This window comes from Metopolophium dirhodum, chromosome 6 (assembly GCF_019925205.1).
Source record: "Metopolophium dirhodum isolate CAU chromosome 6, ASM1992520v1, whole genome shotgun sequence".
NCBI lineage: Eukaryota > Metazoa > Arthropoda > Insecta > Hemiptera > Aphididae > Metopolophium > Metopolophium dirhodum.
In genome coordinates this window covers 6,493,775-6,637,953 of record NC_083565.1, presented here as the reverse complement: position 1 = coordinate 6,637,953, position 144,179 = coordinate 6,493,775, and the positions used below count along the sequence as shown (strand labels likewise).

The 144,179-nt window shown below is 29.7% G+C and overlaps 6 protein-coding genes across 8 annotated transcripts; 1 reads left to right on the top strand and 5 right to left on the bottom strand.

The window, feature by feature from the left end:
- Window positions 1-51,563: 51,563 nt before the first annotated feature.
- Window positions 51,564-58,631, bottom strand: LOC132946514 (uncharacterized). The gene is made up of 5 exons (XM_061016551.1): window positions 58,422-58,631; window positions 57,752-57,859; window positions 57,568-57,689; window positions 55,807-55,993; window positions 51,564-53,278 (listed from the first exon to the last, which is right to left on the bottom strand). Exons 2-5 carry the CDS (start codon window positions 57,798-57,800, stop codon window positions 52,785-52,787), a joined length of 852 nt encoding a protein of 283 aa, XP_060872534.1. The 5' UTR covers window positions 57,801-57,859; window positions 58,422-58,631; the 3' UTR covers window positions 51,564-52,784.
- Window positions 58,632-62,513: 3,882 nt separating this feature from the next.
- On the bottom strand, window positions 62,514-65,938 carry LOC132946790 (uncharacterized). Its single transcript, XM_061016868.1, has 3 exons — window positions 65,486-65,938; window positions 63,869-64,040; window positions 62,514-63,477 (listed from the first exon to the last, which is right to left on the bottom strand). The coding sequence occupies exons 2-3, from the start codon at window positions 63,960-63,962 to the stop codon at window positions 63,137-63,139; spliced, it is 435 nt and encodes a 144-aa protein (XP_060872851.1). The 5' UTR covers window positions 63,963-64,040; window positions 65,486-65,938; the 3' UTR covers window positions 62,514-63,136.
- Window positions 65,939-82,652: 16,714 nt separating this feature from the next.
- On the bottom strand, window positions 82,653-97,319 carry LOC132946131 (epoxide hydrolase 4-like). The gene is made up of 6 exons (XM_061015971.1): window positions 96,608-97,319; window positions 90,432-90,556; window positions 85,820-86,104; window positions 84,609-84,766; window positions 83,778-84,053; window positions 82,653-83,392 (listed from the first exon to the last, which is right to left on the bottom strand). The coding sequence occupies exons 1-6, from the start codon at window positions 96,911-96,913 to the stop codon at window positions 83,253-83,255; spliced, it is 1,290 nt and encodes a 429-aa protein (XP_060871954.1). The 5' UTR covers window positions 96,914-97,319; the 3' UTR covers window positions 82,653-83,252.
- An 875-nt stretch (window positions 97,320-98,194) lies between these two features.
- On the bottom strand, window positions 98,195-117,110 carry LOC132946130 (epoxide hydrolase 4-like). 2 transcript variants are annotated; one of them, XM_061015969.1, is made up of 7 exons: window positions 116,812-117,110; window positions 116,297-116,733; window positions 110,720-110,844; window positions 101,760-102,044; window positions 101,018-101,175; window positions 100,616-100,891; window positions 98,195-98,874 (listed from the first exon to the last, which is right to left on the bottom strand). In XM_061015969.1, exons 2-7 carry the CDS (start codon window positions 116,639-116,641, stop codon window positions 98,693-98,695), a joined length of 1,371 nt encoding a protein of 456 aa, XP_060871952.1. In that variant the 5' UTR covers window positions 116,642-116,733; window positions 116,812-117,110; the 3' UTR covers window positions 98,195-98,692. The 2 variants fall into 2 exon arrangements, with proteins under 2 accessions (XP_060871952.1, XP_060871951.1); XM_061015968.1 differs by having other exon boundaries at window positions 116,297-117,110.
- LOC132946132 (uncharacterized) lies at window positions 116,775-143,403 on the bottom strand. Of its 2 annotated transcripts, XM_061015972.1 has the most exons (6): window positions 143,271-143,403; window positions 143,068-143,187; window positions 142,751-142,870; window positions 141,310-141,429; window positions 116,984-117,318; window positions 116,775-116,912 (listed from the first exon to the last, which is right to left on the bottom strand). In XM_061015972.1, the coding sequence occupies exons 1-6, from the start codon at window positions 143,309-143,311 to the stop codon at window positions 116,836-116,838; spliced, it is 813 nt and encodes a 270-aa protein (XP_060871955.1). In that variant the 5' UTR covers window positions 143,312-143,403; the 3' UTR covers window positions 116,775-116,835. The 2 variants fall into 2 exon arrangements, with proteins under 2 accessions (XP_060871955.1, XP_060871956.1); XM_061015973.1 differs by lacking the exons at window positions 116,775-116,912; window positions 116,984-117,318 and adding an exon at window positions 138,605-139,879.
- LOC132946129 (DNA-binding protein RFX2-like) lies at window positions 121,736-136,340 on the top strand. Its single transcript, XM_061015967.1, is given in 20 exon segments — window positions 121,736-122,018; window positions 127,646-127,791; window positions 127,857-128,019; window positions 128,209-128,259; window positions 128,614-128,716; window positions 129,129-129,222; window positions 129,742-129,876; window positions 129,938-130,119; window positions 130,183-130,540; window positions 130,603-130,843; window positions 130,906-131,003; window positions 131,071-131,202; window positions 131,372-131,507; window positions 131,570-131,606; window positions 132,902-132,944; window positions 133,071-133,188; window positions 134,471-134,537; window positions 134,674-134,725; window positions 135,592-136,052; window positions 136,054-136,340. Coding segments are annotated over 20 exon segments (2,826 nt in total). The 5' UTR covers window positions 121,736-121,930; the 3' UTR covers window positions 136,175-136,340.
- Window positions 143,404-144,179: the final 776 nt, after the last annotated feature.

Sequence of the window (144,179 nt, the reverse complement as noted above, 5' to 3'; positions counted from 1 at the left end):
TTATTATAAAAAAAAATTGTAAGCCCGTTTGGGAAAATAACATATAAAAAAGCTTTTACAGAATAATGGAAATGGAAAGTTTTGACGAATATTGAAGGATATGTAATGCATTAAATTGATATACGAGGTACAGGGTTGACATTGAAAAAGGTAAATGCGTTTTGAAGTGAAATGGAAATAGAACGTTTTGTTATAACTTACAAAGGATAGATACATTTGAAAAAGAACGTTTTGAATAAAACGCTGCTTTTCAATCATCTTTTTCTTCAGGAAAAATATCGTTTCAACTTAAAATAATGATACCATCCGATTTCCCATACATTTACCATCAGATTTGTTATAATATACAACTTTAAGTTCATAAAAATGGGAAAGTTGAATTTGCATTGAAGCCCTTAATATTATTCTCAATCCACTTATCAAATTCATAGATAAATTAAAAAACACTAAAGCATTTAATATTAAGGTATCTGCAGTAAATATATATTTGTAACTAATATATTTTTTAATAAAACTTTTAAAATATTTAAACACAGATACATTGTAAAATAATTTATTAGATGAACAAAGTTAATATTTAACCACATTGTATAATTTATCATAATAATATTATTATACAATTATTTTTTTTGCTTGAAACTACAATACTTTTTATCTATGTAGGTATATTGATTTATATGTTATATTACAATTTATTATTATTATAATAATGTGTAGGACTTACCAGTTACCACTTTTTTATATGTACCTGTGTACAATGTACATAATATAATAAAAGTGATAATAATTTTTAACTCAACAGCTCCTGATTTTTGCGGTGTATGCAACCCAATCACCGTTTAAGCCTTGAATTAATATTTTTAAATTTACGGAAGTCTTGTAAAATTAAATAACAATTTTAAAACGGTATTGGCATCAATAAATTATATAATAATTACATTTTGTTTATCATTATTCTTACAACATTATCTTCTAAAATATATTCTTAGCAATATTCTTATTCAGTTAGTTTATTATTTAAAATGTACCTACAACAAATTACCTAATCATATTTATCGAAATGCTTGATATATTCAAGTGTAACTGTGTAAGTACTATATTATTATGGCTTTGTTCCAATTTGTCGTTTACGTTTCTACTTGTGTGAGCAATTATCTATGGGATTATTTCTGGTGTTGTAACAAAATATTCCACATTATTATAATTTTCATTACTACAGATAAACGAACACAAACGTTTTGTCGGTTTGGTTCTAAATCGGGTAACCAGTTACTTCTTACTAGACATTAGACAATTGTATAAAACGTTTTACCTTATATTATGTTATCGTTAACGATTTACATACCAAGCTATTATTTTGGCCTTTGGGCAATAATTTAGTACTTTGTTGGGAATTTAAATATCACGTATTTTTAAAAATAGTTGTACCTACTCTTTGATAAAAAGCATACGTATTTTGAAAAACATGTGAATTTTCCACCCCAAAGAATAATTACAATTATTGTAATTTAATGCGGGACATGTAATATTGATATTGGAAATCGGCTTTTATATTATAAAATCCAAAGCCCCCTCGAAAGAGAAAATAATCAAAAATTGTATGCACTCCGCGCATATTTTTTCGAAACGCGTGTGATTCGATTGCACCGCGGTGGAACACAATATTTAAAGTCTTTTATACATAGGTAGGTATATATACATACAATTTATCTCTCCTCTCTCTCTCTCTCTCTCTGTTTCTCTATTTTTTTTTTAACACGTCCTGTCAATCAGCTATATAAACGCGTGTTAGAGTCTTTGGTATTTGTGGATCCCTTTGAAAACGCTTCATAATTTGGCAACACACTGTGCGCGCCTCTCTCGTTTACACGACTGTTTATCAATCATCCGAAATAACTTTAGCGCTGATGTTTGCTCGTTTACATATTATAAGAGTGTCGCGTGCGCTGCAGCAGTCGGGCTGCACGTGAGCGGGAGTAATATACATGTGTAGGGTATATAGCCGCCTGGTGGAGTATGGGTTTCGGGTGGTGGAAGCAGATGCCTAGGGGGGTATATATATACGACAACCCTCTTTGTACGTTCAATCTCGGCCTAATATGTATGTATATAATACATCCCAAAACAATAATCCCAACAAGTTCTGTTCATATATTGTACTGAACTTGTAAGTATCCTACGTATCCGTCTACTATACATGACGCGATGGCGATGACGTCGTATAAGTTATAAGTGTATATGTATAATGAAAGTAGCGCTAACATATAGAGGTATGCTAGAGAAAAATAAATTATTGATATTATAAAGTCGTCAAATTTCTGCGCGCTGAGCAATGTATATTATTTTTTATTTTTTAAATAATTTAACGGACCTCAGTCCTTTATAATAATACATAAAATGAACATTAAAAAAAAGAAACAAAAATAGATAAATAATTATGATTATAATATTGTAATAAACACGTTTCTCCAAACAAAATACTTTTTTACACGGTCGACTATTGTCCCGTTAATAATATTGTATTTTATAAAAATGTTGAGACTGTGTAGCACTGTGCTGAGTACAAATGAGTTAAAATGTTAAAGTCTAGTTAAAAAGTTTATTTTATTTTAAGTTATTAACTTATAAACTAGTTACTTTTAGGTTTCCGTTAATTTAACTATTATAACTTAACTTAGTTGTTTTTTAATTGCGAAAACGTGAAATTATAATTAATTACATTTTCATTTTAATAAAGTTTAGTTAATTTATTTTGTTATCAATTTAATTTAATTTTAATTGCATTTCAATCGATATCGTTTTAATGTCAACAAATATTTCGTGTAATGGTTGGTGTGAATTTTCTTTTATAGTGACGAAAAACTTCAATGTAGTTCTATATGGAAATACAGCGTAAACACAAGGTTTTTAGTTAGTAAAAAAACAAGTGGGGTAGTGTTATAAACAAAAACATATAAAGTTTATAAAAATGTTTATTAATTTTTAACATATCTAATTAAGTTATCCAACATTAAATTAACTTTTACATTTTTCTTCATTAATACATATAATTTTAACTTAACTAAATTTCTAGCTTTGCATACATGCTAGGTTAAAATGATAATATTTATGATTTTTAATATGAATTTATAGCGAACATAAACAATATGCATACATTTCCCAAGTATAAAATGGGAGGTTAAAATCAAAATATATTTCAAAATAAGTACGTATATAATTCTGCAAAATTTGTTCGCGGTGTCGAAAGATGGTTAGTGCGTTTTACTTAGGCGTATACTGGTTGTCACCTACCTACGTTTTTTTTTACTAATATCTCTTTTAAGAACGCAACATTTTCAGTAAAATATTACGATTAGTTCACTTATAGTTTTATGAGTCTTTTACTATAATAATTTGTCATCCGTTTTAGAGCTACCTTATGAGAAAAAAACTGTGAATATCGACCATTCAGTTTAGTAAGCCAGTAAGGTAATTTTTGGTAAACACCTGTAGCTGTTATATTATTAAATAATAAACTATGTATAGGTATAAAACTATAAACCGACATGCATGAAGCCCCCCCCCCCCTCCCCCGACTCTTTTGATTGACTCAGGTCCAATGCTAAAATTTGAAAGTGTAACTCACTTTTCAAAAAGTATAACTCCTAGTAAGGACTTTGGACAACTTCAACGTGTTGAATCGAAATTTTTTTTTTGTCACGTTTCGTCAATGCAACAATATAATATTGTATAAAAGTAATGAATGTTTAATAATAATTAATGACTAATACTAATAAAACGAATCGCTTCCACCGTGAGCCGCCGTACCATAATATTATACGCTTATAGTAGGTAATCGGTGCGCGATCTATCCGTCGAAATCGGCTGACACAAACAGTCCGTCGGAAGCGTATCGACAACAACAATAATATAATAGTAATAGTAATATACGAGATCGGCACCGATGGGCCGGCCACCCCCTCAGTCGTTATACTATAGTGACGGGGCACGCCTATCATCCCTAAAATTATCGTCACCGCACCCTGTATATACACTGCACACGAATGAAGCTCCACTCTGTAATATTGACGCGGGACACTTTCCATACGGTGTTCTCCCGGACCCGTTCGATTAAAGTCACAATATTAATATATACCTACCCGCCTACACATAATATTGGTAGCTATGTGTAACATCGTAACGTGCAGTATTATTCAAATAATATGACACGGCATCAATTGTATTTTAGATGCTTAAGAGTTGCGCAGGCCGTGATGCCCAACCAGGTCAATTTTTTAGTTGAAACAAAATAATATCTAGGTACCTATTTATAATATTATAAAAAAATTAATTTTCTATATACTTATATAATAATATAAAGCTGATGATTTTGTTCGTTTGTTTGTTTGAACGCGCTAATCTCAGGAACTACTGGTTAGAATTGAAAAATTTATTTTTGTGTTGGATAGTTCATTTATCGAAGAAGGCTATAGGCTATATTTACTCTACGACCAATATAAGTCCGGGGAAGTCCCCAAACAGGGATTTTTCTATACTAATATTATAAAGCAGTAGAGTTTGTTTGGTTGAACCCGCTAATCTCAGGAATAAATAAATAAATATTATTTCTATTAATAACCAATAGCAACCATTTATAAGCAAATATTTCCATCGTAAATCTCAAAATCGCTGTTTAAGCACCTCCCCGGGTTCCTAATGGTCGTAGCGTGATTTTATATAGCCTAAAACCTTTGTTAAAAAAAAATTCAAAAACTGCGGATATAAATGTTTTTTAACTAGTTTATTTCATTGCCTATATAACACTTAAGATTAGCCTCGACCTTAATAATAATAATGGGGTCCGGACCCTCCTCCCCAATGGCCCCATAAATACCTATCTAAAATCTAATATGATCTGTAGCGGAGCCCCCCACTTGAATTTATTTAGAAAATTACCTGGACCCCTACATGGAAAATTCCTAAATATACGCTACTGGGCAGATCAGATACTAGAATACATCAAATCGATTTTCGCACATTGCCCATCAGGATGGCTGAGTTACACTTATTGCAAATTACACCCAAAAGGAGTTGAACAATCAACATTTTTTTTAAGAGCTGTCATTTTTTACGGGCGACGAAGTGCCCGGGATTAGCTAGTATAATATAATATATTTAAATTCTGTCATTTTTTATTATTTTTTATTTTATCTCTATTTTTGGTGTAACCCGCCTAAGAAAACAATCTAGACATTACTACCTGTGATAGTGACTGTGGCCAGAGGATTTCGCCATTTCGGTGGTTTAGTAGTGTAACGTATGTTACATCATTACGCTTATTTTATAAGCATCATAATATGCAAAATAGGCATATTATGCGCTGACTATAAAATATTAAGCCCCTCCGGTTTAGGTGCCACTAATATATTTTATGATTGTAAGGCTCCGGCCAATATTGCTATGTAAGAAAAAGGTAGTTCTCCGCGATTCCATCACGCGCACCAGAACTCCGTACGATCCTACATTTTTGTAACTTTGTTCGTAGATTGTAAGTAATAATAAATTTGTTTGTATTAATAATAATTTAAGTTAATTAATAATTTTAGTTATTTATTTGTAATATCAAGATCCTAATACATTTCGTGCTCCCGAGCTACGGTAAAAATATATTCAAAAGAACTAATTTCTTCCCTGAATATCTTATATTCAACGGGTCATCCCCGACCACGTTACAGTAGATATTGGAATGACAATGTTAAGAATGGCTTTTGTGACATTTTGGTAAGGTAGAATAGAGCTGTAGTATTATTATTGGACTGAGTTTTTGTAAACATCAAAAGGATTTTGTGATTACGTGGAGACATGTATACTGAATGTTAAATATTATTCTAAAGAAAAACAATAATAAATATATAATCTATATGTATATAGATAAAATGGATCCTATTCTTTGTCATGGCATCAAATGAGAACGCATTTACCAATTTTCTTCATTTTTTTTTCAAATTAAAGAGGAAATTGCGGAGCATATGTTCTTATCGATACATTTAGTCCTATAAAGTTGCGGTTCTGAGGAATAGTGGTGATAAATGACAGTAGCGCCATCTGTCTAGAAAAAAATAAACTAAATAATAAAAAATTTAGTTTATTGATGCAGGGAAAATAATAATAGTAGGTATATTGGTTGCTATTGGTTAATTGGGCATGTTTGTTGATTTGTATTATTATTTTTTGTCAATACTTATTTGTTTTAAATCAAATAAGCCGATTATTTATATTTTATAATATACTATAGGTACCGATATGCAATAACGATTTTCTTCCTCCATCTATTTTGTTATTCATTTTTTTTGAAAAGATTCGTGATATTTATTGATTTATTTATCATAAATATTCGTTGATACAACATGATATGTGGACCTAAGCTTACTGGGGACACAACAATAAAAAAAAACGCGCTTCGTGATAGGTACCTCATACTTTTGGACAATGTAATATGGAGGAAACTTACACAACCATTGTTATCCATCATCGCGTATTTACAGTTGTGATATGTGGGGGTATATATATTTTATATAGAGTGATTATTAATTTAACAACAACTATACCGATTATCATTATGATAAATGTTTGTGTTAAGGTAAAAAAAACTTGAAAATTGAATACAAGGTTTCTTAAAAAATTGATCTTACCATGTTTTAAAAATATCGAAAATGCGTAGTCTTTATTCTTTATAAGATTTTAAAATTTTTACAAAATTCGACAAAATCACGAATATTATTTTGTATACCTAATTAAAAATAATGAAATTGTAAATTTAAATATTTTAGCCTTGACTTTTTGAAAGAATATTCATAAGTTTATTGACTAAAAATTTAAAAAAGTTTATTGTAGTCATCAAAAATGGTTATTGTCGATTAAAGCTCAAATTTTGGCTACATTATGTATTCAAAGTTATTAATATTTTAATTTTTATCGTTAAAATAATCAATGTCGCAACTGATGCAGAGTTTATGCAAACACTTTAAACCAAAAAAAAACTTTTTGAATTGTGTACTGTATATATTCTATACATTCTACCTACAATGGATATTTACTGTTGTAAATTAAATTATTATCACGACACATTTTCCGTGATACTGGAGAGAATAACAAAAATGATTTTTTATAATTTATTTAATAATATACTGAATGCGACACGTATCTATAACATATACAACATACAATACCTATACTTATATTATGCACAAATTTATGTTGTAACAATATTATATAACATGGTTGAGTGTCGGCGTATACCTATACGAGATTCAACACAACACACACGTACATAATATTAGGTTCATATAATATAATATATTATAATATACACACAGAGAGGGTCAAATCAAATTTTCCATTTTTATGACAGGTTGAGCTTCATTCAGATGCGTAACGATCGCGGCGCATTATATTATTATAATATTGTAGGTATTATAGTCATATGATAAATAATATTAAATAAATGGAGTGTTATAATATATATTACCTATACTTGGATGTAACAACTAAATCAGTCAAAAATAAGTACATAATTACATCTAGGTACACACTACATATTTTTATAAATTCATCCGGTAAAAACGGAGATTTTTTATGACAACCAAAATATTATATTATTATTATTATTATTATTTATTACTGTCAACAACCGTCTCAGTAATAATACGCGCCAATACGCGGGGATGTTGCCCTGTCGAAATGTTCGAGCCCCACTATACCCTCACTCGTGGTGCGTAAAACGACGTCTTCCGCTCGTTACACTCCCTTATATACAATATAATATTATGCAGATGACACGCGGTGTAATTTGATTTTTCTTTTCACAAATGGTTAATACATATATATATATATATATACGTATATACAAGTTTATACGGACTACACCGATGACGCCCAACAGCCCAGCGTTTTTTTTTTTGTATACATGTTCATATAATGCGTATTTTATATAATATACTCGTATATAGACATTAGTTATACTATTATACCATATGGTATATACCTATGGTTATAATATAGAGTATAGTAATGTATTATTATTACTATGCATGCGTATTTCGTTGTGCAGTGTTTGGATTAGATAAGTATTTTTTAATCTAGATAAAGATAAAGATAATGCAACTCAAATGTATCTAGATAAATTTATCTAGATAAGTCCGAACACTGTGCCTAAGCATTACACGTTTTAACGAAAATTGTATACCTACCTTAACCTTGGCATTTCCCACCAATTGAGATATTGACCGATTTCAGTTTCCTCCAAAACAATTTCTGCAGCACTATTCTGCATGTATAAATGTAAATTATTTTATTTTTATATTCTGAGCGAATTAGAACTCCATTCAGTCAACAAAAAAAAAAAATGCATAATATTTTTTTATAACAGGTATAAGTAACATATATACAATTGCAACGACAATAAATTTCATATAAGGGTAAACATGCAATCAAAAACAGCAAAAATAATAAAATTCTTGGTACCTATAATATTTGATTCAAAATTTTCTTGGAATCTCACATTCTTTACCTAAAACAATCATGCTTACCTCATGGGGAGCTCATTCCTCCGTGCTTATTAAGATCCACAAAGTTCTCATCCTGTCCAAGCTTGATAATGGGCCATCCCTGTCCTCTTTGGTAAACCAATGTCACCAAAAAAAGCTCGAAACTCTTCATAACTCAGGCATACGACTACCAACAGGGGCTTTCCGATCCAGCCCCATTGACAGCATATGCAATATAGCAGGATTACTCCCTCTAACACTAAGATGGGCAGAGCAGAAATCCTTACTGGCAGCCAGAATTTACAGAACTCCACAAGAAATTACAAGATATATTTGATCTAGACCAGATTATACCATCAATTATCAGCATTCAGCCACCATGTCCATCTCTTTAGATATTAATCTCAAACTCCATCAACTCCCAAAAAAAAGATATAAATCCTAAATTATATAAACACTATTTCCCAAGCTCAACCACACACACAGATTTTCACCAACGTATCTATAACAAATCAAAGAGTAAGAGCAGCAATAAATATTCAATTTACACAGACGAAGCCTTAGCTATACTAGAAGCAGTCGCGAATCGTAAAAATACGAGGTCGCAAAACTTTCACTCAGCTCACCTAAAGCTATCAGTATACCGGGTTTCTCTTACACCGACGCTAAAATAAATATGAAAAGTCACACTACCAAAGTGTGGCAACAGTATTGAATAAACAGACGACTAAACTTAATTAAATTAAAATGTCAACACTCCCGTGGCTTACACCGACAGATTGACAAGAAACAATTATAAATCGTACATCATACATCTCTATGAAATCCTCAGTCCGGATCCAATTGCAATTCACAATCTTTTTATTTAAAAAAAAAACTAAATTTGTTTAACGAAATATGAACCATCCTTAAGTTTAGTTTTTATATGTATGTGTCTAAAATTACTATGTTATAATTTGAGTCACTGTCAGACCAATGGCTAGACTGCCGCGGTCTTTATGTTCAATAAAAAAAAAGAAAAGATTTCGTATTAGTAAATAACTACTTGGTAGTTGGTATACCTTGATTATAGTATTGACATGCAGGGGCGCCCGCAGAAAATCAGCTCAGCGGGTGCAAAATTAAATTTATGTTATACATACATAGGTAGTCACATATTTACATTATTATACATTATTTTTTTTGTTCATTAAAAAAATCCAAGTGGGTGCAATGGCACCCACTGGCCCTTCTCTGCGAGCGCCTCTGTTGACATGTAATAATATGTTAAACCTTCAAATAATTCTATTTCTGATTATTCTAATTCCAATAAAATAACAAAAATTGTTAAAGAAAAACTCGTTATTTTTCATAAATTTCCCAAAAGTCTAGAGCTCAAAATATGCATATACAAATAATTGTGCCTATAATATAGGCATAACACTAAAGCATAACTGCATACATAAGATATAATATATGTATGTTTTCGATGTTTTTAAAATATAATATTCTATAGGTACCAATTGTTGTGATGTAAATTGTAATGAAATATAAATTGAAAAATATTATTGTGACCGACGAGAGAGAAGATATTACGGCGCTTTTAGGCATATTTTTATGTATGTGATATATTTCTATTTACCTAATGATATATGTAACAACAAAACGAATAACGTCGACGCATAATATATATTAGAATATAATACGTATAGCTTATGTATTTATTATATAATATTATAGCCGTCCATGTATGCGGTGCCCTCCGATTTCGCGCAAATGTACGACCCTTCTCCTCGAGTCATCCCGTGCACTCGCGCGTGTATACATATATTTTATATTATACTCTGTACGACTATATTATTATACATGCTATGTATATATTATAATGTTATACAGCGTACTGCACATAAACGGCACAATCGGCTTTGGAGACCTAATGGTCCAGAATAAACCGCACGTCGCGCCCTCTCGTCCCCGCGGCCCTTCGTATATATAATAATATACGCGTATGTCGGCGAACCCCGATAATAAAGCGCGTGTCGAGGGCTTCGCAGTTCGCAGTCAACGAGACATAATGGCGGCCGTAGACATTATATTATATTATTATATAATACGAGTTTGTGTGTGTGTGTGTGTGTGTGTGGGGGGGGGGGGGGTGTAGTCGGACTCCTATAGCCCCTCTATCTGTTCCTATACGTGCATCATAATAATATGTATATATATATATACTGATGACACAATACAAAAATCCTCTTTCCATACACTTTTTCCCTATACGTGTATATGCCGGACAGAATGTTTAGGCTATTTTTTTTTTTCATCGACATATGTGACGAGACACTTGTAAACGTACAACGTTTTTTGTGATATTTTTTTTAAATATATAAACGTAATTTAATTGTATTTTATAATATAAGTGTTGGACTACCAATGTATATAAAAATAAATGTAATTTATAAATTTGCATACAAAATTTAAATTTTTCAACTTTTTAAAAAATTATTTTGGCTTTTCTAGAAAGATAATGTATTCCCGTCTTGCCCCATATAGTTGTGGTAAAGCTGGGACACGAGGTAAAAACAACTGGGTATCTACTTATCACTTAAAATACTTTTAAAAAAATATGATTTTTGTATGGAATATTATTTCTTTAAATTAGGTGGTTTGGTAAAAATATTATAATATACATTTTAGGTAAGATAGGCTACAAAGATCTTACCAAGAAGTAAGTTTCCCATTATCTTAACTGTAATGGTATTAGTATGCTATATATGTGATTGTGTATATATTCATCAACAGATGTCGAACATACAGTGCCTTGCACACAATGGCTTTCGTACATTTTACATCATAATTGCATGATTTAGTACTGGTATAATGTCGTATTTTTGTGTTATTAGTACTACTAAGCACCTACAATAATACTCTGATGGTGCAATTTGTTTTATTCGTGTTATAACGCTATTCACCAACCAAACGTGCTCATCCGTTTAAAATTCATTTATTTAACTGTGAATAATAGTCCCCGGGGAAATATCATGCCAAATACTTGAAGTATACATTATAAAAACGACAGTATTAGCCATTAGGGGAACGTGGAGAAAAAGGGTTACATTCTAATATTTATGTCTATACTATCATTGTCTGGCAACAATAATAATGATTTAAAAACTGGATAGATACATAGAATTGTTCAATCACATGATCAAAATTTCATATTCGTGTATAATTTTTATTTTATCAGTACAAATCGAAATCAGCAAAAGCCCATCTTATCAGTTCTTAGGTACAACAAATTGTTAATTTATCTTTAAATTTATTTGCTTATTGTAATTTTATTTTATTTTTTTAGCAGTAAGTAAACAAATCGTCTTTAATAACTTAATTAATTTTACGAGTCATTTTCATTTATGAAATATTATATAAAAATTCCACCTACGTAATAATAAAATTATAACAACGAAAATCAAAAATCGTTAGAGACCCGAGTATACATCACGTACGACTTACAGTAGATGTTTGTCACGGTAGCGACTTAGCGTTATGTACATTTGTGAACATGCCGTGTATCACCTTGTTTACAATATTTACATTACGCGCGTGATTGCTTTCCTCCACATAATATTATTATACCGCGTCTTATCACTTACATAGGTAACATTTCAATCTTAAGACTTGAACACAAAACAAATAATATAATCAAAGTAATACCCTGTATTGTTGTTGGGTCACTATACTGGTATATATATTATGTACCTATTGTTTGGAATATAGGTTTGGGGTATAGAGGTACACGGCGTATGTTTAATAATATCTTTATTCACACATACACACACACACACGCATACATGTATAATGTATTTATATATAATAATATATATTACAAATTATATAGGTACCTATGTGTCTGAGTGTATACGACGACCTAACCTTCAAGTTTTGACGTTGACGTATGACCTTGCAGGTACCTATCCGTAATACGCATATTACAATACTTGTACATAATATCTAAATATATTATAATATAGTAAGTAGTAACGGTATAAAAATAGTGTGTTATCGAGAGTCCTTTTAAGAGTCTGAGCTCGGTTCGTGAGTCTGAACGTTCCAGTGTTCCACACGGATAGACCTGGATAGACGGATAGGTCGTGTACTCGTGTTGTATATTATAATGGACTTGAATGTGTTGTTGTACACCTTTAAATCATATACGTATGTAAATACATTAAATTCGTCCGTTCAAGTTGAATGTAGCTATACCACCAATAAAATATATGTGTGTGATGTGTGGCGTCACATTTAACAACTGCGGCCGGCACTTATTAACTCCGGTCGGCGTTAATGATTTTGGATTTGATTAAAAAAACTAGAAAAACAACAATCGAAGGTATATAACCTACTTGCATGTACTCCAGGGTACGTATTAAAATAATATAATATTATTATACAATTCTGTCGGCAGGCCGGGCGAGTTCGTTAAGAGGATAATAATACCAGTAGCGTATTTCGAAAAAAAATATATAAAATATATCATAAAAAGCTTTACACTAGTGTTATATTATTATTATAAATAATCTCTCTCTTTCTTTTTCACTCTCTCCCTCTCTCTCTCTATGTTTTAGCATAACAATATTATAATCAAAGATAATCTGTTATAATGGCAAAGAATTAAAATCTAAATCTAATGAAATATAAAACAAGATAAATATAGTGCCAGTATTGGTATATTACCATAGTCTTCGATCGACACCTGTAGGATCTGTATGAAGTGCCTTTAATTATGATATAAAATTCAGAATTAAATGATAAATCGTCAAATCAGAAATATTATGATAATTCTTCGAATATGTTTGATGGGATAGTCATTAGTTTTTCTTGACGCGTATAAAAACCATCGAGAAAGATCGAAAAGATACTTCTTTAAAGCACTGCTGCCTAGGCACAGCAGATAACTAAGGATATTTAAAAGTGTAATACAAACATTATTTAGCACTCCTCTATAGCCTATAGGCATCCGAAAAATGTCGATAAAAATGTTGGTAAAACAACTTAGTGAAGATACCTGCCATACACAAGAAATCTCAAAGAAATCATATATATATAAATAAATGGGATATATACTCCCACTGGCCACTAATATAGGTATCTCATTATAACCACCTGAGTATGGATCACACTAACCTACATGCAACTACCTTATCGAGCACGAATAAAAACCAAACTATGCAGGCTGCATTATATACGGCGAAGAACCTCTCACGATCAAACACATTGTTCTACATATAGCACAAAATCTTAAACAATCCAGCTACAATGTTCCACAATAGAAGAAGCACTCGGGAAACATAACACCCTCCTCGTACATGCATTATTTTAAGCTATTGGTATATAATTGATACCAACATATTATGATAATATGATGATATTACCATTGTAATACAAATATGTTTATATATATAAAAAAAACCAATGTTATGTAATCAGAAACCCAAAATAAGTTAAGTTAAATTTAGTTGAAATAAGATAATTTATTATATTGTATAGTAGGTTAATGATCGTCGAAAGCCTTTATTTCTAATAAAAAAATCACTGCAGGAAAAACGATACGTTCCTCGTTTTGTTCAGAAACTTACTGTAACGTTTTATTCATCACGTATTATAGGTGTGTGTCCATTGTCCAAACGATGTATAATATTATTACTATTAATTTTAATAAAATATTTTAAACGCGGACAAAATTCCTACCACCGATAATTGACTCAATTATGCATGTAAAAATAAAAAAAAACAGGTAAAACCTACGGGATTCCAATAATAAGGACGCTTTTCATCGTTTTTTTTACAGTTGTTTTTAAGGACTGCGATATTTTTTATAATGACAATGGTGTAACGAATATAATATATTATTTTTTTTTCACGACATTGCAAAAAAGTTTTGCAGCGCTCGAGCCGGTTTATATACCTGGTTATACGTTATAATTGGAGCTGTAAAAAGTTTTCTCTCTAAATAACTTGCCCTGTTCGTAAAACAGAAATGTATTTATATAATATACGAACATTTTACCATTCGTCGTTGAAGATTTCCTGGGTTTTTATTCGCACTATACGCCTGCTTTGAAATTATAAATGCGTGCACCGACACGTTGTGCATAATATTATAATATAGTCATGTCATCAATGTAATATAATTTATACGAAATAGCGTAAACCGTGAGCAGAGTACTTAATATAATATTATTATATACGCATATGAGGACTTTGCATACACCGCAGACATTCGAAACAATAAGCTATGGTACGTGTGCTCGACACTCGCATGTAACTCGCATATTATAATATACTTTTACAGGTCTGGAACCAGGAAGGATCGTGCAGGGGATGGACAACTACACTTCTACAATTTTTCGGAAAAATGAATATAGTTCAATAATGCAACAACACATCCAGGGATTAAACACGTTTTTATGTTAAAAGTTAAAACGATTTGATGAAACGAAAAAAAAAGTAAGTAAATCAAACTTTTAAATTAACGATATATACCTATAGGTATATAATATATCACAATAATAATCAAAAACGTTGAATAAAAAGTGTTTAATCTTTTATGAAATATTTGAATTTGATATAAAACATAGGTTTCTAAAATGCTTAATTATTAATAACCTTAATATACTGATAATACCTTATATTTTTAATAAGGTACAAAAATAACTATACATATAAAACGTAGCTATACGTAATGTAATCGAAACATACAGGAAATTATATGTATTATAATTATTATATTGTACATTGAAGTACTAAACTGAAATTTACACAATTACATTTATTTTTAATTCAAATCTTTTTTTATTGCAAAAATTAACAATAAGTGAATGTGATATATGAGAAAAAAAGAAAACTGGTTCATAGAATAAAGGAACTTAAAAATAATCATATGACGTTTATTGAAAAACAACAATTATAGGTACTTTTACATATATATTATCTACATAAACCTAGTAACAAACATATTTTTTAAACGAACATTTTAAAAACATTATTAAATAACCAACGTAAACATATAGAGGTATCTATATTAACTTTATTAGAAAACTTTAAAGTTAAAAACATACTTAATCCCTGTTTATATCCATACACCTAGTATTATTATTATTCAATTTGTTAATAAATAAAGAACTCTACCTATCTACTAGGAAAAGATAAATTTACTAATATAGTAATATAATAATATGCGATACTATTTGCTACAGTCAAAAATATTCTAGAGAAATATTTATGTGGAGTTTTTTATATAAATGGATCTGCGTATGCAGCTTGCAATAAGAATACAGCCAATTTTTAATCAACTATTTGCAGTGAATCAGACTCATTAGTGTCAACACCAGGAGGAATTAATAATAATATTACTTTAGCCTACAACCCGTAATATTATAATTGGCGTCGTAAACATCGTTCTGTTAAATATAGCCATATAGGTATATATAATTCGGATATCATCGCATTGTTTTAATGATTTGCTCTCAGCTGTGAATTGCGAAAAAATTTAAGATTTTTTTTATAAAAATCCAATTGCATAATATGCACATTATATATAACATAAAACGTTTTATACACAAATAAACGGAAGCCGATATGTTACTATAAATTATATTAGGTACACTTTGATTTGTGTCCTTTATTCGGTTATGTAGCTTTTTATTTCTCGTACATCAAGTCACACAAGATTCGGTGGAACATGGTATTAAAAACCCACTTCTATGGGCGCATAATATAATAACACAATAATAACAATAATGGTAGCACTCGTTGGCGGCGGCGGCGGCGGCGTCCATTCAGTCGCCGAGAGATCTTTTCGTGATACGATATTTTTTTTTTGATTTTTCTTTCCTTATTCCCTCGGACCTCTCCTCATCCTTGGTACACGTCTCCGGAACACATGTACGCACGCACTCTGCGTATACGTATAGCCGTATAGGTTATAATAGTATGTATATAATATATATTTTATATTATACTTATACAATATAATATACATGCAATACTCGCGCGTATAATGTACGTACATTGTGTGTGCGGTGGCGATGCGTATATATTATATACGCGTGTGTATAATAATAATAATAATAATAATATATAAAGAGGATAAACAACGGGTATAATATTATAGGCCGCGGCGACTCCGGCGCGGATGATTGGGGTCCGCGGAGAGAGGCGGTCACGACGACGCCGGAGAGATGAATAAGACGCCACCGGGAGTCATTAGCCACGATGACTGCGCACCAAAACTTGGGCTGTCATAACACACAGGTATACGCCGGTTTTTACCCGGCTACCGTGGTCCGTGTACACTTACCTACCTCCCTATACCTATATATATATATATAATACGTCCTGTCTACCTACATATGTGTGTGTGTGTGTGTGTGTGTGTGTGTGTGTGAGAGTTACAGATATTATATACATATATCATGTATTATTATGTATAATATATATAGTCCGTCTGCTATCGGTAATTACGCGCATTCGGCTGTCATCGGGAGATGGTTTTCGGCGATAAAGACGTAGGTTCATATTATACTGTATTGTATTCTAGCGCGGGTTTCGATATCATTCGTGTGTATATAATGTTGTGTGTCGTACATATATATATTTATCCTATTACTATGTACATATGTGTGTAAGAGTGTGTATATGCGCGTCCGTTGGCTCGTATATATATATAATATAATAATGTGTACGACGAACCTATATCATAATAATATATTATAATGCCCTCTTGCAGCTAGTCATCGGTACACGGCCGCGTGTATATAATATTATTATAAATAATTATCATCTCGTCATTTATATTAAATTCTGGAACGACACCAGACCTCAGTGATGAAGGGCGAGAGAATAGATAACATTATTATATAGACGAGAAAATAATATTACGCGCACGACATCCGAGAGCCGTTGTGTATAATATATCGTCAGCATAATATACTAATAATTGTAATAATATAATAATAATATAAAGATAATATTATATTGTAGAATATGAAAACACGGACGCCGAAGGTATATAAATATTATATTAAAAAACAAATCATTACATACGTTTTATACTTTTATGTGATGTTTACCCAAGTATAATATAATACCATCAGGTATGGCGATGTTGCATTGACATTCTGGTGATGTGACTTCGACCAATTCAAAACGTTTGCATTGATTCACAATTATTCGTAACGACACAGATAATATGCGTTGACTGTTGCACAATATACATCTGAGTACAAAATAATGGATGATTACGACAACTATTAGGTACGAGTACGAGGTCTTTGGCGTATACGTAGTACGTACGAAATATAATATACTATTTTAATAGGAGACCAGCGGTGAAGAAATATATATTTTATTAACTTGTAAACACATAAAGACATTATACCCGTTTACATATTGTATTATATTTTATTCGTTTAAATAAACTATATTAAATATATTATAAAATATTAAAGTGTATAGCCCATATAAATATATCGTCACTATCTAACGTTTTGTCGTTTATATATCGTTCTATATGGATGTTATAGGTAGGTACCACTAAATTTGTGTTTCAATGTTTGTCGTTTACTAGTCGTGCAAAATGTCACTGGTTGAAAATGGTTAAACTTAAAAACCATCTACTATGGACACTATAGAGAGTACACATCATGTTCTATAACAGTTGAACAAAGTATATGTATTTTTCAACGGCGTTTGACATGACCAAAACCTTCTACCTAAAGTACCGTCGGGTTTGGTAAAATCCGGATTAAAGGTGAGTGGAGAACGTAGATGAAAGCTTCCCCGGAGCATAAGTGTCAAAAACAGATAACATTTTTGAAGCATCATTTTATTTTTACGTGTCAAACTACAATTTTAATGAGAGCGTGGAAATATTATGTAAAGCTAAATCATATATTTTCAACTATTTTATATGTGTTGGAAAATACAACAAATATAATATATCCTCATATTTTCAGACTCTTTATGGGTATTTTAAATTTTTATCTGTATAATATCTTATATATTATACCTAAATACTATTTACAAAAATCATAATTCTGCGTGGAACTCAATTTGCCAAAAAAATATTGATTTTCTTAAGACTTGATGGTTGTAAACATATTATATTTATTAAATTCAAAACAAAAATATTTGATTAATTTCATCGTACGAAAAATACCTACCTATAATGACTAATCCATTGTAAGTTTTATATTATTATTATATTATAAAATTAACAATATAATAATTCAAGTGCCTATAAATAAATATATATATATACAGTCAACTTGAGTAAGATAAAATGTGTAGCCGTGCAGTGTTGTTTACACTCATCTTTATGTATCAAATTCAAACATTTAAATAAAATTAATATCTCTGCATCAAATATTATTTCCAAATTCAGTAAAAGTGACTATCACTACATCCAATACTTCTTTGTCGACTTAACGTCATTATTTTCTAAATCCGCTAAAAATGTTTTCCATCTGACAGTTGTTTTATATATTTTTTATTTCGAGGTTATAAATTGATGCAGATTAAATCGACAAAAATGTTGTATATTTTAACACTTTTGAGACGGGTTGAATACCACTTTATATTTATGTGGGATAAATATGGCAAACACTTTTGTTGTATGCGAATTCCCAATTTTAGTAAACTTTACTTGGGTAGGTACCTACTTAATATTATTTCTAAATACATATTTTTTAATTTTAATTGTACACTCTTCCCTTCAAGCACTCACTAGTGGGTGACTTCTTAATCACGTCTACCATGTTTTTTAAAGTCCCTTATCACATATACTTATTATGCCAAGTACCTAGTATAGATTGTATATTTCTTATCAAAATAAAAAAAAATTTAAGACAAACCACTCATTATAGGTACCTATCTAAGGTATATCGAGTAAATATAAGAAGGTATCGAATAATGAATTGTAAATTATTTTTATTTCATAGTATATTCACTTCAATAATTATATGATAGGTACACGAAGTTTAAATGTTTAAAATAAAATAGTAGACAATTTATATTAAAATAATTTTGTGTTTTTAAAAATAACTACAGATAATATATTATAATATTAATTATAATATTAATATATATTAGTTATTAGAAACTTCGAAAAAAAATACCTAGTCTGAGTACTTAAATACATATTTGGAAGGTGAACTATATTATACTTAAGTAACTCAAAATAGATAATCAACAATTTTCAACATTTATGAATATAATTAAATTTAATATTAATATTAAGGGTGGATATACCTATTGTGTGTTATAAAAAATCAACAAATCATTATCATCTATGGCCTGACCCGTATAGTTTCGCCTATGTATCGGAGTGCTTCACTCAACACAATACTTTCTATGATAGATCATAGTTAATATATTCATATTCGTGTATATTTTTCATACTAACCGTTTCAGAACAAAGTTTTTTATTATTATTTTTTGTCTTTGGGGTATTTTATCCTGAACCCCTTTCCCACCATGTGTACGCCACTGTACATAATAATGTTTATAAACATGGCTATAGCCATTGTGAGTCTATGTAGGCATATACCATGTAGAAATGTAGAAATACTGAGATGCACTAACGAATTATAATCCATTTATCCATTACGTAGGTATCATTTGCGGATGCGGTTTCTGACACCAATTAAATATTTTATATATTATTTGGGAGGCATTAATTATAAGTACACCACATAATCGATACTTACAAAGATATGATAATTGATCAAAATCAAACCCATATGCCATCATGACATCATAGCTGGTACCTATACATTTGGTACATTTTATAAAATAAAACACAAACATTATGCTACTCGTTCGCCGTTTATAATATTAATACGGCACGGTGCACTTCAAACTTGACACGAAGCCCTCGTATACAGTCGTAGAATACCGTGATTGGTCGTATAATACGGTGTTTAGGACTTTATAACCACCGTGAAGCTGTTTTTAAAAACCAGCTGTTCTACGACCGTCTTGTTTTCTTTATGTCGAGACGATGATTTATTTGCCGAAGTCTGCCGTGTCTATAGGTATAACAATATAGCAATATAGCAATATAGCAATATAGTAAATAATTCTCGCGTGCTAATTTTCTGTATTTCGCGTGGCCGTCTCGCAATCGTTTTCAATTCACCTAGCTATATATGAACATTTGAACTAATAATCCTATTAAACTATATTATTCAAAGGTAAGAGCAGCGTTTATAGTTTTTATGAGTATCTTTATGTTTTGTGAATCGAAAAAAAAAACGTTTATTTAAAAATCATTAAATTGTCAAACCTAGTAGTTATTTTTAAATTTGAATAAAATATAATAACAACGTATAATTTAAATGTTTATTGTATGAATAAGAGCTTAAGCGCACACATTTCAATAAAAATGTTAAATTCACTGCAGGGATCGACTCCGTTAGGAAATAAATATATAATTTGAAATGAAAATAGTATTCTATAAACAACATTTTTATATTTTGTCAAAAATATTCATCAACAGTTTCAAATAACAATTTTTTTCAGACATCACGTTCAACTGTTCAAGTAAGTGATTTAAGAAAAATAATTTATATTCGATTCAGATATAGCGTCTAGCATAAATAGTGAAAGCCCTATATAATAGATATTATACATATAAAATAAATATTGTTAAATCCATCTTTTCGTATATTAAGTATATAGTTCGGAATATATTTTTTTGTTTAAAATACAACACTTTACCGAACTGCAGTATAGGTATATAGGGACATCGAAATATTCGAAATCAGTAATAATACATTTCCAATATTTCAGCTTTAGCATTCCATATTAATTATGCCTACCTACCAATTACCATCAACGGATGGTTCTCAACATCTCCATCCGGACTCAATCTATTTACCCGCAATGTCGATATGCAGACCAAAATTTGCCGACTGCAGAGCAATCACTACACGGCCGCGTGATGTATAAAATATTTTTGAACCCCCAAAGTTGTCGATGGCCAGCGAAGTATATTGGAGGCCCGCGATGCACTCAATGCTTATATACCTACATGTTTTTGTGTACCAATAAAATATAATACAGTCTGTCGTAATCGTGTTAATAAACAATACATCTGTACATATTCAAAATGCATGGGCGAACCGAATTTGACGAGTGTTCATAATAATGTACGTGCTAAATCTCTCTCCATCGATCGTTCGACTTGCAGAGTTGTAGCGAATAGTAGGCACTCGTGTATACTGTATAATATATGCTATATACAGGGTGATTTACCAAGCATGATCATAACCTTTCTACCTCGATAATGCAGTTATTCAAAATCTGATTACCTATTTGAGTTTTAAAAATGTACTTTAAGATTATTTTCAAACTCTTGAGATTTGTTGTACTATACGCTTTACCAATATGGCCAAGATAAAGGGTTTGGAAAATATGGGGACTGTGGTGATTTGAAAATTGTAGTAATTATTAATCTATCAATATTTGTGATTTTTAAAAATAGTCCAAGTATAGTAAACACTAGCTCCAATAATATTATACAAATGATTTATATTTTTGTCAAACCATTTTTAAGGATCTTAGTATAGGTAGACATTTTAATGACTGAAAAACTCTCGTTCAGATTTGAAATTGGGTAAAATATGGGTGAGCAAGCTTGGCGAATTACGACCACCCTGTATAATATATGTTGTGCGCTTATGTCGAGCAGCACTGTTGTTAATAGAGTGAGAACGTGCACAAATATATTTACACAATATAATGTATAATAATATATACACAACGATGTACAATAATTGCATTTACCAATATATATATACTGTTTATTATAATGTGTATACTGTATACGGAATCACGATCGGCCGGTAGCTATACTATATAAATATAATATTATATTGTAATGCCTTAGGGTTAACAACTCGGGCGGCTATGTAGCGTAGTCGAGAGGTCTTTCGTTATTATAACACTGCTGCAGCGCACGTCATAACGGTTAATTTCTCCACGTGACTCCCCCCTTTAATGGCGGCCAATTCAGTGTTCGTGACATAATACAAAAGGGCGGAAAAACGCCGTCCCTCGATTTTTTCCTACCCCCCCACCCAGAAACGTTATTATAACCGTTGACCCCATCGACGTCAATTGTCAGATGAGTAGACGCGAAAAAAATGGGAGCTGCAGCAGGGGGAAAACGTATAATTAATTTTCGTAGGGCGTCTCCACCCCAGTTTTCACTGTATTTTTTAATTTTTTTTTTTTTTTTAATTTATATAATATAACATGTATAGCCTCGGGTTTTACGCGTTTCCCATCATCGGACAAATTACACATTCTTACCGTGTAATTTAACCGGACAGAGTTGTTTGCAGAAGGCGCGGAATGAATGGTTCGCCCGAATTCATATATTATTTTCGTGTGTTTATATAGGTATAATATATATTTACGGCTGCCATTGTATGTGCTCACCGTACATAATATTAACACACACAAACCGTGTAGGGGCGGATGGTGGAGGAGGAGGAAAAAACAAACAGGATCCATTAATGTTATTACAATAAATTGTGTGTCCGGCAAGGGAAAATAATGTAATCGGCGTAAAACACGAGTTATATACATATTATACCCTATACGAATACGACGTGTGCGTGGGTCGAGTAAATTACACCTCTTGCACTTGTGTCGACTTCGAGTCGTTTTTATATATAGGTCGCACCGCATGTGATTACAGCACGACCGTATAGCGCCGTAAACAATATATAGGTAAACCCTGCAAAATCTTATGATATCGTAAATAAGTCGAAAACGAAAAGATCGAAGGTATACCTATATAATAATATGTTTACCTTTGTATAGGTACCTATAGTGTTTATACACTGCACTACTGCAGTAACGCAGGCACGCGAAACGCAATGAAATTACATTAAACATTGTACTCGAATCGTCTATGAAAAACGTCTAATCGTATATTATAATATATAAAATTTGTTTATGTATATATGCCGGATGCTTATAGCGATATCGCATGGTGAGTCGTTCTCGTAGTAAACATTTCGTTCCGGTGTTTGTTGTCGATTTTACATGAATATTTTATTTTTCGCGTTGCAGTTCTTTAATATAAATATATAGTAAATACACTTTAATAGTGTAACGTTTATCAAACCCTGCGTAATTCAAGTCAAAATTCAGTGACACGAGTAAGTGTACAGTGTGCACAGTAACAAGGGCCCTCGAAACACAATCAAATTACATTAAACTTTGTACCCGACACGTCTAAAAAACGTCTAATTGTATATATATATATATATATATTAATAAATTGTAAACATACCTACGTTATGTGAATTGTGATAGTGCGTGATGGCTCGTTTTCGAAGTACCTAAACGTTTCACTCCGGTATTTGCTGTCGATTTTACATGAATATTTGTCGTGTTGCAGTTCTTTAATAAATATACACTATAATAGTGTAACGTTTATCAAACCCCGCTTAATTCAAGTTTAGACTCGTTGACATGAGTAAATATTAAAACGCGCTCGCAGTGTCGGAAAATGATGGTTCCCTGTATATTTTCTAATATTGCAAAGTACAATAAATTGCGCGTCGACACTCGAGATCCGTAACATCGAGTGCCTTTTGCGATGTCTCCACATAATAGCTGTTACTTGTCAGGCCACCAATATAATAATATGGTATTACCTATTAATTTAAAAACGTTATTGAACTAAATAATGACATGACACAACATAACCGTACAAAACTATACCTGCAAGAGTAAAAAAAAAAAAAAAAACATTATAATTATATTTTATATAACATATAGTTTTTACAAAGGTTAAAATTGAATAGGTTAGCTTATTTTAATCATATTCAAATGGCAAATGTAAGATTTTTATAGTGTACACACGTATTCAATACGTATAAATATATAATAAACATTAATACTCATTGTATTACCGTATCACATCTTATAATGTGTTAATTATACGTATTGACAATGTATGTGAAATATTAAATTTTATAAACGTATATTAAATAAATTAATTGTCATATATTTTTTTAATAATTCTTGACTATCTATAACAAAACACTTAACAGATAAAATATTATATTATTATTATGGTTGTGACTTAAATCTAGTAAAATTAATTCATATTTGATATTGGTAACATCCAATACATGTTCAAAATGTCTAACGGAAGGTATAGTAAGTATATTATAGGTACCTATATAAATTATAACGTGTTAATGAATAATTCAAATAACCTCGGGGTTACTATTAAAGTGTTAAATATTAATAAAACGAAGAACATGAATACTGACTAGTTTACAGTAATATGTTATAAAAAGATATTATGTTAAATTCGGCTACCGTATTTATAACTCCCGTGGTTTTAATAGTATTATTACATAACATTAATATACTTATGTATAAGTAGCCTAATCTTAAAGCTCTTATGAGTTATGACTACAATAATACATTATAATACCTATATCAGGAGTTATACTGCCTACACAGTACACAATTATTATAGATATAATCATATTATAATGCAACTGGTTGTTTTAATTATTTATGAAATTTATTTTTGTTATTCCAGTTATAAAATTATTCTAGGTATTATTGTAGAATATTAATCAATAGGTAGGTACCTACATAATATATATATATATATTAGATTTTAAGTTGTATTCTAGTCCAGTTGCATGTAAAGGCGTGTCTATACTTGTATTATGGCCAGTGGATACTTCGGTAACGATGATGTGAGCTGGGAATTAAAATTGGCTGAAAACGGATTTTTTCATGCATTGTACTAATTTCATAGAAGAAACTTACCCAAAAAATTACTCTTGACCATGTCCAAGATCTTCGAAATTGATCTAAACACGCCTCGCTATTAGCCATTTTGTGATGGATTTTGTGGTGGATTTTGTGGTCGGGGCAAAATGTATGCAGAAAATTGTTATCAAGTCTCTGTGTGGATTCAGTTACTACTGCCGATATAATTGATTAAATAATATTAAATTTGTTGTTTCTTTGTAATTCTGTGTATTAATGAAACGATTGTCACGTCTAGTAAGTATATACTAGTTAAAAGGGTAATTTTTTAAAAGGATATTGGTACCTATCATATACATTTCTAGATTATGATGAGTTTTACGTATGAGTATTTATATAGTTATGAGTATATAACAATAATTTTTCTCTACCTATTTAAAGTCGTTACAATTAGTTTTAATGGTTTCAAAATCGTTCCGTTCGTTGATTATTATATTCGTCCAATACGTATCGGATTCGGATCATTACACAAAACTTTACAATCACAATTCTTGAAGCTTAATTTTTATTGAAATTTTACTCACTAAAATTATCCAAACCTATTAGTTACGATCTTATTAAATTTTATTTTTATAACTTAAACATAATGCTAGCTTTATAGTGCTATATTTTAACTTTTATAACCTATAGTCTGTGTAACAGGAAGTAGTGAAGTTTGGTATATAATTTGACATTTAAGCATTCAAATATTAATATATGATATATAAGAACGCTTCGTGTTAATGAAAACACATTTTATATTATATATTTGATATTTTAGTTAGACGAAATGGTAATTACTTTCCATACGCTACAGAAAACTAAGTGTCTACCTATATTGACTTAACCACTCAACATAATATCATTCAAGAATCTACAGATTTTCAAGACATAAGAAATACAGTATCTATACCAGACAAATTTCAAGAAGCTCTCAATGAAGGCAACAACACAAAAGTCCTAGATTTCTTAACTAAAATTAACTGTGAATAACTTTTGAATGTACTTTTAACCTGTATATATCTTAATTTTAAATGTTAATAATTATCATAGTTTTTCATATATATATACATATAATGTACTCAAGTCTCAAGGATGATAACTTCAGATGTTGAAGCCTAATATTATTATTATTATTAATAAAAATAATAAAAGAAAATATGTGCATATTTTACAATTTTACACAATATAATATAACGCATGTAGTCTACACACAACGTAAACCTATATAATACGACGATGGTCAGACGATATGCGCATGGGATGTGATAGGTTGCAGTCCCACTATGAAATCAGTGGACAGTGAATATAATATGTGTGAGAAATGTGAATGGATTATATTATTATACATAATATACAAAATACACATATATATTATATTATTATGAATACAATATATCACTGTAATAATAATATTATACCATAAATATATTATAATGGGCGTTGCATTTCGCGAAATACCAAAGTTTCGCGTTTCACGAGAGTATAATGCTGAAAAAAAATTAAATTAATAATAATAATAATATAATATACAATATAATAACGACAATGAAATGGACTGAGTGAATAATATGTAAGGAAAATTCTTAAATCTCATTATCCCGATCCCCCGAACACGATGTTGTCACATGTCTGGTGGCATATTATTATATAGCTGTTGCCGGTTGGCGGGGTCGCGACCGTGTGATTGGGGAGGGAAGTGTGTGGCTGGGGAGGGAGGCACGAAGAGATCCGGTTACAGCGGTTGTGGCGTATAATATGCTGCACGTGAAACGATGGTTATGGGTACGTGGTCTTTAAATAAACTTCCATTATCCTATCCCCGTGTTTAGGTCGATATACTCGAGCGGTTGATACGTTATACTGCGCACACATCACAATATAATATGTATTATTATTATACCTATACCCGCGATCGTAATCGGCGTTTGTTACATTGTCACCTTGAGAGCAGTGTACCTACCTATATATACGCATTGTCGTTATATATATAATATATAGGTACATGGTAGTTCTTTTGCAGCCACACACAAAATTTGATTCTTCCTCGCCCAGCAACCCTGCAGCAGTGGCGACGGGTGGGTAAACCGCATTTCAATCATTCGGATCTCTCGGAGAAGACACCGTCACTGCCTGCGCACATACGCACACATGCGCGCCGATGAATAGTGCACGTCTCGTCCGCGATGCATTGTGTCGTCCGTCGTCCGCGAGCGCGATTCTCATCCATTCAACGCGTTCCATTCTCGTGTTATTAGAATATACCCCCCCCCCCCCTCACATGCCCCAAATGCGTACCTGTAGGTACCTGCGTACAGAATCGGTAGAAATTAGAGATGATAACGTTTTCGAATTAAGTAGTGTGCCGCCGAAAACCACATAATGTATATATTATAATACCATCTCTAACTATATATAGAGGATACGCGAGAGTATTAGTATATTTATATAACATATTATTTTATACAGAGGGATTCAAAAATAATATCACATCTTTGAAAATCGAGATCTCTACAATAAGAAGAAACGGAGAGTTCACTGTTCAGGGCTATCTGTCGTCGTCGTTTAGGTGACTTTATGAACTTTCGTTTGGTTGCTGAGATATATGTCCACCCCATTTGTCCATCCGTCTGTAATGATTTGAACAAAAAGTGTCCGCAATGATGGATCGGCCGCCAGGCAACTCGTAGCAGATCTATTCATCATATCGGGGAACAAAAGCACGAATAACGTCGGATATTCAAACGGTTACACAAGCGAGATTCTACAGAGAGTATAATAATAATATGTGGAACGAATAATTCGACTATCGGGGTTGATGTCACTCGATAGTGTCTCAAAAGTCGGGGGTCACATTGAACATTTGTAAATATAAATTCTATTGAAAAAACTTTGTTATGCATACGCTATGCATTGATTAATTACTCAAAAGTCCTATCATGTTTCTTTTGATAAATGCAGATTTTCAAATATGTGGTATTTTTGTTTTAATCACGCTGTATATGAGTGTACGCTATAAGTGTTCGTGTCGTATTATATTATTGTTGTATACGGTCAGGCGCGGTTGTTATTTCGAGACGTCGTCGTGCCCGGAATCCGAGGTAATGCTGAATGGCGTTTTTCTTCATCTCTTTCTTCTTATCTCGCTCTTGGTCAGATATAATAATAATATATACACACTAATGTGTCGAAAAATTATATACGAGATAGATGCGACCACCGATACCGCATGATGCAGGACAGGAGGAATTATTGCTCCGAGTGTGATCCTTTACGTGTGTGTCTGTAATATATTATGTTATATAGCGATGGTTTACACGATATCTGTTGTGTATATAGGTATTGTGCGAGCACGCACTGCAACCGGAGCAGCTGCGGTATTAGGGTTAAGCCTCCAAAGTGTTGTGATTATCATACACGGAACAATACTTTAGATCATATAGTCGAGATTTGATTTTTCGTTTTTTTTTTTCCACTCGGCGAAGACGAAATATAACTACCTACTACATTAAATACATAACACTGTATACAGCGGGGATAGCTGAATATAATATATAAATACCTTTTTTAATCCATTGACTCGTCAATGTGTAGTTGCTATTATGTACGCCGATGCGAGGAAAACGTTGAACTCTGAAATTTTGTTAAAAAGCAAATATTGTAATAACAACAACTAATATTAAATTATAAATAACCATAAACCTACATAGTACAGATTTAACAGAATTGATATATAATATAGTAGCCTTAGATCGCATACCTATCTTAAGTTATAATAATTACAAATAATTTATTTCGTATTTATACCATCTATTATATAGGTCATTATAGCTATTTATTGATCAAATTATTTGGGTATTTATTTAATGCCTCGTCAACTAATTAATATTTGTTAGCAATTCATTACAGTTATACTACTTATTAGTTATTTACAATACTTCTACATGGGTATTGGGTATATTATGACTAGGTATACAAGTTTAGAAATTATAATATGATTAATTGTTATGATTTTGTATCATCTGCATACGAGTACTCGTACTGTAACTAAGTAGGTGCTGATATTGTATGATAATATTAGCACTGTTTCTTGTTAGCAGATTTATCATACATAATAATACTATATTATATTAGTTATGTGACAAAATTGTCTCGCATAAATATAGATACTCGTTATATTATAATATAGGTGTATACTACCTACTCTGTATTCAGACGGCTTAATACAATTGCAGATTACCATAATACCTATGTCATATACGGATAATATGAAAAACCCGTCATATTTATTTTGTAATCTATACATATCCAATTGATTTCTCAAGGAGTGTAACTTTTACTATTTTTTTGTCGATTATTGTTTTGTTGTATTGAGGATTCTCAATTAATCAATTTAACAAAAGGTAATCAATAATCATATAATATAATGTATCAATGTTAATAATTGTATACCGAAATAGTAAGTGAGGTTAGGTTATTTGTTCAGATTCATTAAATAATAATGACGCGTAAAACCGTTAATGAGAATTCATTATTGTAGGACGTATTCATTTTTCATTCGAAAATTGAAAGTCTTAAATATTATGTCGTTATCACCTATACCTATACTGTAGTTATAACGTGAGTTGTGAATTTAAAACTTACAACAAGCGTTCTTTAAAAATCGACGGCATACACTTATAATAATTAATATGCAATAAGTAACAACCTTGAAAACGAAACTATATTAATTATATATTTATTTTATTTTTCTGTTCCGACGTCGCAATAACGCACGTAATGACGTCTTCCGGTACATTCACATAATAATATGCGTAAGCAATTAACGCGATTATCGAGATGAGTAGCGCACTATAGTGCTATAGACGGCAGGATATACACTATATACGACCCTCTATCTATAAGGGTGCAAATTTAATTAAAAAATAACTCGTCTTACGAGCTTGTTAAATTGTTGTCGTCGCGACCAGAGAATATAATATTATATTCGATCGTTGAAAAAGTGTCATTTTTTAAGTGACGATTCCAAATGTAGTTACGGTTGCGAGCGTAATGCCCCAGAGATTCGGGGAGAGAAAACGCGTAGAGATAAAAAAAAAAAAGAAAGAAAGAAAAAAGCCCTCCCATAATAATAACAATAATCGTATCGCGTAAAATCTCGGCCATTTTGCCCACGCGCACGCGCACACACAAACGAGTGGTCGGGCTTTTAAACCCCCTCGCGCTGCAAACGCTCATTAGCGAAGCACCGGGGGAACGCGTCGCCGTCTCGAATCCACCCTCGGGAGCTGTTAAAAATCTGTTGGCTCCGTTTTATACACAGTAGTAATAATAATAATGTAACACGTCGTGTTCGTGTTCGTGTTCAACTACTATATATATAAATAAAAGTATAATATATATATACACACACACACATATAAATATATATATATACACGGTGGCGGAAATATAGTCGGGGTGGTGGTGGTGGTTGTGGCGTCAACGTCAAAAGCGTCTCCCGTACCTCCGTTTTCTCGAGAGCCTCTTGATCGCCCGTCGAGCTCTTCTCCACCGCGTCGATGTACTAAATCCGACGGGACCGTCCTCATCGTCGACGCCACTTACGGATCACACCCTCACTCGCCCCCTAATCCGAACGAACATACATCTCGCACGACTTATCGCCGCCAGTAGATGTAGCGCGGAATATATCCTATATATATATATATTATATATTATATACGTATGATGTATAAGTAAAAAGGGGTAGTACCTATATATTATTTATATAGTATACTTGTATTCACTCGTACGCTATACAACACACATACCTACTGTTGTAGGTACCTTGTTATAAAGAATTTTTTCACATGAACTTGATGTGTAAACGTATATATATATATACTATATACTATATAGGCAATAATAGACATACCGTGTGTTCATATGACTTAAGGGCAAAAGAACAATAATTACAAACAACAATATATAACAATTATATAACTAACATGAATATTATTTATAGTGACTTTAAATTTAACATAAATTTATAAAAAATAATTTAATTTTTAACGATATGAAACATTTTTTTGTGTACAAATGTACTACAATACAATGATATTTATAAAATATTAGATTATTATAGAATGTGGAATACAAACAACAAAATGTTGCATTTTTAAGTATATTGGTTGGAATTATAAATAACGTATTGTAGCTTACGTAACTTATTGTTAATATAACTTTTTTTTTTACAAATAATTTTCAAAAGTGTCATAGTTTCAAAAAAATCTATTCGTTTAATGTTATTGAGTTCGTGCTTACATGATATAAAGAATTCAATAATATTACTCACTAAATCAGACATCGGCAACCCACGGGCCGCGGACCATATGTGGCCCCGGAACGGTTTTTTACGTTTTTATTTTTATGTCTGTTCAGTGTTTACACGTTTTATATAGTAGAAAAATTTTCAACTTTGAGTAATTGGTACTGTTAGTAGACCAAACTATCAGTTCTTTTTCAAGTAACTCGAAAACATCAAAATTAGGAAAAAAACGGATATTTTTACGGGGAAATCAGTTTTTTTTTAATGGCTTATGGCTTTACAGTATACCTACATTTATTTAAATACTACATTTTTTGAACATCTCGGCATTTGCCATTGGTTAGATATCAATTTTAATAAATTGTTAAAAAATTAATAGTTTAATTATTCATATAATAACTTAATAGTTACCTAATAGATACATCATACATCTTATGGTATTAGTTGTAGCTACCTAGGCATAGATATTTATTTTACAAACTTACCTAAGTCGATATATTGAAGTTATCTCTATATAGAAAAGGTGTCAGTAATTTTATGCTTTTGAATCGAAAATAATTATCAAAATAACTATAGTAAATTGCAATACTGAATTTCAAAATATGGTTAGTACCTACCTAGTTAATTGTAGGTATATAAAGATTTTAGTAATATTAAACAGAGTGAGAAAACATAAAGAAAACCAATGAACGTTGAAAGGAATTAAATTAAGACTTTCCGAATAGTTAATTTTATTATATTTTGAAAGTTTATGTACCTAACTATATACAAAATACAAGATTACTTTCGTCTTTGTTCTAGTAGACAATGGTTGCAATAAACTCAATTCAGTCTAAAATGTTCTCAATTTATTTAAATTGGTTTCATCTGAATAATTCATATTACCATAGTATTAAACCACATACTTAGCCTACAAATGAAGCTGGTGAATGGTTGGTAAGCTTTTCAAAAACTAAAGTTTTAGGTCAAATTTATTCATTAATGTATAGAATCCTTATAGGTGTCCATACGTGTAATTTATATAAAATATAGGCGTACCCACAATGGTGCTATGTACTTACCTATGACCAGGCACGTATGCAGAAAATATTCAGGAAAAAGGGTTCATAAGTAAAAAGAAGGTGGGCAAGTAGCTACCGCTCTATAATTTAATAGATGTGTTAAATTTGAATTTAATGACATAAAAACTTCTATTATGAAAACTTATGACTACCTCGTATTAAATGTTCAAGCTTTTACCAAGCGAACAATTTTTTTTCGGCAATAGTTAAAAAAATTAATGAAAATTGAAAACCTCAAAAGGCTCTAAATTCCAAATAGCTCAAAAAGAGTTAAAATATTTTGAAAATTTTATCGTGTACCTATGGGAAATGCTAACAAACATTTGGTGAAAATGTCAAGTGTGTGTCAAGTGTCATTTTTGAATTATAATTTATTTAAATTCAAACCCTCATAAATCATTAATATTCCGTTGTGCAATGTTACAATCCGGTAAACTTTTATTTGTTTAAGTAAAAAAACTTATCAGAAATCTACTATTAATTTTTTAAATATTAGCTATGAAAAGAAAAATGTTTATAAACTTCTAACTGAAAAATAATTTGCAAGTTTTCGCGATTTTAACGAACTTTGACATAAGTTAGGTAAATATAATATATTGTAGAATAATAAGGATAATATTGTAATTTATCACTAGACTTTATTACATTGTTGGACATTGATTTTCATAAAAATCACGTAGGTCGACTTTCAAAAAAGATCTATGTGGACAATGTTCATGTGAAACATATTTTATCTTTCGAAAACATTTCTGTCGGGGAACCCCACCGCGGTATATACAATTAGTGCTAAATGCGAAATTTCACGCGAAAGTATATATTAATATTCTAACATATTGTACAAAAGGTACCTCCTATACTTATTATAATATCGGGAACGTTTTCTATTTGGATTCAGTTTCCCGTATACAGCGCAAACCGATTTTAGCGGAATCTCGTTGAGCGTAGATGGTAAACCCAATGCACGAGAAAGAAAATTAAAGCGTTTTCAGTTGGTGAAAAAAAAATCCGTCACGTAGCTATTAATAAATATATATATATATATATTATGTTGTATATATAGGTACGCGAATTGAGAGTGTTTCCCATTCGAACTATTATAATAAGAATAAGTGCGTGGAGTACACGGGGAGCGAAATAATAATATATACACTGTACCCGGCGGCGAGGGGAAGGGTGGAAATTACGGTGGAGCGGGTGCGGTGGGTGTGAGGAGAAGGTGCAGGTCCTCTGACGAGGGGACGGCGCGCGCGATAAATAAAACGAGCGGTGAACATAATGCGCGCGCGAGAAAAACTGCTGCCGGTGAGGTGGCGGCGGCGGCGGCGGCGGCGGTGATGGCGTGGTGATAGCGTGTCGGTGTGCCGGTGCAGCGCTCCGATTGAAAAGAGAAGGAAAAACCCATTGCCGTAATGGAGTGGCCGGGACGCGCGCGTTTGCCGGCGGGAATACCGAATGAGCCGGCGGCGCGCGGCGGCGGTGGCGTCGTCTGCAGCGGAGTATTCCGCGCGGCCCCCGGGGACCGTCGAACAAAAGCGGACCCATAAAATGGCGTCACCCCCGTCGCCTGCGATCCCCTCGCCACCTCCGCGGAAGTAATAATAATAATAATAATAATGCGTGCGCGACACAAAAATTCCGTGTACGTTTAGTACATGTATTACGGTATTGTGCGTTTTAATCATCGTTGCACCAGACGCCGCGGCCGTCGTATACACACAAACTCATGTACATAGCATACACAAATGACATTATATTATGATATAATATTATATTACAGCGCTGTACAAAGTTAATAAGCCACGAAAAGATAAAAAAATATTTTCGAAACTCATCAGACCAAGTATGCCTCTGAGCGCACATAGACAACTTAAACCAATCCAGATAATGTGATCAATCGTTTCGCAAAAGAAAAAAATAAGACTGCTGGACCTAATACTATAAAAATATTTGATTTAAACATTATAAATTTATCACACGTGTAGTACAAAAAAAACCCTTATTTAGAAGTATTATTATAATTTACCATATTATATTATACATTCATATTTTTTAATAGGCCCGTATAGTTGGTGAACTCGCCCCTCCCCCCAATGCTTAATACTACATTTCTACTGCATATAAGTAAAATATATTACGAAATCAAAATTCAAAATATATAACCCATGTTATTGAATATAGATTTATATTCTCCTAAATTCACCTGATATCTACAGTTCCATAAATTAAAAAAAAAAATTCAAAATCAACGATATTATAGCTGCAACTATGACCACAATTGATAGCATCATATAAACAATATAAATCCTCATTGGTGAACAGGGCTGAAATTTATTATAGTAAAAAACAAAATAAGTCAACTACTATTGTACATAGTATGTACATATTTTTTAACATTACTTTGACCGAAATAAATTACTATTATTAAATATATGGAATAATTATTGCGTCCATGATTATAGGAACTGTAGAAGATAGCCAATATGCCTATAATTTTCAAATAAACAAACTAATTTAAACTAAAATTGAAAAATTCATTACATTTTTGGATCTTTCCAATTAATTTATTAACAGTAACAGTGCAGTATCGTTGGCACTTAGAAATCCTGCACATTGGAAGAACTATTAAAAATAGCTTGTGCCGTCCACCCCAATTCAGTTGCAAAAATCAAAATTTTTGGGATATGTAATATAAAAATAAAATATATAATAGAAAAGTTCCGTCCCCTTGCGCATTCCACCATCCAATTTCAGCACGTGTACCTACGTGCATATTATGTAATAGTATAGCAATTAATCATGTATTACCTATATAGTGTACAATTTTTCGAAAAATAAAACATTTTTCGGCACCTATGTCTCCAGCAGCCACCCTTTCCCATTCATCCTATATTCGGAAAATCTACCCTCTGCGTGGACTTGTACGAACATGTTCGTGCGTTTACGTGATCACGTAATAATAATATAATACCTACATATCGAAGTGCGTCGTCTGTGTGTTGGTGCGTGTACGAGCGAGGGAGGCATTGCGAAAACGGTATTGCACATAATACATTAATATATATATATAAATACACTCCGCCCTATATATATATATATAATATACCCTTATATATATATATGTGTATGTGTGTGCACTGTACGTGTATACTCGATGGTGCGCTCGGAGGTGCGGGGACGTCCAAAAACGGCGACCCTTTTCGAACCCACGCCCATTTCATTTGCATGATAATCTCGATCGGATGTTCGTCGACGGTCGTTAACTCGCTTTGAATAATAACGCGCGACCCGCCACCGATAATGTACATATATACGTAATGTGTATCGCACGGGGTGCACAACCCCGATGTAGTGTCCCCTCTGCAGCAGCCGCCGCCGAAAAGAGCTTTCCCAGTATACATATAGGCCCGCACCCCTCTATATAATAGTATACTTGATATTATATTCTATACGCTGTACAGATCGATACATTATTCCGTGCGCCTATATATTTTATTACACGCTGCAATAGCAATGTATACAATATTATAACATGTTATGTTATACATTCTGCGTCGTTGGGCGGGTGTATATATACGTATGTTATAATACATTTAATATCATACACCTATAAACACGATTTTCTGCGCGTGAGTGTTTATTTATATCGCTTTTTGTCGTTAAGCATATAGGTAGATCCGCGTATTTGTATTGTACGTGTATTATTATTAATATTCTTTGTATTATTTGTACATTTACCTTTTAAATTGTTGCATAATATAGTGCAAACGAAGAGATGAAATAGTAACCACCGGAGTCAGAATAGGACACACACCTTTAACCCATACATTCTTCGCCGTCACCAAAGAACCGGCCCCAATATTGCGACACATGCTAGAAAATCCATGCAATCAATCACTTTGTGACCATGGAAAAAAATGAATTAACCAACAGGCAACAGCTAGTGCACTATATACACCAAAGTAAGAAATATATCTTTAAACTGATATTCACTTCCACGTGCACTTAAAGAAATATATTTACTTTTCCGTAACATAAACGCAAGTCAAAAATTATTAACAGTTGTAAACATTGTTATTTTGTTTTACTTATAACATGCATCTTATCTAAAAGTAAGCTGAAGTAAGTGTTGCTGAACTATTATAACAATACCACTGAAGCACACGACGGTTATGTAATTTTAATACAATATATTGGCATGTATTATAAATTATAATGGTCATTAAATGTTTAAAATCTTTACTCAATAATATTATTTCTACTAGCTGCAGGCAGCAAATGAATATGTTTAAATAGTCCTATATATGCACTATAAAGTCTTATAGTCTGCAACGTATTAATTTAATAAACTGAGCATTGAATTCAAATATATATCCTGATTATTAATAATAATAATCCTACACCGAGGTGAGCATGGAGCGAGATGATAATAGAGATTCCAGCAATTCGGCTGCTGCCTTTTTTTTAAACGCATTTTTGTGATTTCTACACAATACGTATAACATAATATTCATATATACTTATACCTATAATATATAATATATTGATTATTGTAAACCGCTATTATTATCATTTATAAAATATTTTTCTGACAGTTCACAATTATCGCAGTTACTCCCCGTGGCATAAAAAGTTGGAAGAAACCCCACATGATGTATAGTTTACCTAACCTAACCGGTAACCTATATATTATATCTACCGGGTCACACGAGTACAGATATTGTAATATGTAGGTCGTAGGAGACGCATAGGTGCCTACTATGTTGTGTTATTATTTTGATATCGAGCAGTGGCACGGCGATCGACGGTGTGGATGAGGCGTGGTTTAGGTAATAAAACGGCAAGTATAGTTAAATGCGACCAATAGGAGACCCTGTTGCAGCTTCTCGTTCGCATAATATTATATTGTTATATAATAATACCAAATAACCAGATGCGCACGTCGCACAATACATAATAATGTGCCCATACCACGCTGGCGAATTAAACAATAATTATATAAACTGGCAGTTGCGATACGGCGTAGGTAGGCATATACATAATACATATATTATTATTATGTGGCAAAATGTTAGGTGGGCATACGCGTACGATATATTATTATTATTATTATTGTGAATTGTATTGTGTGTGTGCGCGCGCGCCGAAGTCGAGCGGCATGTATAGTAATAATAATACATTCGAGTTAATAAACCCGAAATGACGGCCGTCTGCGGGGAATATTAACCGTAATGTCAACGAGGGGGACGACTGCCGAAACTAAATATTATACAGCACACACACACACACACACACACACACACACACACACACACACATTATACATTCGTGTGCGTGCGTATAATATATAACGACGGGACAACGACTGCACAAAAGCCCCCGGCGGTTCAATCGAATTCAATTTGTGACAAGTCCTCCTCAGCCGCCGCCGCCATAATATTATATTATTATTATATACGTACATTATAGATTGTGCGTGCCCGCGACGCGCACTTTCGGGCCATTATATTGCGTCGACGTACGCGCGCACCTATATACACATTGTAATATATTATTATAATGTATGGAAGTATAGGTAAGTATTTGGTGGGAGCGGGTAAATCGCAATTCGTATAATAGTACTATTATGCGCGTGCACATTCGATAATAATATTATAATATTGCTAATACTCGTAGCGCGCGAGTGCGGACTTGATTATTATTAAACGACGCAACATATTATATATGGCGAATTAAATATTGAACCAGAGTATTTGATTATATATTATACTCTTTACCCACTCGGATCAAAGTCGTGACCACATATTTGTTTATTCCTGCTATCTTTTTTTTTTTTTTTTTCATCGTCTTTGGTTTTTGAACACCAATTATTCATCGAATATTCAATGACTGATTGAAGAAAGTTTGAATCATATAAGAGTTGACATGTTTTACGGGCAACGAAGTGCTTAGAGTCAGCTAGTACATTATATGCATAGACGCTTAGTAAAATAGAAAACCTTGAAAACATTTTTCCTTTTTAAAAATATATGTTTTTAAATACTGTCAAATACTCACACATTCTAACACAGCTTGGGTTTTAATGAATATAACCTCTACTGGTGACGATGAACATATATATTTGTAGTTGTATTATATTTTACAACAACTAAAGAATTTTATGGTAATTTTCTAGGAAAAAATATTATTGTTTTCATAGTTTAAATACTTAATGTCAAATTATAAATGATTGAATAAAGATTGTGTAGCATTTCTTTTAAGAGCTGTTTGAAGGTAGTTGTTAGCAAACATATTATATATAGGTACAGATTTTCATCTTCTTTTTTTGTTTCTACTAATAAAATATACAATATAATAATATATAATAATAATATAATACAATATAGTAATATACAATAAAATAATACAATATAAATTGTTGTATAATGTTATTTCTAATCCACAATAAAAACTTTATACCGCGCCCATTCGTTGTATACATCGGTATTGACATTGTTCTGTACTTTTGTTTTACAATAATATTTTTGTATCTTCCGATTTCCATTTCAAGTTAAATTCTTCAAGTTTTCGATATCAAGTGTGTTACTTGGAAAAATTCAAACGTGAACATTTTGTCATCACATTTTATTTTGTATTCTTAAAATATAAAAATACATTAAAAATGTATTTTAAGCACAAAATATAAATTACTATGTTAGAAAATTAAAAATATATTTACTTTTTCAACTAAATTTAATTGAAACACGCCCTCCCCGCAGAGAATAATATTATGACTACATGTCCACATAAATAATAGAGTAATATGGTATAGTGGCCTGCAGCTAAGAGAGGAGCTCCGCAAATATTATACTCCAAAAATAAAATACTAATTGTAAGATAATTATATTATAAAAAATGTATGCGATTTTGAATCAGTTTTACTTTTAAAAGTACAACTATGTATCTCGTCTCAATGTACACAATTGACGCTGAATCATTATTAACACTGATTATTTTCAAATAACTACTATAGGTACCTCTACTGCTAGGCGTAAAGCATAAGTACTATAATGAACATACCTGTCGCTATAACGTGGAGCACCCATATTGTGCCATGAGTGTAAATATCATTCCAATCAGTTACTGAGCATCATACTTCATATAATAATAATTATGCGTTGTTATTTAATTATATTGTGAAATTAAAATTTAACGTAAAGCAATTAAAAAGGTATCTATTTATTAGATACGTCGGTTAATCATGAAAAATCATAATATATTACCTATAGTTTAGAATTTTAGATAATGATGGTTTTACTTCGGTATTACGTTTATACGTCGAAGTGTAGGTACCATTATAGATAGTATCTAAAATACAATAATATAATATAATACATAAAGATTTTATATATTATCTATGGTAGGTGCCTACAACTCGTCATAGCTTGATGTTGTCGTCCAGTAATTAATTGAACAATAGGTATGCAGTATATGCACAGACGGTTTCATTGAGTAATTTTAATACCTACCTAATTTATCATTTCCTCCTGAATTCTGTCTAGAAGGTTATTACGGCTGTCACCTGTGCTCAGGGGTTTAGGGAGAATTCAATTTTTTTTAACGACAGCTTAAATAGCTATTGTGTGCGGTTGCATCAGTGCCATGTAAAATGTTTAACGCAAACTGGCTCCTTGTAGTAATAAATAATAATTTATATTTTTCTGAGAAACACATTTAGTTCACGACATTCGTTTTAAAAATGAATATAACTCCTACTCTTGTGGTATACGTATACGATTAGTACAATTGGTATGAAATCGTTTTGAGTTCTAAACAATAATATATTATAAAAATCATGATTGTTGTTTTGAAAAGTCGATCACGCATTCATGCCTATCGTTACTTCTTGGAGTACCTGCAATAAGATATTTATAAATTATAATCTTTTTGAACTTTAAAGCATATTATTAATATAGCATTATAAAATAAATGTTCTAAATCTATGACTTATCTATATGGGCAATAATGAAAATTGAAATAAAAATAATGATTATAATCTCTTATTGTTGAAAACTATCGTCCTCAACATGGTGTTCAAGATTAGAATTTTTATATTTAAATTTAGTTCTAGTTGATAGTAAATTGGTTTAACAATATAATGATTTTTTTCCTTTAACTCTTGTTGAAATAATATAATAAGACATCTCCAAAAAGTTCAAACAGAACCTACATAGATAAAAAAAAAATGTATCTAGGTACCTACGACTTAGATTACCTATTTTTTTTATGCACAAGCCGTGAAGATAGGTACAGAACTGCGATATTGTTTAAGACATTTTAGGTGGTGCCGAAAAACCATTTTATTTTTACTGATGTATATTATATACCTATATATACTGTTATTTAGAAGTTACTCACAACACCATTGCTCTAATATAATGAAATGTTCAAATCGAGACAAATTGCGCATATTTGGCTGACTGGTTTAGTCTGGCTGTTTATGAACGATTTTTCGAACAGTAAAATATATTCTTCAAAACATAATATTCTAATAGAATTATTTTACAAATATAAAAATTATAAATTGACCGATTACTATATTATATAGTTGTTCAAACTTTATCTGATAGCCTTGTACATTATTTGAAATCCCGGAACTGTAGGTGTACTGCACCTTGGATAAATGTCAGAATTGTTATTTAATCCTTGACGTAAAAATCTTGTATCATTATCATGTATAAATTATATGTATTACAATATATAATATTATAATCGCCCATCTATATGATTTTTTACGTTTTATCACTATGAAAAAAAATCGTTTACTAATACTTAAAACATAAAAAAACAATCAATGTAGTAGGTATACGTATATATAGATATTTAGCTGCAACACAATAATAATATATACTAATAGTATGCATTATACACTTATACATCTATACAAGTATAATATTGGTACGATTTGTATTAAATAAGTAGCTTTAAAAATGTATAATTCGGTTTATACGTCACTTAAAGTATTAAAAAGTCGGACATGTAACAGCAGAGATCGGGTGTTGGACACTATATCGTATTCCTATTGCATATTCGGTCATCTTGGCGCTGGCTAGTGGAGAACATATTTTTTTATTTTCGACAGATTTATCAAAATATTAATATTGTTAAAAATGGATATTTCCGTAGAATTTTTAGTTCTAACATATATTCTATAATTACCGTAATTTCTATATCAAAAACTAATCCCTCACATTTAAAAATCATTTTAATTGCATTTACAATCTATAGTGTAGAAATGCTACGTGTAATTTATTAGCTATATAAGCAATCAGAAATATTTTAACCAAATAAAAAATACACCTTCGTTGTAAGACCAGTCAGCTTCTTCACATCTAAAACAATCATATTTAAAAAAGGTAGGCATGTGGATGTCACTCTGCTGTACAGTAGGTTACAAGTGGGTCACTGTAATAGATGATGTTAAATTTGTTTACAATGATATAATATCATTGTATAAGAAAAACGATTCTGAGCAAAAACGGTCAGCCTATGATATTAATAGGTATATTTGATGATATTATTGTGAATAATGTAATTTATATAATATAACCTATTTACGTGGAACCTTGTTTTAAATTTTCAATCCTTAGCTATAAAAGTTGAACATTTTATAAATTTTTAACTATACAAAATAATTATTTTAATTGTTTTATTTTTTTCAAAAAAATTGTGCTTATGTATTTTTAATATTTTTCAACTAATATTGTAATAATATATCAGGAGCCTTGCATTAAATTTCCACGCTTTTTTACCTAACAAATTAAATTTTATTGATATTTATAGAAAAAAAAAACTAAAAAAATTGAAAACTGACAATGTCAGTCAACAGCTCAAAAAGTGTCAAAATATTTTCAAAATTTGATGGTGAATACAAAATGAAAATATAAACATGAACCGTGATGATAGACACAAAAAAAAAACACATCATTGTAAAATCAATACCTACATTCATCGTTTCACTCAAAATCTAAAATGTATATGTATTCTATTATTAAAAATCCTATCTCAAACTATATGACGAAAGCACAAATTATTGAATAGTTGGACGGTGCGCGGGTAAAAGGGAATAAATTAAGTTTTATAAATAAAAATATTTTGTTTTGTTTTGTAGGTAATTTTACGCTGACTCGACTGGTGACACTGAAATTTGGATATGTCATTTTTAACAACATTATAAAGAAAGATAGCCAAATTGCAGTCGAACCAGTCGAACCAGCGTAAAATTACCTACAAAACAAAAAATATATTTTTATTTATAAAAATTGACTTATTCCCTTTTACCCGCGCACCGTCCAGTTTATCATTTCAGTAACAATGATTGTAATAACATTATTCAGTTTAATATTTTTTTTGTATAATATTTGTTTATGATTTTTGATTTATTACATTTTACTTTTGTTTTTTTTCAGTTTATATTTGAATATATTTTTTTACAAAGTATATAAGTACTTAAATATTAATAAATAATTATTTTATTATATACCCGGTTTCTTATAACTCGTGTATTTGACAAATACCTATGCACCTACGAATAGTCGAATAAAGGAAAGTGGTGAAAAACAAATAACAAACACAAAGTATTCATACAAGTATCTACTGTGTTTCCACTGCATTTCAAACATCTCGAATAGAGATTAACGAATATTCGTCATATGGGTCAGTCGTGTTAACCCGTCCTTGTACTTATAGTTATTACTAAGTAGTAAGTTGTAAGTACCAATGCAGTAATACCTATCATATATTATGATTACATTAATACTGAATAGTTAAAATTATATTATTGAATTCAGTGCCATAGCCAGGGGGTTGTCACTCGGGGCACGTGCCCCACCTGAAATTTATTTTGGCTTGTTTTATATTATTATATTAAATGTTTGATAAAAATTAAAATTAAGGCTGTCGAATTTAGGAAATATTGTACATCCATCGTTAGTGGTGTGTGTGTGTAGTGACTGATCGTTAGTGTATGTGAGTTCCCCGAACGCTTTATGTAACTAAAGATAAAGACGGCTAAGATTCTTGGACCTCGAATAGGTACATACGCGCAGTCACATCACTATATTTTGTGATAAAGAAATGTTCAACTCCCAAAAAAAGGAAGAAAAATTCAACTAGTACCAAAAGCCCATTTCCATTTAGAAAACATGAATTGAATTCCTTAATCTCTTTTCTAGGTTATGTAGAAAATAGATTTTTGATATTTTGTTGTATTATTTAATTAGTATAGTATCAAATTAATTTTCTTTTTTTTTTCAAAATTCAATTTTACTTTAGTATTACTAAAAAATAATTCACTTCCTACGAAACACAGACAAAAAGCGGAGAAATTCATCGAAATTAAAATTGGATTTCTGGAAGTATATTTTTTTTTCACTCATTGCAGTCTAATGCACAAAAAACGACCAGCTTACAACAGGCCTAATATAGTCTTGTATTTTTGTTAATAAATTTTAATAATATTCGAACAAAAAATGGAATATTTTGTTTACAACACATTTTGATATAATGATAATATATTTTTTATATTCATGAATACATTAACCTATGGTTTACAATAATATCAATACATTGTTATATTAAATGGAGGTACCATAGTTGTTAACATAAATATATAGTCATAAAAAGAGTAGATACACTTTATGAACAAAAGGGTCATAATTAGATATTCTAGCATTTAAAACTTTCAAAGGCTAGAGAAAAAAATTAGGTGCACCAAAAAAAATTTCTGGCTACGGCACTGATTGAATTACGATCTAATGTAAATAAATATAAAATATAATATAACTAATAACTAATCTACAAAATATGTATATTAAATCACCAAAACGTACCTCTACATTACTTTTATTGGTGATTATGTAATATATTAATTTATATATAAATATATTATTTACGCATTCTTGTACCGTATGTTTTAATTTGCAAACATTTAAAACAGTAGTGTTGTAATTTATTAGTTATAATAGTTTTATAATATATTACTAATGTATATTACTATTACATATAACTATTAACTAATGTATATACTACATAAACAATGTTAAAGGGGCTCACTATACGCAATATATTGGTGCAATAAACAAAGTTGGAGTGGTTGGACACATTTATTTTGGACAAATTACTTTCAAAACATTTTTATATTCATTAATGTCCGTCTATTGAAGTTCCACAATCACAAGAATTAGGTAAGCAACCTGCTTAAATAATTCCAATTTTTGTGTCTGCTTGATTTATTTAGTTATTTGTGCTTGTTACACTAGGCAAAGTATTACAAGCCATCACTATTATGCATTGTGCAGTATTAAACTTAAATTGTTTTAATGATATGGAGTATCGATACTTTATGACAACTTAATAACCAGTTGAATTTTTGTCGTAATATTTTTAAAATTTACTTTAGCCAGTCATTTTTAGATACAACATTTATGTACCGCCGTCTACAGATTTTTAAATTAAATTTCTCAGCTTTCAAAACATAATTTTGTTACAATTTCTCCGGCGAGCTGCCGTGTCGCTGCAAGTGGTTCGAGGAGTATTGAGTAGGCAATCTTTCGTTAGCCTGTGCCATATGTGTAACTCCCGTGTCATTATTGTGTGTAGTTAAATGTGTTATACTGTTATAGCTTATAGTTTATAGTTAACTATTATTTATTAATAATAATATTAGTGTGTGTGCATTATTCAAATGAAGTGTCCTATTTAATCGAACAAGTAAGCACATAATAAATAAAGGTATAACATTCAGGTTTTATAACTATTGGATGGTTAAATAAACATTTGGTTGCGGTTGAAAAGGCATACCTATAATAAATTAATAAATAATAATATACTAATTTACTATAGAAACAATATTGAATATACTTCTTGATACGTTGTATTCCGATAATAATTTTTAATTTGTACCAGGTTATGACATTCGTTAACCGAGGTAAATAAAGTCTAACATCAGACACTATACCTATTATGATAAAAAAGTTTATCCAGAAAATAGTATACCAACACCGTTTTATTTCTTATACACAATACTTAAGACATAACTCCGTTGCTAAAGACAACACTGTTCAATAAACTTAAAAGTTAAAAGCTTAACAATAATGACGGTTTAAAAAGACTGCCATGTTATTTCGTTCGAACATTTTCAGGTAGATTATATTATCTCGAGTAACTTGTAAGCCTATTAGTTGTTTTGTGATGATTTTTGTGGTGAATACCGAATCGACAAACGAGCCCGTGGTGTTCTTTTAAACGATAATCAGATTAAAATTTAAAATATTTATATATTATAAATATTGATTTGTATACTCGTGTAACGCACAGACGTAATTTGCAGTGGCGTGTAGCGTAAAAAAATATGCATTTTTAAGTTTGCAAATGTATTGTTTTGCAACACCGAAAATAATAAATAATATTCGTGTTTGTATAGGTTCTACTTTATCTTTATTTAAAAAGAAAATAAGTTAATATTATAATAATAATATAATCATCAAACATAGTCTTAACTCGATTATCAAAATCGAATCATGTTATTATCACGGTTATTTCCCGCGCGCGTCAATTATAACTATATAGTATAATTTTAGAATATGATTATAGGCTTAGCTTTTTTTCCAACAATATTTTGTTCAAAACATTTTTAAAAAATGACCAATTTTCACACATAGGGCGTGTATAAGGAGGGGGGTGGGGGGTCAGACCCTCTCGTCCACCAGACGAGAACATGAAGTAATCTCTTCCGGGTCTACTTCAGAACTACTAAATTTAATTTAAAAGAAGTAAATATTATAATAATAAAAAATAAGGCCAGTAGCTACTGTGGTCTGTGAGTTATAATATACTATAATATAATACCTACCAAACATTTTAATTTATTTTTTTATGATAGTACGCACATACAGATTTAAAAAAACTTAAGGTTTGTTTTACTTATTCTATTTTGTTTATTGTAACTTTAAAATTGTATGTACACTTCAGTTTGAAAATCTGTAAGGGCATTAATATCGATTGCACAAACTAGACACAACCTAGAAATTAGCTCGCTCAAACAAGTGTGAAAAAAACGCATCGGGATGTTTGAAACATATCCTAGAAATTCGCTGGGCTACACTGCACCGGTGTGAAAAATAATGCACTGGGATGTTCGGACCATATTATTTACATGGTTCATTATGGTGTCGGATAATGTGGGATAATTTTACATCGGTTTGAACCAACTGATTTCTAGAACGTCAATTTTTTCTCTTTTTTTTAGATTATTATTATTTACCTCCAGTTTCCGCTCCTCCACGGACGATATACTAAACCGGTCAATTAATGATCAGTGTCTTGGATGGTTTATACTGCGATGTACACGCTCACCATGTGTATTATTATACAGTGTAAAATAATATAAATAATGCTTTATTATTATTACTTTTATTATTATATTTTTAATAACTCGTACGAGAAGTATACGAACCTATCACCCACGACCACCTTCGTCACGCGTATATCATTATTCATTATAATAATTATAGTTGGATGTACACGTCACCGTGTTTGGTCACTTTTACGGATTCGTGACGGTGGCGGGTAATAGCCATCCAGACAAATCCTCTTTAGGAAACACGTGACGTATTAATTGATATGATATTATTATATTATTATTAACGTGTGCACCGTGTGGGAGACACGACGGCGACAGCCGAATCGTGTTATCCGATCCTCGTGTCGCGTACGCGGATTATAAATGGCGCTCAAGTCATCATCATCATGGCCATTATTATTATTATTATTATTATTATTATTACTATTTTTAAACATCAGATAGATAAGACTAAACAGATTCAGATCTGATAAGTCTGCATCGTATCCTAATTCCTAAACTTCCCATTTTTCGTATGCTTGTATACATAGATTAAGAGGATGTCAGTGCACTATTTATATTCTATGTCTGGTTCACTCGCAACATAGCAAATTTACGTTTATCAGAACCAACCTTGTGTTATTACTTTTAATATTAAAGTAAATTCACCTGTTAGGAGAAAAACCAAGGTGCATTTCTTGTGTAACTGAACTCTCTAAAAACTCTCAGTCAACCATTTAATCACCGAATGTATCCAATACTCCGGCGAACATAGAAACTTCAACATACCCACACCTTAGACGCTGACACTAGGACCATACGCAGACACCACCACACAAATTCTTAAATTCTTACACAAAACTAAACTGCATAATATAATTAAAAAAAAAATTATAATTGTAAGTTGTAACTAATGGCCATTATAGCTGATGTTAATAAAAAAAAATAAAAAAAAAATTCACCTATTATTAAACTTAAAAATTGATTTTCAATTAGAAATTATTGATAATTATTGAAATACTTCAAATTATATTCTGCTTCAGATTATGAAAATTAAAATCTAAGTTGTCGTCCATGAAATTAAAAACGTAAAAAATGAGAACGATTAAAAATACTAAAAAATGTTGTTTGGTTAAATTAAAACTTAAAATTATGTAAGAGGAATATTTTAAAAAGTTAGTTTATTCTGAAATAACAAGTACTTATCTTACGTTAAATGGATCTCCTGGTGTATGTAGATATTACTAGATGAGTTGTCTTTTAGTAAAATATATTCACATTCATGTTTATATAACTATCATAATAATATACGATTTATAGAAAGAAGATGTATATTGTATATTAATTGTATTAAATAGGTATGAATAGTATGGACAAATTCTATGAAAATGTATTATTGTGTTTCCAATAATATGGTTTATTGAGTGGTTTGAGAGTAAATACACCTATTATCAATATTGTAAAAGAAAAGTTAATATATACCTGATTAAACGTAAATTTTCGATATTTTAATTACTAAACTCAATAATTCAAATTCAAAAAATAAAATATCACAAGTTTTATAGCTAAATATTGGACATTGAAAATAAAATATCGAAAATTGACTCCTATATAAGCCTAGATAAACTTCTTTTCATACTGTAATGTCACTCAGTAGGCTATATTATTGGAAATACGAAACTCAGTTTCAATGTTTTTACTAAAATTTTAAGTGTGTAAAATGCTGCGTTACTAACATGTGTGTGCACGTGCGGATGCGCTCCGCTATTTATTTTATACACAGTCACTCACACTAATGATCACTTACTACGCACACTTACACGACCTGCATGCACACAAATAGAAAATTGCCTATATTAAACTCCTTAGAAACGGTCGGTATTCATACCCCAAACAGACGGAGTAAAAAAAAATACAAAACAGGATCTAACATGAACACCTGAAACAAAATATATTACTTATTAATTATTATGAAATATTGGTCATACAAATAATAGTAACGTGAAAAACTAAAATGTATAAAACAATCGTTAATTATCAAATTAAGTTAGACATTTGTTGAGAATGTAACTAAATTAAAAGTTCTATAAAGTGTGTAAGTACGTATTTAATTACCTGCAGTGTAAACTGTAAAGGTTAGTTAACGTATAAATATAGACTGTAATGTTCGCAATTCCGCATACCAATTCCATATACCGATTAAAAGTATATTATGTACAGTAATCTACTAATCTGAATAGGTAATACAATCTGTTTATTTTTTTACAAGGTATTAATTTGTTCATTGTAATCATTAATACGGTTTTTACAACTATTGCGAGCGACAAGCACGCCTAAATACCTAATACAGTACGTGTGACGTCATATTAGAGTTATAACAATTGCCTCACAATTTATTTATTGATAAGAATCATTATAACGTACATACTGAGTTAATACGTATAATTTGTTTTTGATATATTTTTAAAATTCTAAAATCTCGTCATCACGCGATCAAGTTGAAATAATCTAGTCATTTTAGACAACAATTTATTATTGATATATTATATCGTAATTATATTTTATTCTTATTGAATTTACCTTGTCATAGGTTCAATCTCATGAATTATACCTACTTATATAATAATTTTATCCTTTCACTAACATGAGTTTATTATAACAGAGTATAATATTGTGACTGCCGCGTTTACCACGCACGTCGTACTTTATTGATACGGTGGACAGTCCCCCCCACACTATACGTATTAATGCAAATAACTATTATTAATTAAGATCAGTGGTGGGTATTAGTGTAATATAACACTTCCACCCTACATGGTTACGGATCTAGATGTACAGTAATTATATATAAATTTAAAATGTGAACAACCACACAATTATGTTAGAGCATGCAAGGTACATTTAACAATTTTTTGTTGACAAAATAGGTAGTAGGTACAAAGTAATAGTTATAAACGAATTATATTATAATCTATTATATAATTAATAATTATATTTGTGTACTCACGTTTAATTTTTTTATTTTAAAATCTATCGATCTGTACCGTTCTGGAGTTTTTTTGTTCCTAACTGGCCGAGTACTTCCACTACTAACCGTAGGGTACGTATTCGATACCACGGGTCGTTCATATTTGATTTTTCAGGTTCATTTATCAGTTTGGTCAAAATAGAATTATCGAGATCTCCCTTTGGTGCGGGTTCTTTAGTAGGGAATTTCAAGATCTGGTCGGAGTGCCATTTCCACGTCCCCCTTCGGTTTTTACCTAGAATACGTTTTTTCCCGGAATACTTGTCACCTCGCCCGTTACCCACTTCCTATATTATTAGGTTGCCGTTTACTATAGCATTTAATTTTTGGTCAGTTTGATTATTACTCACCAAGTCTTTCGTATCGGGGATCAGAGCGTTAAATTTTGTTCTCATATTACGTCTTATCAATAGTTTCGCTGACGACTGGCTTGTCGCGGAAATGCGGAATGTGGCGTATTGCGATAATAATATTATAATAACAACAATTTGTGGCTTGTGCATTAACGATGTGTTGGTAGTTTTGTTTTTTTGAAAATTTTTTATAATTTCAACTCCTGATTCTATCGCGCCATTGGTTTCAGGATGAAACGGTGCCCCGACTAAATTTATGGTGCAAAATGTGTTGAATTCGGTCCCTGCGAAACATTCAGCCCCATCTGACGTGATCGATTTGGGTATGCCGATAAACGTGCTATTCTTCTGCATTTTTGTTATTACCACGGTCGCCGTGCACGAATTAGTTTCGAAAACTTCAAACCATTTCGATGTCGTGTCAATATGATGATAAAGAAGTTTTTATTTTTACCACGGTTGCTTTGGCCATTCCCATGGAGTGAGTACGGCCTTTGGCGGTGCGGATCTCACTTGTACACAAATCTCGCAATTACACGCTAGGTTTTCGATGTCACTATCAAGCATCGTCACCAAAAATACGAGCGTGCGATAGATTTCATATACTATATACTCATGCCCGAATGTAGTTCTGCAGAAGTGCCGCTCTGAACTTATAGGGAATATTATAATTCGATATCCCCACATGAGACAATCTTGTTCCGTGGTTATCCCATCTTCGTCGCCAATTGGTTATACATTCACTGACATGAGTTTATTATAACAGAGTACTATTGTGACTAACCTTCTACCAATTATAGTATCGTATATTTGTCTATAATTTTAAGTAATTTTTGCATTTTCGGGGCCTAGATAACCTAGATGACCTAGCTATCTATCTAATTTTCTCATACTTAAACACGTCTACCCTACTCACGACTGTAGAGTTATGCTGAATATGACCTTATGGATGTATATTGTATACATATTGTATACGTATAAATTATATGGATTTTATTTTGGTGAATTTTAGTATTATTGATTTGAATACAAATTAAAAATACTCTCATAAGTTTAACTCAGTAAGTACATGTAATAGATAAAAAAATTATTTTATTTTATTTTATTTTCTAACAAAGTTGTTTAACTTAAACATCACAAAGAAATAATACTATTTCTCGTATCGGTGGTATCGTTACAAAATATTTTAACACCATATACGTGGAAATTCACATTGTAAAAACTAAATTAAAGTCTAAAATATAATAGAAGTAAAAGAATACAATTTACCTCGTACAAATAGGCTGGATACAACTTTTACAAAAACTAAAATACTGTCCAGACAACAATTTTTTGTTTAATAATATTATTATAACATTATAATCACGGATAATAGTAGTATAACGTTATTATAATATTATTGTTACAAAATGGTTTCTGGGAGGTAGGTATTTAATAGGTATATAAACATAAATATTTCATAAATATATACTTCAGTACGTTTTAATTGATTGCTCATAATATTGTCCGACATAGAGAAGAATATTGTACAACCACTTTGTAAAATAGTTATAACTTATAAATTAATAATTATAATTAGTTATATACATCTGTAATAACCGATACATTATTTTTTAGAGATTCACTTTATGTAAGATATTTAATTTCAATATTAACATTGGTCATAGGCGATATAGTTGTTGCTTACCAAACTTAGTCTAAGTAATAATTGTAAACTAAGTATACATAATATATAATATAAATATAAATAATATTGTTCGTTTAGTTCAATATAGTTTAAAACAACAATTTTTATTTTTAAATATTGGTTTTAGTGTCGAACTTACAGTTCAAAATCATTTTTAAAAATGCTTAAAAATATTTTTGAAAAAGAATATGTTAATAATACCAATAATATATTAAATTGATTTTTAAAAATTGAAATTGAATTACAAAATATTATTTTAAAGCATAATAATGAAAAAAATATAAGCACCTAGCCATCTAGGAATAACATACCTACAGCAGAAACAATTTAAAAATGTTTTATGAACTGTACTTAATCAAAAGCTACTAGACATGTTCGATTTCAAAGCTTTATCAAAATAGGGAGAGATTTCAATGGACCAAACAGATTTTCACAAGCAAATATTAATATAATAATTAAAAAATGTGAATTAAACCAGTAGCTCTAAATATGGCCAAAGTCATAATCTAACCTGTAACGTAAGACTGTATTGGTATGAAAAATTCTTCGTTCGTAATAGGTAATAGATCAACAAGAATATGACACACGCGGTGAACCCGACCGGTCGCCTACATCAGACTTGGGTGCACAACAGTTCGGTTTCGGATACAAATGTCTCTTGCGAATCTCGTGCGGATTCTATCGTATCGACCGGTATAGTCATATACAAAATATTATGATCATTCCCACAACTCGGTGGTAAATTATGAACCTGTGTGGGTTTCAAATGATGGATTGCAAAGCACTCGTCGTACGGCGGCGGTAATTCGTCGTACGAAGGCGGTGGCTCGTCGATCGGGGACGTTAAAAATAAGCGTACACTGTCGTAGTAATTGGAAGTGCTAAGCTCAACGTGATTTAAATCAGAACCCTGCACTGGTGGACTTGCGACGTGTGTCCTAGTGATTTGCGTATCGTCATACGAAGGAGGCGGGTCACTAATGTCATTGTCGTATCCCGAATTGACATTCAGTGGCATTACACAACTTCGGTCATCACTGTTAGTGGACGGTAGACCGTCATCTGATAGAATTTGATTTAAACTTGAATGTATTCTTCTTGTAGATCCTATACAGTGAAAAAAAGATATATATATATACATAGATACATGGAATTGTGTTTATATAGGTACATAGTCATTTTTACATATAGGTATAGTATTCTATCATAGTACCTACCTAATATTGTACATTTGTTTATACGAGGTAATTCACCAAGCGGTGATGAACATACCTTTTTCCAGTTAGTCAAAATCTGATATTTTGAACTTTTAAATATACTTAAAGACCACACTTCATTTTCTTGAGATTTTTTGTACTAGATACTCATGAGTTATGAGGATAGTGTCCTGTGGAGATACAAACTTGTGTTTTTCAAATGAGAACAATCCCCCCCGTTGACGCATTAAAATCAAAAAGTTTTTAAAGTTTTAACATTGTGTACTATAAGGATAAATATGTTCACCATAATAATGTGTTTGGAAAATATGGGGGCTATGAAAATGTTAGTAATTAATAATCGCTATATATATAAAAATGGACCCTAATCATTGGTCATGGCATCACTCGAGAATGTATTTACTGATTTAGCTGATTTTTTTTTTCTGTTGTGTTTGTAATTGCCAGGACAAAGTTTGAAGAGAATTTTAGGAAAATCCACCGGATAAGTAGGAATTCTAGATGTCTAAAATACAACAGTGGCACACAGTGCACACTTCTCAAACAGAACTAAATAATAATATTTTTTTTTTTTATTGGAAGGTTGCTATTGGTTATGATTGAACATAATTTTAGACCTGTATATTATATTTGGTCAAAACCATATAACTTAGTAAAAATGATACCTATTCCTAACGCTAATTTTTCGACCGTTGTCCCGGTACCTTCACATGCACATCATAAACAACGTGTCAAGGCCTGTAAATGTGTCATTTTTAAGGAGTTGTGTTTAGGCAATTATTTCGTTCCTGCGATTACTGATCGTCTTTGTGTGTGTAGTAAATGATCATTAGTGTGTGTTACTCTCCTACCATCACTCGCGACCCACATCAATTTACAATACATTGTTATTTCTTATCTGGTTTATGGTCACACGCACGCACATGCACAAGTCATTCAATGTCTAGATCAAAATATTCAAAACCGATTTATGGACGTGAAATAGCCGTCGCACTGACAAAAATTGAGGTACTTCTAGTGGTTCGATTTAAAAAATGTAAAGATGTTTTTGTTGATAAACAAGTTTACTTTGCATCGGTCGGAGCACTTTTTCAATTTTAGCAAATACTTGACGAGAATAAATATTTTACATTTTATAAATTTATAAATTTTTAGTATTGAATATATTCAAAAATATAAAAAATATAAAAATATGCTCCGACCGATGTAAAGTAGACTTGTTGACCAATTAAAATATGTTTACATTCTTTAAATTGAACCACTAGAAGTACTTTAACTTTTGTCAGTCACTAAGGTCGTTTTGATGAAAAATTAATAGGGTTTGCAGGGGCCTTAATAAAATATTTGTAATTACGTATGCCTTCCAAGGGGTCTGCAATCCACCGCAGGTGGTTTGCCTATCTGAAAATATATTGCTCGCATAATCACAAACATGTCTCACAGGCCGGTCGGGATGGCTATAATATAATAAAATCGTACGAGTACTGACTGACTGACTGACTGATCAACGTAGATCCTAAATGATGATGACTTGAGGCTTGTAATTTCCATGGTACCTTCGTACCACCATGTAAGTGTGCACTAAGAAAGCATCTTCCAAAATTCATATTTTATAAAGTGGTGCTTGAACTAGTATTTTGAGATTCAAGATGATGGATGAAAATTTTTAAGTTTTGAACAACATACACTGAATATTAAATAACGAATTGAACAAAGTTTGAATCATATATACATAGTTGGTACATTTAAATGTCAACGAAGTGCATACTAATCCAATATGAAATCAATTTTTCAATTGTGTAATACCATTTTTAAGGAGTATGTATTATTCTTATTATAAACATTTTAATAACTGAAAAACTACTATCTACATTTTAAATTAGGCACATCAAAATATTCAAAAAATTATCCACTAAATAATTTAGAGTAAAAAGGGTCAATATTTTGAGAAACAGTAATTTGTATTACTGTGACAATCCTTAAGTAGTACATAAAACCTCAAGAATTTAATAATATATTGTCATTAAGTAGGTATATTATTACTAAGTATTTAAAAATTCCAAAAATTTCAAAAATCAGAATTTGAATAAATTCATTACTATAAAGTAAAAAATTGACAGGTAACTAGGTAAGCATGAATGCTAGTACATGAATTACCTTCTAATTTCTATACACATGACTATTATTTTATTAAGTTTATTTTGTGCGAAACATTAAGGACCATTTTTACTTTTCAAGTACCTATAATTTTATAAAACGAAATATAATTCTGTTATTAGAAAAAGTTGATATCTGATCATAATTATTATTTTTTTTTCAATATAATATTTTAAGCTGTTATTCCAGAAAATATTTTAATATTATACGTATTACATTTTATAATATATCTATAGTGTAAAATAAACATATTATTCATACTTGATTCGAAGCAATCTCCAGATGCGTGTATTATAAACATATACAATACACACATGCATATAAACATTTTGAATATAAATCCAATATTGCGAAGACTAAATGTTGTGGCCGGAGCACTAAATTCAGTATTTGCTTGATAAGTTTTGTTTTTGCATAAATGAATACTTTTGGGATCCATGCAAAATTCCTATATTGAAATTTAGAAAATTTTAAACTAATAAAAATCTACAAATTATTACTAATTATTTTCAACAAATGTGCATTTTGAAAATTACTTTTGATTTGATTATGACGATTACTACACATTTTAAATGCTTATACTTACTGAAAATAAAATAATTCTTAGTATAGATTAACGATTTTTTTTATAAAGATTAACGACTGGGTTAATAACATAAATTATAGGGCAACCGGGAATTAGACACTTAAGTTTTTCATTCATAACAGGTAGACCTAAATATTGGACCACTATTTAAATCGATTTTTATTATATTATCCCGTAAGCAGAACTGCAGAAGATTTTACTCAAATCAGTATTTACCTGCACCAATTTATCATACATCATATTATGCCCATCAACATGCTGAACAGTAGAAGGGGATAAAAAATAATTTTTGATTGGAAATTTAAAGATTGTCAATTGTCATATATCATGTGGTAAAATATAGATACAAACAATTAAAAATAAATTGTATTAATTCAATTGAATTGTAGGTATCTGGTATAGTCATAATTATATAAATGTACATGCATATAATATTATATAGATTAAAGATAATGAATAATATAAGATTTTTAAGTTTAAAAATAATAAAGATGGCAGTAAGTTTTTGTTAAATGAGCGTTTAAAATTCAAATTTTGACAAAACTCATCAAAATCTCGATATGTTTTTATTAAAAAATTTTTATTAGTAAAAAGTTTTATTTAATTTATAGTGTAATTTTTGACGTTCAAAGCCTGTTATAAATGAAAAAATGATAGATAATAGGTACTAGAAATTTAGAATAAGACTCGCGATTTTTGATATACACCTTTTTTCAATTCTATTGTTAAATAATATTAATGTGAAAATGATATATGACCTAAAAATCGAACGATGCCCAACTGTTTTACAAAAAAGGTCAAAATTAACAATAGTGATGCGAAAACGACAACCGGTGGAGCTGTACATCATGATCTACATAGGACTTCTGAAAAGGTACCTAAATGGACAATTTAGCACTATCGAATGTTTAAAAGTTTTTTAAAAAAGCGCCATCACGTATATATTGCATATTTTTTTTAAATTTTCCAAATTTTTAGTGCATATTATGATGTTTTTTACCGCATATTCGAGTACTTTTAAAAGAATAAAGTTTCGAGCCTTACATAACAAATAATAGGTACATATTTAATGTAAGATTGAAATTCGTGATGACTTCCTAATAAATTACAATAACGTTTTGAAATAAATATTTTGCAATTATAATGAAAACGGTTTTTTAGTATTTATAAAACATAAAAAAACATATTTTATATCTCAATTTTTCCTTATCTTGCATGTGGAATTGTTGATAATCATATTATATTAAGTCATTTTCACTTCGAAATAAGTGTTAATATTTATCTGTTTCAAAATATTGTAATACACAGTTACGTTGTAATAAAGGTATCATAATATAATTACTTATATGTCTATTTTAAAATTATAAGCTAACTATTGTTTAAATAAATCTAATCAAATAAATTCAAACATATTTGTCTGCGGTTATTATACATACTTCATTGCAATTTCCGGCCATAGGTTCACAGATACAAGATACACACGATTCGTTATTCATTGTAGACATTTTTTCGTTATTGCCAACTCTAAACAAGGCATACCTTGCAATAACATAATTACCTAGAGAAACAATTTAGTTTAAAAATAAAAAATGCATATGTTAGTGGTGTGATATTTCATACCTGATATCTGATTCCATACAAGTATCAATAAAATAAAAATAATACTCATATTCGATTGAATGACATACACCACTACTAGTACATAAAATATTTATGTATTTAACTGACCTGAAATTGTATTCATTAATCAATAATATTTTAATTACCTACCTACATTTTACTACGACATCTAAAAACATTTTACTATGATATGTTGCGAGTATGATGCATGAATTGATACTGTATAATAAAGATAACTACAATTTCTATCAAACAATTCAATATAGGTCCAATTTGCAATAAAAATAGAATACATTAATTTTAGACTTTGGTATTTGGAATGTTTTGAATTTTCAATAAATGACAAATAATATTGTACTCGAAAGTGATTCTGATCTGTGCTCGGTTCGTCCCAATATAAAGGTCATACCTACTAATTATTTCCACTAATTCAACATTAAATCGCCATTTTCTACTATTTTCTTGTCACCTTGGAATGATTATTAGATACCTACATATATTTATTATTATCATTCTATCATTAATATTTAATATTTTGTTTTCGGTTTAATAACAATAATTTAAAATAGTCAATAAGCGAAAAGGAAAACATAAAACATTATCTCTGATTAATATTCAATACGAAATGCATCACGACATTAATTATCAAAAGACGCGTTTCAATACTTACGTGAAGGAAGATCGTAGATAACGGATATAGTAGTATCATCGGAATAATTATAATATTGTAAAATGTTCATGAAATAAATGTGTACATTATTAATACGCGGTCAACTGTACAGAACGTGCAAAATGAATACATCGACATAATTATTGCAATAATCAGAACCTTTCGACGTTGAAATAAACTGAGCGTGTACTATAGTAGGTATATCGTCGGACGTCGGTGATAAGTAATACGACATTAATAATAATTAGTAATTGTAGTAGGGGAGTGAAATACAGCTGTAATGAGAAAATGTTTTTGTCGTATTGTACCTATTTTTTTTATCAATAGTTTTTAACATACGCATACTTGGAGCATTACGTGTGCTCAGATGGGTTGCAACGATTTGCACGCAATTTATTGAATAATAATTATATTTTACATTGACAAACCATGGCCATGTTTTTACACAAATCGTTTCTAAAAAACCAGTAACTACCTACAGATGATTTAAATTTTAAATTCAAATAAAAACTTAATTGTTAATTATTATTTATTCGTCATTACGAAATAATTAAATTTTTATTGTTTATAAATATTGACAAAAATTTTTTACACCTATATAGTCAATAAAAATAAACAGTGGGAAGTAGAATGTATACGTTTATATATACAGGGTGTCCCGCGTGGATTTACCCATGCGATATCTCCTGAGATAATAAATTTATCATAAATCTGTTTTTTTTATTAGACTCGCAGAGACAACAACTATGAATATTTTATTTTTAATTGAATTTAATTTTTTGATAAAAAATTAAAAAAAAATATTTTTTTATTAACAATAAATAATTGAAGATAACTATTTTATAGAGCTTATTTTTGTAAAAATTTTGACTTTACAACATTTTATTTTCATTAATCTCATGATTTTTAATATTTTTTTTTAGTTTATAGGTAAAACAGCAAAAAACTGGTTTTCGCCGGGCGGCTGTCTCATTCTACGCCTAATAGGTATATCCTCACGGGACACTCTGTATACAATTTATTTATTATTTTTTTTTTTTTTACGGCATCAACAGTTTGGATATTAGCCGACGTTTTATACTATTATGAATTACAAAAAAAAAAAAATCATTAATAGGTATTTATTATAAATTCTCTACCATTAATAAATTATGATAATAATATGTATATTATATTATGCAGAATTTATATATTATAAACGGAATGTTATCCTCCAATGAAACAATTAACTATTTATTTATTAACTATTATTAAACTTAAAACATTTTTTACTCATATAAAATAAATGTAATGCATAACCATTGTTATTCCAATCAGCTCTATAATTCCCTCATTAGAGACATTTAATTTATTAAGTATAATATCTTAAACTATGTCTCATTATTATTATACATTACTAATACTATCATTATTATTATCACTATAGTTATAACTATAATTAATATTTATTACCTATATTATATTTTGTATATATCATATAATATATTATTCAATTAATTGTTGAGCTATAATAACTTTTGGTAATAATTAAGCTAATAAATAAGCTAATAATAAAAAAAAAACCATTGTTATGCGTACCTGTAGGTACATTATTTTCATTAAAATACTCATGTTTACACTTTTTTCATAAATATTCTTTATTAACAATGTTCTTTATAAACAGAAGCAATTTTTAATAATTTGTCTGAACAAATAATAATTCAATCTGAATGCTACTTTTTTAGAATTTTTGGATAAATTTGAAGCTAGAATATCTGTTAAGGGGATTGGAAACGGACAATTATTTCAACCAAAATATACCAATCTTTAGTCAATCATAACAATGGACCTGGTAACACGATAAGACTTCTGAAAACTAATTTGAATTCTTTAATATGTCTACTTGAGATCGATCAGGCCACTTTGTTGAAATATTGTTCCTAAACTCCTATAAATATTGATTACAATTTACGAGATATTAAATGTTAACAATTCGAAAATGTAATTAAATATTTTAAAATGTGGCCTGATCTATCTCAAATAGACACATTAAGGCATACAAATTAGTTTTCAGAAGTCTTATCTCGTTATCGGGTCCATCAGTAGGATTGACAAAAATTACATGTAAATGAGAATGTGACTTCTTCATGCGCGTGCGGGAGCGCTCAGCGCATTTCTTTACACACATGCACTATCATTAGCGATCACTTACTATGGTTATTACGCACACATTTGCAAGATCCGCATGCATACAATTTGGAAATTGCCTATTTTTAACTCCTTAAAAACAGTCTATTTGCAATTATTACCTTAATATTTTATAATTTATTTAGTTGAATTTGTTTGTTATCATTTATCACATTTAGTGATATAAAAGTTATTTATACTCAATGCTACATTACTACTACCACCTATATTGGATGAATCATAAAATGTTAACATTTTTAAAATTATTCTAAGACAGATACAACATTTTTTAGTATTTAACAGTAATATTTTTAATATTTTTACTTTTTTGAATGACAGCCATTTAAATTTTAATGTGTGTGTTGTTTTTTTTTTTGGATGCCATCATATTTGCAGAAGTGAAAATACTTTAAACTTCAATATCTAGTTTATTCTTAATAGGGGATCAAAAGTAAAATGTATTTGATTATAAAAAAAAATGAACTAGTGCGTATCGCTCTGCTAAGGATACCTAATGTAGGTACCTACGTTTTTTGAATTATGAGAGTGAATACGATATTATTTTGAGTCTGTTTGTGTATATTTTGAGTAAACTTGTACTTTTTATGACTATACTGTATTACTGCGTATTTGGAAATAGGTGCATTATGATATCTAAGTTATAACAATATTGTACACGTGTGTGGGTGTTAGATCTATTAACATAATGGTTCGAATTTAATATTTAAGATTCTGAGCGGAGCGATGAATGTATTGATTTTACAATTAGTGTGTTCTTATTTTTGTATCACCGTTTGGGGCAGAAAACTGCTTTGATTTTCTTCACTAGTATCTTGTTCGATGGGAAAGCTAATCTAGTTGGTGCATTCGGGAGCGCCGGAAAAAAACAAATAAAAATTAAGGAAAAGCGGAAATTTTTATGCAAAATTGATTTTGGTTTTTGGTGTAACTCTAAAACAAATGACCGCAGATACATGCAATTTTCGCTGGTTGTTTATATAACCATTTTCTATACACGATCAAATTTTCAAAAAATATTGATTTTTATGTTTTATACTTTTTACGGACATTTTCAGTTTCCAATTTTATTAGTTTTTTTTTAAGTACAAATCTTGACAAAATTATAAAAATCACGAAAATGTGCAAATTAATTTGAGTTAGTAATTCCTAAAAAAATTTCTTTTTAAATCTAAGATTTTAAAATGTAATACAAAATTCCTTATAAGGTTATATTTACCTTTGTCAAAAAAAAATGTCTATAAGAAAGTAAAATTAAATTTTTATGAGCGTTTGAAGTTCAAATTTTTACAACATTGGATATTTACTTGATTTCTCAAGTATTGATTTTCTTATTTTGTTGTATACTTGAAATTTATATCATGTGTTTATTTTATAAAGTCCTATACTTGATAAAATTTTCCAAATATTTTGACTTATTTCGAGCTGTTTATGGGTTTATGGACAATTACATTTTAAATTTTTTTAGTTTTTTTTTATTTATATATGATAATAAAATTAATAATAAAAATATATATATATTTATATATAATAATAAAATTTTATTTGTTTGGTAAAAAAGCGTGAAAAATTAATAAAAATCTCCTGATATATTGTTACAATAGTAGTTGAAAAATATTAAAAATACATAGGCACACATTTTTTCGATAAGCATTTATTTAATTTGTTGTAATTCAAAAATATTTTTTGTGAGGTTTTGAAACTATTACGTATAATATTATTATATTTTATGTACATTTTGGCATTTTTCAAACATTAGATTAATTTTAAGCTATAATGCCTATTTACTTATATAGTTTATACTTTAATCCGGATTACTATAAATAGTAAAATAAATTAATATAAGAATTAATAGCAGTTAGCAGTAATATATTTAAATAATAATAAGCTAATAAATCATCTCCGCTCAGTATTTTTTTTGTGTGCAATGATTTATCCATTACAGAGACCTATAGTCAATGACGTTCTACATTGCATATCTGTTTGATATTAAATAATAAATAAATCAACATTAAAATATGTTTCTTCTTTTTTTTTTTTAGTATAATTTATTTATATATATTTAGGTATAGTAAGGTTTACTCTTTACTATTTTAATAGTATGTAATATACCTACATATATGCATAATAATCAATATCAAAATATTAAATTATTTATGATTAAATAAATAAATAAATATATTATATATTTATATCTGACCATAGGTATAAGTAGATATTATTTTTGACATTACTACAGTACAATACAATATAATTATTTAATATAAGATGGTCAATTTCTAGAAAAAAATTATACAACAATGATCGGTTAGTAACATACATAATTTAGTATTATAAAATAGCTTGGGTATATTATCATATGAAATACAAATTACAAAAGCGCGGTGCACACAATTTTAAATTCCGATGATGTTGTATAAAAATCTTGTTAATTTCTTTAAATATCATAGCCCATAGGTACCTGGGATACATGGATATACATGGATATTAATCAATGACTTCCTAATTTTCTGGTAAATTAAGATCTGAAGTCATGGACGATAGCTCACAACGCACTCGTCATATGAAGGCGGTGCGTCATCGAGTGGAGATCTTGAAAAAGAAGCTACGTTAGTTGAATTAAGCTCCAGATAATTTAAGTTGGAACTAGATGGTATAATTGTAGCTCGTGTGGTGGAAATATTAGTTTGTGCACTAATATATTGTTGACGTGGTTGTTCTTGCAATGGATTATATAATATATTTTCATACTCCAAACTATTTAAAACATTTAATGGCACTACACTGCAACGTTGTTGGTCAATGTTGATCCTAGTTGAGTGTCTACCATTATCCAATTCAATCTCATTTAAATGATTTGATGTTTCACGTTCTAAAACACAATTAATTATCAGCTATTAATAAATAGAGAACAATAAATAATTACATATTTGTTATTTGCACATGTAATAATATAATATACCTATTGGCTATTAGGTACCTTGGTACAGTGGTACCTACGAACTATACTATATAATATTATACCGTTTTTCTGATAAAACTCATTTAAGTCTTTAAATGAAAAGGACATAACTATAATATTGTTGAACATCAAATGAAGCAATCACGTGTTTTTATTATTTATTGAATAAAAAACTAAATGATTATAATTTTTTTTTTAAATCCTAACCCATACTCAATAAAGAGTACAATTTGGGTATGAGCATTATAAGTAAGTAGGTAGGTACTATAAAATTAAAATATAATAATATAGGTTTTCATACTTGGAACACAGTATGTTCGTTGATAATACCAAAAAATAAATAGTATAAATGTTATAAAATACAGTAATGCAATAAAATCTCTTTCGTTATCCATTGTTGAAGTCCGGAGATGTCACTTCACATAAGTTTTTTTTCTGCACATCGTCTATGACAATTTATTCTCTGCTTGTTACTTGATTCAAACAAAAAAACAAAATTTAAATAATAGTTTTGAATATTTTAATACAATTTACAAATTTAAAACTTAGACGATTCTTAACAATTAAGTAATTTTAAAGTTGTTTGTAATTATAAATTAATTTCAGCCAAACATATGTTAGATCATTTAAACGCTGCACATAGAAACTATAATATTATTATGTCTAGACCTCTCTTGAGTCTTTTAATTTGGAGGTGTTTGTGTACGTTTTCGTTATGTATGAAACACACGGTGCTTCGTTATTATTTTTAGGATTTTGTTTTGGAAAATTAAAATTTTTTTTTATATGTGTAGCTGAATTGTTACCCCTTATAGGACAAACGTAGGTGAGTATTGGACGTTCTAGTTCCTTAAATATTAATATTGAATATTTTTTTGTTTATTATATTGGAAGTAACATCAAGAGGCTGATGCCTGGTATGCTTTTTGAAGTTCAGTAGAATTATGTGACCATCAAGTTAGCCTATTGTTTGATGTTATACCGAGGTATTTAACAGATGGAAACGTTTTCGAATTGGAGAGGTAGTGTTGTGGAATAGCGACTTAGGCTAAATTTAGCACCTGTGCTTTTTCAGGCGTTGATTTGCATTTTTTTCCCTTTTATATCAGTTTGATATCTTAACTTACCTTTATGCGATCTTGTAGGTTGTAAGTTTTGTTCTTTTCGATTTTTTTTTATTAAATTGTAATATTTAAAAGAGAGAGGCAATCTCTATAACTTTATTAAATAGTAGGTGGGAGTAGGCCATGACAAATTGACAAAATTAATTATATTTTAGTTTTAAGTACGCTCTAAACATAAAAAAAATATTTACATATTTAAAATTGGAATGGTTTTTTTAATTTATGTTGAAATATTAGTGGATAGGTGTGTAGTTGATTAGTTTTTCTATTATTATTATTAATGTAACTAAACTAATAATATGTAAAATGATTCAAAACCAAAAATGGTAACATAATTTTGAATAATTTATTTATTTTTTAACAATTTTACTATAAAAATAATACTAGCTAATAATAACGATTAATATTTTTCTGACTCCACAGGTATACAAATTAATTTAGTGATTATTTAGCATTTGTAATTCAATGTGTAATATTTATATATTTTAAACACTTTTGAATTATATAAAATCTCATGACTATTTCAGTATGAATATAAGTATTATGATTAATTACAGCCCTCATGAGTCGTGTCTCATATTAATACGCATACAAATTAAAAATGAATATTATAATACGCGACTATAACGTGATTAGCTGATATATTATTATAATAGTAATTATTTATTATATTATTATTAATGTATCCCTTTAGACTCAACAAGTACCTATTAACATTTTAATAGTTTCCCATATCTTATAATAAGTGGTATTAAAAGCTTAAAATAGGTAATAATTATTAGATAGGTACTCACTACATGGACAGTATGGAAACAGACAAGTTGCTGCCAAAATCAGTATAAAGTTCCCCATTCACGGTGGTGCATTATATTATATAAATAATAGAAAAAAATAGAAATCGCTATAATTTACTCACACGACATACGGTACGTCTATTAGAGCCAATAAAATTAAAAAATGACAGTCGATTACCAATTTTTAATCCATATACAATATTAATTAAAAAGTGAAATTTGACTACTAGATGTTGAATTTCTAAAAAAGAAAGAAATTCTGAACAACACAAATCTTTGCTATTGAGGTGAAATATCTCACTTTATGACAGATGATGGTGCGTGACAAGAGAATGACTATTTTTGAGCGGCTAGATTAATTATTGCAATGTGCGAGCATAATCAGTCGGAGACTATGTTCGATAACGAGTATAAAAATGAATTTTTGAAATTCACAACATAATATAATATTACATTATTGCGAATAATGATTGTGTTTGTGATTGTGCGAGTGTGTGAGCGACTGTGGGCACATGATAAGCTGTTGACAGTTAATTTAACGGTTTATAAAAATTATATATATTTATTTGATATAGTCACAAACATATTCTCCCTCCGTTTAAAATTAATATTTTAAACTTGTACGCAGTCTTCATTCATCGTTGATTGACATAGTGTCAAGACAGCGACATATTTGATTTCCATTAGATTTTCTTATGCTATTACTTGAATTGATCGGTTTGATCTAACTTCCATCAAAGTGAACTCGTTCAAAATATTGAAAATTAAGTTTTTTTCACGTTTCATGTAAATACTATTTATATAATATAAGTAAGAAATATTCACGTTTTAAAACTGCAAGCCATTGTTTCCCAAAATACTATATTTACCAGCTAACATGGCAATCAAATAGTTCAAAACCAAAATTTACACACCATAGTATCTAGAAAAGAATAAATATTTAAATTTATGAACTTTGATGTGTATACACATTATAATGTGACCGTTTACAACGCCCTTTTTTCCAGCCAAAGAAAATAGTATTATACTTTAAGCAGTGACGCCGGGTTCTATGATGCCATGGCCTGACCACTTTTTGGCCATCGTATTTATGTAGCCATTGTATTATACTAAAGTCTTGAATAGCATAAAATTGTCGCATATATGCTACTCGACGATAACGCCTCTACACCTAATATACCTAAAGGTGTGTTTCCACTGGATTTGACTTTACTATTTTTTGATACGTAATATAAAATTAAGAAAATGGATGATAATATTGAGAATCGACCATTTAATTTATTCACGGTGATTTCCAACAAAGACTTTACAACGGCACGACGGAAATTACCATGGATATTTGGTGTTTATTAATAATATTAAAAAATAAAATAAAATATAATGTTACGTTTATTTGTTACACAACTGTAAGACGACTTGAGTTGTTTTTTTTATCGATTCGCACTATACGATGCGTCCGAAATCAGGACGAATAGGAGGGACATACGTTGTTTTTTGGACGACCATTGTATACGGCTGGCGAACAGGTGATTATCCCTCCGACAGTGTTTGAGCTCTCTCGTCCTGACGGAGAGTCGTTGATGTTGTCGTCATATTCGATAGTGGTGGAGGCGATGGCTGCAGTGAAACGACTCGAACCGGACCAGAAGGACGAGAACCAGAAACAGCCGGTAAGTGGCGGTAACTATCAGCAGGACGCTCGAACCGTCCCGAAACTCGTTTGACGACGCGACGGTCCTCAGTAGGGAGCGTTAAGGTTTTAGGAACCGAACCGACAGAGTTGTATTCGTATAAGTTGTTGGGCGCCGAGAAACGCGACGTCGCAGTTGGCGGATGTCTGAGCACTGCGAACGTTACACAATATACCTACATAGCTTAGAAACATAATATATTATGACGAACGTAGGGCCAGATTTTGAGCTACTACCGTCCTAGGCTCCTTTAGATATGCCGCCCGCTTCAGAACAAAATTTAAGTTTTCATTAATCGAATATACTTGGAGTTTTAACAAAAGACGGGATAACATATTTAAGAATTTATCAACACAAATGTTGATATTCAACTTAAGTTGTAATATAAATTAGGTAGTATAAGACAATTAAATTTATATCGACACGACAGTTAAATTATTTTTTTACGTGTTGTTATATAATGTTTACCTAACCTATAACATTTAGCGACAAACTTTTTTTGATACAAAATCATCGATAATATGATTGTTTACATGTGTATAATTATTATACCGGCATGTAAATCATCAACTGTTTATACCACGAAGCATCTCAGCGTCGCAGACTCTATATTATGTAATATTTAAGTCACGTTTAATCTAGGTATGAACAATGTGCGTACGTACATATTTATTTATTTATTTATTAAAAATACGGGCAAGAGCCCAAGTTATAATAATAAAATGAAGCGACATTTAGTACATTATACAATAATTGGTAATAATAAATTGGTAATGACTAATGAGTAGGTAATACATTGATATTGATTAAATAATAACAAGTAAAATAAGTATAATAAATGTACAACATAATAAAAGTAGTATATGATACATGGACTAATTGATCCAAAATGATGGGTCCTCTTGACAATTTTTAAAAATATTATGACATTCTGATTTCATTGTTCAACGAATATAGTATGAATTTACTCATTTCAATGCTGAAAATCAGCGCTCTGCTGTAAAATTTGTCGCAAATGTGCATAAAAACAATATTATACTATATTATTGTACCTCTACTTATACAGCAAAATCGAGTTTGTCCAATATTTTTTTCAATAAATTTTTTTTGAAAACCTACAGCGCTGTGCCTTATCTGGAATCATAATAAATACATTATTATTATTATTATTATTATTATTATTGTGTGTGTCAATGCTCGCATCGCAACGAGGCATACCTATTCATCGGGATGACAAGTGCGTATATTCGGCTACGTATTCCAACAATAATATTATTATTATTATAATTATTATTACTTTAATAGTTTAATCGTCGCAACGAGGTGAATTAATTATCGGAATGACAAGTGCGTATATTCGGCTACGTGTTCCAGCTATAATAATAATATTATTACTATCATAATCAACACGTGTAAATGTCTCGTTGCGTCATGCCCATAGACTATTATTATTACCATTGTACTGCAGGGTGTTGCGGCTGAGTGATAAAAACAATATAATATAGTCACTATAATAATGTCATCGTTTGTTTTTCTATCACTATCCCTTAGTTAAAGAATTCATACATGTATAAAAAATTTAAATCGGACATTCCGAAGTATGTGTAATTTACCACCACTTATTGGTCTAAAAGTCTAAAACGTATGAAAAATGCGATCCCCTTAATTATTATATTAACTATTATAATGAATCAAGTGTTAATAACAATTTACGTTGTACATTAAACGGACAATCAAAATATGGTAATGGAATATCGACTTTAAATTCTATATAGTTATTATATCCCTCCCAATAAATACTTTTATCGTCATTTTAACATTATTTTTAAAACATATACATATTTGAACGTAATGTAATTTGATTTGTGTTTCGAGAAGGCTTCTAACTCTTATTGGAACGACTGACACAGATAAACTAAACACACGAACTGACTTATCTTTATATCGTTACATTTTGTTTAGTGATAGAAATTTATTGTTATACTGTAATAAAAATACAGACTATTTTATTAGACATTTTAGTTGATTTTACTATTCTTGCTCAGTGATTTCGGGAATTCATATCATATCTATAATAAAGGGTGTGTCTTATTTTGTTGTACGCGTTAGAGTTTTAATTTCATATTCCCAAGCAGAATATATTTCTAAGTATTTTAATACATAAAAATCGAATTTAGGACGAGTAGTTTATGAGTTATAAGTATTTAAAGTTTAGACAAGCAGAGTAGTGGAAAAATATTTTGCGGGGTAACCCCGTACCACTCCTCTCCGCCAACCTAAACTTTAAATACTTATAACTCATAAACTACTCGCCCTAATTTCGATTTTTATAAATCCAAATACTAAGAAAAAAAATTCGGCTTTGGAATATTAAATTAAAACTCTATGTTGTCATATGTAAAAACTTAAAAAATTGCATTATTGCATTAAAATATATTAAAAATTGCACTTATAAATTTAAAAATTGCATTGAATTAATTTAATTATAATCAATAAAATCAAATATATTAATACATAATAAAAATAAAAATTAAATATGAATATTGCTTACATTGCACTACAATTGATTTTTTTAAGTTTTAAAAATCGAATGATCGTCTGTTATCACATAACACATTTTTGTATCGGGAAAAACTTCTTTCTACGTCAGTTTATAGTTGTTATTGGCACGTACTTGAAGTAGATTAAATCGTTGCTGGTCAAGTCTCCTGGCAAGCCCTCCATTGACTGTATTTATCCACTTATAATTTTTAATATACGAACAATTGTTTGATATCCATAATTTTTTTGTAAAATATTTTTGAATTTCTAGTTTATTAATATTTCATTTTGTCCCGTAATTTTTTCTATTTTAGTTTCAACGTTTTTAACTATAGATAAAGCTTCGATTAATGAAACATATTGGGTTTCGTGTTTAGAAATTTCTGCTGGTATGAAAACATAATTGGAATGAATGAATACCAAGTTGGTTTCCATAGAACTATCCGACAAAAGATGTTGAGCTTGTTCAATAGAAATAGCATCATTTAAATTTAATAATTATTGTACTACTTTTTTTACTTCTACAATATTATAGAAATTTGTTCGCTGCTACGTTTAGTTACTTTAATTTTATATAATAAGTTATAATATAATCTTAAATGTAATCAAAAATTATGAAAAATAGTTAAAATTGCAGTAAAATTAAAAAAATCGCCAAAATTGCATTTATTAATATATATAATACTAGCTGATCCCGTGCACTTCGTTGCCCGTTAAATGTACCAACTCTATATGACTCAAACTTTGTTCAATTCGTTATTTAACATTCGGTGTATGGTGTTCAAAATTTATCTTAACTTTTCTGTTGCCTGGAATAAAAATTCTGATTCGCAGCAGTATATTATCAGGTAGGCAATCTACCTGCGGTAGATCGCGGACCCAGTGCTATTTGTACGTAAGTGTATGATTTAACTCTAAAGTATCAAAATGATACCAAGTTTATTTTGATATAATACGGTGGATTAATATAATCAATTAATACATTATCCTAACCTAACCTAACCGTACTGAAATCCACGATCTACCACGGGTAGATTTCCTACCTGATAATATACTGCTGCGAATCAGAATTTTTATTCCAGGCAACAGAAAAGTTAAGAAGATGTCAGCGCAAACTTTGTTTGTTGTGTGTAGTTAATAATTTTTATTTCAAGGTAGGTAGGCTTGACCTCCAACGAAGACCGGTTTGAAGAGATTTACTAATGCTAGAAAAATAACAAATATTAAATAATCACAATTATAAAATTATTTCATATATTATAAATAGCTGTTCAAGTAACAACCGACGTACCGCGTAGAATGGTATGAATAGATTCGTGATAAACCTGGGCAATTATCTTAAAATTAATCTAAATATATTGAAAATATTATGTCATTGTGTTTGTACACAAAAATAAATAAATAAGCAAACAATAAAAATAATATACCTGCGTAGGTATTGACAAAAAGTTTTAAATCCCAAGGTATAATATTTTTTATATTACTGACATACTAAAATCGTTTTGTTGTTTGAATATCCAATTTCGTAAAAATTTGAACGTAAAAAGCTTATCACTAAAAAAACTGATTATGCATACTTTCAATATTTTCTATCTGCTGTATATAGAACTCATGAGAATCTTGCATTGGATTTTCCAGCTTTTTGACTCACTATATAATATTATAATCCACAAATGGAACAATGTGAGATAATCTGATTACCGTAACGGCGTAACACGTAAGTCTTCTGCAGAAAGCACATTTATGATATCCGTTGTAATCGTCGTAGGTCAGGTATGAGCAACGTTGACTCCCACGATGATCATAGAACGGCCAACTGATGTAATTCGTGTGTATAACTACGGATACAGGTGCAAATAAACGGTTGCACATTTACGAGCGTGCGTAGTTAAACACTAATTCAGGACATTGGCCATCACGACCGCGGGGACGACAATATACTTATCGTAAAGGATAAGCACTGAACTTAATACATATTTTATTAAACTATTTAATAATGATATATAGGTACTACCTAGGAGGGGTGTCACCGGTTTCCGCCAAAAATTACCTTTCCGTTTTCCGCCAATACCTTTTTCCGCCAAATCAGAAAAAACGTCATTCCCTTTTCCGCCAATTATAAATTATAGAATTTCAAAGTTTGGGAACCCTTATGAATTCGTAAAACTGATGTCAAATCATTATGCTAAATAAGGTTCGAATAAAATATTTAAAATATTATATACTTATATTATATATATTTAATTTTATTTCAACTATGTTTCAGTTTTTTACAATGTGATTTCAATTTCAAGTTTCGGCCAATTAATCAAGCGCTGACATATTGACATATTGTCATCAAGACAATGCAAATATAAATATCATTTTTTTAATACTTATATCTATTGTACCTACCTAATAAGTGTTATGATAAAATTATATTTTTTGACTTATTTTGTCGGTACACTATAATATCATTACTAATATATTATAATAAATAATAAGTAATAACTGGAAAAAATATTATTATTTTTTAACTCTATAGTGTGCAATTATTAAATCTTTACGTAAGGGTTCCTAAACTTTAAAATTCTATAATTTATAATTGGCGGAAAAAGGAATGACGTTTTTTCTAATTTGGCGGAAAAAGGTATTGGCGGAAAATGGAAAGGTAATTTTTGGCGGAAACCGGTGACACCCCCTAGGAGATAGTGATTGCTGCACATATACATTAAGAATCTACTTGAAAAACTTTATTTGCTTTATCAGCTCTAAAAATCAAGACCTTGCTTTTATTTACGAATTACGACACATTAGGTATTCATTAAATAATAACGGTATAATAATCAATAATAATTTCACTGATGAACAACCCCTTTCCATTTCATTCTCTTATACCTATATCTTGCATATCATAACTTATCCTAGTTTATAATATTATATTGATTATTAATGATTTTTAGTCCACTGATATTTATTACTGACTAAGTACTTAAATTGTAATATGTTACATTTACATAAATGTTTTACTAACCTACTTTTAAGTTCTAATAATATTTATGCACTACAACTACTTACCTGTCTCTTCACTTAAATATGTATATACAACTCATGTTAAATACATACATATAAGAGTCTTGAATGTTACAACAAATATTCTCGTATAGTATAAAATTACGAATTTAATTAAAAAATATGAAAAAAATCCAACATTAACAAAAAATATTGATGTTGTTGCTATATTTTTAATTTCGATATAGATACTAATGTTTTCTCTTTGTGTCTTATGAATTGTTTATGCTGATGTTTTCATTTATATTTTTCTATTTCTTACTGAGTGTAATACAATGTTGATGACTATTTTGAAATTTGTTTTATTTATGCATATATAATATATATATCATATTTTAATGGATTACATTATATAAGCCTGTACGGCTGTGCAACATATTAATATTATTCGTACATTGTATATTCTATCCACGACCCCAGTGTCTATATTTAAAGTTGTAACAAACGCTGCTGTATTTTCGGTTTCTTATTTATTTTTTTTTAATTCTATAATTTATGAATATAATAATCCGTATTTGAAAAGTGCTTTTATTATTGGAGTTTCTACCCGTGTCCACGGTTTCGGTTAGAATGGATAACTAGAGCGGCGGTCGTTTGGGTGAAGGTAATAATTTTTACCGAAAAATGAATAGTCCATTTGGGCGAGTATCATTAATCGTCCGCCGCAGTGAAGAAGGTCGTATCTCTGTTTTCACAATTTTTTTTTTTTTTCAAGTTGTCATAACTATTTTTGAGTAGATCCCATGAAGACGGTAGTAACTGCATTTCATTATATAGAACGTTTTTGATTGTTTTATGCTACTATCTGTTTTGCGGAAACTACACAAAAACAGTTATGACAACTATAGAAAAAAAAAAATTTTGTGAAAACAGAGATACTACCTTCTTTGCTGCGGCGGGCTAATTTTGTACCTACCGTTGTCCGTTTGGGTGAGTGAAATTATATCGTTGCTAATCTATAGGGCCATCCTTAAGGGGGGTGAGTCTCACGCTTTTTGCTTAAATTTGGAAGCCTTGCGTTTGAGAAAAGTGGTAAAATTGGTTTAAAAATTGGTTTTCACCCTGGGCTTTGAAAATCCTAAGGACGGCCCTGCTAATCATTATTAATCACTATTATTGAAACAAGATTACGATTCAGTCATTCTGTACAAGTTGTAAACCTAAATAATAACTTATAAGTAATAACACTTCAGTGTGCTATGTGTGATGTGTTATGTCTTGTGTAATATACTTTCCTGTGGTACTTTATGCGTATGTTGTTAAAAAGTGTTAAACTAAAAATCGTATATTACTATACAGTATAATATTTTATATAAACGCATTTACTCATAAACCAATTCAAACCTTATTATAATATTATATGACGTATTATTTTAATTATTATTTTTCCTACTGTATTATAATAATATAATAACTATATCTACCTATACCAAATATGAATAATTTTGTACATTAATATACACTATACAGGGTGTATCTTATGTCATTGTACGCGGGGTTTTTTTAACGATTATGGATCGATGACATAGAATTTCGCTAGAACGAAAAAAAACGTGTTTCTTTATTTTTAACAGGCAATTTTTTATAACAGTTTCAAAATTTTTGAACACGTAGGTATGCCAATAGCAAAATCAACTTTATTTTTTTAAACGGTAACTACTATATTTTTTTATGGATTCCGGTAAAACTTTTTTTTTGAACATTTTGATAGTCAAATCATCAATTTTGGTTCGCTAGTTTATTAACTATATTGAGATTGACTATTTATCTAAATAATATCTTGCAAATAGTTTATTTTTAATCACGATTGTTAAATAATTCTTAAAGAATGCCAAGTGCTAAGTTCATACTTTGCATGCGATACCTACAAATATAGGGAACCTATGGTTTAAATTTCAAGTTATAAAAGTTAGTTATAAGAAAATAATATTTAACTCTTATAAACTAAACCTATATCAATTATTTACATTAAAAGTATAAATGCATATTTTACTAAACTTTAGAGGACCATAGTTAATAAACTAACGCACAAAAATTGATGATTTGACTAAATTAATATAAAACATTATTTATTTTAAACTACTCCGCTTAACTCACAATAGTTATTAATGTTCGTTTTTTCTCTCTCTGTTAAGATATATTAAAAAGGTAGTCTAAAAGCCTAAAATGGTTCCATCAATAAAATGTGAGCCACAAAATATACTACTTGATAAATACATCAAACAAGAACATGATATCGCACATGAACTAAACATTAAACAAGAACATGATATCACACATGAACCAAACATTAAACAAGAACATGATATCGCACAAGAACATAACATTAAACACGAACATATTGACGAATCTACAGAATATAAGCTTGATTATAATGGATATTATAATCAATCTACTTATCAATGGTAAGTATCTTAAGCATCATGGAGAGTGCTTCCTGATTGCTATTGTGAGTTATAATAAATTGTCAATAATTACTAGTAACAATAATTGTTATTTTATGTTTATGCTGTTCTTTCATTATTATTAATCCCTCTTTAAATACTAAAGCCAAAGCAATATTTTCCTCATTTATCTTTCTTTTATATTAAATAGGTAGAATCAAATTGAAGATATAAATTGCGGAGTTATATTCGTCGAATAATAATACCAAAACCCCAGCCTATACTGTCGATCACATAAATACCCAAAATCAAGACCCAATCCAAATAACTCAAAACTTAAGCAACACTCCAACCTACGCCGAAAAAACAAAAAATAAAACTAATCAACATCAAAAAGAAGAAATCAACAACTCAAATATCACTAACGAGCTTATAAAGTCATTAATGCCACTAATCAGCTCACTCATCTCACAGATTATTAAAAAAGTTATCGAAAATCTACCAGCTCTATTAAATAATATCAATGTCGTTTAATAATTTAAATAATATTAAGCTAGTTATCATAAATTGGAATGCCAATGGAATTAAGCAAAATCGTAACACATTTGCAGCGTTCTTATCAGCACATAATGTCGATATCGCGTGCGTAAGCGAAACACATCTAATCGCTAATGACAAAATTAAATTTAATGGGTACACCACTTATCGCAAAGATAGGCTAGCGGTACGACCATCAGGTGGTGTCGCTATAATAATTAAAACAAAAATTAAACATCAACAATCATATCTACCTACATTGAAAACTCTTGAAGCAGTAGCAATATCTATTTCAATAAATCACTCAATCACAACAATAATTAGTGCTTACCAGTCACCTAGCTTTCAAATGTACACAAATGACTTTGACAAAATATTAAATAGCTATCAAAGAATTTTGCTAGTTGGTGATCTAAACTGCAAACACACGACTTGGAACTGCAAAGTTACAAATGCAAACGGACGTAAATTATTCAATTATCTCTCAAACAGTTCCACGATAATGTGTGCTCCAGATACACCTACCTACTTCCCATATGATCAAAATAGAAATTCTGATATATTAGACGTAATTTTACAAAAATCGATTCGTTTTTCCATTCACCAAGAACCACTATATGAACTCGATTCAGACCATTTGCCTGTAAAAATTACAATAGATGCATCTCTATCATTTTCAACACCCACCCGTAAACTTATCACCGGCAAACCAGATTGGGAAAAATTCAAACAACATATCACTCAAAATCTAATTATTCCCAAAAATATTTTGAACATTCCCAACGCAGATAATGCGGTAAAACATTTACGCGAAATCATTTGCCAAGCGGCCGACACATGCACAGCAAAACAAAACACGATAACAAATTACAGTCCTAATCAACTTCCCCATACAATATTAAAATTAATTAAATCAAAACATCAAATGAGGAGACTCTGGCAAATACATAGACTACCGCAAGATCGAAAAAAATTAAATTATCTAACAAAAAAGGTTAAAAACTCACTCGAAGAACACAGAATTAACTGCTATCAAAAATATTTATCTACAATCCACCCTGCTGACTCTAATTTATGGATTGCAACCAAAAGATTAATCAAACCGAATACCAATGAAATCCCCCCCTTAAAAGCGGGAGATGCTTATCTAAATACAGAAGCTGATAAATGCGAATTGCTTGCTCATACTCTCGAAAATGCATTCACTTTAAACAGCTCACAAGATAACTCTACAAACTATCTAGTCCAACAAAAACTTAATGAGCCTGATATTCAACCACAAAATATTTTACCATACTCAAGCCCCAACGAAATCTTAAACATAATCAAAAAATTACCAAAAAGAAAATCACCCGGACACGATTTAATCACTAATACTATCCTAAAAAATATTCCCAAAAAAGCGATAACATATTTGTCCATCTTATTCAATTCCCTAATAAAAATTGGATACTTTCCTACAGAATGGAAATTGGCCACAATAATACTGTTCAAAAAACCAGGTAAAGATAATTCTAATCCCAGCAATTACAGACCTATAAGCCTACTGTCCTCAATTTCAAAAATATTTGAAAAAATTATTCACTTAAGGCTTACTAATTACTTAAATGCAATAAATGCTATCCCTCATTTCCAATTTGGATTCAAATCAAACCACTCCACTGCTCAACAACTTCTGCGACTAACGGAGCATATAAATGATGGATTTGAAAAAAAACTACATACAGGGGCAGCCTTCTTAGACATAGCCCAAGCCTTCGATCGGGTCTGGCACGACGGACTTTTATATAAATTAAAAACATTAAACACTCCAACCGCATTATATAATCTAATTAAATCCTACCTCTCCGATCGCTGCTTTAAAGTTCGAATCAACGATACTACATCGGGAACAAAACAAATTAACGCAGGAGTACCACAAGGTTCAAAAATTTCACCTTTACTTTTTAACTTATACGTCTCGGACTTCCCTACAACAAATAATACTGAAGTAGCACTATACGCTGATGACAGTGCTATATACTCAAGCGCCAAAGACACCGAAACAATAACCCAAAATATTCAAGCCCACCTGAATGAAATTCAAAAATGGGGAGATAAATGGAAAATTATGTTAAACCCTCATAAGAGCACTGCGGTACTCTTCTCCAACCGACGCCCGAAAACTCCTGGTAACTTAAATTTGTGCGGTAATAATATACCTTGGTCACCTAAAATAAAATACCTAGGTGTAGTTCTGGACAGAAAATTAACTTGGAATCCTCATATCACCTCCAAACTACAACAAGGATACCAGAGGCTAAAAATACTATACCCATTGATCAACCGACAAACTGCTTTAAGCTGGAGATGTTCTCTTTTATTATATAAACAAATACTACGACCGTTACTTCTATACGCAGTCCCTGTGTGGGGAAATTGTGCAAAAACCCACATCCACAAAATACAAGTCTTCCAATCAAAAGTTTTGAGAACCATTTCTAATGCTCCTTGGTTTGTACGAAATGATGCACTTCATAAAGATTTTCAGCTACCCACAATAACAGAGTACATAAAAAAATTAACTATCAACTTCTTCGATCACATCAATTATGCTCATAGTGCGAAATTCTATAAACTAAGTGACCCACCTTCTGTACGCCGACTCAAGCGTGGACGCCCACACGACCTATTGTTATAACTATTATTTATTAATATATTATTATTTTTGTTTTTTTTTTTTTTTTTTTTTCTCTTCCGTTTTGTAAATATTTTAAAACGTAGTCGATAGTTTCTATTTTTACTAATAATTTTTCTAATTATTACTAATTGTTATATTTTTTCCAAATGTTAAAAAAAAAAAAATGTATCTAATCACACTAAGTTAAGATGACATATGTCAGTAAAACTTTATTTTAATAAAAATAAATAAAAAAAAAAAAAATTCGTCGAATAATAAAGAAGCACTTTAAATACTAATATTAGGCTCCAACGTTGTAAAGATTATAATATTAAACAATTTAAAAATAACGCAATAAAATTAATCTTAAAAAACGATAGTTGATTAGTTTTACTTAATAATGGGCCTCATAATTTAAGAGTCACAAATTACAGTACCTACATTAGTTATAAAAAATAAAAAAAAATACGAATTATCTACGTTAGTCTGGGATCAGTTTCATTAATTAAATTGAATAATTTCGTCACACTGAACTCAATTACGAAAATAATATGTAAATAGGCGCGAACATTTGAACGAGATACCATTTTTCTATGCAACAGTTTGAACACTAAACAGGACGGGGAAATAAACCCTCCTAACCTAAACAAAAAAAATTGGAATAATTTGACACAATAATGATAGCCACATAGCCACATAGGTATATGCTAGGTAATACTATAATTTAAAAAAATAACTCTTAAAACTAGATAAAATCAAATTGAATACCTATTGGTTTTATTATTAATTTACATGACTACACTAGAATATTATATTAGAATAGTCTTGTCCCAGAACCGGTTCTGTCTTGTTTTGTTTCTACAAATAGCTTTATTTTTAAATTAGCAGTGATGTCTAGAACCGTACACAGGTAGTTGTAGTTGACTATTCTCCAATTTTTTATTAATTTATTATCCCACTGCAAAAATTGAACAATTAAAACCTATGTTTTTACATTTTGGGTACAAACACCCAACAGCTTTAGTTTTTTACACTCAACACAGCTGATCTAGAGACATCGCTCTGACATCGACAAAATATTGTACACCCAAACTGTATAATGCGCAAGAGCAAGTTATTTAAATATAATATTATATTGTATACAGTATACTACTGTTAACTACCTACCTACGAATAGTTTATAGTTTATTTATGAAAAATAAGGACATTTTTGTATTTGGGCGAGTTTGTAAAAATATGTTTAGGCGAATGATTTGAAAACATAGCTATTGTAATGTGTTTGAGCAACATTTTTTAATATCCTGTGATGCGTTTTGTCGTTTAGGCAATATTTTATCAATCCATTTTCCCTCTCATAGGAAACGACACAACCAAAAACAAAAATACCTATCCGTTTTTTAAGTGGTTAACAAATAGGTAACTTTTAAACAAACTACATAGTTTATTTCGTTTTGTAGTAAAAATGGTTTTTATTTTAAGATCCATACTTGGTATCTTCATTATACGTCACTATATGTAATACCTAACTAACAATATCACTATAGCAAGTTCCATTTCCAATGTTCTATTTTATTAAAATACATTTTACAAATAATTACATAGTTACAGTAACTTTAATAATACTTGTAATAGATTAGTAAATTAAATTAAACATTTTTAAAAATTATAATAAGTATGGTAAAATTAAATCATTAAGCTAGATTAATATTATCAAATTAACGTATATACTATATATGGTATAACTAAAGATCGATAGAGATATCCTCATTGGCCATTAACATTAAACGCCAAATAGGCTCATTTTTTCATATAATTGCTCTGACATATAGGGACATAAAAAAGAAACAGTAGTCCGGACTTGACAAGTAGGGACCTTGAAATTGATTAAGGAGAGTTAATCAGATGAAAAAACTTGGCCAGAAAGCTGCAATTCCTTTAGAAACTTTACACAAAGCATACCCCTGCGTTCGGCTAAAGATGAAAGTCCCAATTTATTAGCAACAGGAGAGTAATCGTGTGGAGGATATTCAATGTGACAATGCCTAACAAGAAACCAGCAGACTGAAAGAACCGGAGCTGCACCTAATGGTTAGGTTAATAATTCTTAAATGTTTAGAACCCAATAAATTTGTAATATCATTTTCTATATCTGTCGTCGAATAACAAACGATTCACTAAATAGGCTACAACGTTGTACAATTAATAATTTTACAATTTCAAAATAACGTGATAAAAATTAAATGTTTTTTGCCGGCACATAAATAAAATTATAACTATCTTTTAGTGGTAAAATATTATCTCACTCAGTCATAAGTCTCATACCTCATAAGTCTTCACATATAATATTGAATGTAATTATTATTAAAAAATATAATACAACTAAAATATGTAAAATGGTAGCATTATGTATAATAATTAAGGCCCCTGCAAATGTGTCATTTTTAAGGAGTTGTGTTTAGGCAAATATTTCGTTCCTGCGATTACTGATCGTCTTTGTGTGTGTAGTAAATGATCATTAGTGTGTGTATACTCTCCTACAATCACCCGCGACCCACAACAATTTACAATACATTGTTATTTCTTATCTGGTTTATGGTGACTCGCACGCACATGCACAAGTCATTCAATGTCTAGATCAAAATATTCAAAACCAATTTATGGACGTGAAATAGCCGTCGCACTGACAAAAATTAAGGTACTTCTAGTGGTTCGATTTTAAAAATGTACAGATGCTTTTGTTGGTAAACAAGTTTACTTTGCATCGGTAGGAGCACTTTTTCAATTTTAGCAAATTCTTGACGAGAATAAATATTTTACATTTATAAATTTATAAAAAAAAAAAAAATATATAAAAATATGCTCCGACCAATGCAAAGTAGACTTGTTGACCAATTAAAACATGTTTACATTTTTTAAATTGAACCACTAGAAGTACTTAAATTTTTGTCAGTCGCTAAGGTCATTTTGATAAAAAAATAATAGGGTTTGCCTTAATAACATGCAATATATAGTAGGTTTACATTTCCCTTGAAGTTTGAACCAAATTTAAGACAATTACATCGAACAATTTTATTAAATGTTATCATCGATTTACAAAAAATTTAAATCAGATAGTTTAATAATTTTAATTTTTTTTTTTATGGACTCTGAGATTGAAACAAATTATTATAATTGTTCGTTTTTATATTTTATATTTTATACTTGTATATAATTCATATATATATAATATGAATTATTATTTCAGTTACGCGGAAGATTCTAAGAATACTAAAGAAAATGTTGAAGTTTCAATAAAATTTGAAGTGGATGTAATTGACGATGTTATGTATGAAAATAATTGTATGCGTGATGACAATGATTTGCCATCAGTTGCGTCCACAGAAAATTGTAGCATTAACTCACACGTTGAAAACAAGCATACAAATTTCAATCTTAACATTGCATCCTCCTCAACTGCAAATTTTACACCAACTAATAACAAAGTGATGAAGTTAAAAAAAATGTAGAAAAACGACATGAATGTTTTATATTTTGTAATAAATCTATCTCGTCCAAAGCAAACATGAAAGCTCATTTATGGATTCATGCAGGAGAAATACCATACCAATGTTTCATTTGTAATAAATCTTTTACTCAATCATCAAATTTAAATAAACACAAAATTATTCATAAATCTCATAAGCCATTTAATTGTACAATCTGTAAAAAATCATTTGCACAGAAAGTGCATTTACTAAGACACATGAATAAACATAAAACATTGTTATGTTTGTACTATTTGTACTATAAATAATTGAACTATTGTAGTATAGTGGATATATAGTATAATTGATAAAAGCAAGAGTAGAATAAAATATGATGAATGTCATCATCTATCCTTTCCTTTGAATATGTATTTCACATTTATCTCAGTTTTAATTATGAACATTTTCAAAACTGAACCGCAAATTTGTACAGATAAGTTTTCAATAAATAGAAATGAAGATCGGGATTTGGAAAGCTAAAATTATTATAATAATTTATTATGCACGCACAATATCTGTTTTTGTAAGAAACTTAAAAACTAATTTTTGTAAAAAAATTCCGGTTTTAAGCTCAAAAGAAAAATAATATGCTAAAAATAGATCGAGTGTGCACAAGTCAAATTTAATTTACAACGCCGAATATAAATTATAAGTTTTTAATTTATTTTTATTTTAATTTTTTTATCATCATTAAATCGTTATAAATATATATATTATGATGAATATTTTTTTTACTATGATTAATTTTCAATAAAAGGTATTTTTTTGATATTTGATATTTTATGCTTAATGTGTAAAAATATAATATCGTATATGTAGTGAGTACAACATATATTACACTATGATTAAATATTTAAAGTACGGGGTTATTACCTATACATATTTTTTATTAATTACAAATTATAATTTATATTGGCTACTATGGTCTATCAGAGTATGTATTATAAACGTTTAGTTATGCTCAAAGGGGTCACATACGGTTATACGAATATATGATAATATATTATAGCTTATATTAATTTAAATTTTCCTTATTAATAATTCACAATAATAACACTGTAGATAAATCTATACATATAATGTACTTCCTAGGAACACGTGATGCGAACGATTGTAGGTGTATATACGATATTACGATGTACCAATATAGATAAATGTATAATACACGTGCTCACTGTACTTTTAGTTTTGCAAAGTTTTAAATGATCTTGTAAGTAAACAAAAGTTTTATTGTATTAGTAAACGTATTATGGATGATAACATTTTTTTCATTGTTAATATTATTTTTATACAATATAAATACATTAACATCAATAAAAACATTTTGTTTTATAAATTTAAAAAATGAGAGTTTTGCTATGATGTGTTGGCCGTGATTGTTTACTGTGAAATGTTTCTTTGCATTGAATCTTTCAACGTATTTCCATACTGAACCGTAGACGAAACGATATCTTTCATTCGTCCAACTATATCACAACATGTTTGTTGTCGAAGTACTTTTTGAACTACTTTTACACGAACTGTAACAGAAATACATTAATTTAAGACAATATAATGTACTTATGTAAAACTTAATAGTATGACTCTATTTATGTATTTTAGTTAATTTTAGTTATCAAAATATTATAACATCACATAACATATCTACATATTTTATAATTATTGTAATTATAAGTTACACTAAAAAAAGGTACTTGTGGCGGAGTTTACATGCACTTATAATGACATAATATTGTTTTATATTCCCAACTAGCACCTTTAGGTATATCTATTACAGTATTACCTATATATTTATATATATTATACATTTATAAACGTATACAGTTATACACACATAATATTATATCATACTTTCCATTATAACTTTAGTTATTTATCATAAGAAATAATAATTTTAAAACTTACCTAAATATGATGTCAATAGATCATTGACTACTTCAGGTTGCTCTTGATGGGGAAAATGCGATGCATCATCAATTATTCTTAAAGTAGATGTTTTGATAAATTCTGTTGACTTGATAAAACTTTCAATTTTTACACTTACATCTTTACTACCAATGATGAGCAAACACGGAACTTGAAGCATGTCTTCTTCTTTATTTAAAGAATCATTATTACTCCGTGGCTCGATTCTGTAGAATGGTAAGTTTCTAAAATAATTAATAGCACCCGTCCAGTCCACTAAAAAACACAACAATTTCAATAAGCTAGAGTAATATTAAATATTAATTGCATTTATATTTTATAATAAGATGGATTAAGAGGATGTCAGGACTCAGGGCACTGTTTGTTTCTCTATCTGGCCCATGCACGAATTTACGCAGAATCACTTTTTTTATGACTTTGAGTAATCTCAGAGTAAAATCACCTATTACAAAAACGATGGAAAATAATATTTTTGAGGGTATGACATATTGTCTACATATTGTATCAAAACAATTTAAACATTATTTAAATTGACAAATTTTTTCTTTTATTTTGAAAGTCGAATAATGATAAGATATAAAACCGATATGTCATACCCTCAAAAATATTACCCACCATAATTTTTGTAATAAATGATTTTACTCTAGGATTACTCAAAACTCTTAAAAAAAAGAATTTTAGGCGAAAATTTTTTATCTACATTCTGCTTTTGAGAGACAACAAAATACAAATATTGCACTGACCTCCTCTACAATGAAGTCCAAAACTAATAACAATCGTTATTACTTATTTGTATTAAATTAAGATCACCTGTTCTTGAAAATGTATATTTATATGCGTCGATGTAAGATGAGTCATCACTTTTCTTATTCTTAGATAGGTGTTGATAACACTGGTTGATTATTTTTAGATCACTTTGCAAAGCGTCCATTTCCGGTAAATAAGGAAGTTGACTGAAGTAAATCCAACTATAATAACGTGGTAAAACAAATTTCTGAGTAAAAACAATGACGTTTAAGTACTCTTCTCTTTTTTTCTCTTCTTATGTTTATTCGGCCCTTAGGACTTATAAAATAATTTTCGGGATTTGGATGAATTTTATCAAAATTTGAACTTTAAAAAGTTTAAATGCATATTATAAAAAATAATCTCTCTCGCCTATGCATCTTTAATATTTTTGAACTGCTTTTAAAGCAACTGAGAATACTTGCATTAAATTTGCAAACTTTTTTACTGAGTTTAATCGAAAAAAATTTAAAAAACAAAGTTTAGAAACTTCAAAAATGTTTCTTATCGGCTATAGATATTGGTCAAAATATTTTGAAAATTTTCAAAATTCCAAGTGTCTACGGTTATTAGTTTTTGAGTTACACCAAAAAAATAAAATAGATATTTTCAAAAATTTGTTTTCTCGACGCTTTCATAAATTACGGGAAATTTTGACCTCCCGAATGCACCAACTAGATTTTTTCTATCAGAAAATATGGTGGAATCAAAAACTGGAGCGTTTTAAATTTTAACTACCCCAAATGTTGATGACAGAGAAAGACACACATCATTGTAAATACAATAAATTCATCGCTATGTCCAGAATCTAAAATGGTAAAAATATAATTTGTTTTAAAAAATATAGTTAGATTTTTTGAGATGATCAGTGGTTACCGTTATATATATTTTGTATTAACTATAATTAATTATGATATGTAAGCCTGGCTTACAAAATTGAAAAAGAAAATATACTTATCACTTGAGTGATTGAATATTCAATATTGTGAATGATATAGTTGGTAAATAACGAAACAAATATCGAACTGAATAATCGGTAATTAAGAGTGTAGATCAAATTCGGGATACGCTACTACAATTTTTTACCAAATGGTTCCCTTAGTTGAGATTTTTTTCGCATTTTATTATATAAGTACTTACCTATATAGTATATATTATAACATCTATACGGCTATACAGCTCACGATTGATGTGATATGTCTGGTATTATCAGACCAATACTTATAGGTACTTACTTTTTATTAAAGAAACTTGATGAAGGTAAGTACTCCCAGTGGACATTTGGATGTGGACATGAAATGGCTACAAATTTTGACACAAACCTGGGCCACAGATGCACCAGATACCAGCCCAATAAAGCGCCCAAGTCGTGGCCGATCACGTGACATTTATTACGGCCGTCCACTCCAAGCAACGACAAAAACACGGCTAGCTCGTTGACCAGATTTTCAACTCGATAACTTTTGCGTGCTGATGGTTTATCAGAATCACCAAAACCTTTAAGGTCTACAGCAATCACACTGAAATACAATAACTCATAATTAAAAATGTACACAATTATTGGTTGGTGCCTTTCATTTTGAATGTTGATTACTAATTACTAAATATAAGCATATTACAATCATAAAAAGCAATTGATATTAAACGAAGTAGACACATATACGCTTAGGTGCTTTCAATTAAATTACTCTATTCTTATAGAATTTGATAATATAGGAATTAGGTATAGGCAACCGTGACCATGGTGTATCCGTGAACTTAATGATAAAAATTACAATTTAAAAATTATTATACATCATTAAGATAGTAGGTAGAATATTATGACAGCACATATTTAGAACAAGTTTCGTTTTTAAATCATTTAACTTTATATTTATGGCCTCATAGCCTGGAAGTTCATGCATTTGCATTTTTTTTTACTGAAAGGACCAATGATAGATCAGTTACCTACAAATTTGATTTGCACTTAAACAAATCCAAATCCATGTTTACTACATATTATAATATAATACGATGAGATCGTTAAAATAAATTACTTTTAAAAGGCATTTTGATGTCAAAACATATATAAATAGAAAATAATCAAATAATAAATAAAATAAAAAATTATTTTTATAGTTTAAAAATAATAATAATTTCAGAAGTAGTAATAGTGGTATATAATGATGTTTGCCCGGTACTACGTGTCTACGTATTTGTAATTTTTGTTTTTATAAATATTGATATGTTTATTACGTACCTATATATTATGTTTAGGTACCTAATACTATTATACTAAACAGTAAACAACAAAATACCATATGTCTATACAGTATACTATGAGTCTTTTTTATTTTTTTTTTATAATATCCGAATGGGCAGTGCAACTCATTTTTTAAAGCAAAACTGCCCATTTTCACACTGCCAATTATTTTTATTTTTTCATTAATTTTAGTGAACTAATTTCCTAAGGTAATAATGGTTGATTTATGGTATTTTAATTTATGGTATTATTATTTGCATGTGTAATGTGTGAAATCATTTTTATTTATCGGTTATATTGAGATGAGTGAGGTGGGTGTCATGGATCTTGTGAAATTGATATAATATCTAACATTCAAAATTATATTAGTCTGATTTTATTTTATTAAGTAACTTAAGAAGTAGGTAGATCACTTATATTCATAAAACAAATGCAAATAAAAATAATTGGTGGTATAAATGCCAAAAATGGGTGGTTGTCTGGTTGAATAAAGTTGTACAAGGCATGCACGAAGCTCAAGTAGGTACCTCTACCTAACAATTAAATAAAACTAATCTCATAAATTTGTAAATTTTTTGTATCTCGATTAATAAAAAAATCTCCGTGTAAACCACTACAGGCGTATACACAACAAACATAATAACCAATAATCAATATCATATTATACAGTTGTAGGTTGTACACAATAAATATGTGCAGTATTTTTAAAATGTGTAATATTATACACCACTTATTGTTGGTTAGTTATAATTTAAATTCTGATATACCTATTACCTAATACCTAAACATTGAGGATAGTATACATAGATTAACCAACTTTAAAATGTAATACAGCATTACAGCTTCATACCTACGTATTACACAATTATTATAATTGTTATTACCAGGTGGAATTTTTTAATCATGACTTATACTAATACCTTAATCGATACCCATTATTATTTTTCTGTTTCGTCTATAGTATAGGTAATCTATGTTATTTGATGGTCGTTATAAACCACAAATACATTATTCAAAAGCCTTAATTTATAAATACTAAAATACACTATATATATATATATTCGTTTTATATTTAGTACCAAGTGTATAAACTATTGTATACACCAATAGGTCAATTTTATGAACTATAACACCTTACACGTTTCCAATTAATTATATCCAATTAATAGGAGAAAGAAAATAATTATAACACCTTATGAGCTAATGGTATCATGCGTTTATAAAAATAACATCGGTATTTATCAATAAGTAGGCATGTATGTACGACGTACGTGCTTTCAATTTACTGTGATTAAGAGGACACCACACCCGCGTGTGTTGTCTCTGTCTTACAAATGAAATACTTGGCAAAAACTGTTTTGGCGCGAAAAAGAACCGAGAAGTCTACAGTAATAACCAAGAAATTAAATTTTCACCACATAAAAAGGAGAACTTTAGCTGTGTAATATCGTTTTTATTTTTTCGATATCAGAAATTCAAAATATCAGTTATTAAAGTTTGAAAAACATAAACAATAATGGATTTTGAAACAATAAGAACTTTTTTCGTATAAGTGATATCAAAAAAATAAAAACAATATTAACTGGTAATTAAAAATATTATAATTTTGTTAAACATTTATATATATAAAAATTAATGTATGCCTGTCTGTGTGTCTCTGTGTCCATATTACCAGGGCAACCATTTATAAATTATTTTGAGATTTTCAATGGAATTTCTTTTTTAAAAATGGTTGCCATGATAATATGTAAAACATATTATTAATATAGAGTTAGCATTTTTAATGGGCAACGAAGTGCACGGGGTCAGCTATTTTTATATGTATAGATAGATTAGAGTATTAGACCTCTGGGCAGAAGATAGACTAATTTAAAAAGGGAGAGGACCAACCCTGGGAGGTGCTCAATTTTAAGATTTGCGATGGAAATTTTTGTTTATAAATGGTTGTCATGGGTTTTAAAGCTATAATAATAATTATTATTGGTTGCCATTGGTTTAAAACATTTTCATATAGAGCTGGCGTTTTTAATGGGCAACAAAGTACACGAAGTCAGCTAGTTTAAAAATAAAACTTAACTTGTAAATAGAAAATTATAAAATAATATAAGTAAAATAGGTAAATGCAAATATTATTTCTTTCTGAAACATTACAAATTATACAATCAAAGATTTCAATACATTTTCAAATGTACCTAAATTTGTGCCAGTTGTCGGCCGAAAGGTTGTCGGCCGCCAGTTGTACACCAAAAGGCTCCGCTCCAAATCAACTTATAAAATTTGTGAATATTTAAAATATATTAAAAATTGAACATATTATTACGGGTCTATTTAGCCATTATTGAGGCGCCGCAAAACAACTACCCAGAACGTTAATTTATTATTTTATTTTTATATAATAATAATTAATTAATAATCAGAAATATTAATGAAGCTAAAAGATGTGCATTAAATTTCAATGAAAGGTTCATAAATCATGAACAGAAACTTATTCTATGCAGAGGTCATATTTTGTTTTAAAATTAAATTCTAAGTAGGTTGTACGAACTACCAAGAAACGTGCAAAAGTGACTTTAAAATTTTTTAAAAAAACATTTACCTAAGGATAATATTGTTATATATTATGTTCAACAACGTTATTGTTTTATTATTATAGTCTCAAAACAAATACAATTTGCAAACTCTTTACGCGTATAGTTCCAATTGTGTAAATAAAAATACGTAGGTCAATGTTCAATGATATTCGTATTATATATTATCATGATAATCATGAAGTAAAATTATGAGAAATAATCTTGAACATAAAATACCTAATTGATATTATATACACTATCAATATAAAATATATAATTACATATTACCTACATATTAGGTAGTTATATACAAATAATATGTAATACAATGTTGAATGTAGTATGTAATTAATATGATTTTACTACAACAATATTATTATAATAAGGCTAGTAGGTTAAACCTAGTACCACCTAAAGAAATAACATTTTATTTTTTTAATACAGTCAAACTTGGTTAACTAAACATTTTCAAATCGTCAATAGCTCAAACTTTTTCCCTCTCCCTAAAATGTCTTATTACTTTAGTATTGTTGGATAACTTGAACTGTTTGACCTGTTTCTTCAACTCGAGTTAACCAAGTCTGACTGTAATACGATATTATGATTCCTATAAAAGAATAGGAATAATTAAATTTTTTGGTATTTAATGATAATTCCAATAAAAAATTTGTATTAGGTACGTAGATATCTACCACATTTGGTTGTAATCCTCGAACACACAACAAACGGTTAAATACTTAAATAAATAATAGAACATTATAAAAAAAGAACAAAAAAAATCGAAAAATGTAATCTTGACAAAGATTTTTTAAAAATTAAAATTAAAATTAAATAATTTATCATGTGTTTGCAGTGTTATAACTTATAACATACACGACCTCGCACTAATTTTTTTGTATGTTTAAGTTATTTAATTTTTTTTTAGAATTTTAAATTCACGGCTTTAGTATAGTTCCTGTTTTCTATTAATAATGATTATAATAGTAATATTATGACTATGGATAGTAATTAAGACGAAATATTAGGTATACTTACCGAAAATGTTTTGACAAGGTGGGTATTTGATGATGCCAACTAATCCAACAAGATGGGAATCCGTGTAGTAAAAGAACAATCGATCCATTTGGGTCACCACATTCAACGTAATGCAATTTAACACCCTAAATCAAAAATAATAACCGTCAGCGGTACCTAAGGTTAGAACTAATGAAATTGCAGAATATAAGAAAATTAATTAATGTGCATTTGAATCAACGCCGGCCACACCAATAAGCAACACCAAAACAAAGGGCGGTTGAAATGCAAAATGAGTGATCATCGTTTCAATCACTATAGTAATTTTATATATTGTGTTTGACGTTGACCCATTAATCATTATTAATCATCTTACATAGCTGAAATCAGCACATTTTTTGAATTGTTATTGGCCATGCAACGCGTTTAAAATTATGGTTGTTTATGTTACTGAGAACATGTCTGGGTGAGAGTGTTTGTTTAGCAATAGTATTAAATATTGTGTTTCATACGTGCACCTATATGACAACAATAAAGAATACAAATGACACGAGGATCTCCGGCCAATGATTATTTAGGTTTTAATTTTTATTCACCAACATTTTTCAATCTGTAGAAATGCGGAATTAAATAGATTGTCTGAAAACTATTGTTTGATATGTACATATAATTAACATTGCCACTAGACGAGTCCGATTTTTCTAGAAAAAAAACTACTGCACACATTGCCTGACGCTGCGTTAATATTGTATAATATTATGACACAAGGAATATTGTAATTCGTTGAAAATAATTATTTATATTTTTAATTCTAAATTTAATACTTTTATACAAATATCATATTATACACTTTTACATGACCGTGTCGTTTAAATTTTATTTAATTAATGAAAACTAAAAATTACTCAGTACTCGCGTCTGTACCTTTACCTATAACCAGTCTCCCCACACCAAATTTTGGGCCGCTGTACTAAATGTTTTGGTCCCTAAACAAAACTTCCAATAAAACACAACTCATTACAAGCGATACGGGTGACTCATATACGATTTATGGTAATCATTGGTTAACCCACAGCTTAAAATAACAAAATTACTTAAGGGGATTCGATACCGTGATTTTCTGTTTTTGTCAAACACACGCGCGACACAGTGTTTTAGACGTGTTTTTTCCAAACATTCCAATTTATTGATCTAATGAAGCGATAAGAATTCTGAAAGCAGATTTGAATTTGTCGTCAAGTCTACTTGAAATCGACTTTCCCACATATTTGATACTATCCTCCAAATTTCTAAAAATGTCATATTAAAAAAAGTATTTAAAAATGTTCGTATTTTAATTTTTGGAGAAGTTAAAATTAAAAAATCAAAAATGTGGGAAAGTCGATTTCAAGTAGACTTGACGACAAATTCAAATCTGTTTTTAGAATTCTTATCGCTTCATTAGATCAATTGGTATATTTGGCAAAAAACACATCTAAAATCGTATGTCGCGTGTGCGTTAAACAAAAACAGAAAATCACGGTATCGAATCCCCTTAATAATATATTTTAACATACATATTGTATATCATAAAATATTATTTAACACAAAATCAGTATATTCCTATAAAAATTTCAAAATTAATTTCAACGGACCGCTAAAATGTCCGGGCCCTGCGGCTATACCTATATCTATAAACAGTATATCTACTTATATGTATCACCTTATATTTCATAGTACATGTTATATATATGGTCTATTCATTACCCAATAACTGTCGATGGCCTTAAGTATATAAAAAGCGTGGGAATTTTTGGTTTCAGATTTAACTCTTCGGCGATTTTCGATGTGAAACATCTTCAGTGACGGGGCAGTAAATTTTCGTTGCGAAGCGTCGACTGCGTCGTAGAAAAAAAAACGTTATCGGCTTTTAGATGTTAATCAATAATATTATGTATCATATCGTACAAAGTAGGCGTTTTACCATAATTTTAGTATTTATTAATATTCGTGAGAGCCTTATAGATTTTTACACGAATTTTAAGGTTTATGCATAATGTTTATATTTTAATAAATAATTTATAATAGTTTGTTTGACGGGGTTATTTAATATAATATATTATATTAAATTAATTATGCTGATATAGAAATTATAAATCCCAATTGAACAAATGGATTAGTTCAAACTTCAAATGAACCAACAATAAGTTTGATGTATAGTTTTTTGTCATAAAATCGAATACCTATATACCTATATATAATCAGAATTCTATGAGTTTAAATTTATAATAACTAACATAATAATTGTATTTAAAATACAATATATTAGTGAAAAAAATAATATCTAAAACAACTTAAGATAGTAAGCTATGACATTTCTTCCTAGCTCTAACAACACCATTATTTAGTCAATTGTTCAAATGTTTATATTATATTGAAAAAAAATTAATAATAATCTTTATATTTAAACTAATAAATTATTTAATTATGGTGGTATTATATCACACACTATAATATAGCTAATGATTGGATAACAAACGATTATAATAAACAACTTTGTAGTTTCATTTGATAATGCATTATTTTTTTAAAAAAACAAAAGAGTAAATATTATATATGCGTTATACAGGATGATTCATTAAGCATACTCGCTCTATTGTTATACTTGAATAACGCATATATTCGAGTTCTGATTTTTAGAATTTTCAAATACACTTGAAGACCATATTTTCGAATACTTAAATTTATTGTACCACTTAAGGATGACCCTGTGACAATACAAACTTCGATTTTTCAAATAAGCGCCCCCTTTATCACTTTTAATTTAGCAAATATTTTTTTTTGAGAATTTTGATGTATCTAAATCAAAATTCAAACTAGCAGAAATACATTCGACAGGAATCAATGTGGAAGAAAGTAGTTTTGGCAGCAAAGATCCCAAACGGCTCATGTTACGTTTTTTTTAGATTATATATTGATAAAAGTAATAATTAATTGAAAAGTATAAAAACACGCGGATTTGAATATTTAGTTTGTAGTGGAGCCAGCGTTCAGCGGCTACTTCGGGATATAACAAATATGATGTTTAATGAAAAAATAAAAAACTAAACTCGTTGACGTCGGCCTTCGTTCCCGTGATGGTTAAGAGGACGTCACACCCGCATGTGTTGTCTCCGTTTTACACACGTACGACATAGACAAAACGCGTTTATGCAGTCTGAGTATAGAACTCGCTGAATTTTGGTTCTAGAGTAAAAATACCTATTATAAAATTGAATTGTGATAATATTCAGGAGGGCAAGTCGTTGCGTTTTTTCTATTATACCCAATATAACGTTTATTATATCGTTTAGAAATAACAAAAATTTCAATATTTGTTTAAAATACCTTTAACTTTTCAAAACTTTATTTTTTTTATTTAAAACGCAACCACTTTCCTCAGAAAAATTGTCACGATTCAATTTTATAATAGGTATTTTTACTCTAGAACCAAAATTCAGTGAGTTCTACTCAGACTGCGTAAACGCGTTTTGTCTATGTCGTACGTGTGTAAGACGGAGGCGACACATGTGGTTGTGACGTCTTCTTAATGGGGGGGGGGGGGGCGGGCTTGAATAGATAATAACAATGGAAAAGATAGTTAAATTCATCACGTCACAGATGAATAAAATTCCAATAAATAACTGACAACTGGATAAAAGGAATCGCGCTGGTCGTCTGCAGAGTAGTCGTCGTCGCGATACAATATTACAATATATTTCTATTATTGAAATCAGACACGTGCTGACGAACCCATGCACGGGCTGTATGCCTGAATGTACCTACCTATTTATTTTAACTGTTTTGTAAGTTATGGTTTTCAACGTTATAAATGTGTGTATTATATATGTATAGGTATAATAATTCAATATAAATATAGCCACAGCCCACAAACAACTGCACAAAGCGTATAAGTGATATTCATTATTTTATAATATATGTAAACGTAATGAGTATGGAAAATAGCCGTTATTGATAATTAATAAATAATATAATATAATATATTCACTGCTGTCATACACTCGTAGTTCATATACTGATATTATACTATTAAAGTATTACACATAATATCATAATATTATAATATTATGTGGGACTATATTATAGGTAATCGAATTCAAGTTGAACCCAAGCATATTAATATGTGTTTACATTTGAACATTTTAAATAGTAGTATGGCGGGGGGGGATTGAGAGTTCCGTCGTATCGGTCGACCAAGATCCCGTTTATATTTTTAGTCTATTTTTCAATACCTACAAAGATTATATAAATGTTTCATATAATATAATTTTAACACCACCAAAAATATATTACTAACTCTATAGGTTAGGTTAGGTTTGACTATAAGTATTACTGCAGGCGTATAATCTTGATAATAGTAATATAAAGTATAATCACTTGTACGGACTGATTTTTTTTTGCAATCGTCTAAGTAAGTTTGCCACCTGAACATTTTGCTCCGCCTCACAGATACTTTGGCTTATGAATAGTCAAAAAGTTATATCGACAGCCTAAGCTACTGGTCACTGGCTAGTGGCTACTGTATAGTCAATAACAACAACTTTTCAGTATGCTATTATAATAGATAGGTGTAACTGCCCCCTCCCCTTAAGAGTTTAACCTCATTTATAAATTATGTTTATGAATATAATAGAAAAAATAGCCAAATTAACATTAAAAAAAATTTTAAAATGAATATAACTAATATTTTCTGTTGAAGGAAACTAAAAAAGTTGATCATTAGTGTATAATGTGTTATGTTTATGCTCACCGTATCGAGAGTTGTATTAAACAATTGTATAATCCCCCCTTGGTCGAGCTTCGCAGATACTGAATATCAGTGTGATATGGCGGGACCAAGACTTCTGCAAAGTTTAAGACATAAAGTAGACGACCATGAAAAACGGTATCCAAAACGCGGTGTTAAGAAATGTAGACATTATATTGTTTAGGTGACCTGTTATGAGTCGCAGAATACAAAAATAATTGTTTTTTATAACTTCATAAGTATGTAATTTTTTTAAATAGGCAGGTATACCCATAGATGGAACCAAGTACCTACAATTATGGGGGAATGCCAATTTTTTTTAGTAAGTACTCAAATCCCGAACATTCACAAATTACTTTGCACTATTAAAACTTCATTATATATAAATTTAAATAATTTCAGTGTAAAAATGTGATGTAATGTCCATCTGAAGTTAATCTTACCGCAATTAAAAAACATTAAAAATAAATATTCACAATTTTATTTGATAGGCATTTTAAGTTCAACTAGTCCGTCTCCATCACTCAGAATAGTTTTTTCGTATGCCTGCTACAATTAATTATTGAATTTATTGAATTGAAACTGACTATGCAACAAAGGCAAGCTCTCAGCTTTAAAATGTATTTTAAAAATAATTACAGTCGGCTGTCGTTCACAAAACAGCGCTAGAAGGATAACTACAATGAATATTTTTTAGCCAAAATATTTTTAAATATATTTACCAATGTAATATAGCTATGCACACATGGTACATTTTGGACATCATTAATAAAGAAAAACAATATTACGATTATATTTTAATTGTTTTTAAGGGGGCTTGAAAAACTTTTTAAAGGGGCTTAAGCTCCGCACCCCCCGAATTTCCGCCGATGGGTATACCCGATATATTATATAGCAGGGGTCACCAACTGGCGGACCGCGAGCACTTTTTTTACGGACCCTTATCCACGGAATAGTTTTTAAATTTGTATATTATAGAAACTATAAATGTGTCATATAAAATGTATATCACATGATAAAAAAATATTGAATTCAAAATTGAGAGTTTTTATTTATCTTATTCAACATCAACTCAAATTATTAACAAGGCAATGAGTGAACAAGAAAAATGTACAGAGGCTTCTATGCGTATTTCGTAGATTCTTGCTAAACACATGAAACCGTTTACCGATGCTGACATAGTCAAAGAATGACGTATGGTTAGGCTGGAAATGCGTTGTTTGATAGTAAAAATGATGCTATGGAGACTATTAATACCTATATATTAACGTGTGTAAAAGTCATTGAAACTGTTTGGACCGCGCAAAGTTTGGTAAGTTTCAAAACGGACCCCCATAGAAATAAATTGGTGACCCCTGTTATATAGGTTAGGTATATTATGATATTGCAGTATTGCATATTGTTATGTAACCTTGACTTTGACGTACGAGTGGGTACCATAAACCGTGGTGGACAGACACGGCGGCGGACGGTCCCTGATGGGCGCCCGGCGGATGGCCTTGCCACGGACATTGATGACGGCTGCATTTTCATTGGCGGCCGCGTCTTCGTTGTTCCCGTGGCCACCGCCGTCCGACCACAGGGGGCTGAAGGCCCTGGCGGCCGCGTTCTTGACGACGATCCACGAGCCCCAGACCACGGAGAGCGTCAACATTTTGAGTGACTTGGCCGCCGATATGGACACCACGTTGTCTTGGCCTCCGACCAGCACGGCCATAGCGCAGGCGCGGGCGGACTTGAGCTAACCGAATGTATTGTTATTTATATACGACGGGTTCGCAGAGAAGTATCATCGACGATACGTCCATCGGTATAGAAATCGTGGTTTATTACGAACAACCATGAAACCAATCTGATTACGAAGAACAATATTATAGATATAGTTACACGACGATGATAATATTATAGTCTGCGACGAGAAACGCGTTTTTGTTATACGCCACACGACTTAAATGAAATAAATATTTAAAAGTCGATGGTGTTGATATTATGTCGTTATTGTACAGTAGGTACGCGGCACCACCGCAGTGACGGCGCACACGAGTGAGTTACGTGTCGTTACGAAAAAAAAAATAATCGCACGAGTGGTGTACTGGTGTGACGACGACTGACTGAGCGGCGTGGACTGCGCTACGAGCCAGACGATACCGACAGAGAGGAGGTCGATGCTGGTTCGGCACTTTGGTCTCGGGTGCGTGATAACGGTAGGTAATATATATAGACGTGTCATGGAACATTATGTTTTCTGAGGCTGTGTGGAACTTGGGGAGCCGGCGCGGCGTACGATTACAATATTTTACATGTTTATTACATTATTGTTTTTAAAAATAAAACGAGATAAATATAATTAATAAACACAGTCAAACAGTCAAATTGGTGGCATACGTCACGCATAATATACCAGAGAAATACAACAATATAGGTTTATCGTATATCTTACCTATATAGGTATACGATACTATATATTAATAATAATATTGTTTATGAACATATATTTAATGATATATTGATATATAAATATACATATAATACCTATCGATGGAGATTAGGGTATTACTAATTGACACTAAATAATAAATATCCCATTAGGATTTGGGGTACAATACGGAAACGGGAACATAATCGGGAGCACGGTCGGACTGGCCACGTGACCACGTGCAACTTGATTTATACAAAATAGCTTATTATTTGGCATTAGCAATGCTTACTGCCTACACGGCTATACTCAGTGGCGTAGCCAGGGGGGGTTTTGTTTGGGTTTATAACCCCTCCCCCGTCCCCAATCGACTTTTTTTCGCTAGTTAATTTATTATTTATATTATTTATAAATGAAACTGAAAAAAAACTTAATTTCATTTATACTTAAACCACTTCCCCCTTTCATAATTCTGGCTACGCCACTGGTTACACTTTGTATATTAAAGTAAATTCATTAAAGATTCAATATTGGATAAAAATATTGTAAAATATAATAAATAATAGACCGCAGTCTACAATAAAATATTTATAAGTATAGGTATATTAGGTAATAAAGTAATTTACAGGTTTCATAACAAAATCAACTTTAAAAGCATTCGTTCATCCAATACCTAACTTTCAGATTAAATACCTATTATTAACTTTTAAAGTTTAGTCGTGTTATATTATATTTTATATAAATTTAAATTCAGCTTATTAATAATTTACAATAATAACACTGTAGATAAGACTAATTACGTTCCTAGATATACACGTGATGTAAACGATTTTATCACCCATCATATTATTATGTAGATAAATGCATAATACGGGTGTACATTGTTGTGCACTGTAACACTGTTACCTAGTACTAGGTATTTAAATTAGTTTTTAAAATTATTTTATTAGTAAACAATAGGTAGGTAACTACAATAAATATTATAGATAGTTACATTGCTCTTATTGTTATTACTTATTAATATGTTGATACAATAAATACATATACATAAAAAATAACACTGTTTTCAATGCAAAATGATTAGTTCTGCCACGATGATGTCATGGCCGTAATTGGTAAAATATTTCTCTTCTGTACTGAATCTTTCAACGTATTACCATACTGAACAGTAGACGAAACGATATCTTTCATTCGTCCAACTATACCACCAGAGTTCTGTCGTGGTGGAAGCTCTTTTTGAACTACTTGTACACGAACTGTGACTGAAATACATTAATTTAAGACAATTAGGCAAATATAATACGTACAACATACACATTACACATATTTTAATATAATAAACCTATACTTTTAAGACAACTTCTAAATCGTTAAGATATAGTTATAGTAATAAATTGATTAACCACTATTATATTGATGAGGACGGTGGATACAGAAGTACAGCGTCAACAATCAAGGATACCAACTATAATAGGTGCCAGGTGGTAATATGTGATGTTCGGTATTTAAACATAATCATAATTTAACAATAATGAGAAGTATAATACTACCTATATAATGTAAACTTATAAAAATAATATGAATGGCTACACATTTTATTTTATAGAGATGTCGAGAATTTCGAGTGATCAATTTTTGAGTTACCTACCGAGAGAACCCTGTATAGGTAAGTATTAATAAAATATATGCTTTCAAAAATTTAAAAATAATAAAAGCCAAATGATGAGTTACCTACCTAAAATTTGAATATTGTATATTTAATTTATTAATTTATATGTTTTGTATGAAAGCATTGAAAGCTATAAGTATATTTATGATAATAAAAATTCTATAGTGAAAACACGAGAAGGTTTTTTTAGCGATTGGCCTGGTGGTGGGAAAAAATTGGAACACACCCTTATAAAAACCGACCCTGAGGTACATATTCCCAAATAAATGAATTACCAAGCGTCCAAGCAATATGTATATTGACATTTAAAAATCAATATATTTCTTGCACTTATATATTTAAATTTACTTTTATATGTCGCACTCGTACACTTATCTGAGTAACATAATTTTTAAAAATAGTTTGTTTTTTTTATTATTATACCTACTATTTTTTAAAAATTGTTTTACACTTAACTTTAACTCTTAATGTTATGACATTAACGTTTCTCAACTAACACCATAAATAACATTTTCAATAAGAACAATTACAGTGGTAAGTGGTAACCAAAATGTTTTTTTTGTTTATGATGAATAATATTACATTAGGCGAAAACCAAATCACTCTTTTTTGAGTTTGGTTATAAAAAAGGTAATTTGAGCGAAAACCAAAAGGTCGATTTTAGGTGAAAGCAAATCCAATTTAGGTATAAACATATATTTCATTAGTATCGCTTCGAATAATAATAATACAAATTATCATTTAATATTATTTAAATAATAACGACGTGAACTTAAATCAGTCGGTGTATAGAGTGTAGACGACGTGTAGTATAAATTCGTGGTCACGCAAAGTATACCTATTTCAGAGACGGGAAATAAAATCGTACACTCCGTTAGAATTCAGGTTACATAAAAAGGTAATGAAAAGGTCTATTATAAATTCCGCCAGTTTTATTTTCTTAAATGTAATGAGTTTATGGAAACTCGGCCAGTATTAAAGCCGTACTTATGTAAAACTTAATAGTATGACTCTATTTATGTATTTTAGTTAATTTTAGTTATCAAAATATTATAACATCACATAACATATCTACATATTTTATAATTATTATAATATTATAAATTACACTAAAAAAAGGTACTTGTAGCGGAGTTTACATGCACTTATAATGACATAATATTATTTTATATTCCCAACTAGCACCTTTAGGTATATCTATTACAGTATTACCTATATATTTATATATATTATACATTTATAAACGTATACAGTTATACACACATAATATTATATCATACTTACCATTATAACTTTAGTTATTTATTATAAGAAATAATAATTTTAAAACTTACCTAAATATGATGTCAATAGATCATTGACTACTTTAGGTTGCTCTTGATGGGGAAAGTGCGATGCATTATCAATTATTCTTACAGAAGATGTTTTTAGAAACTCGGTGGATTTGATAAAACTCTCCAGTTGCACACTTACATCTTTACTACCAGTGATAAGTAAACACGGAACTTGAAGCATGTCTTCTTCTTTATTTAAAGAATCATTATTACTCCGTGGCTCGATTCTGTAGAATGGTAAGTTTCTAAAATAATTTATAGCACCCGTCCAATCCTCTAAAAAAACACAAAAATGTCAATAAACTAGAGTAATATTAATTTTATTTACACTAAGCTGGCGTAAGTGAAGTCTATAAAACGAATAACCTTCATTGTTTGTATTGAATTACTAATTATTATCACCTGTTCTTGAAAATGTATATTTATATGCATCGATGTAAGATAGGTCATCGCTTTCCTTATTCTTGGATAGGTGTTGATAACACTGGTTGATTATTTTTAGATCACTTTGCAAAGCGTCCATTTCTGGTAAATAAGGAAGTTGACTGAAGCAAATCCAACTGTAATATAATAAAAACAAATTTCTGCATAACACCATATTGACTTATTATAATTACTATTTACACAAAAATCTCACTCTGCAGTAAGTAATTTTGTTTTAATTTGGTTATATTGTGACTATACCTACTACCTAGGAACCATGCTTTTGACTTGACAATGAGCATGCCATACCATAATATGTAGCCGTAGGTATCTACATTTAAGATTAAATCGTTCTAATACAAAATCAAAAGTGTAAACATTTAGCTGAATCGTTGTCATCGGTTCAAACCCTTATTTTCTACAGCAAAACGTATATTGTTCTATTTGAACTACTTGAAAGATCTCAAGACTCAGAGTTATATTATTTTAATATATAAATCTATAAATCGCCATTTTCAACTTTTATCTATATAGAAATACAACTAAAGGTACCAAGGTGTATCGTAAACCACTGCTGCAGGGTGATTCTGATAAAATATATTTTATTATCAGTCGTGATATAAAAAACAAATAACGAACTTGATTATACGATAATTGTTTTCTACCCACAAATAAGGCTCACAAATTATGTGATATTTCTGATCTTTTCAGATAAACTTACTTTTTGTTAAAAAAACTTGACGGAGGTAAGTACTCCCAGTGGACATTTGGATGTGGACATGAAATAGCTACAAATTTTGACACACAGTTAGGCCAAAGATGTACCAGATACCAGCCCAATAGAGCACCCAAGTCATGGCCGATCACGTGACATTTATTTTGGTCATCCACTCCTAGCATTGACAAAAACACTGCTAGCTCGTTGACCAGATTTTCAACTCGATAACTTTTGCGTGCTGACGGTTTATCAGAGTCACCAAAACCTTTGAGGTCTACAGCAATTACACTGAAATACAATAACTCAGAATTAAAAATATATATAATTATTATTTATTAGTTGGTGTCTTTCATTTTGAACTTTAATTACTATAAAAGTGTTCTATACACCCTACATATAATATTATTTAATAATACACATTTCCGCGTTGGTGGTTTTAACTAAAATACTCTATTACCTATACCTAATCTTCATCCTTTTCAGCATTTTAAAATGTTGGAATAGTATAAATTAATTAAAATTTAGGTGACTATGAATATAATAATAGTATAGGACATAGGTAATAATAATTAGAACTAAAAAAATAATAATAACCGTTCATATTACATTTTAGATTCTGAGTGAAACGATGAATGTATTGATTTTACAATGATGTGTGTTTTTTTTTTATTTTTAGATTCTGAGTGAAACGATGAATGTATTGATTTTACAATGATGTGTGTTTTTTTTTTTATTTTTTTTTTATTTTTTTATTTTTGTGTCTGTGTACACGATAAGTAGTCGAAATAATGCTTCGATTTTCGACTTCAGTATCTTGTTCGATGGGAAAGTGAATATCGTTGGTGCATTGGGGAGGTCATAATTTTAATTTCCCAGTAGTTTTCAAAAGCGATGTGAAAAACAAAAGAAAAATTAAGGAAAAACGGGAATTTTTACGCAAAATCGATTTTTAACAAAATCGATTTTGGTTATTGGTGTAACTCTAAAACAAATGACCGTAGATGCATGAAATTTTCACTGGTTGTTTATATTTGCATTTTCTATACACAATACAATTTTGAAAATAATTTGACTTTTTTTGAACTGTTTACGGACATTGTCAGTTTTCAGTTTTTTTAAATTTTTTTTCTATAAATATCAATAAAATTTTATTTGTTGGGTAAAAAAGCTTGAAAATTTAATAGAAGGCTCCTAGGTTATTGTTTCAAAGGCAGATGAAAAAAATTAAAAATCCTTAGTCACAGTTTTTTTTTATACACGTTTAAAGTTCAAATCTTGAAAAAATACGGAAAAATCACGAAAATTTGCAAATTATTTTGAGTTAGAAATTCATAAAAAATTTTCTTTTTAAATCTAAGATTTTAAAATCTAATACAAGATTCCTCATAAGTTTGTCTAACTTTATCAAAAAAAAAATTTCTACAAGAAAGTCAAATTAAATTTTTATGAGCGTTTTAAATTCATATTTTCACAACATTAGATATTCACTCGATTTCTCATGTACCGATTTCCTTATTTTCTTGTAATTCAAAAACGAATAACTGTATATACATGAAAATTTCACTGAATGTTTATATTAGCATTTCCTATACACCATACAATTTTGAAAATATTTTGACACTTTTTGAGCTGTTTACGGGCATTTTCAGTTTTCAATTTTTTTAGTTTTTTTTTCTATAAATATCAATAAAGTTTTATCTGTTGGGCCAAAAAGTGTAAAAATTTAATACAAGACTCCTGATATATTTTTACAATAGCAGTTGAAAAATATTGAAAATACATAGGCACAGTTTTTTTTTTATAAGCATTTAAAGATCAAATTTGGACAGAATTTATCAAAATCTCGAAAATTATCAACCATTGTAATTAATAAATTATAAAATGTTCAGTTTTTATAGCTAAGGATTGAAAATTTAAAACAAGATTCCATGTAAATAGATAATTCGGTTACCAAAAAATCTAAAAAATACACAAGCACAGTTTATTTGTATAGTCATTTTAAGTTCAAATTTGGACGAAATTACATAAAAACCTAGAATAACTATTTTAGTTATTTTGTTGTGATTGTATAATATTATTCGTGGGCACTTGAAACTTCTAATTTGTAATATTTTCATCGATATATTATGATGATAGTATCACGGTTTGTTGTTGATGTATAACGCGTTATATGTACCTAATGGATATTGTGATATGATTAATTTGGAATTTATTATAGGTCAATTTTTTTTTTAATACCATAGATAAGTGTATAATATGTCTTATACCTAGACTGACATATCGTCTCCACTCAGAATCGTTTTTCTTATACAATGATATATCATTGAATTCAAATTTAATACCATCCATTATACAGTGACCCACTTGTAACCTACAGTACAGCAGAGCGACATCCACTTGCCCACCTTTTTTTTTTATTTTTTTTTTATTTTTTTTTATTTTTTTATTTTTGTGTCTGTGTACACGATAAGTAGTCGAAATAATGCTTCGATTTTCGACTTCAGTATCTTGTTCGATGGGAAAGTGAATATCGTTGGTGCATTGGGGAGGTCAAAATTTTAATTTCCCAGTAGTTTTCAAAAGCAATGTGAAAAACAAAAGAAAAATTAAGGAAAAACGGGAATTTTTACGCAAAATCGATTTTTAACAAAATCGATTTTGGTTATTGGTGTAACTCTAAAACAAATAACCGTAGATGCATGAAATTTTCACTGGTTGTTTATATTTGCATTTTCTATACACAATACAATTTTGAAAATAATTTGACTTTTTTTGAACTGTTTACGGACATTGTCAGTTTTCAGTTTTTTTAAATTTTTTTGCTATAAATATCAATAAAATTTTATTTGTTGGGTAAAAAAGCTTGAAAATTTAATAGAAGGCTCCTAGGTTATTGTTTCAAAGGCAGATGAAAAAAATTAAAAATCCTTAGTCACAGTTTTTTTTTATACACGTTTAAAGTTCAAATCTTGAAAAAATACGGAAAAATCACGAAAATTTGCAAATTATTTTGAGTTAGAAATTCATAAAAAATTTTCTTTTTAAATCTAAGATTTTAAAATCTAATACAAGATTCCTCATAAGTTTGTCTAACTTTATCAAAAAAAAAATTTCTACAAGAAAGTCAAATTAAATTTTTATGAGCGTTTTAAATTCATATTTTTACAACATTAGATATTCACTCGATTTCTCATGTACCGATTTCCTTATTTTCTTGTAATTCAAAAACGAATAACTGTAGATACATGAAAATTTCACTGAATGTTTATATTAGCATTTCCTATACATCATACAATTTTGAAAATATTTTGACACTTTTTGAGCTGTTTACGGGCATTTTCAGTTTTCAATTTTTTTAGTTTTTTTTTCTATAAATATCAATAAAGTTTTATCTGTTGGGCCAAAAAGTGTAAAAATTTAATACAAGACTCCTGATATATTTTTACAATAGCAGTTGAAAAATATTGAAAATACATAGGCACAGTTTTTTTTTATAAGCATTTAAAGATCAAATTTGGACAGAATTTATCAAAATCTCGAAAATTATCAACCATTGTAATTAATAAATTATAAAATGTTCAGTTTTTATAGCTAAGGATTGAAAATTTAAAACAAGGCTCCACGTAAATAGGTTATTTATAAATTACTTTATTCACAGATCAAATTTGGACAGAATTTATCAAATTTATAATTTAATAATTATTTTGTAGTTAAAAATTTATAAAATGTTCAACTTTTATAGCTAAGGATTGAAAATTGAAAACAAGGCTCCACGTAAATAGGTTATTTATAAATTACTTTATTCACAATAATATCATCAAATATACTTGGTAATATCATAGGCTGACTGACCGTTTTCGCTCAGAATCGTTTTTCTTATACAATGATATTATATCATTGAATTCAAATTTAACACCATCCATTACAGTGACCCACTTGTAACCTACTGTACAGCAGAGCGACATCCACTTATCCACCTTTTTAGATATATGATGACCCATATTTAGTACAATATTATTTTAAAAACACTAAATTTAATTATGTGCAGTTATGGGTTACAGTGACGTAGCCAAGGGGGGGGGGCAATAGGTATTCCCCCCTTACATTGTTCGTATTATCTTGAGCTTTGAACGTTTAGGCACATCGCACAACTAAAAAGCCATCACGAACGGGCCCAAATAGACACTAGCTAGTACACAGGTACACTACGTTTAAACACGTAGAATAAAAGGTATTTTATAATTTTACCTGGTAAATCAGTCTAATCAGAAAACTTTTGGGTAAACATATAATACATATAAAATATTAGACGATATATCTTTATTACACCTGTATCATTGTATCAATATAATAAAATATAATACCTATGACTACAGATTTCTTTATTCTTTCATTCACGTAGACTCAGTATGACAATATCTCATTTTGATTAGTTTTTCCTTACTGAACAGTAAGAACCATGAATGTGAATATTACTTTTTACTTTTTTAAACGCGTGATGGTAAATAGTGCGTTATAATTGGTAATTTTAAACGAAGCGAATTTAGAATAAATAAAGATGAGAGCAACATTTTTTGTTGTGCCTACGCTAAACGTAACCGTAACATTACATTAAATATATATTTAAAACCAATTTAATGAATTTAATCTTGACAGTAATATTAGGAAATCATATCGGTCCGCGTTATGACGGAAAAAAAATAACATTTAATAATAAATAAGATATCAATAAATACGATTTTTGGATTAAGTAGATTTAGTATTTTTGTAATGACCCAATGATTTAATACAGTATTACCTATGTAATAAAAAAATATTTTTAAATTAATTGCAAAAAAAAAAAATTTGCAAAAAAAATAATAAATTATTTTAAAACACATACATAGCAATTTATTGAAAGAGCTATTTCAATATTATTGATTTATAACTGAACGTATCTCATTTAAAACCTATATTTTACACTAAGTATAACATTTATGTTTTTATAATACATTATTAGTACAAAATATATTAATTTATCATTAACTGCGGCTAGTAAGTATTGAGGGATTACATCATTTAAATAATGTTTTTTTTTATCAACCAGAAAAAAGTACAAAAACTGAGATACGCGCTGTTGTAGTATGAGCTATGAATTAGCTTGGTGTATAGTGAATAATATTTTCCATTATGACAACGGAAAAATACAAGTAGGCGGTATACAATGTATGTTTAGGATATTTACCTAGACTCATATTAATAGCGCTATTTATACCATGAAACCGTTTACTCCATTCCATACGGTAGCGCCGTAGCGGTATTTACTTATATTTTAAAATCAACGGTTCAACTTGGTAACTGTGTCCACTGGTGAGTTGGTATCACGGACTAAGATATAATAGTATCTAATATAGACCACGATTTAAGCATAGAACAAGATAGTATGGTTGCACAACACGGACTACTACACTGGACTGGAAACGAGACGTTTACCGCTGAGCCGCTTAGTGTCCGCGAGAGAGGTGTACGAGGGGAAATCGTGCGTGAGCGAATCTGGCGCCATCTATACTTTAATGATAAACCATTTACCAAATTTATTCCCGCCAGCGTTACGCTTACGTTTATCGTTTGACGGAATGCCGAATGGGTAGTATGCCTGTGGTAAGCCAGGCTGCGCTAGATACGCTCGCGTACTATTTCCCCTTTCTACACCTCTCTCGCGGACATTAAGCGGCCCGGCCCCCGTCACCCGCCTCCATTGACGTTTCCAGTCCAGTGTAGTAGTCCGTGTTGCACAACGACCACGATTTAAGATATAAATCGTGACAACGACCCATTAGAAAAATGTTATCACACGGCATACGGTTTGAATCGAAAAGTCACGTGATCTACGGGGGCCCCCGCATACAGCGCTCATATCGGTTCAAATTAAAACTAATAAAAATTGTTATGTTATACCTATACACAATAAAAATATATATAATGACCGTATTATACTATCAGTTATAAAATAGTCCACTAGAAGCGCTAGTGCCGGGGGTCCGATTTAAATCCAATGCCGTCTTATCATAGCTCGTTGGGCACCCATACTATCTTAAATCGTGATATAGATATATAATTATATCTTAGTCCGTGGTTGGTATTAAGCCGCACTCTAGTGGTGACGTACTAACCTACGGTCATAACCGGACTTCTCACGACCGACCACGATCGGTAGAGCGCAATGCCGTTACTATCTCGGCCCTAAACCCTAATAAATTGTTATATTCTGTGCCTAAACACCAGTCTGTGTGTCCGTTTATCACGGTTGTAGATATACAACCGAGCGGTTTACCCATATTCAATTATTGTATCATATCATTCTGTGTTGTTAAAAATGTTAAAATTTAAGAAAAGTCCAACGGCATTTTAATCATTTTATGCACTATGATTCATCTGAAGCCTGTGAACTATAATGACGACGGAAAATCACATATTATACAAATGGGTAAACAACGTAGGTACTAGCCTTGGGTAGGTAAAATATACAAATTTTAATTTTTAATCTATTTATGCTACCTATGCGAACTAATTATTCATAGTTCACAACATATTCTATACGGTACGTCTGTAATTCGTTATTGATGTAAGTTGATAAATTCATAGATTCATACTTCTAATCATAGAAGTTATAAACACCTAGGATTGGGGGCTAAGCCCTTCTAGCCCCCGGCCAAATTATGGGTAGGCACGATTATTTATTTATGCAATTAAAGTTCAAATATTGACAAAATTCATCAAAATTTGATAATTATTTTTCAGTTAGAAATTCATAAAAGTTTTTATTTTCATACCTAATGTTAGAAAATTCCCCACGAATATCTTTAACGAAAATAATTCACCGGAAAGTTACGATATTTACAATTACAGCTATGATGACATATTTTTGATTTTTATTAAATTTTTAAATTTGGTTATTTATACAATATGCTAGAATAGTAGAATGACACAACTTCTCCTCTCAGAATCGTTTTTCGTATGCAATGGTTTATTATTGAACTCAAATATAACACATCCATTACAATGACATTCTCAACAACTACACAGCAGAGTAGGTATACCCACTATTCCATCTTTTTATTATTATATTTTTAATAATTAACCCTGACAAAGAAATGTATTTTTTAATTGCTTAGTCCTATATGTTTGACTGATTTGACATCATACATAAACATCATACGAATGTTTTAATCATTGACTTACCTATTTCACAATATAATACATTTTAATGGCTCATTTTTACAATTCTATCCATTCTCTTGGATAATAATACCCGGAATCTTCCAAAATGTTAAAATAAAACAAATTTTTACGATTTATTCGAAATTATTATACTAAACAACTAAATAATTGTATTGTTACGCTGTCTTAACGATATCAATTAATTATTACTAAAACAATTTATTTTATTATAACAACATAAGTAATTTCTTAGAAGAATATTATTATATTATTATTATAATTATTGGAAAAATAATTAACCATGCTTAAATTTATTGAAGTCAACTATCATATTGATTTATTATATAGTATATAGTATATAGTATATACCATTGGTCGGTGGTCGTGTAAGGCCAAATTTTGATTACCTAGGATAAAATTATAAACCTAAATTATATTATTAAATATTAATGCACATTTCATAAAGAACTTAAAAAAAATTATAAATGTACCTATACATATTAACTATACTAAATTGAACACATTAAACATAATACAATATATTGATAAATAAACTATTTAAAATAAACACGAGCTTATCAAGAATAGGCACCTCACAATTATAGAGATACCTAGATCTTTAGATATCTCATAAGGTATTATGTATATTATAATTTCATTTTAATAAAATGTTTTCTTTCTCCTATATATAATTAATTAGGAAATGTGTTATCTGTTAGTAATATATAGTAAATAGTCTATAGTATATAAATGACCTTGTATATACAAATGTTTGTACCTGCATAACAAAAAGTATACCGTAGTCGTAATTTATAAACTAATTAAGGCTATTAAATAATCTATTTATAGTAACTAATTAATAAGACGCGCACTGCGCCCCTAATAACAGATTACAGCTTCAGTATATAAAATAGTATATCAGGTAAAAGTATACTGTCGATATTTATTTTATGGGGATTGAAAGCGGTGATTTTCTGTCTATGTCTAACACACGTGGAACATAGGAATTTAGATGTGTTTTTATTCCAACGTACCGATCGATCTAGTGAAGCGATAAGAATTCTAAAAACAGATTTGAATTTACCGTCATGTCTACTTGAGATCGACTTACTCACATTTTTGATTTTATCCCCCTAAATCTTAAAAAAATTCGTACTATAAAGGAAATAAAATATTTTTAAATTTTTGGAGTAAATAAAATTAAAAAATTAAAAACCTGGGATAGTCGATCCCAAGTAGACTTGACGAAAAAATCAAATCTGTTTTTAGAATTCTTAACGCTTCACTAGATCAATCGGTATGTTGAAATGAAAAAAACGTCTAAATTCCTCTGTTTCACGTGTGTTAGACTAAGATAGAAAATCACAGCTCCCAATCCGCTAAAGAGAACGCAACACCCGCATGTGTTGTCTCCGTCTTAAAAACGCGTTATAAACGTAAGTAACGTTTAAGTGAGTTTTGAGCATTTTTAATTTAAATTTATTATACACGCTATAACTCACTTAAAAACTGAATTATCGTAAAAAAAACTTCCAACAAAACACAGATAATGTCCTTACCATCAAGTTTCATAATAGGTCGATTCACTCTAATTTTTGAGCTAACGATATACAACTTGAATTTCCGAGCGTAAATTTGGTATGTTACGCGTTTCAGCGTTTGTAAGACAAAAACAACACATGTGGGTGTGGCGTCCTCGACTTAAGTCATGTTTAAAAAAATGCATCCAGAGTCCAAATAATAATTATTTATTAGTTACTTACCGAAAATGTTTTGACAAGGTGGGAATTTGATGATGCCAACTAATCCAACATGATGGAAATCCGTGTAGTAAAATAACAATCATGCCTTTGGGGTCGCCACATTCAACGTAATGAAATTTAACACCCTAAAAATATAAAATAGTCATTAGTCGTAATACTTGTATCAGTAGTGATTGGAATTAAAGAAATTTCAGGATATAAACAATAAAATATCTGAAAGAATTTCAAAAATAATATTTTTATTAGAGAAAACGTGATTTAAATTATTTGATTTGCATAAATTACAAAACGTATATAAACACAGTGATAAAAATGATTTCTTAAAATTTGAATATGGCTGCATAAAAAAAATTATATTATATATGATAGCAGACGAAATAGGTAAAAAGGCAACCAAACACCCGTTGTATCTTGGAAAATAACAACACATCTTGACATAAAAACTCCTAATAAAATATCTAAACCTAAATTTCCCATTTAAAATATGTCAAAAAAAATAGAGACTAGTAAAAATAACAAACTGAGAGAAATAAAATCAACCACCCTCCCATTGGAACACCGAACACAACGTATCACTCCCACGTAGACAGAAAACCATAATCAACAGATTAAGAATTGGTCACACACTCACACCTTATAGGTACACTCACGAACATCTAGTGAACAAAAACGAACAAAGCAAATGCACATCATGTAACACTCCAACTACAGTAGTTAAACTCCTGCTAACCGAATGTCTCCTGACGAAGGACTCCAGGGATGGACTGATGCTCCCCTACAATCTATATGAAATACTAGCACCAAACCCAGAGACGATATCGATTCTTCTTCAGCTCCTCAAAGAGACGAACCTCGTCCAGAAAATTTTACATATATACACATTACACATAAATTATATTATATGTAGTTAAAATAACATAAGCCTTTCATGTATCATACTTAAAATATTTTGTATAAATCGTTAAAATATAATGTATATCAGAAACGTCGATAACCTTAGCAGCTGAGGTGTATATATAAATATATATAAAAAAATATATCATATCATATAAAAAATATACCATTTCTACATTTCGGAACGCAGATAAAATATGACACCAGCAAATAGCCAATAGCTGGTGCATTAACATTTTGTTGTGATCACAACATAATATATATCAATAGATGATGATAAAAAAAAATAATTAATAATATATTCCAATTTGATAGTTGATCAATATTAATAGTATTATCAGCATGTAGTAGGTGTATCACTTATAATAGTACTTGTATTAATTTATATCTATCACTATATCGGCCGTTTTGATAATATACTAGCTGATCCCGTTCACTTCGTTGAAAAAAAATACCAATTCTATATGATTCAAACTTTGTTCAATTCGTTATTTAATATTCGGCGTAAGTGTAATACACTATTAAAACTTAATTAATATGTCCATTATTATGATTATTTTATGGATGCTTTTACCTCATCTGCCCAAGTAACTAATGGCAACCATTTAAAACACTAATTTCTACTAATTATTTCTCCTATGCACAATAGCAACCATTTATAAACAAAAATGTCCTTCATAAATCTCAAAATCCCTGATTGAGCACCTCTCCGGGTGGACCTACCGTGTCCAATTGTGAATCAAAACTATTCAGGGACTCATTCAAAAACACACAACAAATTTCATCAAAATCGGTCCAGCCGTTTAGAAGGAGTTCAATGACATACAGACAAACATTCATTTTTATATATTATATAGTCATATAGATATATTATAAAAATATGCTTTCGGAATTGTAGGTACTTATACATTTGAACGAAAAATCCAATATCGAATGGATCAATGTTTACGGTTATTTTTGCAATAAGGTACTTAGGTACTTATCAAAAAGTATGCCTGTAAAAAAAATACAATAAACGAGGATCTATTATATTGTCTAAGTAATACCATTAATTGTATATAATATCTTCACAGTTCACATTCGGTCATTCGGACCACAGTATATGGGTACGATATGTACCTACCTACCAACTGCTGAACTGCTGAACACATAAGGGACAATATTTCATCAGTACTAAATGTTATAAATAAATGTTATACCTATAAGTAGGAAATATCGAAGTAATATATAACACGCTGACACAATAATATAATATTATTATGATATTACACATAATATTATCAATAATCAATAGATACTTTGTAATCGTATTCTATAATACCACAAGCCTATTTATTTTAGTGGTAGTTAATGGGTTATGGGTAGCCGGTCTTGAGCGTACTGTAGTATCTGACAACCAATATCCGAGATCAAATAGTTTTATATATTTTTAGTCAATTTTGAAATACCTACCACTGCTCATCAAGTTCCTAAATTAATTTATAAAATATATTTTATAGCAATATAGTACCGAATAATACTTGGCTGTTATCTAACCAGTTAATTAAAATAACTTTGATTATTTTGACTACCTATTGTTAATATACTATATTTTAAAACATTTGTATAGTTTACTTTTTATTTAATTTATAATTTTTAAATTTTAATAATTGACATAATATAATATATTTACTACTTAGGTATATAACTTAAGTAGTATACATTAAATGTATTATTAAATTTTGTATGTTTACAGTCTTTTTTTTTTTCACCGCGGTAATTTCACAACGTTCAAGCGAGGATGTCCCCCTTGAACACAATGATTTTACCGTGACAAAAATCACGGGGAGATTTCACAGTCGTTGTCCACCTATTTGCCCCTCACACAAAAATATTTACTGTATAGCATTTTACAGGGAGATTTCACATTTTTTTGTCCACGAATTCTCCCCTCACACAAAATATTTACCGTGTACACACCAAATGTTTTTTTCCCAACAAACCTTATTATAATTTTGAATACCCTGAACTTGGAACCACTAAAAAAGTTGTATGGAATTTGAAAACTGCTTCAAAATTATAAAGACCACGATTTATGATAATCGGATTACAGAAAGGCAGCAAAAATTTGTTATCAAAAGATTGTAATCTAACAAACGTTAAAGTATTTTTGAACTCGATAGCTTACCCATACGATAATTTGAATTTAGATTTTTCAGATTTCTTTTAATAATTTCAGTTTTATAATTAGGTTTGTTGGGAAAAAAACATTTGGTGTGTACACGGTAAATATATTTGAGTAAGGGGCATAACCGATTTTGAGTGTGCAAACACCCTGTAATTTTAAAATACAGTAAATATTTTGTGTAAGGGGAGAATTCGTGGACAAAAAATGTGAAATCTCCCTGTAAAATGCTTTACGGTAAATATTTTTGTGTGAGGGGCAAATAGGTGAACAACGACTGTGAAATTTCCTCGTGATTTTTGTCACGGTAAAATCATTGTGTTCAAGCGGGATATCCTCACTTGAACGTTGTGAAATTACCGCGGCGAAAAAAAAAAGACTGTGAACATACAAATGTATATTACTAACTTATATTTACAATATAATAAAATATGCTTTATTTATAATGTATATAATAGAACAAAGTGTCCGTGTTTTGACCTTTTTTTGCTTGACCGTACAAAATGACCTAGAACCATCAGTATTATACTAATACTCATATTTCACATACATTTTTTTAGGATTTTATTTTAGATGTTAATAAATAATGGCTCCTCAACCATTCTCAGAAGCAAATAAAATTGAAAAAACAATCTAACAATCAAATTTTGTCCTAAACGCCTAAGGTAGATAAGCCTTAGATGGCTTCAGAAGAATAGCCCAAACACTCCAAACCAAATACCAGTTACCACTAGAAGACCAAAGTCTAATTCTGATAACATATTATCAATTATCGATTAGTCGCAGACAAAACCTACAAAATCCTAATGTAGAAATAGTTTTAAGAAAATTTCTTAACAATATTCCTGTAACGACTACCAGTTGTAAAAGGTTCAATAAGCTTAAAATCATTCAATTTCAAAATATTTTCAAATTACTCGAGATCAAATATTGGACAAAAGAAGTTAACGAGCATTCAAATTTATTATATCCTACAACGAACGTGAATTGTCAACAACTTTTTATATAATGAAATTATTGCCACACTTAAAGCGAGAAAAAAAACTTTCAAAGTAGGTACGTACCTACACCTATACAATTTTATATTTATATTACCTTAAATTATTGTTATAAGTATATATTGAACTTAGAAATATTGCGAGTAACATATAGGAGTAGATAAAAAGTTGAAAGTCGACGATAAAAAACCGAGGTATTAAGAAATGTTTACAATTACTTAGGCACCCTATCAATAAATCGCTTGATCTAAAAATAACCGTTTTTGAATAAGTAGAGGGTAGCAGGGTAGTAGGTAGTAGGGCGCAGATTTAAATACAGATTGCATTTTTTCTGAATGTCCCAATGCATTGCTTTCCAAGCATGAAATTTGTTCCATAAATCAAAGAACTTAAAAATGAAAATTTTTTTTTTATATAATTTATTTTACTTTGTAGTATTATTTGTATCACGTACGTGTTTATACCTTTATACCAGACAAAGTGACGGCGGCTGCACAACGGTTTGGCAAACGAAGTTGTTGACAATATTTAGATAATATTACATGCAGATATTTACCGCAGTGCAACATGTATACTGACATACTGTATATAATATAGTAAGGTGGTTTTATTTATGACTTGCATCAATCGCAATACCAAAAAATTATTAAATTCTAATTACGTAAATTTAAATGATACGAATAAATTTTTTAATTCGTATTTTTAAAAGGCATTTTTCTTGTTTTTTTCGGAAATTAAAATTCACGTTATAGTTATGACCAGGACTCGGGACTATAGCATTTGCTTATTCTTATGGTTTGACATAAAAACTAGCAGAGTGCAATAGAAGTGTATGTCATGTTTCAATTATGAAATTTGAAAATGCTTTATTTGTTTTTTCAACAATTTTTTAAAAAAGATTGTTTATTTTCGGTTTTTTTGTTTATTTTTGCTGTTTTGCATATCTCTGCTTAATTATGATTTATTATAACACGTACCACAAACAAAAACCTAGAAAATGTTGATAATTTTATTTTTTATTGTCCATGGTAAAGCTAGAACTAAACATAATTGTTCTCCTATTTATCATACTTCCTATAGTAATGAACACCGGGACTTGTATTGGCTCGCTTATCTAGTATCTACTATCCGGCCAAATTAATACATTTTTTTGTATTCTTAAACAATTTTAAAATTATTTTCAGAAAATCTGTAAAGAAGTTTAAATGTTTTAAAAAAATCAAAAAGACTAAAAGTTCTTGATTTTTTTAAAGGTGAAATTTTGTTTATATTTTTAAGTATAACAATTATAAAAAAAAACTTGTGTTGATAGTTTTTGTCGTGCTTTTTTTTTTGCTTATTTCAATATTTTTTAGTTTTATTTGATTGCTTATAATGAAATATTTAATAGTACTTTTTTCAGCGATTATTTTGATGATTATAAGAGCTAAAAGTCCCGAACCCTGGTTATGACTTATGAGTTAGAGGACATAAGTATATTAGTTAGGTATAATATTATATGATATTGCAGTAACATGGAACCTTGACTTTGACGTACGAGTGGGTACCGTAAACCGTGGTGGACAGACAGGGCGGCGGAAGGTCCCTGGGCGCCCGGCGGGCGGCCTTGTTGCCACCGGCAGTGGCGACGGTGCTAGCAGTGGCGACTGTGTCATCGTCAACGGCCCTGGCGCCGGACACTCTGTCGTCGCCGTCGACGTCGTCCCTGTGGCCACCGCCGTTCGACCAGAGCGGGGTAACAGCCCGGACGGCCGCGTTCTTGACGACGATCCACGAGCCCCAGACCACGGAAAAAGCCAACATTTTTATCGACTCTGCCGCCGATATGGACACCACGTTGTCTCGGCCTCCGACCAGCACGGCCATCGCGGTGGACTCGAGCTAGATGTGGTCGGCCGAGGTTATAATTTTACGATGACGTGTGGTTAGCAGAGTTCGAAGGTGAGCACCGATAATACCTACGGAACGAAATGGCACGGCGTTCTCATAGAATACGCCGAGACGGTATAAAATTACTAAAAACTAAAACCAAATACCGATAATTGTAAACAATTATAATATTATATGTTATGTACACGAGATAATGTCTGCGACGAAAAACGCGTTTTTATTACACGGCACACTCCGACACTCGAAACTATTTAATAAACAAAAGAATACATTATTAATAACTATGTGTATGACGATATTATTTTGTTATTATCCTACCGTAGTACGGCGCCACAGCGACCACGCGCACAGGTAATTTATACTTGTCGGGAAAAATTATACAAACGATCGCATGAGTGGCGTGACGGTAACTGGCGCAGTGAACAGTGATCGGTGTGGACGGCGACGAGCCAGACGGTGTGGAGTGATGCCGCGGACAACCGGACAGCAAGGTAAGCCATCGCTGGTTCAGGCGGTTCAGCACTTTTGGTCTCGGGCACGCCGCGTATGTGCGAGTGCGAGTGCGAGATAACGGCTGAGAGTGTGAGGCGGGTGGACTTTGACTTTCGTGAGACGGCGTACGATTACAATAATGTAATATATACGTAACCTGCCTATAATATATTAATATATCATCATATCATATTATTATATTGATTGTTATTACTGTTATTATTGTGTTTTTAATTAACAATATTACGAAAACTGATTTGAATAATAATATTTCACAACGAAATATATAATATTATATCATCATAATAGTATTATAATAATATGTAACCAATGGCAACCCTAAAAATAAACAAAAAGCAATATTTCTTTTTCGTGAACCGATACCTACTTTTAATAATGCGTGTGCTGTTCTTCATCTATCTATTGGGGTTAAAAAAATACGCTATCAAGTATAAACACCCTCCAGGTCTCGAGGAATCTATTATTGATATAACTTTAAATTTTAAGATATAATTTGTTTATTTGAGGCCTCATCTTCCGACTGCCCGAGGCCCAGAGTAACCAATGGTAACCATTTATATATACAATAAAAAAATACTAATTTCAACTAAATTTACTGTTACAATTAAAATCTGTAAACTGTAACCTATGGCAACCATTTACAAACGAAATACAATTTTCTATATCCATCTTGAATCTCTAAACCCATGTGGTGAGATTGTGAGAACTGAGGGCACCTCAGTAAAATGCGAATTTTTGAAAATAAAGATACTTATATTAGATGCTATAATTAAGATGCTTTAATAACAGCTCAAAAATATTAAAGATACATACCTAGGCACGATTATTTTTTATATGCATTTAAAGTTCAAATTTTGACAAAATTCATCGAAAGCATGAAAATTGGAGAAGTCATTTCGAGGTAAAAATGCATAAAAATTTTTTATTTATATGTAAAATGTAAGCTTTGACAATTTAATACAAGATTCCCCTTAAGTTATTCTACGTTTAAAAAAAAAGTTTACCGGAAAAATAAATTTTTTACGAGTATTTGAAGTTAGACAGTGGATACTTACTTATGTAAATTAACAAATTCTCACACAACGATTTTCTTATTTTGTTGCAGTTATTCAATAGCTATAATAACAGTAAGTACTTGAAATTTAGATCAAATGTTTATTCATTAATATTTTCTATACATGATAAAATTTTCAAAATATTTTGACTCGTTGTGAGTTATTTATAGAAATTTTCAATTTTTTATTTTTATTTTTTTATTTTATAAATGTTAATAAAATTGTATTTGTTTGGTCAAAAAGCTTGAAATTTTAATACATGGTTTCTTATAAGTAGTTATAATAGCAATTTAAAAATATTAAAGACTCATATACATGATTTTTTATAAGTATTTTAAGTTTGATGACAATTATTAAAATCTCGAAAATGTTCAAATTGTTTTGTAGTTAAAAAATGATAAAATATTCAATTTTTATAGATAAAGATTGAAAATTCAAAACAAGGATTCTCATAAATAGTTTGTGCTGTAACAAACAAATCTAAAAAGTATATATAAACAGTTAGTTTTTAACACATTTTAAGTTCAGATTTTTTTTCCTTTGTTTAACCGACTGCAAAGGGGCTCAAAATTGCTCGAACAATATACTACTCCTCTGCTGCCATCGTTTATTGGTGGATACAATTTAAGATACACACAAATTATAGCATACAATTAATATAGGTACATAAAACGATATAATAGCATCTGGCGATTGCAGAATTTACTGCGTCACCTTACAATGTACAAAATATATATCAGTCTTGTTTGTTGATCCTATTTGCGGCCCGGTGTCACACGCACCCGCCGGCCTTTGTTCTCTACTGCTGCTTGACTTGGGACGAAATTACTAATTAAAACTAAGAATAACGATTTTAGTTATTTTGTTGTAATTTAAAAATAATATTCGTAGGTACCTATATATGAAACTTTTATATAGTATATTATTATATTTTATACACACAAATACACAATGACATTTTCAAATGTAATTATTTTGGAAATAATGAAGTTATCCTACTTTTGTACAATTAATGCTAATAGTAAATCAAATTACCTTAATCAAAATAATATTATCAAATATAGGTATAGGTACCTACTTAGTATTATTATAGGCTAACAGACGACGGACCGTCGTATTTTCGCTCAGAATCGTTTTTCGTATACAATAATTTTATATCATTATTGAATTAAAATTTAAGAGGACGTGATACCCGCATGTGTTGTCTCCGTCTTACAACTTACAAGTGCGTAACATACCAAATTGAGAGCAGAACACGTGCTCCGTTAGCTTAAAAATTAGACCGAATTGACCTCTTATAAAATCTAGAGGTAAGATTATTAGGTATCTAGGCAACCTCATGGTTTTTTTTATTATATTTTAATTTTAACGCGAGTTATGAATATTTTAAAGTTATAAATTGTTTGAACATCTTAAAATACACATCACTCACTTTAAAATTAAAATATATTAAAAAGTCCATGATGTTGTCTCGATAATAATCTTAACTTTAGATTTTATAAGAGGTCAATTCACTCTAATTTTTTTATTAACTGATCTACACATGTTCTGCTGTGCGTAAAATTTGCTATTTTACGTACTTGTAAGACGGAGACAACACATGCGGGTATCACGTCCTCTTAACACAATATCCATTTCATTGACTCTCTAGACACCTAAAGTACCTACAGGAAACTAGGAGAGCGTGACCCATTTATACCCGTTTTTTTAATTTGTAAATTAACAACTTATGAGGAAGTACCTTGTATTACATTTCCAAGCACTTTTACTATTTTTTTTATTGACATTTAAAGAAAAAAATAAAGATGATCTAATCTCTTGATAACCTTATATTTACCTATAATATATGCAGTGTAGGTATATTAAAATGTTAACAAATATTCGTGTACTATTTTTTAGTTTTTCGGGTAATTATTTTTAAAACTACTGAGAATTTTCAATTTAGATTTCCCAACAGTACAATAAACTATACCTATCCAATTTTTGCCTTTCGGTACTGGTTTCCCGAGCGTGTGAAAACATATAGTCCCGCCACTCAAATTTGTTATTTCGCTACCATCCATAATAATAAAAATATCGAAAAACGATATGAAAAATAAAAAATAATTACAAATATATATATAACTATATGTATAAGCGATAGTAGGTCGGGCACTTGTCTTGGCACAAATATTTTAAATTAATTTTAATAATATATGAAATAATAATATAAATCGGTAAATCGAATAAGGACGAACAAAAACGAACAAAAACGTATACTCGACTGACGGGGGACGGTGGTTATTATTGAACCGTTTGATATTGGATCGGTTTAATTATTGATTTTTAAATAACCCATATTATATGATAAATACCTATGGTACTTTTAATAATGGTACATTTTTCCGAGAATAGTTGAATTATTAATGCGATATAGATATTATTATTATGGATGGCGGCGATATAATAATTCTTAGTGGCGCGGGGCTATACAGTTTTCACACGCCAGTGCGGGGATTTCACAAGGCTACAACTAGCCAGTACCCAATTTTCTATAAGAAACATCGACCAAAGTTGATAATCAGAGCAATTTTTTTTCTAAAAAAAAGTGTTATTGGACACAAATATAGAAACACACATTGTTGTAAAATCAATACAATATGCGAGTGCACGCACTCATAATCGTTTCGCTCAGAATCTAAAAATGTAACGCGGGTCCTTGATTTGTCCAGCAGGGTTTGCCAATAATCCTTGTATTGCTACCGACCGAGTGGTATATATTATGATGTATTTAGTATTATGTATAATATATTATACCACCATCCACCGGATAACGGTAAAACACGATGTTATTATACTTATAATAATACCGGACGTCGTCACGCCATCGTGGGTGCAGCATCTGCTATATATAGCTGGTACGTCGGTATTTCTTAAAAGGCGCCAAACACGAGAAAGGAACAGACGGACGGACGGTTTTTGAACATCGTTGACAAGACTGCACTATGGGCCACAGGGCACAGTGAGAACCTTTCAACCGTGATGTAAATAATATTATATACATCGTGGCATCGTGCTTTCAACCTTATAGATCGTATATTATCCAGCGCGACGGTAGTTAGTAAGTGGCGCAAAGCTAAGTTAAAAAAAAATCGAATATAGCCGCTAACGTATATTAACAGGAACTAGAATTGTACAATTGAAAAACCATGCTGGTTTGAGCTAATCCATCGGCCCGCTCTACAGGGCAAACGGCTGAACTTATGGGGTATATATCAATCGATCAGAAATATATTGTGCCGATGGGAACGGGGGACTCGCAAACCGATTGGTTGGATGGATTAATAGTTAAAACCAAAAATGTTCAAGTACTTTAAGGCCGATTTTTCGTATGTGACTACTTTCGTTGCTGTGGCGGCGACGACGACGTACGAAGAGTGACGACGACGCCGAACCCGCGGACGATTGCGACGGCGCGTCGGCACGGTCTCGCAGGGACAAATCATTTCGTGTGTCGTGACTTGCCCTCAACGGCTGTTAACTCTCGCTGCAATTTTAAAACTTTTGTTGAAATCCCAAGTTCGCTGTGTGCCTAAACCGCGTACGTAAGCGTGTAGTGCGTACTGATTATTACATTTGGCGTTTGCCGTTTCACCATTGTAATTATTATATAGGTACTATATAACTATTATAATATATAAAATAACTGTTTATAATAATGGCTTTAACTAATAAAAAGAATAGAAAAAAAAGGAAAATTAAGTATCATAAGGAGCGTTGTTGTTCAAAAGAAATGTATCAAACAGGTATGTTTAAAAAAAAAGTTGATAATAATAAGTCTATTGGTTAAATAAAAGACTACAAAAAAAAAGTCCAAGTATAAAAATAAGGCTCTAAAAGTTGTGATATAATTTTATAACTAAGTCTATATAGATATTATTTATGTTTAAATAGTCTGCTGAATAATTAAACTTAGCTTGGTGACTTAAGTTAAAAATGTAAAAATACTATAGCATACTTAGTTTACCTACCTAATAATGTAGTCTACTATGGTTGAAATAGGTAGAGTATTACCAAACAAGTGTTTTAAAGTCACCAAACGCTAAGTTCAATTTTGTATTACACTATTTTAACAAATGATATCTATATAGTTCGAAGACTTAGCTATAAAATGATATTGCAACTTTTATAGAGTCGTTTTTTTTATACTTGTCGATTTTTTTACACCGAGTTTCGAGGAGGGGTTTTGTTAGGATCCAGCGTGTCGGCAGTAACAAAAAGTTAGTAAAAAAAAGGAAATAAAAAAAAAGCGAGTAGCCACTAACGTATATTAACAGGGGCCAGAGTTGTACCATTGAAAACCGTGCTAATTTGTGCTAATCCATCGGCCCGCTCTACAGGGCAAACGGCTGAACATATAAGGTCATGTAAGATATAAATCGATCAGAAATATTGTGCAGATGGGAACAGGGGGAACTCGCAGGCGGTTTGATTGGATGGCTTAAAAGTTACAACCAAAAATGTTCAAGTACTTTTAAGTCTGATTTTTCATATACGACGAAAATATCGTAAAATATAATATTGTCCCCCCGATCCGCCGCTTATCCATCCCACTATACTCACGTTGCTGCGGCAACGTGTACAATTGAAGTATAATAATTATTTTAGTGGCATATTAATGCAAATAATACATTAAAATAAATGTAAAATATATAATCCAGCGGCGCAGAGCTAAGTAAAAATAAAGAGCTGGTGACGACGAGACGGCCAACTCGTATTTAACCTGTTTAATTTTACAAAAAATGGTCCGACCTCTCTGTAACCTAAAGTTTAAACTAATGAACTGATTGACTTGAAATTTACACGGGTTGATCTGCAGTATGCTATGTAGATGATACTTTTATAAATTATAAACTTCAAATTGATCGGAGGATTACAGCTTGAGGAATATGCAAAATTACTAGCAAAATTATTAGCATAGTTATTAATCGAAACGCTATTTTTTTCAACAGTGTATAATATTATGTTTTTCCCTACGAGTTGCCGCGTTTGTACTGGCTGCCCATAGCAACCTCGAATATACATAATTTCCACCACACGTCGGTTGCCATCGCTATTTGAACAGTGCACTGGTAGTCGTCGTCGCCACAGTAAAGTGACATTAAACTCTATGTATGAAACTATTTCAGAGCAAGTTATGATCGATGGCGTTAGGTTTCAGACTTATTGCCTCATACACAAACATCACACATATATAGTTAATACAAATAAATAAATATTTTTACAAAACAACTACTGACTTGGTCAGACCCAACTATACTGCAATGATCAATGACCTAATTATAAATGCACTAGCTGACCAACTTCGTTGCTTATAAAAATTACAACTTTTAAAAAAATTGTGATTGTTCAACTCATGCATACTTGCACCCCATCTACCCCGATTTAACCTGCAATAGCAACCATTAATAAACAAAAATGTTCACTGTAAATCTCAAAATCCCCGTTTGAGCTGCACCTCCCCGGGCTGGACCTACCAATTGTAAATCTAAATCATCCTCCCGAACCACTCAAACACGCACAAGAAATTTCATCAAAATCGGTCCAGCCGTTTAAAGGAATGCATAAAGGGCACACACACAGCCTGCAGACAAACATTCATTTTTATATTTATAGATTACCTAACAACCCAGACATTAAATATTGAAGAACAAATTTATGAATTGCACTTAGTGATTTGCCACCACGGTAGTTCAATGATGTCAGCTCATTATACAAAAATCATTCGTCAAAGTATTAAATGGGTTAGATGCAATGATACAAAAACGTATTATGAACGCGATGGCCTCGTGGAGCTAAACTGCTAAAGATGTTCACATTATCGTTTTCCAGCAACATTCATAGCTATATATGCCTATAATATATCATATTATTATCACTCAATCCATAAAACAACAAAAATATTTTGTCCCCGCGGTTTTTCACAAAAAAAAACATAGATTAACTATATCCAAAATTGTAATAAAAAAATTAATGATATCCCAACAAAAACAATACGTAAACTACGAGTAAAAACCTAGCTAAGAAAAAAAAAACTCAAGTTAGAAAAGTTGTAATATCAAAAAGGGGCTAAGTAATTTCTGAAATTCATTACCTAGGATAGAAATTATTTATAATTGTTAGTATTTGATGAAGTGCGAATAGAGCAATAATTAAATAATTTAACTTAGCTTTTGGCGGCTACTAATATTTACGACTTAAACTAAACATATAATGCTGACATAAATATTTACATCACCATATTATAATTGTATAATACCACCATAATAGCACTATTTGAGTATATAATTTAGGTAGCCGTCAAACTTAGCCCCATTTTGATATCACAACTTTTCTAACTTGAGTTTATTTTTTTCTTAGCAAAATTTTTACACGTAGTTGACGGAGTGTTTTTGTTAGGATATTATTACCCGTCCCGTGATTACTTATCATCTAAATGACTAAATTCGAAGGGGTGGACTTGTCCGATTGGTTTTTAGCGATTTACATTTTACACATTAGGTTTTGATTAGGTATCGAATATCGTTCCGTTTGTAGAATCCCTTTCGATGCTAACTGACGTTTCATTAATCCTTATTGGCGTTACTCTCTCGTCTCTCATTAATTTCGTCACATGCACCATCGTCGACGCACGACCTTAAGCCCCAAGGGCTTAGCCCCCCCCCCACAAATATCCCTTATTGATTTAGATAAAAGCCCCCTATGGGTTATTTTAAATACATAGTTTTGTTAGCCCCCCCCCCAGAATTTTAACCATAGTTGCGCCTTTGCGCACGACGATACTTAATTACGTAAATACGTGTTCAGCGATCTCCGTTACAGACGTAAGTCAATGATTTTGGGTTTGCATCGTCCTGCATTCAAGCCAAATACCTACAGGCTACAATATATAGGTAAGTACCAACGGAAAACTTACAGTTGTACACTTCAACACTTGTACAATGCGTTACATACAGCCAGCGCCTGAAGCACACACGCGCACTGCACTCGACCGAGCTTACGCACCTACAAGATCAGAGTTTCTCAAACTTTGGTACGTGTAGGTATCACTATTGGTAAGCAGAAAGCTCGTAGGTACTCGAAGGTGATACGCTAAGAAAGTCTCTCTTTGTAAAAAAAATGGAATGGATCATTATTTACAATAAATATTGTTTGGTTTTTTTGATATTAATTATAACATAAAAAACAACTGTCAATATTTCATTTTATTTTTTTATGAATTAAATGTTTATATAGTAACATAATTTTGCTAATAAAATTAATTTCGATATAATATGTAAAATAACGTATTCGGTAATCCAATCGGTATTAATTTTTGATAATATGCAAAAAAAAAACGTTATTCGGCCAAGTGGTACATGAAAATTATTGTCAAACTGTGTATATAGATGGTACGGGGATATAAAAAGGTTGAGGACCGCTGCCTTAGGTCATAGTTACATTATAGTAACAGCAAACAGCATAGACGCATAGCATATTATTATACACATTATGAATTTATGATCTAACTGTTACGCACTCCCACGACAACGTCGGTGGCCGGTGCCGAGGTGGCGCGTCGGGCAGAGCGATCCGCGAAGACAACTTACTGACAAGACGCGGCTCCGGCGGCGGCGTGCCCTATTCCTATAATCTTGTTATCGATCGTTTATCGTTGCGCGCATGAAGACAGTGTCCTTCTTGGTTGCGCGCATAAATTTTGTTTTTGGCGGCAAACGTCAACAGCCAATGAAATGAGGCGAACAGGATACGATGGGCGAATATAAGATGATATTGATATCCAGTTCATTGATTAAGCATACAATATAATCAATGTTCACCGTTCGTCAGTTCGCTCATCGTCGACCGTTGCCATCGCACGTTGTCTATTGTTATTTTATCGTGGTTGCGAGTTTGTTGTGACCGAAACCGCTCCTAGCAACGGGTTGGAAGCCGTAGCCATAGTCACCATAAACGCCTTATTTCGTCAACACTCAACAATTCAGGGGAACGATTAACACGAACAAAAAAATGCATTTATGTTTGATTATTCCGTTGGACACACACGACACGTTTACGGCCAACAAAATGAAACGAAAATTATGGAAAATAATTTTTATTGTTTACAACTTAATATAAACATTAAACAAAATTATTATAACACACTAGGTAATTATAACTTAATTAATGTATACTGTATAGTCATTAATGCATTATATTTTTATATTAGTAATTACTTGAAATTATAAAATTTAGTTTTTAAATTATTATTATTTAACTTTAAAAACTTAATGTAAATGAGTGTCTTAGATTATTTTTTTATTCGGTGTTAATTGTTTTTTTATGGCACAACTTATTTTTGTTTTTAGAATAATATTCAAAACAAAAATGTTTACTTTTTAATATTAAAGTTAATGTTATAAATAAGTTGGTACAACTTTTTACACTTACCTATGTAAAAATGCATTTTTATTATAATTATAAATTGTTTTATTTTAATAATATTATTTGAAAATTAAAAAAAATATCATTTATACTTTTTACACAGATTAAATGTAATTATTATATTTAAAATATTTTGTATACAACTTTGTTTGTAATGTATTTTAAAAATTATAAAATGTAGTTTTATAAATGGTGTCAAAAACGCCAATAACCCTGGTGGTTGAGGTGTATTTATAAATATTAAATAATAACAAAAAAATCTAATTATTATTTTTTTATTGATAGGAATATGTTTTTTGACTGCGACCATAGAAGTCTATCTAATTTAAAAAAAATTATATAATCATATAATATGATGAACCCCTAAATAATGTATAATCATAATTCAAATTTTGATACACTTGATGTTATCTGTTGCTATGGTGACATAATTTGTTTTTATTATGAACATGTCAATAATATATAATTATAATTACGTACCTATAATTATTTCTTTGCAATATTCAAAAGTCATGTTCATGATCCAATATCCAGTGTCTTTCACAAGGAGCAAAATTCTTTATAAATTGTTGAGTGATCTATATTTTTATTCTGGTGTTGTAATAAAATATATTTTACCAGTTTTATAAAATTACAAATTTCTATTATTTTTATAAATTTTATATATTATAATTATAATTTATGCCTATACCTATTTATAAATAACTATTTATTTAAAGAATTTGTAAACAAAATTCGATTTTATCAATTCACATATAGTTATAATATCTATTGGTGGTTTTCAATTACATTATAATTATATAGGATATCCAAAATTATTTTAATGTTTAATAAATATTAATTTAATTACTTTTCATTATACCTATGTGTGTTGATTTTTATTTGTGACTGCAAGTTCAATTTATATTATTTTTCAAGTTTTAAGAAAATAATGAAATTATTGCTTTAGGTAATTCCATGGCGACTTCTGTGAGGAGTAGAATCAAATTAGAAGGGTCAACAGCTACTGGCCCCCAAATTAATACTATACCTGTTGTAACAGCAAATAGAGTTGGTCAAACTCTAGTTGTACAACCAGTACAACAAAATTTTGTGGTATGAACACACATTTATCCAGTTCTTCATTATCTTAAATAATATCTAAATCTTTATGTTTTCAGAATGTCAACAGTAATAGACAACTTGCAAATGATACACTGTACGGAACTAGTGCAGTTAATGATGATGGATCAACGGATGATGATAAACATCACCTAGATCATAAAGATAGGAATTTTTCTACAGTTACTGTTGATAATGACCATTATATTGTTGCAAAATCAGGTAAGTTCAACAAAATGTCTATTATTATATTAATATAATTTAAGACATTTTTTGTATAATAAAAACAGATTTTATTCAAATAAAATTTAAATATTTATCTTATTCTTGTACAATATTAGTTCTCCATTTGCAACATAAAATTCATATTATCATGTATAATAATTATAAAATTACATGCTTACAATTAAGAAGGGACGCATGGAACATATTATACTTCCCTTACACCAGTACCTACGTTGGGTAAGACTCAGTGAAACATTTGTTTTAATTTTAATTTCAAACTTTTTGAATTAAAATGTTCTAGTTTATTATTTTATAATAAATTGTATTCTATTTTGTTTAAACTTTCTGATGTAGTAATTTTTAATTTGCTTAAAGGTTCCTCATACTGGTGTAAACATTTTCACTGAATTTAGGCTGTGTTATATGTAAAATTAGATTTCTTTGTGTTAAGATTTATGCTAAATATTTATTAGTATAATTATTTGTAGAGTCTTTGTGGCGCTGTTGTTTATTTTAGCTTGATTTTTTACAATTATTCTGTAAAACATTATATTATGGCTTAAACGCTTAATTATTTGTTTTTTTTTTTAGTTCCCAAAGTAGAGCCTGTTGATTATGATGATGTTGGTTATTCTACTTATGTACAGTATGTTGAAGGAATTGGCGAACAAGCAATTTTCACTAATGGAGAAATGTAAATGTTTTACTATCAATTTTAAGGGGATCAGTGGCGGACAGTTTTTAAGGAGTTTGAAATAGGCAATTTTCAAATTGCATGCATGCATGCATGCGAGTCTTGTAAATGTGTGCGTAGTAAGTGATTGTTAATGTGTGTAACTGTGTGTAAAAGAAATAGCGGAAAGCCCCTGCAGGTGCATGTACAAGTTATCACCAAGGTGTTGTGCATATGAACGGGCAATAATTTATGCAGATTTGTATGTACTTGAGATCAGTCACCACATTTTAAGATTTTTGATTTAAATTTTGAATAATCATGTTTGAAAATTCATATTCACATTTTGGCTAAAATAACTGTCCGCCAACGATCCCCTTAATATAAATTATATGTTTGTTCATATAAATATATAGTTTCATTTAATTTTCAGGGTGTACCCAGTATATACTTTGGGTGAAAGTGGAACTATGCATCAGACTGATCAAACCCATTATTACACTCCCAGCACAAATTCTTTTTCTCAAGTAATTATTATTTATACAAACCCTTATTTTTATTAAGACATTTTCATGATTTTGACTTGAATTATCCAAAAACTCGTCACCAATTATATTTCTATATTTGTACGTATATAATATATAATATAGAAGAACAAACTATCCTTCTGTTTTGTGTTTTACAAAAAGTCTAAAATTAATGGACAGGACTTGCTGGATCATTCTGTACTTAGTTTTAACTTCAAAATTATAATAAATTAAGAACATATTGAAATATAAAACATGTTCAAAATGTTAAAGGATACAAACACCTTAAGTCAACCAACATGTAGCTCACAAAATATAGGTAATGAAATAATGATCATACTATAATTGTTAACACTAAAAAAATCAGCCCAAATTCCGTAAGATCTTTGGTATAATAATTAGGAATATATTATGATAATAATGTGCCTCAATGTATTTTGTTTTATATATTGCCTAAATTGTTATAAATTCGATAGAAAATGAAATAATAAAATATCAATATTTTATTTTTATATTTAGGATGTGTCATGTCATACAGTTACTGCCACTGAGACTGGTGTAACAAACATAAATCAACTGAATAGTATCGAAGAGTCAAATAGAGGAATGCAAAACTCCGGTGTTATGCAAGCAAATAAAATTTCTCCTGCAACTGTAAGCAGTTGATAGATTTTATATGGAATAATAAATAACTCAATGATATATTATTATGAAGGTCGACTGGCTGATGGATAATTATGAAAAGGCTGAAGGAGTGTCGTTACTTCGATCAACAATATATGATAATTATTTAACACATTGCTCGGAAACTAAATTTGATCCTTTAAATGCACCATCATTTGGTAAACTTATCCGATCTGTGTTTACGGGATTACAAACAAGACGTCTAGGAACTCGGTATGGTGCTACTTTTAAATACATTATGTGGCTTCTTTTACTAACAGTTTTTTTGTTTATTAGAGGAAATTCTAAATACCATTATTATGGTATTAGAATTAAACATAATTCATTATTAAATGACTTTAAAGAAGAAGAAAGCCTACCAGTTGAAACAACAAGTCAAAGTAGTAGTTCAACAAAAATTAAAACTGAAGAGCAAAATTGCAATCATTATACCACAAACAGTTCAGATTCTGGTAATTATTCTCAAAACAGTATTCCATCTTCTCCTCAAGCACAAGACCAAGAATATTTAGGCGATGGTGCTAATGCTGTACCACAATTTCCTGATATTAAATTTGATGAAATACAATTGAGTGATGATTGTACTTTAGAAGATGTAGATACATTCAAAAATTTGTACCGTGAACATTGTGAAGTACTTAATTGTTTTTAAATTAAAAATTATTTATTTTCATCTAAACAATATTGCTTTTATAGGCATTTTTGAGTGCCATATTGAACTTAGAATTTGGCACTATTGAGTCACTTTGGCGTCAATTTTGGTGTAATCAAGATGATAAAAATTATAAATATGAAGGAGAACAATATTTATCTAAAGAAAAATTATATTCATTGTCAAAGTGCAAAACATTGCAACTGTTTATGAAAACTGTTGATTTTCTATTTTATCAAAACTTGGTTAAAGTTTTAATTCCAGATGTTCTTCGGCCTGTTCCTAGTATGTATATTTTGTATATTTTTATTTAAAGATATAACTATAAATTAATAAATTATGTATAGGAACATTAACAGATGCAATTAGAAATTTTTCCAAAGGCCTAGAAGCATGGCTTATATCGGCTATGCAAGGGTGTCCAGAAGAAATTATCTCAATAAAAGTAATTTTTTTCTATAGCTTTTCATTCAACCATTTATGGTTATTATTATTATAATTTCTAATTTTAGGTGACTACTGTTAGAGCCTTTGCACAAACACTACGCAGATACACTACTGCAAGAGCTGTGCTTCAAAATTATACACAAATAAATCAAATGCTTACTGATTTGAATCGTATGGACTTCCGTAATGTACAACAAGTAAGATATTTTAAAACTTTTGTATTTCTTAATATATACAATATACAATATTAAATAAATTAATTGGTTATAAATGGCATTTTTTTTATGCGAATGTGACTAGACATTTGGTTGAAACTTTTCCTTTTTATTTCATTAAAATATTTGAATATTTTTTTTTACTTTTTAGGTTCAACTTGTAAATAATTTGGGAAATGAAAATGATGCAGTTCATACCAAAAAGAGAGTTAATAGTAATATAAATGAGGGCTCCGAAATGCTTTTGGATTTTAATGAATTCTCCAAAAAAATTAAAACTCACAATTGTTAGTATTTTACCAATTTGTATATTTAATGTGAATTAATTATTTTTTATTTTTAAATTTAGCTACTGCTTCCACAAATCGAGAACATTTTAATATTTTGTAAGTATACAACATTTAATAATAAAACAAAATTGGGGTTATAATTAATTTAATTGAATTGTAATTAAACCGACAAAACTTCTTTTACACTGTACAGTTTAAGAAATTGTTTTAGACCAACTTAACGTATCCACTTCTACTATCTATATATATATATATAATATATAATATATATACTAGTTAGAACAGGAAGACTAGACAAAAAAAAAATTATGCTACTTAATCGTATGATAAAAATTGTAAAAATTAAATGGTTAGTAAATAATTTAAGAAATATACTCATGTCACCAAATTCTCAAAAATAATATTTTGAAAATAGTTATTATGTTCTAAATAAATTTACTCATAAAAATATTGATATTTCTAAAAATTCTAAAACAACTCGATTTAGATAAATGTTTTTACTATCAAAATTGTTTTTATAACCAGATTTACAAATAAGCTATTTTGAATTTTTCCAAAAAAAATTTTAATTAAATTTTAAATTTTAAAACAAGTATTTATTTTAAACATTTTTTTATATAATATGTGTAGCACAAGTACATAAATTATATATAAAAATAAATTTATAAACATTGATTAGAACAAAAGTTATTTCATCTGTTCACTCGGTATAAATGAATGTACATTTGGATGAGGCTTTTAAACTTACAAACTACTTAACCAATTAGCACCAAAGTTTGCACACATTTTCTTGAGATTGGGAGTGATTATGGCTTTATTTTTCAACCTTTATAGTTTGCCAAGAGGCAGAAACGCCGTTTAGGGAGGGTGCATAGGGGCCATGCTTCCTCACTCTAGACATCATAAACAACTTGTTTCTTTCAAAAATCTGTACAGAAGTTCAGAGTGTTTTTTGTGTTATAAATGCCTATACATTTCACTATTGGATACATATTTTCCCTTTGTATAGGCCTAAGTGGCTAAGTGGGTAAATAGTTAAAAGTAAAATGTTTGGACCAAAACAGGCAATATGCCCCTCCCCCCCTAGATGACGAATTAAGTCCGCTACTGCTAAGAGGTGGTTCACACTAGAATTTCATTATTTCGTTTGTATATATGGTTGTCATTAATTACAGATGTAACATTTTTTCTTTTTTTTTTTTGAGGTATACTAAAACCAAGATACATCAATATAGCGCCATATTTTATGCTTGTCAATTTTTTCCTCAAACTCTGGGTATACAGTTAGTTTAATATAAAATAGGTTCTTTCCTCTGTTTCTGTCGTCTTAACAAAAATATACATATTATTTTACTTAATTGTTTAATGAATTAACTGTTTTTTTGTTGTAGATTAAAAAATCCATCAAAAGAAACTAAGAAAAATAATTCTAAGGTATTCTAAGGTTTTATTTATTTGACTTATTAGAAATATTTGTCTATTGCTTATAGTTAGCATGAAAGCTGTTGCCATATCTGTAGAAGAAAAAACCTGTTAACATTCTTAAACATTTTGTTGTAGATGGCAATTAAAGAAGAAAGCGAGTCGTCAAAAGATGGATCTAAACAAGAAAATCTTAAAATAATGGAATATTTGAAAGAAGAAATGTTTGAAGATGATACAGAAGAGATATACAATGGTAATATTTGCATCTTACCAGTGTCTTTACTGAAATAAATGTTTTAAATTTCATTCCGTTATAACTTTGCACTAGTCCCATAAATTATCAATTATTTTGTTTCAAGCATTTTATCATTTTTATATAATTCAAATAAAATTACTAAAATATTAGTGGATTATATTATGCTCAATAATTATTTTATTTTTACTACAAAAACTACATTTTAATGCAAAGTTTCTTTTAAAACTTGTTTAAAGTAAATAACTTTTAAAATAAAACCTATCATCAATGTATATATTATAATTATTATAAATATTATGTAGCAAGACCTACATCCTAAAAATGTGTAAATCTATTGAACTTTAAACCCCACCACAAGCATTAGCTTATAGGAATTTAGTAACTTCTTATGTAAATATTATGTCCGATGTATATATGTTTGGTTACAATAAAATAATTTTTATTATTATTAAACACCTTGCTAGTCAGACCTATAGGCTATAAGTAATCATTGGTTAACGGATTAATAGGATTTGTTAGATTATTAAAGGTTTGATGATAATTCAGATAGATCGGGCCCTTCACCCACATAACCATTTCATTATTTATGATCTTAAACCTATACATTATATGTTTAATTATTAAATAGTACATGTTAAAAAAATCAACAACCCCCCCTCTCATCAATTACAAAATAATTTGTCCTGTAATAATAAAGTCACAAATGGCACTTTTTCGTTTATGCGAAAGAGAAAGTTCAAAGAACTTGGGTTGTCCCCGGTTGCCGGACTAGCTTGTTCTTAATAAACGTTTTAAATTTTAGAATATATATATATATATTTCTATTAATTTTCTGACTAATATTTATAGTATTTTTGATTCAAATATATTTGTGTATCTCACATAAAACCTATTATACTATTATATTTCTTCATAACTTAATGGTAAAATTACCATTATGATTGTCAATAATGTTTAATTGTTTAGTTGGATTTATATTTTGGATTACTAAAGGTATCTTAATATTGGATTGCATGAAAAATTGATTAATTATATGGTTCAATAAAATTTAATAGACTTTGGTCCACTGAATCATGTTTAAGAAACCATTAGCTCACTATTGATTCTTTAAAAATTCTTTAAATGTTTAGTAATGGTTCACGTAACCCAGCATTAATCTTATTAATTTTATACATTACATTTTTAATCTAAAATATTACATTTAATTTCTATTACAATTCATTTTACTAAGCTATATTCAAATATTGTATTTCATTAAACTGTTATTTAAATTATATAGATACTGCTGCGATTAACGCTCCTTATAATTCAAGAATTTCAGAAGTTCACGAAGAGTACCCTAAATTGTGAGTATGAACATTGAGTAAAATTTTTGTCTGAAGTAAATAGTGTAAATATAAACAAAATGCCCATTTAGTGTGATTACTGATTAGTAAACAAAATTGTATGTGTTAAATAATTAATAACTTAATTTTTTTGTAGATTTCATAAATTATCAAAAAAAAAAATGAATGAACAGAAAAAAGTTATCGAGGTTTGTATTAGGTTTTTAGTATTTTATTATTATTTTTGTTCAATATAATTTAAATCATTAATTTTGATTATCAGTCATTATAAATTTACCTATTTAAACTTAAAATCAATTCTAAAACAATTTTTCTTTTTAATAACTTGAATGTTAGATATGATTTAAGGGTTTGAAGTTCAAATTTTAACAAAATTAGTTGTTCAAACAAAAACCACTAATCTTAGTTATTTTATTTAAGATCAAAAAATAAATAAATATTATTCGTATTGACATAAAACCTTTCTCTACTACTATAATTCTAAATCAGTGTGACGTGACATGTATTACCATGGTGTGTCACCAAAATATTATCAATTTAAACTGTTAGCTTTCAAAGTATAAATATATGATATTATTACCGCTAGATTTAGATATATTTCTGGTTTGAGGCATTATTATAAATTTATAATTTATATTTTATTCATTAAAGTATAAAATTGATAATTTTTTTATAATTCTATATCTATAATTTTTAAATTAAAATATCTAATTATTGTATTTTTATGAAATTGTATTAATTTAGGTTATGCACATTGTACAAAGACATTAGATGTAGCAACTACCAATTCCTTATATTTTATAAAATTATCTATTCACAACTTACTTTTTAAATATTTATCATATTAATAAATATAGTTAGTATTTTATGTATTTTTAGTATGAACAATTTTAATTTTAATTAAGTTAATATTATTATAGAATGTTAGTCAGTCATGAGAATTGAGTTTAATTCAGTCAATGTGAATTGTTAGGTTTAAAATCTATTGATTTTAAATTCTGTGTATGTAATGTGTATAATACTATAATATATTCTTTTAATAAATATTTTATAGGCCATGACTCAAGCGGAAATTATGTCACCGAAAAAATCAAATAAACGATATCGACAGCCGACTTATAATAATGACTATTCGAAAAACAATTTCCCTCAATCAGTGGACATGGATGAGAAAACTTATGATAATAATGATCGTGTTGGCGATGACAATGAAAATAATTTTGAGTTTTTCGATGCTCGGGACGATTACAGTTTGGAATTTCCCTCTATGACCGACACAGGTCAGTTTTCTTGTCGATTTTGTGATAAAGAATTCACCAACGCCAATAGTTTATCCAGACACGAAAATGTCCACACTGGAAAAGCTCCTCTTGAGTGTGATGTTTGCTTTAAAACATTTATCAGCAAATCTATATTGTGTATACATAAAAGATCACATACCGGGGAGAAACCATATGCGTGCATCATTTGTGGACGATCATTTACGCAAAAATCGCATTTGGTTTTACATTATAGAACACACACAGGCGAAAAACCGTACGAGTGTGGTTTGTGTGAAAAAAAATTCTCATCAACCAGTGGTCGAGCAGAACATACACGTAGACGTCACCCATACATTTGATTGTTGTTCTTGTTAAAAATGTATTTATGAATATTTGCTTCTCCTAATGAAAACATAACCTAAATTAGTAGAGAATCTATAAATAAGCAATTTTATTTAAGGTACTTCATTATTAAAAATTTTAAATGCATATTTTTTTTTTTATAGTTATATTATTGTTAAATGTTAAAACTAATATTTAATTAGGTAACAAATTTTTTTTAAAAAATTATTAATTTATTGTTTTCTTGAAAATTCTAATTGTCATTAAAAAAATAAAATTTAAGAAAAATATTTTGTTCTTAACCAAAGCTTGGAAATTTTTGCACAACCCTATTATTGACTAAATCGATTTTATTTTTTTGGTGTGACTCAAAAACTAATATCGTTAACACTTGGAATTTTCAACAAGTATTTATAATAGCATTTTCCATATATGGTAACATTTATATCTATTTGAGCTATTTATAGCCTTAAAAATTTTTCATATTTTGTAAATTTTTTAAATTATCTCGATAAAAACTTTTCTTTCACTTAGTAAAAAAGCTTGAAAAATTAATGCAAGGTACCGCATAAGTTTTTTTAATGGAAGTTGAAAAGTATTAAAGATACGTCATATACACGATTATTTGTTATATGCATTTAAAATTCAAATGTCAAATTTCATCAAAATCTCGAAAAATTTCAAATTATTATTCAGTTAGAAATTCAAAAATGTTTTTCTTCCCATACCTAACATAAAAAAATTTATAGAAGATTCCTTACAAAAAAAAAGTTAACTGAAAACTGGAAATAATATTTATATAGCCATTAGATATTTTCAATTTTTATTAATTTTTTTATTTTATTAGATTTGACTATTTATGCATGTATGCCAGACACAACGTCTCGGCTCAAAATCGTCTTTCGTATGCAATGGTTTATTAATAATTATCATTTAATTCAAATATAACACATCCATTACAATCACATGCTCGACAATTCGATACTCGCGGCTTCACCTTTTTTCATTTTTATTCTTTAAAATACCTTTTTTATAAGTTATGACTTATATGTAGTATATTTGTATAAATGTATAATATATTATACGGTTGGTATAAGGTGATCGCTGGTTAGAAATTAGGTACCAGCGATCAAAATATACGAGCGTTTCCAATAATTCAAATTCTAATTTTAGACATTATCAACGAGCAAATATAAAAAAATTTCAAATTTAATTTCATTCGTTTATAGTATACATAAAAAAATTTAAAAAAACACTTAACAAGCGCAGACATTTTGTAGAGAGGTTACTAGAGGAGGTTCGGTTTATAGTGGAGTAATTAAAATATATGTTATACCTAAGTCAAATAAGTCAATGAATAACTACATATATTTAGTGTAATAATTATGTATCTATATAATATGTTATAATATTTGTAAAATTATGTAAATATGTTATTACTTATTATTTACAATTATTTAATTTATTATTTAAATATTAATGAAAAGGTAAAACCTGGTAACTATAGGTTGTCTTATACTTATATTTGGTGGGAAAAACACAGATTCTACATGTTTCATTTTTAATGTGAACAAGCTAGGAGGCAGGAGCTGCATTGCAACGTATTGTCTACAAACAGTTAACCTTTTTCATTATTTAGATTTTAGATTAATTTTTTAGATTCTGAATGAAGGGATGTAGTCGATGTGTAGGTATGTTATATGTATTGATTGATGAGTTTTTTTTGTGTGTATACCTACTACGTATACACAATATATAGCAGAAAAATTCTTCAATATTCAACTTTAAAAGTGGTTTATAATGTAGTATTATTTACATACTCATATTATAATCCCTTTAAATCAACTATTTTATAATTACAACTAACACACCAAAATTGAATAATATACCTTTAATATTGATGCTCATATATGCTTACATATTTTAATATAATATAATAGGAACTGAGACTGATAATAATAATAATAGCAGTATTAGTAATAGGAATAATAGCTACAAACATAATAATGAAAATATAATATAATGTTAAGTGTCTTGTTACGAACATTTTATATTAAAAATATAGGTACTAGTCAATTCAAATAAAATATAATAATTATGAACTAAATCATTATTAAAAAATACATACAAATTTAAATTATTGAATAATTAAGAATCATATAAGTATATTTAAGATATTAAAATAGACATTCATCTGTTATGAAGCCCGGATTAAAGGGGAGAGGGCATGAACTCTGACCCATAACGGATATCGAACAATAGTGAACCCTCGTGGTGGTTAGTACGTTTCCTATAATATATGTATAATGGGGCCCAAAATTATCTTAATCCGGGCTTGTCTGTTACCCATATTTTCATCTATTACTGAATTTAAATCTACATTTGATAGATTGGTACCATTTCTTGTTCAGTAAAAAGCAGTAATAATGACTCCAAACGTTCTTGACCCATTGTACTGCATAGTTTGTTTTATACTATGGTTTATTAATTATTTTGAAAAACATGCTGGAGCGATGAATGTATTGGTTTTTTAAAAATTTTTTAATCATATTAAAATATGATAATATACAAATAATATTAATTCAACTTACTGGCTACCATATTGTCCGTATTAATAATAACAATAATATAAATATAATATAAAATATCCTAGGCTGACAAACAGTCTCCCCTCAGAATTGTTTTTGGTATATAATGATATATTATTTAATTCAAATTTAACACCATCCATTACAGTGACCTATTTGTGACCTACTGTACAGCTGAGCGACACCCACATACTCGCCTTCTTTTTTAATCTCTTTTAAATTTAAGTTACAATGCATAATTAACTAGTCAAAATTAACCAAATTATCCTGCCCTTTAAAAATAGTATTTTAATGATTTTCCCAAAAACACTGTGCAAAGTATAATATTCAGTCCGTAATATAAATATTTATACCTGATAATTTATTGTTTATAAGTACTTACTTAAGTTTCTGCCGTTTCTGGTAGTAATTTCGTACGCAATGTACCAAAAATCCCAAACATAAAATTATTATACCAATATACTTATCCGATCGATAAACATGTAGGTAAAATACATTGAAGACTGTCCTATATACACTTTTATAATCTAATTAATAGGATAAGATAAAATTAATTACCCATTCTGAGAACTGGGAATACGTAGAGAATTTTAATTAGTTACCATTTTGACATACCAGTGTACCACCGTAGTGTACTACGTATTTTAATGTTTTACGATTTACTTACTCATGTGGTTTTTTTTGTAATATTTTTGCTCTATTTATTACACAATATTTATGTTAAATGGAATTTAAATTTTTATTTTCATATTTCTTAAAAGCCTTAGATAACCTAAATGTATGGTAGTTTATCTAAATATTTTAGAATCTGAAATACTGATTCAACATTTTTATAAGAAAAAGTTTTACCTAATCTACTTATCTACCTATATATATAGGTGGATATTTAAGCTATCAAGAGTCGTGATCTTGAGTATAATGACCTAAGAGATGATTTTGAGATAATGTAAAACAGTTTGTACTTTACTTTAATACTTTAATTGTAATTGATAAGTTACTCATTTAAATTTTTATACATATTGTATTTTTTGTTGAAGTTATTAAGTTATTATAAATAAAAAATGTTTCCATTTAACTGCCACAGTGCCACTCAATAAACTGTTATTTAAATATCCTTGTGTTGAATTCATGTTTGGAACCGAGAAGAGAGCTTAAAAAATAGAAAAACAAATGTTAGATCAGGTTTAGCTACATTAGGATATAATTATATTTTTTATATATATATTTCTTAAATAAATGTAAAAATTTTTGTAATAGTTCATATGGGTTCAATTATTTCTTGATACTTATAATTTATAAATTGATAAATATTTTTTTAGATTTAGCTATTAAAAATTAAATTTTATCACGTTCAATACCAAGATTAATAGTTTTAGTGTGCTAATCATTATACTCTTAAAAATGATATTTTTTTTAAACATACTTTTGTTTTATGTTAGTTACAGAATACCTAATGATCTAATTAAAATATCTAACAAACATTAAATTGAGTATAAAAACTATTTGTTAATATACTGTTATTTATTACTACCTCTATTCAATGCCATGAATTCATAATTATTTCAAAAAATAATAACATACTATAGTATATGCATATTGAATTTATATTATAAATATTAAATACATGCCTATATCCGTTTTAAAACAAATAAGTTATTTGTACAATATTGTGCATTTGTACCTACTGACTATTCTTTCTCTTACACAAAATATCTAATAGTAATACATATTTTATTTATTTCGGGCAAAGAGAACTAATTGGCTATGTGGACACAGCCTGATTTCTATTGGCAATGACGCAAAATTATACATTGCCCAGAATATACTGTATAATTGCCCAGTCTTTTAATGTCAACTGCCATGGTTTTTTACTTTAATTAATACTATTATTTATAACTTTTAGTTTTAGTCATATAATATTGTTAGTAATAATTTGATATATTTTTTAAATAACATATTTTAAATATTAACCTTTAAATTTAAATTTATTTTAAATATTGCACAAGCGTTTACAAAACTATGCTCATACACTACTGTACTGCACAAATTGTAATATAAACTTACGTGTACAAATGTATAAATTGTAACCATGTAATTTAATAAAAATTAATTAATAAATGTTAAAACTAATTTACCAATCATTAAATTTATGAGTACTTAAATTATTTGTAGTTTTGTAGATGAAAATATAATCTTTACATAGCTATAATTGACGAAGTAATATTGAAAGTGTTATATTATAGGTATGCATGTTTGTAATATAAACAGTAAAAGTGTAAATTTTTTTGTAATTTAATAATAATTAAGTATTTAATTATATTTATTATACTTCTGTATTATTAATGGCCTATGTACTAAATTTATAGGAATCATTGTATCTATTTTAAGTTCAAATTTCCAAAATATTGATTTTAAATTTAAGTTACAATGAATAATTAACTATGCACAAAGTATACTTTAACCAAATAATGTGTTACCCTGCCAAGTAAAAACATTATTTTAACGAGTTTATCAAAAGTATAATTATATGCATACCATAATATAAATATTTATATCTGATAATTTATTGTTTATACGCACTTGAGTTTCCAGATGGTTTTATAAAGATCTTTAAGAGTTGAACCCATATGACCACTTTTTTTGTAATCATGTTCTGCTTCACTGACTGCAATACTGTTCATCATATTCTTGATCAACAAACTGTTTGTAATTCATTTTTAATTATTAATTTGTACAACAATTCTGGTAATTTTAGATAAGTCTGGGTGGATAATTGAACTATCAAGAAGCATGTTCTTATGTATATTAGAGATTATCACCGAATAGATGATTTTGAGATAATGAAACATAATTGGTAATTTGCATAACTAATAAGTTACTTTCTAAATTTTAGATTTTGAGCGGAGTGAGGAAACTACTGGTTTTATAATGGTGTTTATTTTTTTATTTTATCCTGTATACAAAATTTTTACCAGAAGGAGTGCTTTGATTTCAACATAATGTATCTTATCTTTTAGCAAATTGGATCAAGATGGTACTTTAAAGAGGTTATTTTTCAATTTTCTCAATAGTTATTTAATGCCACGGGAAAAACCACCGACAAATTACGAAAAACCACTTAAAACGAGATTTTAAATTCTAATGCTTTGTATGTCACCATGGAAACAAATAAAAATAATAATATAATATTAATTCAACTTAAAGGCCATTTATAAATAAAACAATATAAAATATCCAGACTGACAAACCATCTCCGCTCAGAATCGCTGATATGATATCATTGAATTCAAATTTAATACAATCCATCATACAGTGACCCACTTATAACCTACTGTACAGCAGAGCGACATCCACTTACCCGCTTTTTTTTTTTTAATAACATTTTTAATATTAACCTTTAAATTTTAATTAATTTTAAATATTGTACACACTTTTGAAAACCATGCTCATACACTACTGCACTGCACAAATTGTTGTATATAAACTTACATGTACAAATGATTGTAACCGTGTAATTAAAAAAAAAATTAATTAATAAAAGTTAAAACTGATTTATCAATCATTAAATTGATGAGTACTTAAATTATTTGTAGTTTTGTAGATGAAATAATCTTTACATTGCTATAATTAACGAGGTAATATTGAAAGTGTTATATAGGTATGTGTGTGTAATACAAACAGTAAAAGTGTACATTTTTTTTAGTGTCATTTAATAATTAAATAATTAATAATAACTATAGTAATTAATATTTTTTATACTTCTGTATTGTTAATGCCAATCAATACCTATGTAATAATTAATGTATAGAAATTGTTGTACCTAATATTGTTTTTAAATTTAAGTCACAATGCACAATTAACTATGCACAAAGTATTCTTTAACCAAATAATGTGTTACCCTGCCCATTAAAAACATTATTTTAATGAGTTAATCAAAAACACTGTTCAAAGTATAATTATATATTTATATGCATCCCGTAATATAAATATTTATATAGGATAATGTATTGTTTATACATACTTTAGTTTCCAGATGGTTTTATAAAGATCTTTAAGAGTTGAATCCATATGACCACTTTTTTTGTAATCGTGTTTTGCTTCACTGACTGCAATACTGTCCATCATATTCTTGATCAACAAACTTTTTGTAATTAATTTTTAATTATTAATTTATACAACTTTGGTAATTTTAGATAAATGTGTAAAATGTATTCATGATATTATGTAATGCATAGTGGATTCAACTGCTACTTTTAAACCAACCATACATAAAATATTAAAACTTCTTCATTTTCAAAGATCTACGTGGATCGTCTAAAATTATAATTTATAACCTACTTAGTTGTCCACATTGTCCTAAACATTGACTTAAGATTTTTATCGATTGACTTGGTTTCTCTATGCTGGTTATACTCTATTGATTCAGATGGAAAGTGTTGTCTCAAATTATTAATTGTTCTATTTAAAATCCAGGGCAGAAAAAACATATAAAATTAGTAAATTAGTAAAAGTGTAGCGAGTTTGCACATGTAGGTACTTACAATTTTTTTTTAATAATTTTAGTTTCTTTTTTTGCTGTCATTATATTTTATAATCGTAGTTTTTACTCTAATGAACTACCTACCAATCACTGGGTTAAATATTATTTCGTTGTTTACTGTTTAATGGTTTAGTGTTTTTTGTTTTTGCTTGGCTGTGATGAAGGTCCCCGACAGGGAAAGTGGCGTGTGGCTAAAACAAATCAGAACCACAATTAGTACCTATATACTGACCTTTAGGAGGGTTCACAAATCACAACTCGCCGTGTCGGCTACTATTTTCTGATTGGCTTACTAAAACACGGTAGGCACCTATCAAAAGTTTTGTAAAGATTTTGTTGCGGTAAAATAGTACCAAGGTTTAAGGGAGTTATTCACACTACACCAGGTAAAATAGTACTTTTCAAGGTATATTGGGTATACCATGAGTATAATAATATTCAACTTTTGACCATGGTATAGAAATAACTATTATCAAAAAATACTATTTTTTAGATATTATTGTGCATTTGCATTCTCAAACTTGAATCCATCTCGGTCACGAACAAAATTATGTAAATCGCAACAACCTTTAACAATATCGACTGCGAAATCTACCATATACGTGTACCTACATCGATCGGTCAGTAAAATGTACGCCACTTATTCGAAAGAATGCCAATTATTGTACACTCTACGTGCCGTCTTGCGCGTGATAGGTGAAAGTTGAATAATTTTTTTCGAACTGGCAAATGACTAAATGAGTAGGTATGTACCAGAGTAAGGGGATTGCAAACAAACAATTTTTAGGAGTTCAGTATAAGCAATATCATAGGTGTTTACGTTCAAGTCGTACAAGTGTGTGCATATTAAATGATCATTAATGTGTGTATACTGTATACTACCCACAGGGTGGTTCAGAGACGTGAGGAG

Excerpts from the sequence above, each read along its gene's own strand:
- LOC132946514 (XM_061016551.1), bottom strand. The coding sequence starts at position 57,800 with ATGAGTATTATTTTTATTTTATTGATACTTGTATGGAATCAGATATCA. Across the intron at positions 57,690-57,751 it reads TGTATGGAATCAGATATCAG|GTAATTATGTTATTGCAAGG; the intron begins GTATGAAATATC and ends TTGTTTCTCTAG. Across the intron at positions 53,279-55,806 it reads TGGAGATTGCTTCGAATCAA|GATCTACAAGAAGAATACAT; the intron begins GTATGAATAATA and ends TTCACTGTATAG.
- LOC132946790 (XM_061016868.1), bottom strand. The coding sequence starts at position 63,962 with ATGGATAACGAAAGAGATTTTATTGCATTACTGTATTTTATAACATTT. Across the intron at positions 63,478-63,868 it reads ACGAACATACTGTGTTCCAA|AACGTGAAACATCAAATCAT; the intron begins GTATGAAAACCT and ends ATTGTGTTTTAG.
- LOC132946131 (XM_061015971.1), bottom strand. The coding sequence starts at position 96,913 with ATGGCCGTGCTGGTCGGAGGCCAAGACAACGTGGTGTCCATATCGGCG. Across the intron at positions 84,767-85,819 it reads TCAAGTTTCTTTAATAAAAA|TTGGATTTACTTCAGTCAAC; the intron begins GTAAGTACCTAT and ends ACGTTATTATAG. Across the intron at positions 84,054-84,608 it reads ATATACATTTTCAAGAACAG|TGGACTGGACGGGTGCTATT; the intron begins GTGATCTTAATT and ends TGTGTTTTTTAG.
- LOC132946130 (XM_061015968.1), bottom strand. The coding sequence starts at position 116,641 with ATGGCCGTGCTGGTCGGAGGCCGAGACAACGTGGTGTCCATATCGGCG. Across the intron at positions 101,176-101,759 it reads TCAAGTTTTTTTAACAAAAA|TTGGATTTGCTTCAGTCAAC; the intron begins GTAAGTTTATCT and ends ATTATATTACAG. Across the intron at positions 100,892-101,017 it reads ATATACATTTTCAAGAACAG|AGGATTGGACGGGTGCTATA; the intron begins GTGATAATAATT and ends GTGTTTTTTTAG.
- LOC132946132 (XM_061015972.1), bottom strand. The coding sequence starts at position 143,311 with ATGACAGCAAAAAAAGAAACTAAAATTATTAAAAAAAAATT. Across the intron at positions 143,188-143,270 it reads AAAATTATTAAAAAAAAATT|AACAATTAATAATTTGAGAC; the intron begins GTAAGTACCTAC and ends GATTTTAAATAG. Across the intron at positions 117,319-141,309 it reads AAAACCATCTGGAAACTCAA|GCAGGTTACGTATATATTAC; the intron begins GTGCGTATAAAC and ends AATATATTATAG.